Source organism: Thamnophis sirtalis, unplaced genomic scaffold (genome assembly GCF_051295495.1).
Source record: "Thamnophis sirtalis isolate CommonGarterSnake01/CBP01778 unplaced genomic scaffold, rThaSir2_p1.2 scaffold_10, whole genome shotgun sequence".
Lineage (NCBI taxonomy): Eukaryota > Metazoa > Chordata > Lepidosauria > Squamata > Natricidae > Thamnophis > Thamnophis sirtalis.
In genome coordinates, this window is record NW_028261390.1 from 64920620 (window position 1) to 65064798 (window position 144179).

General features: G+C 44.0%; 1 protein-coding gene across 1 annotated transcript; it reads left to right on the forward strand.

Moving 5' to 3' along the window:
* The first annotated feature begins 8085 nt into the window (after nucleotides 1–8085).
* On the forward strand, nucleotides 8086–114749 carry STIM2 (stromal interaction molecule 2). The gene is made up of 12 exons (XM_087724797.1): nucleotides 8086–8434; nucleotides 62743–62873; nucleotides 83501–83615; nucleotides 91332–91443; nucleotides 93843–93958; nucleotides 97024–97201; nucleotides 97946–98123; nucleotides 99986–100153; nucleotides 104455–104555; nucleotides 105180–105418; nucleotides 107650–107884; nucleotides 113257–114749. Exons 1-12 carry the CDS (start codon nucleotides 8146–8148, stop codon nucleotides 113750–113752), a joined length of 2358 nt encoding a protein of 785 aa, XP_087580923.1. The 5' UTR covers nucleotides 8086–8145; the 3' UTR covers nucleotides 113753–114749.
* The last annotated feature ends 29430 nt before the right edge of the window (nucleotides 114750–144179 follow it).

A 144179-nucleotide genomic window follows, 5' to 3' on the forward strand; every position in this document is an offset into this window, starting at 1 on the left:
AATATATATTTTTTTCTGCTTTCTACTTTCACGTAACAGTGGGATTTCCCCGTCCCCTTAAGGTCACCATTCAGCTTCAGGGCCATTCTATCTTCATTTATCATTCAAGAAGCTTAGAAGATGTTTCTTAAGAGCACAACACAGAGCCCTTTTCTATGATAGGCATTCTTAAATCTTACTCCAGAATAAGGGGTAAGATGTCAAACAGGGACACACTGACTCTGTGGCCAAGATGCTGAGCTTGTCGATCGAAAGGCCGATAGTTCAGTGGTTCGAATCCCTAGCACTGCGTAACGGGGTGAGCTCCCGTTACTTGTCCCAGCTTCTGCCAACTTAGCCGTTTGAAAGCATGTAAAAATGCAAGTAGAAAAATAGGGACCACCTTTGGTGGGAAGGGAACAGCGTTCCGTGCGCCTTTGGTATTTAGTCATGCCAACCACATGACCATGGAGATGTCGTTGGATAGCGCTGGCTCTTTGGCTTTGAAACGGAGATGAGCACCGCCCCCTAGAGTTGGGAATGACTAGCACATATGTGCAAGGGGAACCTTTACACCACCTTTTTATCAGTGGTGAAATTCAATTTTTTTTACTACTGGTTCTGTGGGCATGGCTTGGTGGGCATGGCAGGGGAAGGATATTGCAAAATCTCCATTCCCACCCCATTCTGGGGCCAGCCAGAGGTGGTATTTGCTGGTTCTCCAAACTACTCAAAATTTCCGCTACCGGTTCTACAGAACCTGTCAGAAGCTGCTGAACTTCACCCCTGCTTTTTACCAAACATAAGAGCAAGGATAACTTTATAACATTTGTGCTCATGGAATGGAAATTACATGTTGTGTATGTGTGTAAGTGAATTTTATCCTGATGTAGATCTTGGGATAAACCATGAAAGGCATTGAGAGGACTTCAAAACAATTGTTTGAGTTCTAAATCATGAAGATTCTTACAGCTTTGCACGTTGGAATCATCAGTTCAAATAAGGCCGAGATTTGTTCTCTCTGTTCCATTTTAAAAAGGCGAATACGGTATGGCAAATACTAATAATATTCATTTAAAAGATTAAAAAGAAATTGGAGTGTCAGGAATATATGCATGTGTTTATGATCTACAATCATTTTAACATAGAAAAGATACTACAGTACAATCTTTCAGTTCACCATTAAGCTTGTTTATTTATTGGATTTATTCTCTTCTCTCCTTTATTTTGTACGATACAAAAGGGAGAACACAATGTTCCTCCTAAAATAACAATCCCACCAGTTGGGTTACCGGGGCAGAGAATGTCCAAATTGACTTAACTTTTTATGCCTAAGAAATGCACATGACTGAATCCCATTTGCAGCCTAAATTCTACAGCCTGTTGTTAACCTCACGATGTGAATTTAAAATGAAATAGGTGAAAATGGGCCCTTTCCTTAGACAAAGGTGCTTTGCGTTTCTAATCCTCGGTGAGTCATAACAAATATTTAAAACAAAAACTTGTTGTTTTTGTTCTTATGTTTGAATTTATGGGTCAGCCAGAGGTTCAGACTGGATTTGGCCTTTTTGTCCACATTAAGTCCTTCTCAAGGACCTGGAATAGGCAGGTGTGGATGTTTGATTCTGTTAAAAGTGTCTGAATAATAATAAAGACAATAACAACAACTATAACAAGAACAATTGAAATCACTATTTCTTTTATTCGTTAAACATGAAACTCTCAGTCAACTGAACATTTAAAGATGTGTCACAAATACCAGTTTTTTGCAGTTCCGCTGGTGTTATTGCAGGAAGCTGCAATTTGTTGATGTATCTTGTAAATTTTTGGACATGGTACCAAGTGACCCAATAACAGTGGGCATCACTGTTACATGCTTCGTCCATAGCCATGTAGTTTCGATGGCCAGGTCGCGATATTTCATTATTTTTTCTAGTTCTTTTTCTTCGACTCTGGCATCTCCAGGAATATCAGCGATATCAATAAACTGTACGCTTCGGCCCTCTACAACCATGATATCTGGCATGTTGTGTTCCAAATGATGATCCGTCTGTATTTGAAAATCCAAGATCTTCACCTTCTTATTTTTGACAGCTTTTTCCACTTATTATTGTTGCTGTTGTTTAAAATTCAATTGGAAACCTGTATCAAAATTGCTACCTTGATGTGTTTCTTCTGTGATATAGTAACAGCTGTCCACAGTCAAGAGTCAGAGGAGGTGAGCAGAAATTAGGTGCAGTAGGCCCATTTTTCATCTTCCAGACCCTCAGCATGGGACCCTGCACTTACTTGGCATCCAAAATGGGCCACGTGGAAACTCCTGGGAGAGGCAGGGCGGGATGGCTGGGGGTCAGCCAGTCCTTGCAACTACTGGTTCGGCAAACCAGATTAAAATTAACATTTGGTTTGCCCAAACCGGTTTGAACCAACTGAATCCCACCCCTGTACAACATCACTGAAAACAATGACTTATGACCATTTTTTCACATGTAGGACATTTCACATCTATATATCTATATCAATATCTATATCTATCTAATCTATATCTCTCTATCAATATCTATCTATCTATCTATCTATCTATCTATCTATCTATCTATCTATCATCTATCCATCCATCCATCCATCCATCCATCCATCCATCCATCCATCCATCTATCTATCTATCTATCTATCTATCTATCTATCTATCTATCTATCTATCTATCTATCTATCTATCTATCTACCATGTATATCTATCTATCTATCTATCTATCTATCTATCTATCTATCTATCTATCTATCTATCTATCTATCTATCTATCTATCATCTATCTATCTATCTATCTATCTATCTATCTATCTATCTACCATGTATATCTATCTATCTATCTATCTATCTATCTATCTATCTATCTATCTATCTATCTATCTATCTATCTATCTATCATCTATCTATCTATCATCTATCTATCTATCTATCTATCTATCATCTATCTATCTATCTATCTATCTATCTATCTATCTATCTATCTATCTATCTAGGTAAAGGTTCTCCTCGCACATGTGCTGGTCATTCCCAACTCTAGGGGGAGGTGTTCATCCCTGTTTCAAAGCCAAAGAGCCAGCGCTGTCCGAAGACGTCTCTGTGGTCATGTGGCCGGCATGACTAAAGGCCAAAATCACATGGAATGCTGTTCCCTTCTCACCAAAGGTGGTTCCTGTTTCTCTACTTGCATTTTGACATGCTGTTGAGCTGCTGGGTTGGCAGAAGCTGGGACAAGTAACGGGGAACTCACTCCATTACGAGGGATTCGAACCGCCAAACTGTCGACCTTTCTGACCGACAAGCTCAGCGTCTTAGGCACTGAGCCACCGTGTCCTGCAAATACTTGCAGATAGGACTGAGTGCTAAAATGAAACAGAAGGCGAGTGCTTTTAATATTTTGCGTTAGGGAAAGAGCTAGTCTTCGGCATCGAAAGAGAAGACAAAGGAAGGATTAAGTGTGCTGTCACTTGGCCAGCCCCTTTCTTCGTTGCAGAGCAAGTTATTTCCTCCTGAGCCCATAGAATTTGCACAGAATGTGTAACTTGGCCTCAGGCCTCCTCATTCATAGCTTGCCAGGAGATCCTGCTTTGAAAACAGCACTGCTTAAGTCCGAGTGATTAACAAAAGGGAGAAATCTCTCCACGTATGCACAGAGGCAACGCACAGTCGCTACTTCCTACGTCGGGGGCGGTCCTCGACGTACGACCAATACGGAGTCCAAAATCACTGACCGTTGTTAAGTTTGCTCCGTTTTACGACTTTTTTTTTTTTTAGCCACGGCTCTTTAAGCGAATCACTGTCAACAACACGGTTGTTGAGTGAATCTCCCTTCCCCGTTGACTTGGTTTTTTCAGGTGGTCACAAAAAGGGGACCCCCCCAGGACCATGCAAATGTCATAAATAGGAATCAGTTTGCCAATCGTCTGAATTTTGATCACGACTGGAGGAGGGGGGGGATGCTGAAAGTGGGGAAAAACGGCCACAAGTCACTTTTTTTCAATGCTGTTGTAACTGTGAACGGTCGCTAAATGAATGATCGTAAGTCAAGGACCACCTGTACAGGAAGTCACTCGAAGATACTTTTTGGGGGTTTGGATATTAAAGCGCTGAGGATGTCTCCTAATAGACTGAAGCACCAAATTCCTAAACGCTGGGCCATCAATCTGCATTCCAGGAAGAATAAAGAGATTCTCAGTCATCCAGGTCCTCGTTGTCCCCAAAGCTGCTTTTTCAAGAGGCAACTGGACTTTTCTTGTTTTTTGAACGTTAAGTGAGACATTTGTGAAGCAAAACATCTGTGAAGTGAGTTCTGTCCTGTTTTATGACCTCCTTCGCAAACATCGTTAAGCGAATCCCTGCAGTGGATAAGTTAGAAAGTTAAGTTAGTTGTTAAGCGAATCTGGTTTCCCCCATTGATTTTGCTGGCCCAAAAATGAGAATAGAATAGAATAGAATGAATAGAATGGGAATGGGAATGGAGTAGAATAGAATGAATGGGATGGGAATAGAATAGAATGAATGGGATGGGAATAGAATAGAATAGAACTGGATGGGAATACAATAGAATAGAATGAATGGGATGGGAATAGAATAGAATGAATGGGATGGGAATAGAATAGAATAGAATGAATGGGATGGGAATAGAATAGAATAGAGTGAATGGGATGGGAATAGAATAGAATGAATGGGATGGGAATAGAATAGAATGAATGGGATTGGAATAGAATAGAATGAATGGGATGGGAATAGAATAGAATAGAATGAATGGGATTGGAATAGAATAGAATAGCGTGAATGGGATGGGAATAGAATAGAATGAATGGGATGGGAATAGAATAGAATGAATGGGATTGGAATAGAATAGAATGAATGGGATTGGAATAGAATAGAACAGAATAGAATGAATGGGATGGGAATAGAATAGAATGAATGGGATGGGAATAGAATAGAATGAATGGGATGGGAATAGAATAGAATAGAGTGAATGGGATGGGAATAGAATAGAATGAATGGGATGGGAATAGAATGAATGGGATGGGAATAGAATAGAATGAATGGGATTGGAATAGAATAGAATGAATGGGATTGGAATAGAATAGAATAGAATGAATGGGATGGGAATAGAATAGAATAGAATGAATGGGATGGGAATAGAATAGAATGAATGGGATGGGAATAGAACAGAATAGAATGAATGGGATGGGAATAGAATAGAATAGAATAGAACTGGATGGGAATAGAATAGAATAGAGTGAATGGGATGGGAATAGAATAGAATGAATGGGATTGGAATAGATTAGAATAGAATGAATGGGATTGGAATAGAATAGAATAGAATGAATGGGATGGGAATAGAATAGAATAGAGTGAATGGGATGGGAATAGAATAGAATGAATGGGATGGGAATAGAATGAATGGGATGGGAATAGAATAGAATGAATGGGATGGGAATAGAATAGAATAGAATGAATGGGATGGGAATAGAATAGAATAGAATGAATGGGATGGGAATAGAATAGAATGGATGGGATGGGAATAGAATAGAATAGAATGAATGGGATGGGAATAGAATAGAATAGAATGAATGGGATGGGAATAGAATAGAATGAATGGGATGGGAATAGAATAGAATAGAATGAATGGGATTGGAATAGAATAGAATGAATGGGATTGGAATAGATTAGAATAGAATGAATGGGATTGGAATAGAATAGAATAGAGTGAATGGGATGGGAATAGAATAGAATGAATGGGATGGGAATAGAATGAATGGGATGGGAATAGAATAGAATGAATGGGATGGGAATAGAATAGAATAGAATGAATGGGATTGGAATAGAATAGAGCTGGGAGGATCTTGGAGGTCTTCTAGACCAGCCCCCTGCTCAAGCAGGAGAACCTATACAATCTCAGATAAGTGACTGTCCAGTCACTTCTTAAAAACCTCCAGTGATGGAGCACCCACAATTTCTGGTGGCAAGCCGTTCCACTGGATAATTGTCCTCACCGTTAGGAGGTTTCTCCTTAATTCCAAGTTGCTTTTCTCTTTGATTAGCTTCCAACCATTGTTTCTTGAAGGGACGTGGTGCTTCAGTGGCTAAGACACTGAGCTTGTCAATCAGAAAAATCAGCAGTTTGGCGGTTTGAATCCCTAGCACCGCGTAACGGAGTGAGCTCCCGTTACTTCTCTCAGCTTCTGCTAACCTAGCAGTTCGAAAGCACGTAAAAATGCAAGTAGAAAAACAGGAACCACCTTTGGTGGGAAGGTAACAGTGCTCCATATGCCTTTGGCATTTAGTCATGCCAGCCACATGACCACGGAGACGTCTTCGGACAGAGCTGGCTCTTTGGCTTTGAAACGGAGATGAGCACTGCCCCCTAGAGTCAGGAAGGACTAGCACATATGTGCGAGGGCAACCTTTACCTAATGTTAATATCGTAGAATTGATATGCAGAATATTATGTTAAAGATTGCAGAATCAATATTAACAAAGGTTGTTGCAATTTTGATTGTTTTCACAAAAGATATTTATTACACCCAGACAAGTGTTCAAACTGAAGATGGAATGATTATATATATGTATATTTATGTATGTATGTATGTATGTGTGTCTGTGTGTGTGTGTGTATGTATGTATGTATGTGTATATATATATATATATATATATATATATATATATATATATATATATATATATATATATATATATATATATATATATATAATCTATGTATCTATGTATCTATCTATCTATCTAGATCTAATCTATATCTGATATCTATCTATCTAGATCTAATCTATATCTGATATCTATCTATCTAGATCTAATCTATATCTATCTATCTATCAATCTATCATCTATCTATCTAGATCTAATCTATATCTATCTATCTATCATCTATCTATCTAGATCTAATCTATATCTATCTATCTATCAATCTCTCATCTATCAGTCTATCATCTATCTATCATCTATCTATCTAGATCTAATCTATCTACCTACCTACCTACCTACCTACCTACCTACCTACCTACCTACCTACCTACCTACCTACCTATCAATCTAGATCTAATCTATATTTTGTTGTACTTGTGCTGATAAATAAATAAATAAATAAAGGGAGACTAGTATAGATCTATTTCAAGCTATTTAGCTCTCATCAGCTAGCCATACCCTTACTGGGATTTGAACCTGGGCTATATTACATACTAGGCAGACTTCTTAGCCATTAGGCCACAGGCTCTTATGACGAGCCGAAGGACAGAGAATGGAAGTAGTGATCTTCCTCCCATATTTGGGCATACCGGGGGTTGTAAAAAAATCTAATAGATATCTAATCTATATCTATCATCTATCTATCATCTATCTATCTATCTATCTATCTATCTATCTATCTATCTATCTATCTATCTATCTATCTATCATCTATCTATCTATCTATCTATCTATCTATCTATCTATCTATCTATCTATCTATCTATCTATCTATCTATCATCTATCTCAGTGTTTCCCAACCTTGGCAACTTGAAGATGTCCGGACTTCAACTCCCAGAATCCCCCAGCCAGCATTCGCTGGCTGGGGAATTCTGGGAGTTGAAGTCCGGACATCTTCAAGTTGCCAAGGTTGGGAAACACTGATCTATCTATCAATCTATCTATCTACCTACCTACCTACCTACCTACCTACCTACCTACCTACCTACCTACCTACCTACCTACCTACCTAACCTACCTACCTATTTATATCTATCTATGTTACTGAGAAACCCTTCCTCCCATATTTCTTCCCCTTTCTCTTTTCCGCCTCCCCAGCAATTCAGCCCCTGAGAGCCTCACAGGGTAGCAAGTACGGGCAGCGGGGTGGGGGGGCGGGAAAAGGAGGAGGAGGTAGCTTCGGCCTCATGACACCCGACCGCGCATGCTCGTCGGAGTTTGCTGCTGCCGGAGGGAGGGGGGAGGGAGTTTTCGGCGCCTGCGCAGTAGGCGGCGCGAGCGGGCAGCCGCCGCCGCCGCAACCGCCGCGCGAGTGGGCGGGGCGAAGCGGGCGGTGGGCGGGGCGCGGCGGCTGGCTCGCGGGCTCCGCCGGGAGGGGCGCCCATTGCGGAGCTGGAGGGTGCCGGCTCCGCCGCCCCGATGAGCTCCAACGACCGCCCGGCACCCGTGGGAAGCGGCGGCGGCCGCCGGCCCAAGCGGCTCCTTTGGCCGCTGCCGCTGCTACTGCTCCTCCTGCTGCTGCTCTCGCCGGCGTCTCCAGCGGATGCCTCCGTGCCCGCCTCGGCTACGCCGGCTGGACGCTGCCCGTCGGGAGACAAGCGGAGCAGCCCGGCTAAGGCTCCTTCCGCCGAGAGGCGCCCGTCGGGAGACAAGCGGAGCAGCCCGGCTAAGGCTCCTTCCGCCGCGAGGCGCCCGTCGGGAACTACCGGTAAGCTGGGAGCCGCGGGCCGGCAGGAGACGCCGGGTGGGCGGACACGTGTCAAGGCCGACGTGTGCACCGGACGCGACTGCCACGTCATTGCGGGGCCCAGACAGGGCGGGCGGGGATGCGGATGTGTCTTCTGTGTGTGTGTGGGGGGGGGGGGGATAGGGTATTTCGTGGCAACCCTCGGGGGTCTTTCTCCCCCCCGTCCCCGAGGGAGTACCGGACACGGGTGTTGCGCGTCCGGGTGGGCGGGTTGGCGGTGGTGGTTGAGCCAGGCGGGCAGGAGGGACGGGAACGGGAAAGCGGAGGGTGTGCGGAAGAAAAAGCTGGTTACTTTAAGATAGAGGGGTAGAGAAATAGAGATTGGAGATGATAGATAGATAGATAGATAGATAGATAGATAGATAGATAGATAGATAGATAGATAGATAGATATGAGAGAGGTGAAAGATACATAGATAGGTATTGGAAAAGATAACGAACTAGAGAGAGATTGGAGATGAGAGATAGATATGAGATAAATGAAAGAGATGATAGATATGAGATAAATGAAAGAGAGATGATAGATATGAGAGATGAAAGAGATGATAGAAGATAGATAGATAGATAGATAGATAGATAGATAGATGAAAGATAGATAAAGAGATGAGAGATGATACATAGATAGATGAAAGAGAGATGATACATAGATGAAAGAGAGATGATACATAGATGAAAGAGAGATGATACATAGACAGACAGGTATTGGAGAAGATAACGAAATAGAGAGACATTGGAGATGAGAGATAAATAGCTATAGATAGATACGATAGATAGATGAAAGGTGATAGACATAGAGATGATAGACAGCTATTGGAGAAGATAAAGAAATATACATTAGGTATGATTGATAGATAAATAGAAGATAGCTAGATATAGATGATAGACAGACAGGTATTGGAAAAGGTAAAGCAATAGAGATAGACATTGGAGATAATAGATGGATGGACAGGTATTGGAGAAGATAGAGTTATAGAGAGACATTGAAGATGATAACTAGCTGATAGACAGACAGAAACAGACATACGGACGTTGAAATTAAAGAAATAGAGAGAAACTGATTATAGATAAATTGATTATAGATAGATATGATAGATAGATATGATAGATAGATAGATGATAGAGAGAGAGAGAGAGAGAGAGAGAGAGAGAGATAGATAGATAGATAGATAGATAGATAGATAGATAGATAGATTTGATGGCTGGATAGATAGATTTGATGGATGGATATGATGGATGGAAAGGTACGATGGATGGATGGATAGGGCAGTATGTGTGGGTGATAATCCCTTGGTGTTTTTCTGAAAGATCCTTTACAGGACTAGCAATGCCTCTTTTGCAATGACTGCTCCTCTGCAAATGGGGTCTTTCAAGACCCCTGGTCGATTTCTCCCCCCCTCCCTTTCTCCAAAGAGCAGCTTCCCCCCCCCCTCTAACCATGCTGCTGCTTTTGCCTTTCCCCGCCATCCCCTTTGACTTCTGCCTGGCTTTTGCTCCTGGTTCTTTTTTTGGGGGGGGGGGGCGGGGAAGACCCCCCCTGTGCAGTTGGGAGGTGTGTGTGTGTGTGTATGCTCAAGAACAGCAGAATAAGCAACAACCTCAGCAACAGCAGTGGCGCAAGTGACGCTCCTCCATCCAAGCCTCTGAACCCAAGTTGCTAGGAGCATCTTGGCAAAATGTTCCTGCACAGGAATGTATTTTTTGGGGTGGGTGGAGGATGAGAGGCAAGGAAGAGAAGGAGGGGCAATGAGCACCAGCACCTGCGGGCTCCATTGGTGGGTGGGTGGGTGGGAGCAGTGGCCGTAGGCCTTGAGCACAAAGGGAAGGCACAATAACACACCAGGCACCGCTGGACCACCTTTGTTTTGGCACCTCAGCTGAGTCTTTTTCTCCAGCAAAGTTGGAATCAGACGGACAGTCCTGAGAAGGGCTTGTCTGGCATGATCAACAGGAAGACTCCCGTGGAAGGTGGTGGAAATCAACCCCAGGAAATTGGATTGGCCGGTGTGTGTGTGTGTGTGTGTGTGTGTTGCGCCAGTGAGGAGCTGGAATGCAGATTGTTTTTGTACAAAATTTGCCAGGATGGTGGAGATGAAGCTTGAGCCCCAGGCTATGGGGCCACCGTGGACTTGGGAAATTTTTTCGGAGGGAAGGGAGTACGGAGCGTTGTGCTTTGATTCCTGGGAACCCATCCACCCTAAACAGGAAAGCTGTTTTCAAATGCCTTCTCTGTCTGTGTGGGTGTACATGTATAAACCCAGCTTGTTATGCCCACGCACCTGGCCTTTCCTGGTGGTCTTCTTTCCACATATTAAGCAGGTTCAACCCGGTTAAGGGTTAAGAGATCAGGCAAGGCAAGCTATATGCTGCCACCTGTTGTTAGGTTATATATAACAACATGGAGGAAGCGCTTCTTATTGGGGATGCGGTGGCTCAGTGGACAAGATGCTGAGCTTGTCGATCAGAAAGGTCGACAGTTTGAATCCCTAGCGCCGCGTAACTGAGTGAGCCCCCGTTACTTGTCCCAGCTTCTGCCAACCTAGCAGTTCGAAAGCATGTGAAAAATGCAAGTAGAAAAATAGGGACCACCTTTGGCGGGAAGGTAACAGCGTTCCGTGCGCCTTTAGCATTTCGTCGTGCTGGCCACATGACCACGGAGACGTCTTCAGACAGCGCTGGCTCTTCGGCTTTGAAACGGAGATGAGCACCGCCCCCTAGAGTCGGGAAGGATTAGCACATAAGTACCAGGGGAAACCTTATTGAGGGGAAAAAACCTTTCTTGTTTTTATTTTGTTTCTTCCAAAGACTGAGGTTTTGCTAAAGGCATTCCTACGACATCCAGTGTTAGATGTGAATTCTGCATTTGAAGCTGACCAGAAAGTTGCGTAAGCTGAGAGTGAGAGTGACTGAAAACCAGCCACTATTTGCTTAAATCATATCAGCATGCATAGGAACCTAAATTATTTGTACCCAAAATATTTCACTTTGTATTGGTTTACATGTTCATTCTCCCACTTCAAAGAGGTCTTATAGTCCGTCCTTCCTTCCTTCCTCCCTCCCTCCCTCCCTCCCTCCCTCTTTCCCTCCCTCCCTCCCTCCAGTCAGTGGTTCATTTTTGCTAGTTTGGTGTTTATATGTTTTTTTTTAAGACAGACCTTCCTTTTTTCCTTCCCTCCTTCCTTCCCTCCCAGTCTTCCTCCCTTCCCTTCCCTTCCCAATAGATTTCTTCTTCTTTAATCAGTTACCAAGTAACACAATAATTTTCTATTTCTTCCATTATTATTAAGTTTTCTGGAAGATATTCATGAACAGTCCTTACAAACCACGTAAACATAATTGATTGGATCATTGTGTCCGCAGGCTTCTGTCAACACAGAGAACTCTTAAGAAATTATTTTTTTGCAGAAGTTGGTTTTTGTGTATGTTTATCCTGACACTTTGTTATATAATGCTTTTACCAATTTAGAGGAGTGAACATTTAAGATAAGAAACCAGTAATTTCCTGCATCCTCCCTTGATCCCTTAAAAAAAATGGTGTTGCATTGGCTGCTGTCCAGTCCTCTGATACAACAGCGGATCTTCAAGATACGCCACATGTTTTTCTCAAATGATAAGTGATTTCACATCTGCATTCTTTTACAATTCCTGGGTGAGTTCCATTTGGACCGAGGACCTTGTCCGCTTTCAATTTTTTCAGCAAACTTCACTCAAACACCCTTTCTAAAAAAAATCCAGTTTAGAAACTGGCATGAAATAAAACTATTTAGTTGACTTTGGTATATTTTCCTTGCCTATTTTAGAAGTCTTCTTGTTTTCTTGCCATCCATTGACCTTAGCTGAATTCCTATTTTTAATATATATATTTAATTTGTTGTCATTTAAGCTGTTGACTCAAATTCTTAATTTTTTTTATAAAAAAATTGTGGCATTCTCATTCCCTTTCCCCAAGTTTTGCATTTTTCTTGATTATATTAGGGCAAGAGTCTTATTTTTTAGCAGTAGGTATATGTTACTTCATGACTGTGATTGGATCTTAACTGTTTTGTGATATTCAGTGGTATAATTCAATATTCTTGAGCTTTGTTTAATACATATATGCATGTATGTACATACCAGAGGTGGGTTCCTACCAGTTCGCACCAGTTCGGTAGAACCGGTTCGTCAAATCTACCGAACTGGTTAGAAGAGGTTCCACCAGAAAGCAGGCCACACCTACAGAAGAGGTTCCAAATTTTTTTGAAACCCACCACTGACACACACACAGAGACTCACAGAGAGAGAGAAAGAGAAAGAAAGGGAGAAAGAAATAAAGAAAAAAAGAAAAAAGAAAGAAAAAGTGAGAGAGAGATGAAAGAAAAAAAGGAAAAAGGGACAGAGAGACAAAAGGAAGGAAAGAGAGAGAGAGAGAAAGAAAGAAAGAAAACACATGGCCGGCAAGCACACTCCTACCAGGTCACATGGGTGGCAAGCCACTCCCACAAAGGAGGCCACACCCACAGAGTAGGTTTGAAAATTTTTTGAAACCCACCACTGGTACATACCCACCCATCAAGAGTCAGATGACAGTGATCAATGCCATTTCCTTTCAGCATAACAAGTGTAACAATTTTGGGTCCCTTTGTAGATTTGACATGCTTTGTGTTCACTATGAATCCTGTCTCTCGCAGGATGTGGACAGCAGTGATAGAATCAACTTTTCTTCATTGTCAGGATATCTATAATATATATATTTTAAAATCAGGGAGATGGAGGGACAGGCTCTTCAGAACAGAAAACCTCTCTGTCAATAGAATAGAATAGAACAAAATAGAGAACAGAATAGAGAAGAGAAGAGTTGGAAGGGACTTTGGGGGTCTTCTAATCCAGTGTTTCTCAACCTTGGCAACTTGAAGATGTCTGGACTTCAACTCCCAGAATTCCCCAGCCAGCGAATGCTGGCTGGGGAATTCTGGGAGTTGAAGTCCGGACATCTTCAAGTTGCCTAGGTTGACAAACACTGTTCTAATCCAACCACCTGCTTAGGCTTAACCCTAACCTTAGACTATTTCAGACAAAGGAATATCCAACATCTTAAAAACTTCCAGTGTTGGAGCATTCACAACTTCTGGAGGCAAATTGTCCCACTGATTGATAGTTCTCACTGTCAGGAAATTTCTCCCTTAGTTCTTGGTTGCTTCTCTCCTTGATTAGTTTCCACCCATTGCTTCTTGTCCTGCCCACAGCTACTTTGGAGAATAGGTTGACTCTTCTTTGTGGCAACCCGTGAGGTATTGGAACACCGCTGATGTCTCCCTTAGTCCTCCTTTTCATTCAACTAGACATACCCAGTTCCAGCAATCGTTCTTTAGATGTTTTAGCCTCCAGCCCCCTAATCACCTTATAAAAGTAAGACCCCTGCTGAATAGAATAACAGAGTTGGAAGCAGGGCTGAAATCCAGCAGGTTCTGACATGTTCAGTAGAAGCGGTAGTGGAAATTTTGAGTAGTTCGGAGAACCGGCAAATACTACCTCTGGCTGGCTCCAGAGTAGGGTGGGAATGGAGATTTTGCAATATCCTTCCCCAGGAGTGGGGAGGGAATGGGGATTTTGCAGTATCCTTCCCCTGGAGTGAGGTGGGAATGGAGATTTTGCAATATCCTTCCCCCAGGAGTGGGGAGGGAATGGGAATTTTGCAGTATCCTTCCCCTGGAGTGAGGTGGGAATGGAGATTTTGCAGTATCCTTCCCTGGAGTAAGGAGGGAATGGAGATTTTGCAGTATCCTTCCCCTGGAGTGGGAAGGGAATGGAGATTTTGCAGTATCCTTCCCCCAGGAGTGAGGTGGGAATGGAGATTTTGCAATATCCTTCCCCCAGGAGTGGGGAGGGAATGGGAATTTTGCAGTATCCTTCCCCTGGAGTGAGGTGGGAATGGAGATTTTGCAGTATCCTTCCCTGGAGTAAGGAGGGAATGGAGATTTTGCAGTATCCTTCCCCCAGGAGTGGGAAGGGAATGGAGATTTTGCAGTATCCTTCCCCCAGGAGTGAGGTGGGAATGGAGATTTTGCAATCTCCTTCCCCTGCCACGCCCACCAAGCCATGCCACAAGAACCGGTAGTAAAAAAAATTGAATTTCACCACTGGTTGAAAGGGACATTGGAGGTCTTCTAATCCAACTCCCTGCTTAGGCAGGAAACCCTACACCACTTCAGACAAACGGATATCCAACATCATCTTAAAAATTTCCAGTGTTGAAAGTATAATAATGTCAAAAAAAATTCTCTATCCGTGACCTTCATTTAAAAAACATTTTTATAGACTACTTTTAAACAGGGTTTGAATTTGAGTGTCATTGTTTAATGCAGCTAATAACGAGTAAAAATGATGGGGGCTCTTACATTTGCATCCTTCTCCTTTTCTTACGAGACTGAGAGTATTTTTATGTCTGTTAATCCCAGTTTCCTGGTTAATTATGGACTAAAAACTGTGGTTGATGTTAATATAATGTTAGTTTAAAGTATGCCAAGTTTGGCAACTTACCTTTGCAATATTCCCTGGGGGTCCTCCAGATCTGTGGGACCTATCTGGAATAAGCCAGAGTGAATAAATCACAATGTTGCCTTTATAGAAATGTGATGCTAATATCAAAGAAAGTATGTTACAGCTTGGTTTAGTAGCTGTGCAGAAAGCAACAGTGTATGGATCCAGCAAAGGCCATTCTAAAGGAGGAGAAGGGTAAGTTGTGGGAAACTTCCAAACTCATTGTAGGAGGAACTACGAGAGAGCCGGAGTCTCCCTGTGAAATTACTCATCGTGTTTTAATGTAAATATTAAATTGGAGTTTTAAAGCTAGTTCCTTCAGCCCGAAGTCTCTCTGTGAAATTACTCGTTGCGTTTTAATGTAAATATTAAATTGGAGTTTTAAAGCCAGTTCCTTCAGCCCATGGATTAGCTTCTTTCAGCCCCACCCTTGCCCATACCCTTTGTTCCTAAGGAATCGGAAGGTTTTTCTGTTTTTTTACGCAGGGCATAATTAACTTACTTTTCTCCATAATTATTACTACACAAAATGTGATGGCTTTAAGAAGGGACGGGATAATTTAATGGAGGACAACTCCTTGAGGTCTATAAAGATTCGATGAATGGGGAAGGGGGGAGCAGCGTATCTACAAACCCAGTTTGCAGAGCTAAAATGGCAAAGGTGGGTTTTCTTTCTACTTCGTTGCTGGACTAACAGAATTTCACAAAATTAGAAGGTCAGAATCTCTTAGAGTTCTATTAAACAGAAGAAGATTGGGTCTTGGCCAGTGGTAGAATTCAATTTTTTTTACTATCAGTTATGTTGGGGTAGTGTGGCTTGATGGGCGTGGAGGGGAAGGATAACCTGCTTCCAACCCCCTGAATAGGCAGGAAACACTACACCACAAATGGCTATCCAACATCTTCTTAAAAACTTCCAGTGTTGGAGCCGAGGTGGTGCAGTGGTTAAATGCAGCACTGCAGGCTACTTCAGCTGACTGCAGTTCTGCAGTTCGGCTGTTCAAATCTCACCGGCTCAGGGTTGACTCAGCCTTCCATCCTTCCGAGGTGGGTAAAATGAGGACCCGGATTGTTGTTGGGGGCAATATGCTGACTCTGTAAACCGCTTAGAGAGGGCTGAAAGCCCTATGAAGCGGTATATAAGTCTAACTGCTATTGCTATTTACAACTTCTGGAGGCAAGTTGTTCCACTGATGAATGGTTTTAACTGTCAGGAAATTTCTCCTTAGTTTTAGGTTGCTTCTCTCCTTGATTACTTTCCACCCATTGCTTCTTGTCCTGCCCTCAGGTGCTTTGGACAATAGCTTGACCCCCCTCTTGTTTATGGCAGCAACTGAGATATTGGAAGACTGCTATCATGTCTCCCCTAGTCCTTCTTTTCATTAAACTAGACGTATCCAGTTCCTGCAACTGTTCTTCATATGTTTTAGCCTCCAGTCCCCTAATCATCTTTGTTGCTCTTCTCTGCACTCTTTCCAGAGTCTCTACATCTTTTTTTGCATCGTGGAAACCAAAGCTGGATGCAGTATTCCAAGTGTGGCCTTACCAAGGCTTTATAAAGTGGTATTAATACTTCACGTGATCTTGATTCTATCCCTCTGTTTATGTAGCCAGAACTGATGGGTAGAACCATCTTACAGGATGCCTGTTCCATGCCCCTAACTCAGTGGTTCCCAAACTTGGCAACTTTAAGACTTGTGGACTTCAACTCCTAGAATTCTCCAGCCAGCTCTGCTACCATTTCTCTGCTGGCTGGAGAATTCTGGGAGTTGAAGTCCACAAGTCTTAAAGTTGCCAAGTTTGGGAACCACTGCCCTAACTGGTCTAAGGAATGAGTTCTGAGATTTTGGCCTCTTCAGTGAAATTATATATTAATTGTCAAAAAGTTGAAAGTTCTGGTTTTTCCTAACAAGTCAGTTAAAAAACAAGGCAAATAATGGAAATTCTTTTTTTTTCCATATTCCATTTCTTTTATTTATTTTATTTTATTCAATTGCCATCAAACAGTATGTAATCTGGGGTACAATTATTTTTGAACAGTCATAATCCACATATTTGTTGCATTCATCACAATAGTATTAATAGCATAACAATATAATATAATAACAATAATACTTAAAACATATTCTTTAAATTCTCTCCACCTTAACATTTCCTTTTTTTATATCTATGTGCTTTCTAACTTCTATTTCTATTGTCTAACCATTGGTAAAATACGTCCCACATCAAAAAATATTCAGTTTCTTCTTTATCCTTAATGGTAAGCGTTAATCTGTCCATTTCTGTGCATTCTAGTATTTTCTTAATTATATTCTCATCTGACAGAATCTCATCAGTTTTCCATTGTTGTGCAAATACAATGGCTGCAGTTAATCTATGTAAAACTAGATATATACCACATTTTTGGAGTATAAGACGCACCGTTTTCCCTCAAAAAAGAGGCTGAAAATCTGGGTGCGTCTTATACACTGAATACAGTATTTTTTGCCTCCCGAAACCCCACCCCCTTCACCAAAATGGCTGTGCATACCCTTTAGGAGCTTTGCAGAGTGCTCCTGGGGGCTGGGAAGGGCAGAAATGAGCAAAAAGCAGGGTGTTTTTGCTAAATTTTGCCTCCATGGCCCAGGAGCATTCTGCAAGGCTCCTAAAGGCCCTGTTTGTCCTGTTTTTGGACAAAAACAGGCCCGTTTTTGCAAAAAATGGACTATTTTTTGCTCGTTTTGGGGGGGCACCCCCGCAGGAGCACTCTATAAACCTCCTAAAGGCTATTCATGCCCTTTTTTGAAAAAAAAAAAAAAACCAGGCCCGTTTTCGGGAGGTCTGCAAAGTACAAAAGTGCTTTAAAAAAAAATTGCCTCTTCAAAACCTTGGTGGGTCTTATACTCCGAAAAATACGATAGTCCTTTATCATAGCAATAGCAATAGCAGTTAGACTTATATACCGCCTCATAGGGCTTTCAGCCGTCTCTAAGCGGTTTACAGAGTCAGCATATTGCCCCCAACAACAATCCGGGTCCTCATTTTACCCACCTCGGAAGGATGGAAGGCTGAGTCAACCCTGAGCCGGTGAGATTTGAACAGCCGAACTGCAGAACTGCAGTCAGCTGAAGTAGCCTGCAGTGCTGCATTTAACCACTGCGCCACCTCGGCTCATATTTTTCTGGTAGGATGCCCAACAAAAATGTCTTGCAAATTCTTGGCCAAGGCTTGATAAATATTTGAGTTGACATTCATGATTTGGGATTATGGAACATTTACCTAGGAGGATTTAGAGGAATGGGGTTGTCATTTCAGTTTTTCAAGTCTAGATGTGACCTCGTGCAAATGCGTTGCTTTATCCAAAGAAGCCAGCTGCTTTGCGGATCAGAGATCTGTGCCTACCAAATTTTGGGCAGCAATGAAAGTAGCTGTTCTAGTTTTTGAGAACTTTATTTGCATTAGTATCTTAAGAGTCTGGGATGCTTACAACTGAGATTGAAACTTGTCTCTGGTTTTGTAATTTATACTTAATCCTTTAACTTTGCTATAGATTGCCTATAAACTGTCTGGAAGAAATCACTGAAGAAAACAGAAACTTTAGTCATGCAGGTGTCCTCATGAATAGCAATAGCAGTTAGACTTATATACCGCTTCATAGGGCTTTCAGCCGTCTCTAAGCGGTTTACAGAGTCAGCATATTGCCCCCAACAACAATCCGGGTCCTCATTTTACCCACCTCGGAAGGATGGAAGGCTGAGTCAACCTTGAGCCGGTGAGATTAGAACCGCTGAACTGCAGATAACAGTCAGCTGAAGTGGCCTGCAGTACTGCACCCTAACCACTGCGCCACCTCGGCTCTTGAATACGGGTAGCCCTTGACTTACTACATGCTTGTTTAGCGACTGTTTGAACTTACAGTGCTCCGAAAAAGCGACTTACAACCTGTGATTTGGGTCAGGTGACCAAAATTTGGACGCTTGGCAACCGACTCATATTTATGACGGCTGCAGGATCCTCGGGTCACATGATCCTCTTTTTGTGACTTCCTGGCCAGCAAAGTCAACGGGGAAGCCAGATTCGCTTAACGGCCGTTGTTAAGTAACTTAACAACGGCAACGATCCCCTTAACAACTGTGAAACAGGAGAAAACTCACTTAGCAACTGTCTTAATTAGCAAGGGAAATTTTGGGCTCGATTTTCATAAGACGAGGACTTACTTGGTTTCACGGGAATTTTTTAGAGTGTACTGCCCCTCCCACCATGGAGGAATTGCAAAGGGAAGTGAGTGAGGCTGGTTCCCAACCTTTTGGACCTCAGGGACCACTAAAGACATAATTTTAAATCCCATGGACCACTAATATGAATTAATAACGGGATTTGGGTCCTTCAGGCACTTAGCTTGGCTGCCTATTAGCGGAGAGAAGTGCCCAGGGTCAACCCTAGGTTTGCTCTCCATTGCAACTAGGAATATCAAATAACGGCCAAAAATGAATATTTGTGTTCTGACCCAGGCTTCCTTAGAAAGCAAGAAGCAAAGTCTTGGTCCCAACAAAACCTTTTTTATTTACACGACTGAAATTCCTTTCATTCACAGTCAGCAGGGCTTAGCAAACTTTCAGAGGAATGTTCATCCACACGCACCTTATCTCGCTCGGAGAGCTGCCAGATAACTAGCTTCCAAACGCAGGGCAAGGCAAAACTTATAGTCACAAACAGAACTTTTCTCTCTTGAAACGACCGAAGGAATGAATTGTTTCCTGCAAAAGCCCCCTCCCCATTCACTCAACTTTTCTTTCCTATGGGAGGGGCCAATCACCTCCAAGGTGTGGCTCTACTCCCGAGTCGACCCTGCTTTCTTAGTTGTTTTTGTCTTCTGGCAGCTCTGCGCCTGCGCACACTGGGAACAGGCTCCAGCTGTTCCTCTGCCTCACTGCTCTCTAGCTCCCTCTCTACCTCCGACGCAGAGCTCTTGTCTGAGCTTTCCTCAGCCCTTAGGGCTGGTCCCTGTTGCTCCCCAACTTCCTCATTGGCCGCCGGTGGGCCACAACAGTTTGTTTTGTAGCTAGATCGCCCCCCCTGCAAACTGTCTTTCGAGGAGCCCAGCCAAAGTTATGCACATTGCTCACTGAAGCGCCTGGACTCCCAGGGAGGAAGGGAGGGAGGGGGGGAGGGAAGGGCTGGAGCTTCTAAACAAGCAGCCAAATTAAGTGCCGGAAGGACCCCATCCCCTCAGTGAGTGGGAGTAATTGCTTCGGCGGGCTGTATCTGGCCCAGGGGCCGTAGTTTGAGGATCCCTGATTTAGTGCACTATGAAACCCAAAAATGCAAAGATCGTTCTGCAGACCACCAAAATTTCCTCATGGACCACCAGTTGGTGCATGGCACGACAAAACCGCGCTCGTCAAAATAGCGGTGATAAAATCGCGTCGCTAAAGCTGCGACGTCATCACCGCGCATCATCACCGCCGCGACAACAGCGCGGCGACAGAAGGGCGCTTTAAAACAGCGCGGCGGCAGAAAGCAGATTTAAATTAAGGTAAGGGTTAGGATTAGGTTTAGGGGTTTGTTTTAGGGTTAGGGTTAGGTTAGGTTTAGGGTTAGGTTTAGGGTTAGGTTTAGGATGCTGAGTGCTTGGGAATGCGTGGATTTGCCCTCCGCGATTATGTCATCGCGGTAGGGTCGTGTTTTTCCTTAGCGCTTCAAATGGCGCGAATTAGTCTTCGCGCTTATGTCTCCGCGGATAAGGGCTTCGCGGATTTGTGGTGGAACCCAGTTGGTGACCATTGGTCTAGGAATAATAATAGTCCACCCTTCCCATTCTTAGCTTTGAATCGTCAAAGCGCCTAGTTGAAGGCTGGTTGAGACAGAAAAATGCATTTTTTTCTGTATTGACCGAGTCTTACAGTTACCTGGCTTAAGTCATACAGCATTACATATATTTATGCCAGGTATGACTGCTATGATTTAATCCCCACCCCAATTAGATTAGGTTTGGGCAATTTCTGAAGAAAGTTGCCAGCTTTTGGGCTCTTTGTTTTTATGCCTTGTCAGTGAATGACTCAGTTTCCCCAGCTGGCTTTCCCTCCATTTGTTCTCTTTCTCTTAAGGGTGGGTGTGCTGATTTTAAGCTGTCCTTTCCCATCAGTTCGTTTGATGGATGCTAGAAAGCTCTGCAGAACCTTTGAGCTCATCTACCCATTCCTTGTTTCACAAGAAGCTTCACAACATGCCCAGAAGGACATGTCTGTGTGATGTACCCTTCCTCTCATCCCTATTTTGTCTGCTGCATTAATTCCCCCACCCCCTTTTAGTATGAAACACTTGGTTTCAGGCTGTGCCTTTTATTTTAATTCTAACAAAACAGCATGGTTGTGATTCTGAAGTATAATTGTTCGTGGTGTAGCATCGTTCTTTGACATTAATTGAGGCCAGCCAAATGTGAGACTGATTTTTGAGGTGAAAACATCTGGTATTTCCATTGGAAATTGAGTCATGGCAACTTTCCTTCCTTCCTTCCTTCCTTCCTTCCTTCCTTCCTTCCTTCCTTCCTTCCTTCCTTCCTTCCTTCCTTCCTTCCTTCCTTCCTTCCCTCCCTCCTTCCTTCCTTCCTTCTTTCCTTTCTCTTCTTTCTTTCTTTCTTTCTTTCTTTTTTCTTTCTTTCTTTCTTTCTTTCTTTCTTTCTTTCTTTCCTTTTTCCTCCATCCATCCTTCCCTACCTCTCTTCTTTCCTTTCTCTTCTTTCTTTCTTTCTTTCTTTCTTTCTTTCTTTCTTTCTTTCTTTCTTTCTTTCTTTCTTTCCTTTTTCCTCCATCCATCCTTCCCTCCCTCTCTTCTTTCTTTCTTTCTTTCTTTCTTTCTTTCTTTCTTTCTTTCTTTCTTTCTTTCCTTTTTCCTCCATCCATCCTTCCCTACCTCTCTTCTTTCCTTTCCTCTTCTTTCTTTCTTTCTTTCTTTCTTTCTTTCTTTCTTTCTTTCTTTCTTTCTTTCTTTCTTTCTTTCCTTTTTCCTCCATCCATCCATCCTTCCCTCCCCTCTCTTCTTTCTTTCTTTCTTTCTTTCTTTCTTTCTTTCTTTCTTTCTTTCTTTCTTTCTTTCTTTCCTTCCTTTTTGTCTTACTTCCTGCCTTTCTTTCCTTCCTTCCTTTCTTTTTCCTCCTTTCTCTCCTTTTTCCTTCCTCCCTCCCTCTCTCCTTTCTTTTCTTTCATTCTTTCATTTCATTTTCACTTTTTTGGAAAAAAATTCTTTGGAAAGCGATCTGTTCCTTCGAAATTAGTGCTAACAAAACAGCCTGTTGTGATGCTAGAGCACGATTTTTTCACGATGGTAGGCTTGTTTGCTAGATGTTAATATTTAAACCCCTCCCCCCCAAAAAAATCTAGATGAAGAAGAAATAGGCATAAATTCACCCCTCCCTCAAACCTAAAGCTTAGTTGTGTTTGAAACTATTATTTATTCACGTAAAGATCCCGTTTGAGATTCGGAATGAAAGTTGCAATCTTTTTTTTTTTAAATGACTACAAAGTTAAGTGTCGTTTTCTGCATGATTTTCCTGGTCATGGGGTTGAATGGGATGGGAGAGCTGTTTATTGCATGAATTTCTGATGTTCCTAAATTAAATCAATTATAAACGAACAGATTTAAAAAATCAACAACCTTAACCTAGCTTAAAAGTGATGCATTCCCAAACATTCAAACCTTTGTGCCTTTTAATTCCAAATTAAAGCTTGGCTAGCCTTAAAGAGGGGAGAAAACCTATGGCAAATCCAGACAGCATACTAAAAAGCAGAGACATTACTCTGCAAACAAAAGTGCATATAATCACGGCTACGGTTTTCCCAGTTGCAAGGGATGGCTGTGAAAGTTGGACTAAAGAATGGAGGCCTTTGAACTCTGGTGCTGGAGAAGACTCCTGCGAGTCCCTTTGGACTGCAAAGTGATCAAATTGGTCAGTCCTAGAGGAGATCAACCCTGACTGCTCTTTAGATCCTGAAGAGGGAACTCAAATACTTTGGCCACCTAAATGAGAAGGAAGGACTCCCTGGAGAAGAACCTAATGTCGGGAAAGATGGAGGGCAAAAGAAGAAGGGGACGGCAGAGAATGAAGTGGCTGGATGGAGTCACTGAAGAGTGTGCTTCAATGGACTCCAGGGGATGGCAGGGGACAGGAAGGCCTGGAGGAACGTTGTCCATGGGGTCGCGATGGGTTGGACACGACTTTGCAACTAACAACACAGCAGCCTTAAAAAACCTGCGGTTTTCTCCAGGGTAGATTTGATTTAAATCAACTCGATTTAAACCACGATTTAAGTCACTCGTAAAAAGACTTGATTTAAATCAACTCGATTTAAATCATAATTTTTAAAGAGCAACTGTCCTCTCTGTTCCGCAGCGGCTCCTCCTCTGACCCGCTGTTGACTCACCGACAGCCCCAATATTGCAGAATATACAGCCAGCCTCATGCTACATAACTTAAGCTCCATTTCATGCTGAATAAACTAAATTATGAATGTATCTTAAATAGAAAACTATCTTTAGATAGATTTTTTACTCCAAAAGCAGGTTATTAAAATAAATTGGATTTTTTAAAAATCGTGTTATTTTATTTTTTTAAAAAAAATGATTTTTATTCACCCTAGTTTGCTTAACTCTTCTGCACCAGGCCAAGACGCGCTGAATTTTAGATGTATAAATTTGGGGTCTGTATGAATCCAAGGTTTTAGTCGTTGTCTGGAAAGTCTTTGGCAAAACACTTCTTGCTTTTTGAATATGTGATTGGCTTGTGGATGAGCCAAGGGCTTATCTAGAGGACAAGCTTCATCAGTTTAGCATTTCCCTGGTACTGTGTTACTGAAGGATTCATAGGCAGAGATGCTATTCAGCCGGTTCGGCCTGGTTTCCCTGAATCGGCAGAGCTACCAGCTCTAAAATGTCCTGTGTAGCCCTGTTTTCAACTTCACGTCCCTGCATGCAGGCCGTGCGTGTGAGCAAAGCACATGCATGGAAGTCCACATGCGTGTGTGACACGAGTGTGCCCACACAGGCACACACTTACTGCTGCGAATTGGAGGTAAAACTTGTGGACTCCAACTCCCAGAATTCCCCAGCCAGTTGAAATCCACAGGTCTTAAAGTCAGGTTCACAGGTCTTAACATGAATTTCTGTCTCCGATGTTATAGCTTCTCCCTTTTGAATCAATGACACATTTATGAACAGATGCTAACTCTGGTCGTTATTATAGCTACTCTGAGTCAGTGGCAGGTGTTCATTTTCTCATAGGTCAACGTGACGCCTGTGTCAGCCCAATATTTCTGTGCATTGCTGTGTGTTTGTGTGTGTGTATGTATGTGTGTGTGTATCTTCTGTGTTCTGTTAAGATGCAGCCTGTTGTGCCTTAAAATGGCTTCTACTGTAGTGCCATAAAATGCCTTCTACTGTGCAGCGCAGTGGAGTTGCTATGGTAATGGTTTCACAGTACTCCACCAGGGGGTTCCCTCTCATAAGGGGCAAAATCCAACATTAGAAATTACATTTGGGTTGGACATTTCCCCCCCTATAAATAAATACCCAGGCAACGCCGAATTATTGGCTAGTTCCTCATAAGCAGTTAGTATCTAGCTAGGAATATTGGTCCCCTGTGTTTATTGTTGGTTCCAGCTGGAGATTAAATGTTTTTGTTTTAAACCGGATAATGATGTAAACGCTCAGAACAGTAGAATGAACACAAGGTGCATTAGCTTTAGCCTCAATCTTTCCTTTGAAGAAAAAAATAAACCCCCGAAAACCGAAAACAGCTGAAGCAGAAGTAATGGGTTTTATGTGAATTGCTCTCCCGCTTATAAAACTGCTAATCTGAGTCAAAAAAAATATAAATTGGAGCTTTTCATGATTCAGGTGTCCCCTCTCTCAAAGTCGAGGAGCCAGTTCTGCAGGTGGTAGAATTCCACCTGATACATAACGACAGTTTTTTTTTTTAAGAAAAACAAATTCTTAAAGGTTGGTTGTTGTAGAAACCGAGCTCCGTGATAAACCACAGTGATTTTTTTTTTTTAAAAAAAGAGAGAGCGCGAGAGATTACGCAACACTTCTATGCTTTCAAATAATAAACCATGCATTTGTGCCCTTCAATAGACAGTTAAAAAGAATAAAATTAAAAAATAGGGGTTTCCCGAAAGCCAGCGAAATTGCCGCACTACAGGCATGTGTTTCAGATTATTGCGTAAGGGGTCTGTTGTTTGCCTGCGAGCATTTTAATGCCTTGCTTGTATTAAGGAGAGATTGCCATAGTAACCGGAACTTTCAGCTGGGCTGGGAAGATGCAATGAGTCCAAAGCAGAAATCCTAACTTTTGGTTTCTCTGCATGTGTTTACATCCCTTGTGGGTTTGCCAAGAACTCGGCAAGTTTTAATTTGCACGGAGTTCTTTGATACCGAGGAGTGACGATCGTGATTCTTCTTCTTCTTCTTCTTCTTCTTCTTCTTCTTCTTCTTCTTCTTCTTCTTCTTCTTCTTCTTCTTCTTCTTCTTCTTCTTCTTCTTCTTCTTCTTCTTCTTCTTCTTATTATTATTATTATTATTATTATTATTATTATACAATTGTATCACAGCGTATTATTATTATACAATTGTATCACAGCGGCCAGTTGTTTGGCCGGATTTGGCATTGGTTACTAGTCGGGCCCCACCCAGGGGCCTAGGACGTCATAACGTATTTTTGCAATATGTGTGCGGATTCAAGCAGTGCGGCTTTTTGCATTTGACTGATGGTGATTTTGTCAATTTTTAACTCTTTTAAATGTAATTCCAGTGCTTTTGGAATAGCACCCAGTGTGCCAATTACCACTGGAATTATCACTGCTGGTTTGTGCCATAGTTGTTGAATTTCGATTTTTAAGTCCTGGTATCTTGCGATTTTTTCATGTTCCTTCTTGGCGACCCTGCTATCACCTGGTACTGCGATGTCTATGATTGTGACCTTATTTTTCTCAACCAGTGTGATGTCTGGTGTATTGTGCGCCAGTATTTTGTCGGTTTGTATACGGAAATCCCACAAGATCTTGACCATCTGATTTTTGGTGACTTTTTCAGGCGGATGTTCCCACCAGTTTGTTGCTGTTTTAATATTATAATTTTTGCACAAATTCCAATGGATCATTTGTGCTACTGAATTGTGCCGCAATTTATAATAATAATAATTATTATTATTGTTATTACTGTCCTGAAATTTTCCATAAAATGTGTGACTCTGTAAAACACATTATGATTTTTCTTTGACAGCCAGGGAGTTCTCAACGCCTGTTTTTTGGAGGGTTGCACTAAAGATTGGCCTAACAAAAAGTAATCAGGTGACAGCCCATCATTTTGCAACAGTACCCTGTTTCCCCGAAAATAAGACTCAACTAGAAAATACCCTATTTCCCTGAAAATAAGACCTCCATGGATAATAAACCCAATCGGGCTTTTTTGAGCTCTCCTGAAAATACCATATTTTTCAGAATATAAGATGCACCTTTTTCCCCTCAAAAAAGAGGGTGAAAATTTGGGTGCATGTTATACACTGAATACAGCATTTTTTGGCCTCCTGAAACCCCGCCCCCTTTGCAAAAATGGACGTGCATAGCCTTTAGCAGGCTTGTAGAGTGCTCCTGGGGGCTGGGGAGAGAAAAAATGAAAAAAAATGGGTCATTTTTTCTTCGTTTTTGCCCCCCCAGCCTCCAAGAGTATTCTACAAGCCTCCTAAAGGCTATGCATGCCCTTTTTTTTTTGACAAAAAACGAGCCCATTTTTGGGAGATCTGTTGAGTGCAAAAACTTTTTTTTTTTAATTTGCCTCTTCAAAATATTGGTGCGTCTTATACTCCGAAAAATACAGTAAGCCCTCCCCCAAAATATTGCAACACAGCAGCAGCCATGAGCTGACCACGCTTGCTGCCTCCTGCACCTAAAATATAATAAGACCTCCCCCGAAAATAAGGCCAAGCACTTATTTAATAATATAATAAGACCCTGTCTTATTTTTGGGAAAACATGGTACGTCCTAGCATGATTTTCCCGGATGCTTGTAATATAAGTCCTATCCCCCAAATAAGCCTTAGTTAAGATTGTCAGCTAGATGGATGTGCATTTAGTTCCATATTTTCCCTAAAATAAGACCTAACCAGAAAATAATCCCTAATGCATCTTTTTTGGGGGGGGGGTTCAAAAGTTTAAGAGCCAAGGTGGCGCAGTGGTTAAATGCAGCACTGCAGGCTACTGCTAGATCAGCAGTTCAGCGGTTCAAATCTCACCGGCTCAGGGTTGACTCAGCCTTCCATCCTTCCGAGGTGGGTAAAATGAGGACCCAGATTGTTGTTGGGGGCAATATGCTGACTCTCTGTAAACCGCTTAGAGAGGGCTGAAAGCCCTATGAAGCGGTATATAAGTCTACTGCTATTGCTATAAGTCTACTGCTATTTCTTTTAAAACAAACATTTCATCATTCCTCAATCAGTAAGACATCGGAGTACAATTTTTTGTGTGTCAAAATAGTTCTAGTTTACCACCAAATTCTTGTCTAGCCTAATGTATACCCTTTCCTCCCTCCCCCCTCCCCCCCAACCCCCCTCCTCCTCCCTCCCGACTTCCCAGAACCCGTACACGGTATGGATTTTTAACAAACACAGTCTAAAATCTATTGAGAAAAAAGAAATAAAGAAATTAATGACACCTCTACATTGATCTTAGCTTCTTCTTGCTGAGCTAACTTTAAACAATGCATCTTTTGAAGCAAAAATTAATATAAGACCCAGTCTTATTTTTTGGGGAAACCAGGTACATGAGATAACTCTGGAAACTGTTGCCTTGAATTATTATAGCTTGTTTTAATTTCTAGAAAGAAAAAAAAAATCGTCTTTTCGTTTTGAGCCTTGTTTTCTTTCTGGGTCATAACTTGGCTCCTTGTTCCTGCGTCACAGCTTGTTTTGAGTTTTCAGTCACGTTCATGGGTCTGTTTAGTGTTCTTTTATAAGCCTTTTGAAAAGCAGAAAAGGCACCCACAATGGGAGGCGAGGGGGATCTTATTTAATTCCCTGGAAACCCCGCAAGTCTCGGCTTTTGTAACCAAAGCTGAAAATATTTTAAAATAAACCCCCGTTGATACACGGGTAATCCTTGAAAAGTAAACGGCCTCTTTTTGCTTGTAGATATTCAGGAAAGTAACACAGTGACTTACGTTATCTTTCTATTTCCCCCAATATCAGTTTTTTAAAAAAGTGGTCCCCCCTGTTTCTTTAAAATGGCTGGAAGCTTTAAATCTCTAACTTATTTTGGGAAATATAGGTAGTCCTCAGTGGTGAGTTCCGGATCCCGTTGTAACCGGTATGGTGCAACGGGGCCCGGGTCCACCACATGAACGCGCGCAGCGCACACATGTGTCCTTATCTCTTGTGGCACCTCTGTGAGCCTCTGCGATGCTGCAGCTGCTCGGCGGAGCATTGTACAGGTGCCATGCGCTGCGTAGGCAGAAGCGCCAAAGAGTTCAAATACAGGCAAGGAACTCGGGCGGGCGGGTGGGCCCTCCGGAGCACCATACCAGAATGGTACCTGGTTCTCCGGGCAGGCACCAGTACACCCGTATCGGGGCGTACTGCCTGCAACCCACCACTGGTAGTCCTCGACTTACAACTGTTCATTTAGTGATCGTTCGAAGTTGCATGATTGGAAAAAAGTGCCTAGGATTGTTTTTCACACTAACCTCCATTGCAGCATCCCCATGTGATCAAAATCCAGGTATTTGACAAGTGACTCATCTTGAGGATTGTTGCAGTGTCCAGGCAGTTATGCAATCAACTTTTGTGACATTCTGCTGAGCAAAGTCAATGGAAAGGCCTTAACAACTATCTCACTTATCAACAGAAATTTTGGGCTCAATGGTTGTAAGTGGACGACTACCTACACGGGAGTCTTAAAACCTCATTTACATATCTTAGTAGTTCTGTTTGCAGTATCGCTTGGATATTGTTGCAAGAGGTTTATTTATGTTGTGGCCCGCTAGCAGTCAGAGGAGCTGGCAACAGATTCGGACAGTGAGGAGGTTGGGGAGGAACATGAGCCAGTCCTGGAGTCTGGGGAAGGCTCTGATGAGGGCTCTGTGTCGGAAGCAGAGAGGGAGCCAGAGCCACCTGACAGTTATCAGCTGCCTTCCGAGTCAGACATCAGTGAGGCAGAGGAACAGCTGGAGCCTGTTCCCAGTGTGCGCATGCGCAGAGTTGCCAGACGAAGGGAACAGCTAAAGAACAGGGGTCGACTTGGGAGTAAGGCCACAGGTGGATGATGAATGGCCACTCCCAGAGGAAATAAAAGAGGAGCGAAAGGGGGGTGGAGTTTGCAGGAGACAATTATTTCGCTTCATTGGTTCGTGACTCTCTGAGAGTCCTTGCCAGGTTTTGCAGATATCGGCCTGGCAGCTCTCCAAGCCAGATAAGATCTGTGACTGCAAATCCTCCCTTGAAAGACTTTGCTGTATGTGAATGAGCAGAGTTCCCAGTAAATTAATAAAAGGGTTTTTTGTCGGGACCAGGAGTTTGCTTCATGCTCTTGGGAAGCCTCGGTCAGAACAGTTTACGCTCTGTATGCCAATCTGTTCTTCTCCGCAGTCTTTCAAACCCGATCGTTATTTTCTCCCCACTGACTTCTTCTGCAATCCTGGCATGGCGCCTTTTAAGAGTATGAGCCATTTTACTCTAGCCATGAATGGGGAAATCCAGAGCCCCCCCCCAATCGTTTTTTTTTGGGGGGGGGGAACCAGTTCCGTGGAGAGAGGTTTTTCCGCGTACCGGAAGGGACATGGTCTTCACATGCTGCTTGCATCCCACAGATGGGGCTTCTCTTGTTTGTGTTGTCCGGTTTATGACATGGCATGGGGACCGGTGCTGGTCGACGGACTGGGGGGGACCCATAGAGTAATCTATATGTTCACCCTTCATTTTCCATAATTGGCATTTGGCATTGTTGGAAATACGTTTCGGTTGGGTTTTGATGGCATCGTTTTACAGGGCTAGTTCTCGAGCTTCCATGGCTCCTTAGTGTTCTAGGGCTCAACTAAAACTCGGGTGCGCTTCAAGGTGCTACTTGTCACCCATAAAGCCCTACATGGTAGTGGATCTGGGTACTTGAGAGACCGCCTACTGCCAATTACCTCCACGCAACCTATTAGATCGCATCGATTAGGCCTCCTCCGAGTTCCATCTGCCGGTCAATGCCGACTGGCAACTACGCGGAGGAGAGCCTTCTCGGTGGTAGCTCCGACCCTATGGAACAATCTCCCCGTGGAGATTCGTACCCTCACCACCCTCCAGACCTTCCGCACAGCCCTCAGAATCTGGCTATCCCGTCAGGCCTGGGGCTAAAGACTGTAACCCACCCGAATGGTATGAATGTTGTGTTTTTTTAAATTATGTATTGTCTTATATGTTAAAAAGTTTGTCTCCCCCTCCCCCTTGGATTGTGAGCCGCCCTGAGTCCCCGCAGGGAAAAGGGCGGCATATAAATAAACTTCTATCTATCTATCTATCTATCTATCTATCTATCTATCTATCTATCTATCTATCTATCTGTCTGTCTGTCTGTTAAATTTTAATCTGCTTTTCCTTCAGTATTGTGCTTAAAGTGGTTTTGCTTTGCTTGGGTTCATCCAGCTTTGAATTGCTTCCTCGTATTCCAACGCAGGCAGTATTTGACTTGCAACCGTTCATTTATCCTTACAATGACACTGGAAAAAGTGACTTAATGGCATTCGCCCACCGAAAAGTCCAAGCAAGAATCCCGCAAGGACAGCAACAGACCTTATCAGTTCCTTGTGAGCTCCCAAGCCAAAAGGCTGCAAATTAAGTCCGGGCAAGCAGTCTTTGATGCACAAAACACAATGAGCAAAACCTTCAGAAATACGAACTGTTGTCTCCTACGACAACCACTCCCCTTTCCTTCTATTTATTCCCCAGCCAGGGAGGGGCCATTCAGCATCCACGTGTACTTTGCTTCCTGAGTCGACTCCTTGTCCTCCGTTGTTCACCTCTCCTAACTGCTCTGCGCATACGTGCATCTGGAACAGACCCCAGCTGTTCTTCCTTTTCACTCATCTCAGCCTCCAATGGCAGCTGCCTCTCTGGTGGCTGGGAAATGCTGGACGGCCCTGGCGCTATCTCTGCGTCCGACGCGGAGCATCCATCGGAGCCTTCCCCAGACTCCAGAACTGGCCCAAGTTCCTAATTGTCTGAGTCTGCGGCCAACTCTGCTGGCATGGCATGCCACAACAGGTTGCACTATGCTGCAGTCACTTGTAATCTTTCCACTTTCCAGCAAGCAAAGACCATGGAGGAAGCCAAATTGACTTAGTTAACCTGTGAATAACCACTGCAGTGGTTTGCTTAACAACTGTGACAGAAAAGGTCATGGAATTGGATGTGACTCCCTGAACAACTGCCTTCCTTGTCCACAGAACTTCTGCTGAATTGTGAGTCATGTTTTAATGGCATTTCCTGAAAGGACCTCTGCTTGCTCGGTCAAAACCCGAGGCCTGCCCTTCTACTATTTTCGGTTTTTGTTCTTGTTTTATAGACTTTGTTTATAAACTTAAGTGGGTTTTTTCTACCTGTGCCTGATGCAATAATTCAGACTGTTTTGTTTTATTGTTCGCAGTAGTCTTCTATTATATTTCATCTGTGGCTGTCACTTCCTGGCTGACGTACACGAGTGATGATAATTGGTTTCTTTATAGTCTAATCAATATTGCCCAATTAGTCTTGAGTCCAGCCAATTATCTCTGCCCAGTATATTTAATTTAGAGACTGCCCAAGAGTTTGTTCCACTAACCATATTTCTATCGTTTAGTCTAGATTTTATACCAGTTGTCTTTTTAACTTGGTCAATCAATACATTGACTATGCTCAGCATGTTGCCCTCAATGGAACTGGATTCTACTATCCTGTTTCCATGAAAATAAGACCTCCCCGCATAATAAGCCCCATTGGGCTTTTGAGCTCATGCACTAAAATAAGCCATCCCCCAAAATAAGTCCTCCTCTAAAATATTTAAACGCATGTGCAGCCAGTCCCTGCCATTTCATTGGGGGGGGGAGGGGAAAGGAAGGGAGCATGCTCCATGCATCCCACATACACCTGCCATCCACGTGGAATGGCCTCGCGGAGCCAGATCCCAGAAACTTGTAGCTACCGCGCCCCTTCTCTTAGTGGTGGCCAGAAACAGAGCAGGAGATCCAGCGATGCTAGGGTGTGCCAGAAATAGAGACAGAACTTCCAGCCTTCTCTGGATCAGCTGATCCACGGTCCGTAGGGGCCTCCTGCACTTTAAAAATAGTAAGACCTCCCCGAAAATAAGGCCAAGTGCTTATTTTGGGGGTCAAAAGAAAATAAGACCCTCTTATTTTCGGGGAAACACGGTACATGGAGAGAAACCTATGGTGGGATAATCTTGAGAGGTATACGACAAAACCGCACCCATCAAAATAGCAGTGATAAAATCGTGTTGCTAAAGCCGCGACGTCATCACCGCCGCGACAACAGCGCGGCAACAGAAGGACGCTTTAAAACGGCGCCGCGGCAGAAAGCCGATTTCAATTAAGGTAAGGGTTAGGATTAGGTTTAGGGGTTTGTTTTAGGGTTAGTTTTAGGGTTAGTTTTAGGGTTAGTTTTAGGGTTAGGGTTAGGGTTAGGGTTAGGTTTAGGGTACTGAGTGCTTGGGAATGCGCGGATTTGCCCTCCGCGATTATGTCATCGCGGTAGCGTCGTGTTTTTCCTTAGCGCTTCGAACGGCGCAAATTAGTTTTCGCGCTTATGTCTCCGCTGATAAGGGCTTCGCGGATTTGTGGTGGAATCGTGAAAAGGACACTAGCACCAGTGCAAACAGTATTCTCCAAGATTTTGTTGCTTCGATAGTCCTGGACTTGCAACCATTCATTTAAGTGAGCTTTCAATGTTACTACAACACTGAAAAAAGTGACGTATTATCATTTTTCAAACTTAGGACCATTGCAGCATCGGTGGGGGTGACGGGGGGTTGGAGAGGTTGCTAGCCAGTGAAAGAGAGCAAACCAGGGTCAAAGCAATAATCACTATAGAAAACAAGGCAAAACATTTAGATACATTTTTCTAATCTATACGGTTGAGCTTCAATTTTCTTTTGAAACTGTTGCAGTTAACATTTCTCGTTAACAAACAATTGTTAACGAAAGGTACACAAGCAAGGAGAGGTCCTTCCAGGAGAACGGCATTAAAACATGACTCACAAACTTTAATGCCACACGGAGAAATTGTGCTACTTCATACCCACTGGGACAAAGATGACGGCTGTTTCAAATGCCCTGAAACCGGCCAAAATTTTAATTCAGAAGAAAAAAAGAATATAATAATAATAAGGTGTTTTTTTTTGAGAGAGAGAGTGAGACAATATGGGGCGGGTACACAATTTGTTGCTACAAGCCTAGGCAAGGGAAACTGAGGAACACGTATTGGTAAAGGATTTGAGATCAGTAAAATGATTATTGGGGGCAAGATGCTGACTCTGTAAATCGTTAGAGAGGGCTGTAAAAGCATTGTGAAGTGGTATATAAATCTAAGTGCTATTGCTACTTCTCTCTGGATTTAAAGTCCTGCAAATAATTTATTCTATTCGCAGTGAGAATTGATAGCGGTGCCGAATTTCTTTTAATTTGGGAGCAAGTCAGAATTTTCAACGTGGTTGGAAGAATAAAAGGCGAAAGGAATATTATGTGTGTCTCTTTGCCTTGAGTTACTTTTTAACCTAATAAATAAACTTCCTTTTCTGGACCGTATTCAAGAGCTGCTCAGGAAAGAGCTAATTTTCCTATGTCAGCCTTGAGTTAACAGAGTGTAAATCACTGCAGTCAAGTTTATCTTCTGAGTAGGGATGCACCTGTGTTACCAGCTGTTCTCGACACCGATGCTTCCTTAATGGAAGAGATAAATTTACAGATGATAAAATCCCACCCCTGAATTCACCAACCTTTCATGGTACTCCAAGGTTTCATAACTGAAACATATATTTTTTTTTACTCACACCTGAAAATCAAACCTTGCAGTCACTGAATTTGTTCTGAATTTTGAATTGACAATTCTCTTTTATCAGTAATGCTGGCCGTCCAGCATCTATTTATTGAACAGAAAAGATATGTCCACAAACTTTGGTTTTGCCTCTGGAATCAGCAACTTCTCTGCCTTGTCTGAGTTCTCTTGATTTTTTAATTATAGATCTAAGTTTACATATAAAGGCATTGTCAATCTACTGGCATATGTTTTTAAATGCATCTGATGCCAAAATGAATATTTAGAATAACTTGAGGAAACTTTAATTGCCTTGCTGTACTGTACTGTAGCGCGCTCTATATGGGGCTGCCCTTGAAGAGTGTTCGAAGACTTCAGCTTGTCCAGAACGCAGCCGCGCGAGCGATTGTGGGTGCACCTCGGTACACCCACGTTACACCTATCCTCCGCGAGCTATACTGGCTGCCCATTGGTCTCCGGACACGCTTCAAAGTGCTAGTTGTTACTTTTAAAGCCCTACATGGTATCGGACCTGGGTACTTGAGAGACCGCCTCCTGCCAGTCACCTCCCAAAGACCTATTAGATCCCACAGACTAGGCCTCCTCTGAATTCCATCTGCCGGCCAATGTCGGCTGGTGACTCCTTGGGGGAGGGCCTTCTCTGTGGCTGCTCCGGCCCTCTGGAACGATCTCCCCGTGGAGATCCAGACCCTTACTACCCTTCCGGCCTTCCGCAAAGCAGTTAAGACCTGGCTGTTCCGGCAGGCCTGGGGCTGTTGAACTATCCATCCCCATTCGAGGTTACGGCTGTTGTAGAATTTTAAATTGTTGTTTTTTATTTTATTTTTTGTATCCCCTCCCTTTTTATTGTTAGCCGCCCTGAGTCTCTCGGGAACTGGGCGGCATACAAACTTAATAAAATGAAAATGAAATGAAATGAAATGCTCCTGAAACAATATTGATTGATGCTATCTGTAGTACTATTGAGTGACGATATATTAGTTTAACCAAAATTGTGCCTATATTCAGTGAGCCAGATCTTTGTTTTTTTAAAAGCTCCCTGCCTTCTTTTAGCTTGATTGTATTCTTAGCAAGATTATATTCACTATTTTAGTAGATGCTTTAGAACTCAAAGGAGTTCCATAAGATAGTTTCCTCTTTAAGTTTGATGTCCTGTTTAATAGTTGAGCTATAGTTACAATAGTTCATAGGGACACGGTGGCGTGGCACGACAAAACCGCGCTCGTCAAAATAGCGGTGATAAAACCGCATCGCTAAAGCCGCGACGTCATCACCGCGCGTCATCACCGCCGCAACAACAGCGCGGCGACAGAAGGGCGCTTTAAAACAGCGCGGCGGCAGAAAGCCAATTTAAATTAAGGTAAGGGTTAGGATTAGGGTTAGGTTTAGGGTTAGGTTTAGGGTTAGGTTTAGGGTTAGGTTAGGCTGAGTGCTTTGGAAGGCGCGGATTTGCCCTTGCGCTTATGTCAGCGCGGTAAGGTCGCATTTGCTTTAGCGATTCGGACGGCGCGGATTAGCTCTCGCGATTATGTCTCCGTGGATAAGGGCTTCGCGGTATTGCGGTGGAACCCATGGTGGCTCAGTGGCTAGGCTTGTTGATCAGAAAGGTCAGCAGTTCGGCGGTTCGAATCCCTAGCGCCGTGTAACAGAGTCAGTTGTCCCGTTACTTGTCCCAGCTTCTGCCAACCTAGCAGTTCGAAAGCATGTAAAAATCCAAGTAGAAAAAATAGGGACCACCTTTAGTGGGAAGGTAACAGTGTTCTGTGGGCCTCAGGTAAGCCAACTGTCTCTCTGTGCGCCTTAGGCATTTAGTCATGCCGGCCACATGACCTCAGAGATGTCTTTGGACAGCGCTGGCTCTTTGGCTTTGAAACGGAGATGAGCACCACCCCCTAGAGTCGGGAACAACTAGCACGCATGTGCGGTGGGAACCTGTACCTTTATAGTTAGAAATCAACGTGAACATTCTGACATATATTAACAAGTACGACTGCATTGATTTCAATAACAGTCTAACTTCCTATTGCATAATTTACCCTGTGGGTAAGTGATTTGAAAGTAAACTTTTACTAAAAGAGGAAGCCTTTTGGCAATTTGCAATTTGATTTGGTGGTGGTGGAGTTGCAGAAATCAAGAAACCTCTGGGGTTGACCGAGCGGTTATTTAAAAACATTTCTACCGGAAGAAATGACTAATGCAAAACTAAATTTTTCTTTCTCCAAAAATACACGACTCTAGGAACCGCCTCTATCATATAAAATAGTTATGCAAAACCTGTAACATATCACTGATATTTGGAAATAGATGATATTTTTTTTTTAATGTAGCTTCCTAACATGTGACGAAAACTAATTTCTGTTCCTCTGCTTTAACTTTACATCAAAAACTGAAGTAAACAGAGTGAGTCATTTTTCCTTGATAAGTTTAATATATGAGACCTTTCTATTCATTTTGGGCTTAAAGTGTGGTCGGAGCTCCCGTCTTTATAAATCTTGGTGTGTGTGTGTGGAGTGCTGGCTTTGTTTCAGTAAATGGAATAATTGGTTGTGTGGTTGTATCATGTCTTTGTAGCCAAGACTCTCATCTCCAGAACCAAATGCCTAGCCGACAAAGACCACCTGAAAACTGAATTATATATATATATATATACACAGATACAGACAGACAGACAGACAGACAGACAGACAGACAGACAGACACACACACACACGTAAATGTTAAATGTTTCTTTTGTCTTGTTGTGAGCCGCCCAGAGTCCCAATGGGAGTGGGCGGCATACAAATTTTATTAAACTCGAACTCGAAACTCTGTTCCAGCATAACTCTGGAACGCCTCAAGCAATTTCAACCAAACTTGGTACACAGATAACTTACCCCCTGGAAACAAATACTGTAGGGGTAAGACACCCCTAACACCCCTCGGGGTATGTGCCCGTGTGTGTGTGTGTGTGTGTGTGTGTGTGTGTTCCAGCATAACTCTGGAATGCCTGGTCCACTGAAATGAAAAGGACTGAATGATATCTATAGTATCAAGTCACCGTACTTTAGATAATGATAGTGTGCATTTTGGATTCAAGTTCTGTTAAGATACAGCCTGTTGTGCCTTATAATGGCTTCTACTGTACAGGACAGTGGAGTTGCCATGGTAATGGCTTTGCAGTACTCCACAAGGTGGCTTCCTCTAATACAGGATTGGGAACATACCTGGGCTATGGGTTATTAACTAATATTTTAATAAATAGTGGCACAAAAAAAATCTATTATTTTAGAAATTAATCCAGGGCATAGTTCACAATCTGGGAGGAAGGATGGATATCTATCTTTCTATCTATCTATCTATCTATCTATCTATCTATCTATCTATCTATCTATCTATCTATCTATCTATCTATCTATCTATCTATCATCTATCTATCTATCTATCTATCTATCTATCTATCTATCTATCTATCTATCTATCTATCTATCTCTACATCTACATCTACATCTACATCTCTATATATCTATATCCATCTCTCTCTCTCTCTCCCTCCCTCCCTCCCTCCCTATATCATCTATATCTATATCTACATCTACATCTACATCTATATCATCTATATCTATATCTATATATCTATATATCTATATCATCTCTATCTCTCTATCTCTGTCTGTCTGTCTATCTATCTATCTATCTATCTATCTATCTATCTATCTATCTATCTATCTATCTATCTATCTATCTACCTACCTACCTACCTACCTACCTACCTACCTACCTACCTACACACACACACACACACACACACACACACACACACACACATATCTAATCTGTATCTATATATATCTAATCTGTATCTATATCTATACCTACCTACCTACCTACCTACCTACCTACCTACCTACCTACCAGTTTATATACCACCTTTAGCAGTCTACAAATGGTAAACGAATTAAGAGGAAATACAAAGAAAATTAAGAGTTTGCAATCTTTTAATGTTTTATATGTTATTTTTCCATAGCCAAGTATATTAGGTAGATAGATATTTTTAATATTTTTTTTAAACATGAGAAGCATCAAATCTTCTTTCATCCTGTAAGAAGTTAGCACCCACTCCTCTCCTAGGAAAATGAGATTTTAGGAAATATTAAAGGGGCAGAATATTTCCCCTAAAAAGGGAGGAAAAAACTCACCCCCCCCCATTTCTCAAAGGGCCATTAAGGCATGGGCCAGCCTATTCTACATAACAAAAATTCCTTCAGGCAGAGCCATAGTAGGATTTGCCCGAAGCCCTTTCATTACATCATCACCCAGCAAGAGTCAACCAAGCCTGGGACTCAAAAGAGAACCTACAGAGTTACCCCTGCATGGCCCCATGGGAGTCTGACAACCAATCAGAACACACCCTCTAATTCAAAGCCCAACAGAGGGCATAAAACCCAGGCACCCCCAGCATCTCTTCCCCTTTTGCCCAGGACCTCAAGCCATGTGATCCTGACCATCATCAATAAACCTTTTTCCAAGCAACTTCTATGAATCCAGTGTCTTTTCCCCCACTTGGAACTGAACCCAGATGGGCATTTCTTCCAACACTCCTAAATACAATAGAATTCATATTGACGTGTTGAAAGGTTTAAAAATGGGCTGATTGCTCTGCTATTGTTATATACACCACAGCTTTATTTTATCGCTCATCTCTGATTAAAAACTAACTGCTTCCAATTGTTTATATGTTCTCAAGGTGTAAATCAAAGGTGTCTTTTGATTTTTTTTTTAGTATTATCTTCATGAATAGTCCAAACAAAACTGGCTCTGTTTATTTTGATTTCCTGTTTGCTTGTTTTATCCATTTGTATAAACAATAGATTTAGAACTTTCTGATCTTAAGAGCCAAGGTGGCGCAGTGGTTAAAATGCAGCACTGCAGGCTACTGCTAGATCAGCAGGTCAGCGGTTCAAATCTCACCGGCTCAGGGTTGACTCAGCCTTCCATCCTTCCGAGGTGGGTAAAATGAGGACCCAGATTGTTGGGGGCAATATGCTGACTCTCTGTAAACCGCTTAGAGAGGCCTGAAAGGCCTATGAAGCGGTATATAAGTCTACTGCTATTGCTATTGCTATCTTTGAGCTAAAGAATAACAGAGTTGGAAGGGACCTTGGATTCCCTTCCAACTCTAGTCCAATCCCCTGCTTAGGCAGGAAACCCACTTCAAACAAATGGTTATTTAATCTCTTCTTTAAAACTTCCAGCGTTGGAGCATTCACAACTTCTGGAGGCAAGTTGTTCCACTGATTCATTGTTCTAACTGTCAGGAAATTTCTCCTTAGTTCTCAGTTGCTCCTTGATTGGTTTCCACCCGTTGCTTCTTCTGCCCTCAGGTGCTTTGGAACATAGCTTGACCCCCTCTTCTTTGTGGCAACCCCTGAGATATTGGAACACTGCTATCATGTCACCTCTAGTCCTTTTCATTTTACAAATAAAAGGAAAGAGAATGAATGGGGTAGAGGAAAACTGCAGATAAGTGATTTTTGTGTGATGTCTATATATATAAAAACGGCTGTGTGTGTGTATGTTCCAGCATAACTCTGGAACGCCTTGAGCAATTTCAATCAAACTTGGTACACAGATGACTTACTCTCTGGAAACAAATACTGTGGGGGTAAGACACCCCTAATACCCCTCAGGGTGTGTGTTCTGTTAAGATACAGCCTGTTGTGCCTTAAAATGGCTTCTACTGTACTGCCGTAAAATGACTTCCAGTGTTGGAGCATTCACAACTTCTGGAGGCAAGTTTGTTCCACTGATTTATTGTTCTAACTGTCAGGAAATTTCTCCTCAGTTCTAAGTTGCTTCTCTCCTTGATTAGTTTCCACCCATTGCTTCTTGTCCTGCCCTCAGGTGCTTTGGAGAATAGATTGACTACCTCTTCTTTGTGGCAGCCCCTGAGATATTGGAACACTGCTGTCATCCACCCCAGACAATAATATATGCTGAATTTTGTAAATAATCTGAAGAAATATCAGTGGTAAAAGTTGCTCACTCTTTGAATAGCTTAAGTAATTTATTGTAATTTTGTGTTTTATTTTAACTTTATTATTTTTAAACAATACAGTTAAAAGACTGTGGTAGATGTCTGATATAGACTCATCACTACCTGCATCGGGGGTGGGATTCTACCGGTTCGGGCGAACCGATAGCTCTAGCAATTGCAATAGCAGTTAGACTTATATACCGCTTCATAGGGCTTTCAGCCCTCTCTAAGCGGTTTACAGAGTCAGCATATTGCCTCCAACAACAATCCGGGTTCTCATTTTACCCACCTCGGAAGGGTGGAAGGCTGAGTCAACCTTGAGCTGATGAGATTTGAACAGCCGAACTGCAGAACTGCAGTCAGCTGAAGTAACCTGCAGTGCTGCATTTAACCACTGCGCCACCTCGGCTCTAACTTTGAAGCTCTGACTTTGAAGTGAGCCCGCCGCCCGCCCCTGCGCTATACTCACCTATATTTCCTTTTCCGAAGCCCAGCTGATCGGCGCTGCAGAGTGGATTCCGGCGCCTCAGCTGTTTTCCTTGCCAGCAGTAATGCGGATGGTGAGTTTTCTGTAAACTGCGCACATGGGCGAAGCGCATGAGAAGCGAACCGGTTGTTAAACCGGTAGGATCCCACCCTTGACCTACATTACAATAACACGGTTAAAATTTGCCTCAAATATAAGATTTAGCGAGAGCACTAATTAAGCCTATAATGCAGGGAAGCAACCAATGACAAAAACTTAGTGAAAGTTTTTGGGCTTCATTGATCCTTATTGATGAAGAGATGGATACAAGCAGCCTCTGAGTTGTCTCTCTGTTAATCTCTGTTACTACAATAGGCTTTTTATTAGTTTAGAAACCTAACCGGCCATCTTTAAACATAAACTAGTTGTATATAGTGAAGGTGTGTTTCAATCAAGGAGAAGTTTTCAATCTTTGTCATTTGCTAGTAAGGGGGCATATAGTTGGCTGGATCTGTTTTTAAAAATTTTCTTAAAAATTTTTTTTTTTCAAATTTTTATTTCTCATATATACATTCACAATTATATAATCTCATAACTGTTGTTAATAATATGTATTTATAGCAATTTTTCTCCCCTACAATTGACAATATAATTGAGATTGCTTTCTTACCATCCCATACACCCATCTTATTTTACAACAATCCTACTTCTTCTTCCTTCCTTCCCTCCTTCCTTCCCTCCTTTCTTCTCTCCTTCTCTCCTTCCTTCCCTCCTTCCTTATATTAACAAACATATAAAAAACACACACACAAAACCTAGACATACACCACATTTACACAATACAATACGAACAGGAGCTTCCTGTTCTTTCTAATAGCAATTATCAATCGATACGGCTTACCTTATATTATTTCCCCTTCTATTGTATTTCATTTAGATTTCACCATTCTTAACCCTCTTATTTTACTCATAACTATTATTTTTTGAGTTTTGTTATATTCCTTCATTGATTCTTGTTTCTTTCCTCCATACACCTATACCATTTATCCCATATCTGGTAGAATTCTGATTCTTCTTTTCCCTGGATTTCTTTAGTTAGTTTGTCCATTTCAGCACAATCCATAACCTTTCTTATTATTTCATCTTCTCTTGGAATTAATTTGTTTTTCCATTTCTGGGCAAAGGCAATCCTTGCCGCCGTAATTATATGTAGTATTGAATACTGGATTTCTTTTTGGTATTTCGCAGACATACAAAAACTTCAGGTTTCCATTCTATTTTAACCCCTGTTATTGCCTCCAGCCAATTAAAATGTTTCTATGATCTTGCTTTCTCTAAATAAAAAAAAAGAGTTGAAAGCTTGCATATTCCTTTCCATTATAATAACTATAATTTTAAAAATTTTGAAACATACAAGGGACTGGAGGTTACCACATACGACGAATGGTTGCAGGAACTGGGCATGGCTAGTTTAGTGAAGAGAAGGACCAGGGGAGACAGGATAGCAGTCTTCCAGTATTTGAGGGGCTGCCACAGAGAGGAGGGTGGGAGGGGGGGTTCAAGCTATTTTCCAAACCACTTTAATGCCAGGCAAGGAATAATGGACTGTTCAAGGAGAGATTCAACTTAGAAATAAGGAGAAATTTTCTGACAGTGAGAACAATCCATGGAACAGAAGTTGCCTTCAGAAGTTGTGGGAGCTTCAACACTGGAAGCTTTCAAAAGGAGATAGGACTGTCAGGAGTGGGCTTGAGCAGTGGGTTGGACTAGATGACCCATAACGTCCTTTCCAACTCTGTTATTCTGTTCTGTTCTGTTCCGCTCCTCTTCCCCCTTTTATTTCTCTATCAGAAGTTAAGGAAGAATCCTTAAACAAAAAGGGGAAAAAGTAAGGTAAATTTAGTCACACTATCGTTAAATAAATGACTGGTAATGATAATGTAATAATTTGTATTGACAGGATAAAAGGGAAATTGGATATAAATTGTAAATAATGATTAAGAAAAGAGGTTTAAAAATTTTGTTATTAAATAGAATTACTTTTTTATTTTGAATGTGTTATAAAGGTATAATGTGGTTAGATGATATTGAAAAGAGATAAGGGAATGCCATTATGTGGTTTTGTTTTAAATTTTGGAATGTTTGTTATAAAAGGACGTTAAAACAATTATAATCATATGAAGGATGAGGTATGATGAATATATATATATATGTGTGTGTGTGTGTGTGTGTGTGTGTGTTTATTGTTATATGTGTTATAACAAAGGCAACAGTAAAAATATTGGGTTTCTGTCGTGATGGACTCTTGTGACGAGCTGATTGACAGATAATGGAAGCAGTTAGCTTCCTCCCATAATTGGGGCATACCAGGGGTTGTGATACTATATATATATGATGTAAAATAGATAATTTGATATGAATCAGAGGCGATGATTGTGGAAGGGATGCACGGAAACTCTTTGTAACCAATTGACACACTTTCTACAATTTGTAATGGAGGATGATTTTGTTTGTTTTTTATTCAAAAAATAAAAAAAATTGGAGAGAGAAAGAAGTTAAGAAAGAATCCCACGATAAAAACATATTTTACCTTCTCTCTTTCTCTAAGTTGCTAATAAATACTTTTGGCAAATAGTCCGAGATCAGGCCACGTGTTCTGGATTATTTAAAGGAATGTAGATACCGGTCTCATAAATTTCATTTGCTTAAATCTTTATTCAGCAAGAAAGCAATTGAAGTGTTTGTAAAGAACAAAAATGAACATTGCGTTCTTTTATAAAGCTTAAATTTGTGCAGTTTAGATGGATGTTGATTAAATCCTTTTGATTTTAAATTTTAAGTGGGTTGTGGTTTTTTTTTTTTTTTTGAATCCTAGCAAAATTTAGGACAGAGGCATGGCAAATTCTATCAGACCTTAAAATGACGTTTGATCTCGAATTTGCATTGAATTAACAAGATGTGCAAAATGAAAACAGTATTCTTATAATGCATCTTGTTGTTAATGATTACAGTGGTTAATTTTATAGCATTAACTATAGGTCTTATTATCTAAGCCCGCGATGGCGAAACTATGGTGGTGGCACGCATGGCCCTCTCTGCAGGCATGGGAACCGTCACCCCAGCTCAGTTCCACCGCGCATGCGCGTGCACGCCTCCTGCTGGCCAGCTGATTCTCAATGATGAAGAGCAGGAGGTGGTACCATCGGGCTATCGTCAATCCTGATTGGTCCATAGACTTGAGAGAAATTGTTGCAGCCACGCCCCTACTCCTTCTGCCCAGTTCCTCTCAGGCTATGGTCCGATTAGGCTGTTAGTATCAAATTAGTAGTTGTCGATAAGATGAAGGATCACAAACTTGCACTAGCTAAGAGACTAACAGCCTAATCAGACCGTAGACTGAGAGGAATTGGGCAGAAGGAGTAGAGGCGTGGCTGCCACAATTTCTCTCAGTCTGTGGACCAATCAGGAATGACGATGGACCAATCAGGATTGACGATAGCCCGATGGTAGCACCTCCCACTCTCAGATATTAGAATCGACATTCAGGTAAGTACCAACGATCGTTTTCAGGTCTCTGCCGCGCATGTGCGCGCGGGGGCACATGTGGGAGATGCATGTACGGGAGCCAGGGTGGTGTGATGCCCCCTCCACATCCCATTTTTGCTTACAAGAGGCTCCAGGGAGGCTTACTAGTCCAAAACCGGGCACTGGCCGGTCGCATGCACATTCCTGGGGGAGTGTGGTGTTTGTGTGTGTGTGTGTGTGTGTGTGTGTGTGTGTGTGCGCGTGCATGCATAGGGGGGGCGCATTACATTATGGGTGCGCGACAAGAAAAAGGTTTAGCCATCACGGATATAAGCTCTGTTAAATTTAGGATTGCAGTCTTTACAAAACATTAAAAACCTAGATAAATCAGTATGTTTACATGGGTTTAAAACTAAGCAATTTTCCTTATTAAAATGTTTTTTTTAATATTATGGTATTGAAATGTAAATGAAAGAAAAATACTTTTCATTACTGTTTATTTACCTTGCGAAAGAGGTGTGGCTTGGCTGTTTTGCCTTTATTGTTGCATATATTCAATCTGCTTCCTCCTCTACAAATATATGATGAGAATTGGTTATTGTTTCTAACAGAAACAAGGCTAGAGAAATGTCCTCAGGGAGAGCATCGAATGTGTGGGAAGAAAATTTTGTTCTTCATCAGCATCTTTTGATATGTAGCCGCTATGTGAAAAGTAGCATAAAGCATAAGCAAGCGTTTTATTAATACATTTAATTGTATAATCTCTGATACGGTTAATCCCCGACCTACGACCACAATTGAGTCCAAATTTTCTGTTGCTAAGTGAGAGCTTCATCAAATGAGTTTTGCCCCATGTTACGACCTACCTTACCAGAGTTGTTAAGAGACGTGGCACAACAAAACTGTGCTCGACTAAGCCGCGCCCGATTAAACCGCATCGCTGACGTCATCAACAGGGCGACAACAGCCAGCGTGGAGAAAGAAGGGCGCTTTAAATAGCGCTTTGAAAGCAAGCTGATTCAACTTAAGGTAAGGGTTAGGTTTAGGGTTATGTTAAGGGTTAGGTTTAGGGTTAGGTTTAGGGTTAGGTTTAGGGTTAGGTTTAGGGGGGTTAGGTTTAGGTTTAGGTGTTAATTTCAGGTTTAGCGTTTACAGCGTGCTTCTGTCTCCGCGCTGTTGTCATCCTGTTGATGACGTCAGCTACGCGGTTTCGTGGAGCGCGCTTTAGTCGAACGCGGTTTTGTGGTGGAACCGTTAAGAGAACCACTTCCATTGTTACGTTAGTAACACAATTGTCAAGTGAATCTGGCTTCCCCATTAACTTGGCTTGTTAGCAGGTCGCAACCGTCATAAACATGAGTCAGTTGTCAAGCGTCTACATTTTGGTCCCGCCTGCATGGGGAAAAAGGTCACGAGTCACTTTTTCCAGTGCCGCCGTAACTTCAAACGGTCACTAAATGAACTGTTGTATGTCAAGGACTACATGTAGTTCTACCTGGACAGGATGTTGTTCCCATGTAGAATTCAGCAGAGATTGTCCATGACTAAAGTAGAGTTGTCTACTCCGGAGAACCTTTGCGCATTTGTGAACGCTTCAATGTGAGCTGCAACGCTGTATACATATATATTGAATTCTGCACAGGTACCATATTTTCCGGAGTATAAGACGCACCTTTCCCCCCTAAAAGAGGATGAAAACTTGGGTGCGTCTTATACACTAAATGTAGCCCCACCCACCGGCCCCAACCCTTTGGCCTCTGCCTCCAATTTACCTCTTTGCAGCAAATGGGGCTTGCAGAGGCTTCAATAAGCTATAGCCGGGATGGCGATCCTATGGCACGCGTGCCACAGGTGGCACATGGAGCCATTTGTCAGGGCACGCGGGGCGCTGCCCTGTCAGCTGGCCAGCACGCATGTGCACGCTGGCCAGCTGAGTTCACCCTTTTTTAAAGCCATTTTTCACCCTCCCCAGGCTCCAGAGGCTTTGTAGGAGCCTGGGTAGCGCGAAAAAGCCTCCCCACCCCCCGGAGGCTCTCTGGAGGCTTCATGAGCTTCCCTGAAGCTTCCGGAGCGCAAAAAAACGGCTCTATGGGCAAATTGGAAGTTCAGGAACAGACTTCCGGTTTGCTCGGAGGGTCATTTTAAGTGCTCCGGAGGCTTCATGGAAGCCTCTTGAAGGTCCCTGAAGTCTTCGGAGTGCTCAAAACAATTCTCTGCTTGGAGGGTCATTTTGACAGCTCCAAAGGCTTCAGGGAAGCCGCCTGAAGGTCCCTGAAGCCTTCGGAGTGCTTCAAGCAACGCTCCGAACAAACCGGAAGACATTTCCAGTTTGCTCGGAGGGTCGGTCCGACTGCTCAGGAAGATCCCTGAAGCCTCCGGAGGGCTTCCGCAGGGGGGAGAGGGCTGTTTTCGCTCTCCCCAGGCTCCTTTAAAGCCTCTGGAGCCTGGGGAGGGCAAAAAAAGATGCAAAAATGGGGGGGGGAGAGCACCTCTAATGCACACATGCGCACTGGGTGGTGGTGTAGCACATTGCATTATGGGTGCGGCATGTCTGCACACGACCCCCCTGCGCTCCCCCCACTTATGGCACACGAGCCAAAAAAGGTTCACCATCGCTGAGCTATAGCAATCTCTGCAGCCTGTACCAGCTGATGATCGGGAGAAATTGAAAATGAAACTTGCTGTTTGCTTCACCTGGCAAATTGCTGGGAGGCAGATTTTTCTTCTTCTTGTAATTGTATTTTAAGAGAATGATTTAACATTTCAAGTTTCCCTTACGAGTCTCTTCCCTACTTTTTTACATCTCTTTTTTGATATGACTTACGGATTTCCTGGAGATAAGTAGCCTGAATGCTAACTTGTTAGAAGTAGGGGACACATATTTTTTTTGCTTTATTCAATGGCTTATAGCTGTGTTTGGTCAAGTGTCACCTGATTTACTGATAAGATATCAGTAAATCTAAGTAATAGAGGATATACATCCAAAACAGACAGAGATATATATGTTTACATTTCCTGGAGGATCTCTTATGGTTTTTTTGCAATAGCGAATATCTGTAGCTTGGGTGTAGGATAAGGGTGAACCTTTGTTCTCCATAGTGGGGGAAGTAGCATCCAGACTGGGTTGACTTCATCCGCTCTTTGATTGGACTGAGCCCGACAAGACCTTTAAGCCACGCCCCTGCTGCCAGGCAATCCTAGTTTTGACTCAGTCCATCAATTTGGACGGCTGTGTCATCCTAGTGTTCCAGTGGATTTTGTGAAATATTGGATTTAATTGTCAAATTTCAGATTTAATTCGGGCTGAGTGAGTAGCTACAGTATCACCAGATATCCCAGGCGGGGGTGGTGTTAATTCGCCATTAGCCCTTAGGGGTGGTGTGCAGAATTGGTCATAACTAACAGACCAACTGTCAGTCTGTAAGGGCTATTCAATCTGGCAGCATTGAAGATTGGCGCCTCTACTTTATTTCCTATGCGTGTTCAAAGTGGCATACGAAGCCATGTCGCCCAGCAAGCGCGGCCTTGCCTGTTTGTCTTCCGGGTTTCTGGCGTGCCTGTACGCGAGACAACCAGCTGTCCTTTGTGCATGCGGCAGTGCTGAAAACTGGTATGTGCATGTGTGCCGGCCAGCTGATTGTTGGCTGTGCATCTGTGCCAGAACTTGGAAGTTCGGCTTTTCTGAAGCACGATCCCTTTGCGCGCACAACAGTGCTGAAAACCTATGTGTGCATGCGTCCCGTCCAGCTGATTGTTGGGCATGCATGCGCGCTAGAACCCGGAAGTTCGGCTTTACCAGAGCACAGCCCCGACGAGTATGTGTGTTTGATTTCCACGCCACCTTTTCGTCACTTGGTGCTGAAAAGGTTCCCCGTCACTGGTTTAGGAGATGTCAGTGATGGTGTTTTTCTGTTTATAAGTGTAACTTTATGACCGTTTTTCACACTTACAACCATTGTGGCTTCCCCACGGTCGCATGATCACAATTCAGACGCTCAGCTACTGGCTCATATTTATGACGGTTGCATCACCTGAGTGTCCTGGTACACCTCCCCCCCTTTTGCGACCTTCTGACGAGCAAAAGTCAATGGGGACGTCAGACTCATTCAGCAACCATGTTCATAACAACTGCAGTGATTCATTCACCTAATGACCATGTCCAGAAAGGTCGTACTGTGGGGCAAAACTCACTTCAAAATTGTCTTGCTTAGCAACCAGCATTTTGGGCTCAATTGTGGCTGTGCGTTGAGGACTACCTGTCTACAAATAATGAATTGGTGTTTATGTCAACAAAGGAAAGGGATGATCCTTTGGAGAAATGTTGACCTCCTGCAGACCTGAAGTGTAACCCTCACTGAAGACCCATTTAGGCCACTTATATCAGGGGTGTCAAATTCAAGGCCCACGGGCCAGATCCGGCCCACAGGGTGCTTAGATGTGGCCCGTGGGCCTTCCCTGGAAACAGCAAAGGACTGGCCTGCGGTGCCTTTGCCAGTGAAAACAGAGCTTCGGAGCGCGGTGCGTGATCTGCCTGGGCTATGTTTTCACTGGCAGAGGGTTGCAGGAGGCCGTTGTGTCTGTAAGTGGAACCTTGATGAGTGATGTGGAGCTGGCCATGCCCACCCTGGCCACAGCCCTGTACCCTTTATGGTCAAACACAACCCTGATGCGGCCCTCAGTGAAATCAAGTGACACCTTGACTTACACAGTAATTTAGACTTAGAACTTAGACTTAGGATAACTTTATTGTCACTTTAAATCAGAGGTGGTATTCAGCAGGTTCTGACCAGTTCTGGAGAACCAGTAGTCGAAATTTTGAGTAGTTCGGAGAACTACTTTATGTATATAACTTGTTTTGTACTCCCCTCGCCCTGAATTGTGAGCCGCCCTGAGTCCCCCCAGGGAAAAGGGCGACATACAAATAAAGTTAAAATAAAAAAAAATCAAAATCAAATCAAACCAGCAAATATCACCTCTGGCTGGCCCCGCCCCCATTTATTCTCTGCCTCCCGAGTCCCAGCTGATCAGGAGGAAATGGGGATTTTGCAGTAACCTTCCCTTGGAGTGGGGAGGAAATGGGGATTTTGCAGTAACCTTCCCCTGCCACATCCATCAAGCCACGCCCACCAAGCTACCCACAGAACCGGTAGTAAAAATTTTTGAATTCCACCATTGCTTTAAATGTACACTAATCCAGTGTTTTTCAACCTTTTTTGTGCAAAGGCACACTTTTTTCATGAAAAAAATCACGAGGCACACCACCATTAGAAAATGTTAAAAAAATTTAACTCTGTGCCTATATTGACTATATATAAAGTAATTCTCCCACGGCACACCTTACACTATGTCACGGCACACTAGTGTGCCGCGGCACAGTGGTTGAAAAACACTGCACTAATCATATATTAAAATGAAATTACATTGCATATAGCTCTCAAAGGGTCACCACCTCCAATATACACTACTTAAACATGACAGAAATATAAATACATGAAGCAATAAAAAATTATGCATATACCCACATACACAATCTTTTATTTCATTTTATTTTTAAAAAACTCAGTCATATTCTGGTCAAAAAGGGATTTGCAAAAGTCTGGTATTGAAGTATCCCAGTATCAGATATTCTTAGAAGATCGGATGGCATCGCAGATTTGAAAAGCTCGCACAAATAGTTATAACTTCTGATGGGGGAGAACTTTCCAGTAATCTTTTTTCCACGGCTTGGGAACCTCTTGTTTCTATTGAGTTATCACCGCACGTTACATAAGGAGCTGTCTCTGGAAATGGCCCGGAAGCGTCCCTTCAAAACACAGCAACTGTATTACCAGCTTTGAATGACTGATGCCATTATATTATGTTAGCACGTTGCCATCTGCAGCGGCTGCCAGTCATTTTTTTCGGGCACAAATCAGAATGCTGGCATTAACCTACTAAGCCCTAAGTGGCTTTAGGCCAGGCTACTCCTTGGATGAGTAGCTGCTCCCAAGCTGCTCTTCATCAGAGCTCCTTACCCAAGTAGCTTTTCTCAACAAGCTCCACCAGGTGTGATGTTGGGTGGAGATCCATATTCACCTCCTTTCATGGAAGTTCACAGTGCAGTTTGTTACTACCAGTAGTAACTTTGAGCTCAAGCTATCTCCCTGGGGTTTGGTTGGCGAATAAAAATTCGGAGGAGGGATGTGTTGACAGCAGCAAGAATTGTATTTGCACAATATTGGAAAAATGAGGGAATTCCGACAGATGAAATTAGACTGTGCGGAAATGGATAGGCTAACATTAAAGATAAAGAAGAAAGAAGACACAGAATATTTTTTAACATGGGATTTGTTGTACAAATGGTTAGACAACAAGAGTAGAAATTAGAAGTTGGAAGAATACTGCTATTCATGAGTAAATATTATTAGTACTGATATTAGGTATAAGTACCCTGTTTCCCTGAAAATAAGACCTCCCCGGATAATAAGACCAATCGGGCTTTTCAGTACATGCGCTAAAATAAGCCCTCCCCCGAAAATAAGTCCTCCCTGAAAATATGAGGTAAACACACTCACCATCTCTGGCACCTCAAAAATGATAAGACCTCCCTGAAAATAAGGCCAAGTGCTTATTTCGGCGGTAAAAAAAAAGACTCTTGTCTTATTTTTAGGGAAACATGGTACGTTGATTCAAAAATTACACTGCATACGAAGCACTCGCGAGATAAAGAAAAAAATGTACAAATAAAACTTATTAATTTTTTTGGGAGGGGTGGACTTTACATGTGCTGCTTGAGTATGGCAGGCTGTAAATCTAATAAAAGAATTTTTTTTTTTTTATCTTGACAGACTATTTTATCAATTTCATATATACATTCACAATTATATGATCTCATAACTGTTATTAATAATATGTATTTATAACAATTTTTTCCCTACAGTTGACAATATACTTGAAAATTGCTTTCTTACCATCCCATAGATCCATTTTATCTTACAACGGTCCTATTTCTTCTTCCCTCCCTCCCTCTTTCCTTCCCTCGTTTCTTCTCTCCTAGTCTCCTTCCTTCCCTCCTTCCTTCCCTCCCTCCTTCCCCCTTCCCTCCCTCCTTTCTTCTCTCCTTCTCTCCTTCCCTCCTTCCTTCCCTCCTTCCTTCCTTCCCTCCTTTCTTCTCTCCTTCTCTTCTTCCTTTCCCCCTTCCTTTCCTCCTTCCTTCCCCCCTTCCTTCTCTTCTACATTCCCTCCTTCCTTCCTAAACTACAGGTAGTCCTTGACCTACGACCAAAGCTGGGCCCAAACTTTCTGTTGTGAAGTGAATTTTGCCCAATTTTACAACCTTCCTTGCCAAAGTTGTTAAGGGAATCACTGCAGTTGTCAAGTTAGTAACACAGCTGTTAAGTGAATCTGACTTCCCCCCTTGACTTTGCTCATCAGAAGGCGGCAAAAGGGGGGGAACCACATGACCCTGCTGATGATTACGGGGTTGGAGGCTAAAACATATGAAGAACAGTTGCGGGAATTGGATACGTCTATTCTAATGAGAAAAAGGACTAGGAGTGACACGATAACGGTGTTCCAGTATTTGAGGGGCTGCCACAGAGAAGAGATCAACCTATTTTCCAAAGCATCAGAAGGCAAGACGAGAAACAATAGATGGAAACTCATCAAGGAGAGAAGCAACCTAGAACTAAGGAGACATTTCCTGACAGTGAGAACAATTAACAATTTGCCTTCAGAAGTTTGTGGTTGCATTTCCTGGTCTGGTGTCACCCATTCCTCTTATTTCCTGTGCTGGAAAAATGTTTTTGGAAAGTGTACAACCGAACCATAGAACCATAGAAGATATTTTCTCTGGGTCTCTATATTTTCCAAACTTTGTCATAGTAAAATTTATAGATTCTTACAAAACACGATGGCCTCCTGCAGTCCTCTCCCAGCAAAAACATAGCCTGGGCAGGCTACGCAGCGCCCTCCTGAACGCCGTTTTTGCTGGCAGAGGCACGCGGGCCGGTCCTTCAGTGCTTCCAGGGTGTCCCAATGGGCCAGTTCTCCATAGTGGTGGAGGTATCATCCAGACTGGGTTGACATCATCCGCTCACTGATAGGACTGAGTCTGATGACAAGTGTCAAGCCACACCCCTGTTGTTAGGCAGACCCAGCTTTCGACTCAGTCCCTCAGTAAGGACAGTTGCTCCATAGCAAATTTCATAGATTCAGATAAGTGATGGGTATTGTATTTCTGACTAAAATTAAGAATTGATCTGGGGCCTGAGCCCCCTTGGAGGTGGTCCATTTCTGCCTGCAGCCCCTAGGGGGTGGCATGTATTTCTTCTGGAGGCATAGCAATTCTAACTGCTTTATATCGACCTGGTAGAGCTGCAGTCACAAGAGGGTGGCTTTGCTTCCCCCCCCCCTTTTTATTTTTTACAAGTATTGTAGTTGAGAAGCAGTTGAAAATAATGCTTTATTAAGATCTCAGTTTAGATCTTGCTCCAGCCTTGTGTCTTTCATTAGTATAGAGGAAACCCAGTGAAGCTAAAAACATATTGTTTCCTTGCTTGTATTTCCTGTAATTTGGCCCTGCAGTCATTTCCAGTTGCTATCATTAATCATTTGCAGAAGAAATTTTCTCTTTTGCTAGAATCCGCTAGCTGACCAGCCAAGGCTGTCTTCAATCTCTTACAGGAATTGACATGACCATGCATATAAGAACGTTTTCAATTTAGATATATGTACATTTTCATATCTTGAAGCAATCGTAACAGACAATAATTTCCTAGTGTTTGCATTTGATAATTTATAAATTCGATAAATAATATTCATTTGATATATAATGTTAAGTTATTGAAATATGATTAGCCACACTTGGCCAGGTTTTCACTCCTAACTATAATACAATAGAGTTGGGACGGATCTTGGAGGTCTTCTAGTCCAGCCCCCTGCTCAAGCAGGAGACCCAGTGGTGGGATTCAGCCAGCTCGTACCACTTTGGGAGAACCGGTTGTTAATTTTCTGAGCAGTTTGGCGAACTGGTTGTTGGAAGAAATCATTAGGGCAGAGAACCGGTTGTTAAATTATTTGAATCCCACCACTGAGAGAACTTTCTGGAGGCAAGCTATCCACTGGTTAATTGTCCTCACTGTTGGGAAGGTTCTCCTTAATTCCAGGTTGCTTCTCTCTTTGGTTAGTTTCCAACCATTATTTCTTATCCTGTCCTCTGGTGCTTTGGAGAACAATTTTACCCCTCTTCTTTGTGACAGCCCCTCAAATCTGGAATACTGCTCTCATGTTGCCCCTAATTCTTCTTTTCTGTAGACTAGCCAAACCCAAATCCTGCATCTGTTCTTCATACCTTCCTGGAGGTATATAGCAGGGGTGGGTTTCAACCGGTTCGCGGCGGTCCCTGCGAACCGGTTGGTCGGCGAACCCGGAAGTAAGTAACTTCCGGGAACGGGGAAGGGCCCACCCGCACACCCGCGCTCCTTACCCGGTTTTGACGAGTTCTGCGCTTCCACGCATGCGCAGGACGCATACAGCGCCTGCGTGATCCTCCAGGAGCAGCTGGAGCATCGCACAGACGCTAGTACCACACGCGTGCACGAGGATGCCGCCGGCCCCATTCCAACCGAACCGGTTGGAACGGGGCGAGAAACCCACCCCTGGTATATAGCATTGCCCATGGATATATGTAGCATTATCAAAAATTGTCCCATGGCGAGTTGACCCCCTTTAAATACTTTTGTGGCCACGGATCACAGCCACAGAACACCAAGATTTAACTCAAGATTTAAATTATAACATTTCTTCAAGCCTTTGTGTACCCCCATGACAACCTCATAGCCCCCCCAGGGGTCGCCGACCACAGGTTGAGAATCACTAATGCAAAAATGATTCTAATGCTGTTGAATTAGAACTACACAACTGCCATTGTAGTGAACATATTATTGCATAGTGAGCAATATTATTGCTTCCCTGTTGAATACCAGAGCAAATCCAGGATAATGGCTTTGGTTACAAGCTAGGACAGACTATCTTGTGTGAGTAATATCTCGCTTAATAACCGTGTTAAGTTTAAAGCAATGGAACTAGGAAATGGTTGGTTCTAAGGGAGCTTTTTGGAATTAGTCCTTTTTTAGAAGAGATCAAAGTTAGTGAAATCTGATTTAATCTGCCAGAAGTCCTGCCACTTTCTTTTTGGTTTTGGTTTTACGATTTGCTCATCTAATATTTCCATTTTGGAGTGATGATATTCCAATTTCCAATTGAATAAAATCATGTTGCTTTATTATGTCTAGACATTTCTGATCTATACAAGATATCTATACAAGATGTAAATTACAACACAGCCAACCAATCCACTTACAGCAACAAAACCAGCACTCCACACACACAGACACACACACACACACACCAATATTTATAGAAAGACGGCAGCTCCGATCACGCTTTGCTCGCACAAGCATGAAGCCGAAGGCACCAGGCTGAAGATGGCGAGTGGGACCTCGTCGAAATGTCACCAAGATACTTCAATCTTACATGGGAAAAGACCCAAATACACCAAGACCTGCATATGTGTGTGTGTGTGTGTGTGTGTGTGTGAGAGAGAGAGAGAGAGAGAGAGAATATGCATATGCATATGTATGTATATATAACTGTTTCTTCTTTTCCATCATATCACAGAATCTCTATGGTTGTTTTGTAGTGATTTGTCATGGAGGCCCAAGATATCAAAACTGTGTAGAATGGAAAAGTTTATTTATTTCTGTTATTTATAAGCCATCACATTCAATATGGAGTCTTGGGTAAAAGGTAAAGATTCCCCTCGCACATATGTGCTAGTCATTTCTGATTCTAGGGGGCAGTGCTCATCTCCGTTTCAAAGCCGAAGAGCCAGCACTGTCCGAAGACATGTGGCTAGCATGACTAAACGGTAAAGGCACACGGAACGCTGTTACCTTTCCAACAAAGGCGGTCCCTATTTTTTCTACTTGCATTTTTACATGCTTTCGAACTGCTAGGCAGAAGCTGGGACAAGTAATGGGAGCTCACTCTGTTACGCGGTGCTAGGGATTTGAACTGCTGAACCTCTGATTGACAAGCTCAGCATCTTACCCACTGAGCCACCGTAGATAGTGAAAACCAAAATGACAATGAATGTAACATAAAATATAATGCAGCAATAATAATTCTTATGTCAACTGACGAACACGATTAGCACATTAAAATGGTTGTGGTGTGAATTCCCCCACTTTCTCGTAATTCGTAGGTTTTTTAATTCCAGTTGCACCTGAAAACCAAATAGAATTCTAATGAAAGCAGCAAAAGCGTAGGAGGTAGTTCATAGATTGCATTAATTTTAGTCAAAATGAATTTAGATTTGGGGAGAATTTGTTTCTGGTTAGGCGGTCCATTCCTTAATTCCCACAAAATGCTTCACCTTTATTTTGCAATCTGGTTACTGTTATCCTTCCTCTTGACACATCCGGGAACCCGATCTGGGAAAAGTATCAAATATTTTCCGGGGAAACTGACACTGTTTTCCCTTCTCTTCTCTAAAAAATAACTTTATATAAAGAGTAAATGGAAATATTTGTTTCGGTACCTCATTAGAAATGAACTGTTTTAAATTAAAACTGGGGAAATTACAATAATCCTCATGAAATAATTTTCAATTCATGCCTCAATCTGCGGTGTACTTGCTATCAAGTACTTATTAACAAGGATAAAGCTAGAGAATTTTCCCATTCTACAATTTTAGTTTCGTTAAGTTTTTAAAAGTGAAGATAATCCTGGACCCTATATTTTACTTAAGAATCTCTTCTTCATTTCTCCATATTATATGTATTACTATTCTCCGTATTATTTGTAGGTGGTTGTTTTTTTTAATTTTCTTACCATGCCTTTTGCATACTATCTTCCAAATCTTTTGTGATATAAACAATCAGCAGCTGTTTATTTATTTTGTGGGTATTTTTATTGCTTTGATGTCCTTTTAATTCTTTTAGAATTTTAGAATTGTAAGCGGCTCACAGTCACGGGTGAGTTGGCTGGCTAGAGCAGAGGTCAGCAAACTGCGGCTCTGGAGCCGTATGTGGCTCTTTCCTCCCTCTGCTGCGGCTCTGTCACCAGTCGGCGCCACAATTTTGAGAGGAGCTTCCGGTTTCTCTCTGGGGGGGGGGGAAACATAGTGCGCCAGGAGAAGACTCTATGGCAAGGGGAGGGTTTTCAAGTTGTCTCCACAATTGATAGGGCTTTCGGTTATGACAGGTAGAGGAAAAAGGACACCGCGCTAGTAGGAGACTCTATGGTGGGGGAACTGAACTTCCGGTCAGCTCCAGAATGGAACAGGGGACTTCCGGTTAGGACCTTTGTGGCTCCCGGTGTTTTCTTTTCTGTGGGAAATGGGTCCAAATGGCTCTTTTGAGTGTTTACGTTTGCCGAGCCCTGGGCTAGAGAAATTGAATAAACAAACAAGTTCCAAAAAATTAAAATACAATGTTATTGATAATGGCAGATAAGTGAATTAAAAAAAATATTAGAAAGTTTCTGAGTAACAAAATATGGCAACCAAGAATAATGGAGTGTTTGTATGTGTGTGTGTAAGCGTGTGTGTAAACGTATGGAAAGGTCTTCTAGTCCCCTGACTAGGTGGCTCAGTGGCTAAGACACTGAGCTTGTCGATCAGAAAGGTTGGCAGTTCGGTGGTTCGAATCCCTAGTATAGGTCTCCTGCGTGAGCAGGGGGTCGGACTAGATGACCTCCAAGGTCCCTTCCAACTCTGTTACTATTTACTGCTTAATTTGAGGACAGCCTATATATATTTAAAGTGCAGGAAATCCTAGTGATTTGAGTTCAGTAAATTAGGAAAGCAGTAACAAAACAATAAAAACGAAATAAAAAAAAACAATGTGGTCATGTTTGCCGCTTCCTCATCAAGTAAAATTTAGGAGCCGATGAAATGTTGCAAGTTGTTAAATGGTAGCTTGGTCTTGAGTTCAACAGGACATGCCTCCCATGTTGTGCTTCTCAAAGAAGTAGAATAACTGGCATATCCACAAATTATTCTTGCTTTCGTCTAGTTTAACTTTTAGATGGAGCTTTTGGTTTCTTTTTTATCCATCTCTTTATCTAAGGTAGAGGACAACAATTCGTGCCAATTTTGATAGCTAACGAACAAAATTTAGCTAACTCCTCGAGTATCTTGAAATCTTTGCTCCTCAAGAAAGCAGGGAAATCTGAGTCATCGGCCTGACTTTTTGAGTGACTCCCTTTGAAAGGTACAGCTGGGGGGGCGGGGGGAGGAAAAAAGTGATACTGAATCCACGTGTTGCATAAGGTTTTCTTTATTTTTAAATCTGCCCTCTAAAAATCACAGGATGTTGATGCCTTATGCTAGCAAACATTTTGCACTATTTAGAAATAGAAAATGGATCAGAGGTTCTGAAAGGGGTGTGATTATATGGAATAGAACGGACTAGAAGAGAATTCTTCATTGGCCAAGTGTGATTGGACACATAAGGAATTTGGTGCATATGCTCTCAGCGTCCATAAGGAAAATAATACATTCATCGAGAATAAAAAGATACAACACTTAGTGATAGTCAAGGTTACTAATAAGCTTTCAAATCGTACTAGTGAACAAATAAAACAATATAAATTGAAAGGTACAAGCAACGTGGTTATAGTGATAAGTCGGAAGTGATAAATACTAGGAAGGAAGAGAAGAATAATAGTAATACAGTCTTAGTAAATTATGTGGGAATTAATTGTTAAGCAGACTGATGACATTTGGAGAAAAAACTGTCCTTGTGTCTAGTTGTCTTGTTGTGCAGTGCTCCATAGCATCGTTTTGAGAGTAGAAGGCGAAACAATTTATGTCCAGGATGCGAGGGGGTCTGTAGATATTTTCACAGCCCTCTTTTTGGCTCGTGGGTATACAGATCCCCAATGGAAGGCAGGTTGGTAGCCATTGTTTTTTCTGCAGTTCTAATTATCCGTTGAAATCTATGCTTGTCTTGTTTTATTGCAGAGCCAAACCAGACAGTTACGGAGGTGCAGATGACAGGCAGAAATCAATTCGTAACTAATAATTGCGTATGCTGTCTTACGCCACCTCTGTCTCTTTGTTGATTTTTAAGTATCTTTCCCCCCCCCCCCGAAAAACAAAATATATTATTCACTATATGTCTTCATTTCAAACTTCTGATAATTAGTTTATCTGATGAGTTTTTCTTTGAAATCATAGAGATGACTTACCTGCAGCCAGTTGCTGGCATTATGGAACAATATAGAATAGCTGATAGCTTATTTGATCCTTACTGTGCTGTCTTTGAGCAATATTTAAAAACTATTTTGATAGGAACTATCAACTATTAACTATTAAAAACTATTTTGATAGGCCCTTGAGCATTCGAGGTACAGTAGAATGATCTTTTAATTTGGGGATATTTTTATTTTTGGTTCTGGTTCTTAATTTAGATCAGGGGTAACAAACCTAAGGACCGGGGGCCTGATCTGACCTGTGGGGTGCTTTGAAAGGATCCTACCTGTGGGGGCCTCTCCTGGAAACAGTGAAGGACTGCTCTGCGGTGCATCTGCCAGCAAAAACGGGGCTCAGCAGGGCCGTGAGTGCTCGGTCTACCACAGCGCCCCTAACATGAGTGACATCGAGCTAGCCATGGGCACCCTAGCCATGCCTCTCCCCAAGGTCACACAGAGTCCTGATGCGGCCCTCAATGAAATTGAGTTTGACACCCCTGGTTTAGATGATAGTTTTATTTAGCAGTAGGGGGTTGGCTTTGCTTTCATATTTAGTATATTATACTGTTCAGTGGTGGGATTCAAATAATTTACCAACCAGTTCTCTGCCCTAATGACCATCTGGTTAGTCAGGGCTCGGTCGTCATGTGATCATGTGGGCATGGCCAAGTCAATGTCACTCAGGTCGATGGGCACTTCGCCTTAGTTGTTATAAAAAGCCCTTAAAACCTGGCTGTTCCGACAGGCCTGGGGCTGATGAGTTCCTGTCCCCGCTCGAATGATGTGCCTGTTGAGTTGTTTTTAAAATTGTGGTATTGTTCGTCTATGTCTCCCCCCCTCTATTTGTATCCCCTATCCCCCCCCCTGACTTGGGTTGTGAGCCGCCCTGAGTCCCTTCTGGGAAAAGGGCGGCATAGAAATATAATAAATTCAATTAAATTCAATTCAATTATAATGGTAATAAGGGTTAACTGGAGAAGCAGTTTCTGTAAGCAGGGCAATAAAGATTAGGCTAGAAACAACACCAGAATATTTCCTTCCTGCCTTTCTTACAGGATTAGCCCTGGAAAGTGGGAAAAAAACAAAAGATTTCTTCCAACAACCGGTTCTCCGAAATGCTTAGAAAGTTACCAACCGGTTCTCCTGAATAGCAATAGCAATAGCAATAGCAATAGCAGTTAGACTTATATACCGCTTCATAGGGCTTTCAGCCCTCTCTAAGCGGTTTACAGAGTCAGCATATCGCCCCCAATAACAATCTGGCGTGAATAGGTGCGAACTGGCTGAATCCCACCACTGATACTATTGTAAATCATTTGGAGTCGTTGCAGTATGGTTAATATTCACAAGTGTATACTAGTCAACATCTATTTTTATAGGATCTTTTAAATTGCTGTGTCCTGCTTGAAAAATTATGCATTCTGTTTTCATGAATGAGAATTTTTTTTAAAATGAAGATTTTTTTCTCTCGCTAAAGCAATAAGTTGTATGTCTGGAATGTGCCAATAGAGTTGGTGGGATACGGGCAAGAGAATGTTGATTCACTAGATAAATCAGGGAGGCTAACTTGCAAAGAATAGCGTTAATGTGATCGGAATGAAATTGGCTTTGGTTCAGCTGATATAAGCAAGCTGCCCCAAAAAAGGGGATGAGTCACTGATGAATGGATGTGAATTGAATACTCAACCGAAAATAAGTACATTTAGGTCTGTTTGGTCATTTGGAGACAACTGAAATGAAGGTCAGCTTATACAAAACCAATCTTTGGAAGGAAAAGTCAAAGCGTTGAGAAGAAGGGAAGAGCGAGAATATTGCAATTAATGCAGCTCAGGAAATTTGTCAAAAGAGAAAGCCATAAATTCAAAGGCTAAAAGACACTCTGTGAATCAATAGCAATAGCAATAGCAATAGCAGTTAGACTTATATACCGCTTCATAGGGCTTTCAGCCCTCTCTAAGCGGTTTACAGAGTCAGCATATCGCCCCCACAGTCTGGGTCCTCATTTCACCCACCTCGGAAGGATGGAAGGCTGAGTCAACCCTGAGCCGGTGAGATTTGAACCACTGAACTGCTGAACTAGCAGTCAGCTGAAGTGGCCTGCAGTACTGCCTTGTGGGAGCTTCATCACTGGAGGCTTTCAAGAAGAGATTGGATAACCATCTGATGGAAATGTTGTATGGTCTCCTGCTTGGACTAGATGACCCACATGGTCCTTTCCAGCTCTATGAATCTAGTCCAGGGGTGAAATCAACTTACCTTCGCTGCCGGTTCGCAAATGTGAGCTCACGTGTCATCTTCGCGCATACACCGAGCGTCAAAAATGGGATGTGATGATGTCGGGGGGGTGGGGGGGTGGAGCTTCCCATTGCCAGCACTACCGGTTTGCCTGAAATTGATAGAACCGACTGAATTTCACCACCGATCTAGTCCCACCTTAGGCATTTAAACTCAGCTGGGTAACGTTGGGGCCAACCACTAGGAGACTTGAGTGCACGAATATGGCGAAGCCAAAATTGCAATGCTAGAAAGGCATCAAGAAGGATAGTGAACAATGACGATGTAAATTACCTTGTTTTTTTTTCCTCTCGTTTTACGTGTCTTCATTCCATATATTTCTGAAACTCATCTCGATCTGGACATGAGCATTCGGATAGCCAGTTGCTTACGTAGAATATAAGTAGAAGCAGTTTAAAAAAATCCACATGCCCATTTAAAACTGTACATCATATGTTTGCTGCTTCTCACTCTCTCTATGGTCTTTGTATAATGTTGCTTAAAGTGAAAAGCAGTGGCATGGAGGGTACATGTATGACAATAAATTGTTAATTGAGAATTCTGTTGAGTGCATACTAATGCAAATAAGAACAGAATAACAAGAGTTGGAAGGGACCTTGGCGGTCTTCTAATCCAATCCCCTGCTTAGGCAGGAAACCCTACACCACTTCAGACAAATGGTTATCCAATCTTTTCTTAAAAACTTCCATTCCAATGCTCCAATGTTGGAGCATTCACATCTTCTGGAGGCAAGTTGTTCCACTGATTCATTGTTCTAACTGTCAGGAAATTTCTCCTTAGTTCTAAGTTTCTCCTTGATTGGTTTCCACCCGTTGCTTCTTCTGCCCTCTGGTGCTTTGGAGCATAGCTTGACCCCCTCTTCTTTGTGGCAACCCCCTTAGATTTTGGAACACTGCTATCATGTCACCTCTAGGCCTTTTCATTTTACAAATAAAAGGAAAGAGAATAAATGGGGTAGAGGAAAACTGAAGATAAGCGATTTTTGTGTGATGTCGATATACCTATATCTATATATCTATATATCTATATATCTATATATCTATATATCTATATATCTATATATCTATATATCTATATATCTATATATCTATATATCTATATATCTATATATCCATATATCCATATATCCATATATCCATATATCCATATATCTATATCTATATCTATATCTATATCTATATCTATATCTATCTATCTCTATCTATCTATCTATCTATCTATCTCTATCTATCTATCTATCTATCTATCTATCTATCTATCTATCTATCTATCTATCTATCTATCTATCTATCTACCTACCTACCTACCTACCTACCTATCTATCATCTATCAATCTATCATCTATCTATCTATCTATCTATCTATCTATCTATCTATCTATCTATCTATCTATCTATCATCTATCTATCATCTATCTATCTATCTATCTATCTATCTATCTATCTATCTATCATCTATCTATCTATCTATCTATCTATCTATCTATCTATCTATCATCTATCTATCATCTATCTATCTATCTATCTATCTATCTATCTATCTATCTATCTATCTATCTATCTATCTATCTATCTATCTATCTATCTATCTATCTATCTATCTATCTATCTATCTATCTATCTATCTATCTACCTACCTACCTACCTACCTACCTACCTACCTACCTACCTACCTACCTACCTACCTACCTACCTACGGCTGTGGGTGTGTATGTTCCAGCACAACTCTGGAAGGCCTCGAGCAATTTCAACCAAACTTGGTACACAGATGACTTACACTCTGGAAACAAATACTGTGGGGTTAAGACACCTCTAAAACCCCTTAGGGTGTGTCTTCTGTTAAGACACAGCCTGTTGTGCCTTAAAATGGCTTCTACTGTACTGCCTTTAAATGGCTTCTACTGTACAGCGCTGTGGAGTTGCCTTGGTAACGGCTTCACAGTACTCCACAAGGGGGCTCCCTCAGGTAAGGGGGAAAATCCAACATTAGAAATTGCGGCAGCGTTAATAGGAGGAGGGTTGGAATAAATAAATACTCGGGTTAGGGTAGCTCGTATACTATTAAAAGTAGGTGTGCTGAATATCTCTGTAACAGTGTTTTGCTTCCCTCATTTTAAGCTTGATTGCATAAAAGAGTTAAGATTTTTTTCTGTTTTTTTTATCTTTTAGATATTTGCCATTTATTGAGCCCACCCTGTTTTACTGAGGAGGATAAATACAGTTTGGAAGCTCTCCGTACAATTCATAAACAGATGGATGATGACGAAGATGGTGGCATTGAAGTAGACGAAAGTGATGAGGTTGGTATGGACATATGTTAGTTTTATCTCACATATTCCCATTTAAATGCTATTTCACCTAATCTTGGCAGACGAATTAGAAGTGGGGAGGGGGGAACCTTCTCTTGGCATTTTGGAACTTTTGCATTCCCCAAGAATGCAGACAACAGATTTAAGATAAATCTTGGAATTAATTTGGGTAGCAGTGCCTAGATTTTTCTCCTAAAAGTGTAGCTTTGCATACTGAAAGACGAACAGTGTGTGGAATTGGAATCCAGATTGGTAAGCCCTGTCTTCATTTTCTGTACATGCCCAGGGGAATAGCAAGGCTGTGGCACATGGATCTTTTATGCTGTTCCGCAATATTTACTGCTGTTAGCAGATCTGCCTCTGGGTAGTAGGGAAGGGCTATTATCACACTAATTAAATTCCGGACCCTCAAATGTTTTTCATGCTTTATGTGTTACATGTATTTTCTGTTTTCTTTGTGTTTCTGCTGGAGCTGGCAGCAGATTCGGACAGTGAGGAGGTTGGGGAGGAACATGGGCCAGTCCTGGAGTCTGGGGGAGGCTCGGATGAGGGCTCTGTGTTGGAGGCAGAGAGGGGGGCAGAGCCATCTGACAGTTATCAGCTGCCTTCGGAATCAGACATCAGTGAGGCAGATGAACAGCTGGAGCCTGTTCCCAGTGTGCGCATGCGCAGAATTGCCAGACAAAGGGAACAGCTAAAGAACAAGAGTCAACTTGGGAGTAAGGCCACAGGTGAACAATGAATGGTCCCTCCCAGAGGAAATAAAAGAGGAGCGAAAGGGGAGTGGAGTTTGCAGGAGACAGTTAGTTTGCTTAATTGGTTTGTGACTCTTTGAGACTCCCTGCCAAGTTTTGCAGCTATCGGCCTATCAGCTCTCCAAGCCAGATAAGGTCTGTGACTGTAAATCCTCCCTTGAAAGACTTGGCTGGATGTGAATGAACAGAATTCACAGTAAATTAATAAAAGGGATTTTTTTGTCGGGACCACGTGTCTGCTTCATAATCTGGGTCAGAACAACACTAGCTTTTAAAAAACTCCTGTTTGAACAAGTGGCTTAATATGAAAGCTCTTTTTTCCTCAATTCTGGTTCATTTTAGTAAAGATGGGAAAAGTTTAAAAAGCAGCAAGAGAGAAATATGAATAGTCTGACTCATCTTTAATGGTCTTTTGACACTATTAATGGGGTCTTGTTACCAAGCATGTTTAGTAGTCTAACTTCCCTCCCCCCCCCATCTTTCCCATCTATCATCACCCTAGATAAATTAATAATTAGTCCAGTAAAATGTAGACAGCACTGAGATAGGAACAAGATACAGACATGTGAGAAAACCTGGATTCTCCATAGGGGGGAGAGGACCCAGGAATGGGTGTTGCTCTGCTCTGCTGCGTGGAGATTGAGCCTTTCATCTTTTTGGCAACGCCTTCTTTGGCGGAGACCTTCCCAATTCCGACTCAGTCTTTTGCCAGTCGAGACATATAGATTTTTACTCCTCGTATAGCTTATTCCTAGATTCTCTTCATTAGGATAGAAAGAGAAAAAAAAAGATCGGAAGATTCCCCCACATCTTCCGAACTTGAAGTGCCATCAAGTTGGGTGAAATGATCCTGATGTAAAGCTGCACTATGAGAGCTTTTCGAGGTGTCAATCATCAGCATTTTGAATTGGACTCTGAAATTGTGTGGCCCAATGGTGGGTTGCAGGCGGTACACCCTGGTACGGGCGTACCGGAGCCTGCCTGGAGCACCGGATACCGTTCCAGTACGGTGCTCCAGAGGGCCCATCCTCCCACCCGAGCTCCTTACCTGTTTTTTAAGGCTTCTGCTCTTCTGCGCATGTGCATGGCGCATATAGCACCTGCGTGATGCTCTGATGAGCAGCTGGAACATCACGGAGGCTCGTGGAGGTGGTAAGATGCATGCATGCGCTGTGTGCATCCATGTGGACGCTGCCGGGCCCATTCCAACCGTACCAGGATAATGGGATCCAGAACCCACCACTGGTGTGGCCACTGTATTCTCTAACAGCTGTAGCCATCCACACATTGCAAAAGTCCAGACTTGTGGTGGCCAAACTACTTGGTGTTTCCCACCACAGAAGATCCGGCTAAAGTTGGCCACAACTGACAGACTGTCACTCTGTGGTTTTACCCACAGCAAAGTCTTTTCATTGGTTGCTTCTGTTATCTGAAATACTTTTCCTGCTTAAATGTGTGAAGTACGTGTTGTGACATCTTTTAGGATCATCCCTTTGTGAACCTTTTGTAGGTAAATATTATTGATGAATATGTTTTCATTGCCTTTTTTCCTTCCTGATTTTTATATATACATTTTATATCTATATATTTAATGTCACAACCCCTGGTATGCCCAAATATGGGAGGAAGGTCACACTTCCACTCTCTGTCTTCGGCTCGTCACAAGAGACCATCCAGACAGAAACCCAATATTTTTTACTGTTGCCTTTTTGTTACATTTGTTATATTTATGACTTTAAATATATACCTCTCACCCTGGCTGGCTGATAAGGAGTCGAGCTGTGTAGCTCAATGGTTAACACATCTGCCTGAGAGGCAATAGAGCACAGGTTCGATTCCCAACAAGGGTGTGGCTAGCTGATGAGAGCTAAATAGCTTGAAATAGATCTATACTAGTCTCTCTTTATTTATTTATCAGCATAAATATAACATTTTATATCTATCTATCTATCTATCTATCTATCTATCTATCTATCTATCTATCTATCTATCTATCTATCTATCTATCTATCTATCACCATACCTATCTATATCTCTACATCTCTACCTATATATCTATATCAATATCTATCATCTATCTTATCCTAGCCTATCCTATCCATCCAGTGGTGGGTTCTGGATCCCGTTTCAATCGGTACGATTGGAACGGGCCCGGCGGCATCCATATGGACGTGTGCCGCTCACGCATGCGTCTTAGCGCCTCTGTGACACTCCAGGTGCTCCGCGGAGCATTGCGCAGGTGCTGTATGCAGGAGCGTGGAAGCCTTAAAAGATAGGTAAGGAGCTCGGGCGACTGGGTGGGCCCTCTGGAGCACCATACCGGAACGGTATCCGGTGCTCCAGGCAGGCTCCGGTATGCCCTTACTGGGGCGTACTGCCTGCAGCCCACCACTGTATCCATCTCTCTATCCATCTCTCCATCCACCCCCCCCCTCTCTCATCTATTGATCTACTCTATCTTCCTTCCTTCCTTCCTTCCTTCCTTCCTTCCTCTTTCTTTCTTTCTTTCTTTCTTTCTTTCTTTCTTTTTTCTTTCTTTGCAGTTTCTCAATGTATTTTAATAGCACTTATTTTTGTTTGTAAACTGTCTTGAGATGTGGCCACATAGGAATCATAATATAGAAGATCTACAGTTGATACATCATTTTTCTTTCCTTCTTAAGGTGGGAAAGGAATCCCTCCAGCCCTGTGATGGCAAATCTATGGCATGCGTGCCAGCGGTGGAACACAGAGCCCTATTTGTGGGCACACGGCCCGTCGCCAGCTGCTCTTCCGGTTTCTAGTGCACAAATGCACACCGGTCAGCTGGTCTTCGCAGGTGCCAGAACATCGGAAAACAACCTGAAAACGGCCCGAGAAACGAACAAAAACCAGGCCATTTTGGGGCTGTTTTTCAGCCCGACAACCACCCCCAAATTGGCCAAAAACGGCCAAAAAAAGGCATGCGCGTGCCAGCGAGCTGGTCTCCAGGTTTCTGGTGCGCCCACGTACACACATGTGCTTGCACACATGTTCCGATTTAGGCTCTCAGTGCCGAAAAGATTCTCCATCACTGCTCTATCCTGATGGAATTTTTCAGTCCAATCGTGGTTTTGATTTGTTAAATTCACATGCTGCCCAATTCTCAGCAACTCTGGTTGTAAGGAATTCAAATATATTGATGGGCCTGTGATCATCTCATCTTTTTTCTCTTTCTTTATCACCTGCGCTTGCAATCTTCTTTTAAGAATTATACAAAGGAAAAGAAAAGTATATTGTTCGTCTTTTAAGTGGAGGATGTGCAGTTTTATGTAAGGAAGGAAATTCAGTCCGAAGAAATTAACCCCTTTTCCAAAAGCTGCTTCCTCTTCAGTTAATGCACGCCTGAAACACTTAATTAATAAGGAGGGTTATTTAACCTTGTGTTCAGTTTTGATCCAGGAAGTGGCTGGAAAAACTTTAATTACTTTTTTTTATAAAAGTTTTGTATTTTTCAATTTTAAAATACCCGTATTTTTTGGAGTATAAGACGCACCAAGGTTTTGAAGAGGCAAATAAAATAAAAGTTTTTGCACTCTGCAAACCTCCCAAAAGTGCCCCGTTTTTGATGAAAACAGGCCCGTTCCCCCCCGCCAAAAGGCACGAATAGCATTTAGGAAGCTTGTAGAGTGCTCTTGGGGGGGGGGCAAAAACGAGCAAACAACGTCCCATTTTTTGCAAAAATGGGCCCGTTTTTTGCAAAAATGGGTCCATTTTTTGTAAAAAAAAAAGGGGGGGGATGGATAGCTTTTAGGAAGCTTATAGAGTGCTCCTGGGATGGGGGGGGGAATTGAGCAAAAAACAATCCATTTTTTCCCTCATTTCTGCCCTCCCCAGCTCCCAAGAGCTCCCTAAAAGCTTCCTAGAGGCTATGCATGGCCATTTTGGTGAAGGGAGGCAAAAAATGCTGTATTCAGTGTATAAGACACACCCAGATTTTCAGCCTCTTTTTTGAGGGAAAAAGGTGCGTCTTATCCTCCGAAAAATATGGTACATACATTCCATCTTTCTTTAAACAGTGTATCATCTAGGCACAGGTATTTCTGTGTGACATTCTTCCATAAATTATAATACATTATTCTGTTAAACCTTATAAGTAATTTCATTTCCTTCTTAACATGTCTTCTAACAGATCTTCTTATGTATGTATGTATGTATGTATGTATGTATGTATGTAGTCTGAAAGGCAAAAGGGAAGCAGTATGCTTTCCTTTGTGTGTGTGTGTGTATGTCACACACACACACACACACACAATAATAACAGTTATTTTCATCATGCTAATGCTAACAATTATCATTTTATTCTTATCTCTACCTTAATAAATGTTCTATTCTTCTCTTTATCTCCTTTTATTTCCAATTTCCTTTTTTTCTTCTAGTTACTTTTCAGTAGGCTTAGTCTAGTCAGGAAAAAAAAGGTTGTGATATTACAGAATATAGCGTCTCACTGCAAAATATAATGGTAATTTCTTTCCAGAAGAAAGCAGCAACTTTATGTGTCATATAGTTGAGTGCCAATATACCTAGTGCGTAGTTAGGTTTTAGCTAACATTTGCAATACGAGCATGCGCCTAACTTTGAATCAGAGTGATTCAGCTGAATTTGAGGAAGGGAGTTCTTGAAAATGTTTTTTTCTTCTTTCCTTCTTCTCCAAAGAACCATCGATCATAGTCAGGGAACTTCCAGCTTTGACTAAAATGGGTTGAACGGAAGGAAGAAGTATCAGTTGGTAGCTAATTTGAGGAATAGCAATTGTTGTAGGAACAGCTGGGCAAGTGAGCTGGCCTCTTGTCTCCGAATGCAGAAATTTGGAAGGTTCTGCATTATCCTGGAATCATGGGCTTCTCTCAATTTCTGAGAGCAAAGCACGTTGGCAGTCTGAATTAGAAATAAGACTCTGAGCTTGTCGATCAGAAAGGTTGGCAGTTCGGCCGTTCGAACCCCTAGCGCCGCGTAACGGAGTGAGCTCCGGTTAGTTGTCCCAGCTTCTGCCAACCTAGCAGTTCGAAAGCACGTAAAAACGTAAGTAGAAAAATAGGAACCACCTTTGATGGGAAGGCAACAGTGTTCCATGCGCCTTTGGCGTTTAATCATGCCATCCATATGACCACAGAGACATTTTCGGACGGTGCTGGCTCTTGGTTTTTGAAACGGAGATGAGCATCACCCCCTAGAGTCGGGAATGACTAGCACATATGCATGAGGGTAACTTTTACCTTTACCTAATGGAGGGGGGGGGGGAGGAAGAAACAGATTTCCTAAAACAGGGATGTCAAAATCAAGGCCCGTGGGCCGGATTCGGCCCGCAGGATGCTTAGATTGGGCTCGCGGGGCTGCCCTGGAAACAGCCAAGGACTGGCCCGTGGTGCCTCTGCCAGCAAAAACGGAGCTTGTTTTCAGTTACAACGGCTTCCTGCAACCCTCTGCCAGCGAAAACGGAGCTCGGGGAGGGCCCCACAAGCTCCATTTTTGCTGGCAGCTCGAGCACTCGGGCTGCCACAGGTTCCCCCGACATGAATGACATTGAGCTGGCCACGCCCACCCTGGTCAACGCCCCCCGAGGTCAAACACAACCCTGATGCAGCTCTCAATGAAGTCGAGTTTGACACCCTTGTCCTAAAATGATTAAAATTGAATAGAATGGAGAATAACTGTTCAAGCAGGCGGTGGGATGGGACCTTGAAGGTCTTCTAGTCAACTCCCTACATAAATAGGAGACCCTATACCATTCTAGAAAAATGGTTGTGCAGTCCCTTCTCAAAAGCTTCCAATGATGTAGCACCCACAACTTCTAAAGACTAGGTGTTCCACTGGTTGATTTTTCTTGCTGTCGGGAAATTTCTCCTCAGTTCTAGGTTGCTTCTCTCCTTGATTAGTTTCCACCCATTGCTTCTTGTCCTGCCTTCAGGTGCTTTGGAGAATAGCTTGACTCCTTCTTTGGGGCAGCCCCTGGGATGTCAGAACGCTGCTATTATGTCACCCTTAGTCCTTCTTTTCACTACACCAGACATAACCAATTCCTGCAACCGTTCTTTGTATGTTTTAGCCTCCAGTCCCCTAATCCTCTTTGTTGCTCTTCTCTGCACTCTTTCTAGAGTCTCCACATCTTTTTTACATCATGGTGACCAAAACTGGATGCAGTATTCCAAGTGTGGTCTTACTAAGGCCTTATAAAGTGGTATTAAGACTTCACGTGATCTTGATTCTATCCCTCTGTTTATGCAGCCTAGAACTGTGTTGGCTATTTTGGCAGCTGCTGCACGCGGCTGGCTCATATTTAAGTGATTGTCCACTCGGACTCCAAGATCCCCCTTATACTTAACTACTATTGATAAGTTGCAAATGGTAAATTCTGTCATTGTTCATTGCAAAATTTTGGCATATGCCTTAAAGATGCCCATATCTTGCTGAAAGTCCCCTAATCCTCTTTGTTGCTCTTCTATGCACTCTTTCCATGTGTTTTTACATGGTGGAGACCAAAAACTGAATGCAGTATTCCAAGCGTGGCCTTACCAAGGCATTATAAAGCGGTATTAACACTTTACGTGATCTTGAGTCTATCCCTCTAATTCAACTGGATGGAAAATCGGCAGGAAATTCATAAGTTAGAAATACATTCCCAAGATGAGATTTGACCCCTGTAACCAACCAACCATTATGTATGTATGCATTTATTTATTTGTTTGTTTATTTATTTGTTTGTTTTGTTTGTTTTATTGAGCTTGTATGCCGCCCACTCCCGAAGGACTCCGGGCGGCTTACAATAAAACAAGGGAGGGGGATAATACACAAGACAACATATTAAAATATACAACAGTCACAATTTCCGAGGGGCTGGATATTTCGAAAGCCCCCCGGCCTGCTGGAGCAGCCAGGACTTAACGCCTTTGCGGAAGGCCGGGAGGGTAGTGAGGGTCCGGATCTCCACGGGGAGATCGTTCCAGAGGGCTGGAGCTGCAACAGAGAAGGCTCTCCCCCGGGGAATCGCCAGCCGACACTGGCTGGCAGATGGGATCCGGAGAAGGCGTAACCTGTGTGATCTAATCGGTCTATGGGAGGTAATCGGCAGGAGGCGGTCTCTCAGGTACCCAGGTCCGATGCCATGAAGGGCTTTACAGGTAACGACCAGCGCCTTGAAGCGTATCCGGAGACTAATGGGTAACCAGTGCAGCTCGCGGAGGCTAGGTGTGACGTGGGTGTACCTGGGTGCATCCACGATCGCTTGCACGACTGCGTTCTGGACCAGCTGGAGTCTTCGAACACTCTTCAAGGGCAGCCCCATGTAGAGCGCGTTACAGTAATGTAATTTATTTATTATTGCTGGCCTATCCCCTTGGTTATCAGTGTATCAGCCATTGAGCTTTTAAAATCCTGATTTATGTCTCCTGTTTTCATTTCCTGTTTGTCTCTTCTCCCCTTCCCTCTGTTTGTGTGATTTCCCCTGAGCTTTCAATCTTGGGCAGTTTATTTGACTACAGTATGTGCTTTCTGCTACCTGATTGCAAGGATCGGTTAGTGGCATTCAACCTTGGCCAGGGCAGCAAGTGAATTTCTATATTTAGCAACCTGAAGTGAAGATTATTAGAGAAGCAGGAGGCGAGAGGACCTTCTCCGTAGGTTTTTTTCCGTTCCTGCTTTTGGCCAAATGAAAGTTCGTTTGCCGTGGTTTTAAATGCTCTGTTTTATTCAGTCACCTCCGATAAGCTACGCTTTACTTCCAGGATGCTAAACTTAGAGAAGAGGGAGGAAGGCTGCAGATGAAGGCTGAATGTTTCATGGGCCACTGAGTGCCTTGCCCTCCCCGAATACAGCAGACTCTGTGAAATGAAGAAGAAGGTGTCAATTGCTCAGCTGCTTCTGCTCCTCGGCATTGAGGGCAGCTTGGGTTACAAGAAGGGCCTCAAGACTGTGCCCATCTCTTCCTCCCATAACGCGGAAAACGCTTTGGGCTGAATCAGATTTGAAATGGGGGCTGAGAATGCAACTCCCATGTATTTTCCTCACTTCATTAAAACGGCTGCAGATTTGAGGCAGTTACCGATGTATAAACAGAATAGGATTCTTTACCACTTGAATGGCTTTTCTAATTGCTTTAAAGCTAGATTCTCAGTCATCCAGGTCATGGTTGTCCCAAAAGTGCTTCTCCTCCCCCCCCCCCCCCCAAAAAAAAGGCAATTGGAATTTCTGGTTTTTCCTTGAAGAGGTTTTGCTTCTCACCCAGGAAGCTTCTTCAGTTCTGACTGAAGCTTCTTGGATGAAAAGCGAAACTACTTCAGGAAAAAACGAAGTCCAGTTGCCTTTTGAAAAAAGCACCTTCGGATAGGATAGGACAGAATAATGGGATGTAATATAGAATAGTATAGTGTATAGCATAGCATAGCATAGCATAGCATAGCATAGAATAACAGAGTTGGAAGGGACCTTGGAGGTCTTCTAGTCCAACCCCCTGCTCAGGCAGGAAACCCTGTACCATTTCAGGCAAATGGTTGTCCAATCTCTTCTTCAAAACTTCCGGTGTTGGAAAATTCACAACTTCTGGAGGTAAGCAAGGATGCTTTAAAGGTTTGTGTATGTGTAGATCGGCGTTTTTCTTCTGCATTAGGAAGCAGGGCGTTTTTAATAGAATTGTATTGCTTTCCCAAATAACAACAGAAAAAGAAGAAAAAAAAGAGAACAAAATGCAAAAGTGCACACATAATAAAAATAAACCATAGCATTTTTTTAAAGATAGGTGTACAGCAGAAAATCTCCCCCCCCCCCTTTATAAAGTTTAATATGCTATTACAACAACAGTTACAATTCTTCAATTATCTAATGTAAACCTTCATGCACACAGTCATAAATTTTCCCCTTGACTCTTCTCTCTGGCTTGGCCAGCCTCTCTCCTGACATCAAATTAGAAAATTAAAATTAACACCAATTGTGTGCTTCCAGTTTTTAATACTTGACAATACAGAAGCTTGATGAAACCGCTCTAGATGTCGCAAATCACATCCTCACTCATGAATTGGATTCTTTACAAATCTTCTCGGAAGCATATCACTCCATAAACATTTTCGAAACAAAGAGTTTATTTTCTGAACACCGGAATTCCTCTCAGAATGTAAATTAACCGGAAAATAATATTCATTTTGAGACTATTTTTCCCCTCCCCCCCCTCCTCCTCCTCCTTCCCTCCCTCCCTCCGTTCCTTCCTTCCCTCCTTCCTCCTCCTCCTTCCCTTCCTTCCTTCCTTCCTTCTTCTTCTTCCTTCTTCTCCTTCTTCCTCCTCCTTCCTCCTCCTTCTTCCTCCTCCTCCTCCTCCTCCCCCCCCCCTTTATGCTGTGCTGGCTGGGGGATTCTGGGAGTTGAAGTCCACAGGACTTAAAGTCGCCAAGGTTGAGAAACACTGATTTAGTTTGTAATTTTAGGCACTTTGCTTGCAAATCTTTACTCAAGAGCTACTGCTGGTAAAGGCATGCATGAACATAATAATCTATTTTAACATATGTTCATCTTAAGATGAAGCCAAAAAGTATATTTCGTATTCCAGATCTCATTTGGAAATGTCAGTATACTGGAAGTATTCCTGCAGTATTATTCAATTTTTTTTTAAAAAAAGCCTTTTACCCAAACCTTTTTAATTTAGATTTTTGAATTACATAAATTCCTTTTACTTTATATTGAAGAAAATATTGTGATGCATAAGAAACATACGTTACATATTTGTATTATTGCGAATAATCCATTTCAAATCTCTTGAAAGTATAAGAGAGCCAAATGTAGGCATATTATTTCTACCCAGGAATGCTAAAATTTATACAAATAGTCCTGGACTCATGACCAGAATTGAACCCCAAATTTTGCAGCTAAGTAAAGACAGTGAGTTTTGCCCCAATTTACAACCTTTCTCGCCACAGTTGTTAAGTGAATCACTGCAGATGTTAGAATAGCAACAGGATTGTTAAGTGAATCCAGCTTCCCGATTGACTTTGTTTCATAGAAGGTCACAAAAGAGAATCACATTTATCCAAAATAAATACATGCCAGTTACCAAACCTCCAAATTTTGACCACGGGGAGGCCACAAAACAGCCCTAAAACAGTCCAAAATTGTTGTTTTTTGCAATGCTGTTGTAACTTTGAACAGTCACTAAATGTGTGATTGTAAATTAAGGACTACCGGTACACGAGTCAAAATTTTGTAGACCTGAAAGAGTTAGAGCTGAAGGGATTTAAAGTCCAGTCTAAAATTAAACCATCTTTTCTGTTTCAAAGTTCTGTTGCAGTAATGTTGTCCAAGTATGGCGTGAGGTATCTTCTATATGCAAATAATATCCAATTATGCATCCCCTGTTAAAATAAACTGTCAAAAAATTGTCCTTGCATCTAGTTGCCAGAACAACTAGTCACAAGGACAATTTTTTCCACCCATAACATCACTCTGCTAAACAACTAATTTCCACAACACTCACTGAATCGCTGCAAATATTCTTCTTCTCATCTTTCCTATCTCCTTATCTCTTACGACTATAACTTTGCTGCTTGTACCTTTACGATTTCTGTTGTTTTATTTAGTATCCTAATATGATTTATGTTGATTGCTTATTTGGTATCCGATGACTATCACTCAGTGTTGTATCTAATGATTTACGATGAATGCAGTTTTACGATGGCTGTGATCATGATTTATCACTTGTGGCTTGTATGTACACGGAGAGCTTCTGCGCCGAAGAAAAATTCCTTGTGTGTCCACTCACACTTGGCCAATAAGGGATGCTAATTCTAATGGAATAAAACAGAGCCCTGGATATCTCCTTATTGTGAATGGTGTATCCCATTTTTTCTCTGTTCATATCCTTATTCCATGCAATCTTTTCTGCAAGATTGTTTTAAATTAAGGGTTGGCTCTCTGTTTTTGGTATACAAGGGTATGTTTCTAACTGGAGGGTTTTAACATTTTCATATCCTCAAGTGACTGTGAATGTTGCATTCTAAAGATGACCTGCCAATGGAAGAACAGGCTTGCCAAATGAAAATAAAGGACAAAAAGAAAATTTGCTTAATGGTTATTGCTGTGCAGATGAAAATCCTAGCTTTAATAAAGTCTTACTACCTTATTTTCCAGCGTATAAGAAGACTTTTTAACACCACCACCCCAAAAAAAATATTCCAAAAATCAGGGGTTGTCTTATACGCCGGGTATACCAAAAAACCAAAAGAAATGAAAAAGCAACGCCACCAAGCAAAAAGTCGCGCTGTCACCAGCGCAGATGCCGGCCTTTCAGTCGATAATCTCGGTGCTCCTTGTCTGGGCACGTGGATGGATGAGCACTGGGATGGCTTAGTAAGGTCTGGCTGGAGGTCTGGAGGAGGAAGGCGCTGAGCTCAAACTACGAAAGCCCGGCAATGTGGAGGCCTTCAGCCGGCTTGCGGGTGCCTGAAAGTCGGGGGTCGTCTTATACGCCCAGTCGCCTTATACGGCGGAATATACAGTATATCAAAATATCAGAGTTGAAATGGACCTTGGGAGTCTTCTAATCCAGTGTTTTTCAACCACTGTGCCGCGGCACACTAGTGTGCCGTGACATAGTGTAAGGTGTGCCGTGGGAAAATTACTTTATATATAGTCAATATAGGCACAGAGTTACATTTTTTAAACATTTTCTAATGGTGGTGTGCCTCGTGATTTTTTTCATGAAAAAAAGTGTGCCTTTGCACAAAAAAGGTTGAAAAACACTGTTCTAATCCAACCCCCTGCTCAAGCAGGAAACCCTATACCAGTGATGAGTAATGTTTTTGTTGTAGCATGCCAAAAGCACAAGAGTGTATGCGCGATAGCACGTGGGTGCACCCGCACCCATAATGCAATGTGTGCACGAGACACCCCCCCTTGCAGGAATGTGCGACCTCCTGTGACACCTCCGTGCATGTGTGCGCAATTCCCTGTGCCCCATTTTGGGCCTAGTAGGGCTTCCTGCAGCCTCCTGGGAGCAAAAACGGGACATGGGGAGGGGCGCATCCCCCTGCACCCTGTTTTGGGCCTATTAGGCCTCCCTGCACCCTCTTGGGATGAAAAACAGGCTGCGGGGGGGTGCCACACTCCCCCTTGCTCCCCCATGCACTTACACATGTGCAGGTGGTTCCCGCCCCCACGCAAGCACATTACCCCCCTGCTCCCCATATGCATGTGTGACTCCCCACTCCCTGTGCATGCGCTCATGACCCCCCCCCCCGCCCCCTGTGCATGCGTGTGCCTCTCACACAAGTGCCCCGCACCCATGTATGCATGGAAGAGACTGGAAAATCAGCTGGGTGGTGGGAGGCCCACGAACATGCACAGTGGAGTTGAGCTGGGGCAACTGTCCACGTGCCTGCAGAGAGGGCTCTGCGTGCCACAGGTTCACTAGCCCGGTCCTATACTTTGTCAGACAAATGGTCGTCCAATCTCTCCTTAAAAACCTCCATGGATGGAGCACCCACAACTTCTGAAGGCAAGCTGTTCCACTAGTTCAGGGGACAGCAAACCGTGGCTCTGGAGCCGCATGTGGCTCTTTCATCCCTCTGCTGCGGCTCCCTCTTGCTCAAAATATGTGTCACAACCGCCAATGTATGACACCCGCCAGCATGCGATTTGTTGAATTTTTCGACCAACCATGGATCGATCCAAGAAAAGTTTCAGAAGAAAACAAAACCTTTAATTCTACTCAGGAAATAGTCATGCACGAGAAGGATTTTGTGGCTCCCGGTGTTTTCTTTTCTGTGGGAAATGGGTCCAGATGGCTCTTTGAGTGTTTAAGGTTGCCGACCCCTGCATTAGTTAATTGTTCTTATTCTAAGTTGGATCTGTCCTTGATAATTTCCCATCCATTGCTTCTTCCTCTGCTGCCCTCAAGTGCTTTGGAGACTATCAATCAAAGACTGGACGTCCCTCTTGATATCTATCACCCATAGCTCTATCTCTGTTCCAGAAATGTAAAAGTCAACTTTTCCCGTTTCTTTCAAATACTACACTGTCCCGGCAATTTAAAGTTTGTCCTTTGTAAATCCTTCCCAGACCAATTTCATTCATGCTTCTTCCTGGCTTTGGGGCTTAATAATTCATTGGATGTCTTGTGGCATGTTGAAGGAACTGCAAATGAAGCTTAGGAATGCCACAGCTGCTGGACTTATGCAGCTGTTAAAAGGACTAAGGAGTCCCTCAGATCTTGGAAAACTTTCTGAAACCTAGCTGGAGGTGTTAGAAGGCTAATCACTGGACCTCAAAGGCAGGAAGGGGAAAAAAACAACATCCTTCCTGTTTTAAAAGTAGTGTGCAAATAATAGTTGGGTTTGTTTAGGCAAGATTGAGCAATTCTTATTTTAAGTATGTTGTAACCTTAGAATAGAATAGAATAGAATAGAATAACAGAATTGGAAGGGATCTTGCAACTCCTGACTTGCTTTTTAGCAAGGTGGGTAAACAGATTACCTGTACTTCTTACAATAAGGGATTTCTTCGAGGACTGGATCAATGCTGTAGTTCTTCTCCACGGCCCAGCAGGCTGTGGGGTAGGAAGATGGTATGGACACCTCCTGTAGCACTTTGTCGGCCAAAATGGGGTGCCCCCCTGAAGCCTGTTTTGGCCGTCTCAGTACTGCAGGAGGCCGTCCAGGCCAAAAACGTGCCGCAGAGGGGTGGCCCATGCCCCCCCCCATGCCCCATTTTGACCGCTAGAGGCATTGCGGGCTGGTCCTTTGCTATTTCCAGGCGGGACCTGCGGGACAGATCCAGCCCACAGGCCTTGAGTTTGACATCCTCTCCCCCTGCTCTACAAGGATCAGACGATAAGGCAAATTGAAATTGGCAATCGGGGGATTATTACAATTTACTATTTGGAACACATTTAGCCGCACAGCATTATAATTGCCACATACCTTTGCAAGTCTGTTCTTGTCCTTGAATAAAACTTTAGTGCTGACTTTGACAAGAATGCTCGCTATAGCGCAGGTTAGTTCCCGAGATTCAGGTACTAAAACAGTACCTTCTCCCCTCTTCTGGAAGCTTAATGCTCTACTGCAAGAAGAGAGTTTTCTTCCCCCTGCTCTAAATAATTACTCTAAATTGAGAGTTGCCTTTTGCCTCTCAGAAGCCTCAGGTGAATGGTTGAAAATGAAAGAGGCTGTCCTTTACTTGAAAAGGGATGGCGGCTTGTGAATTTAGAGTCAGAGGCATATAAATTTAATTCATTATGGTTGGTCACATAGTCAGCCAGGTGTTCAGAGTGGATTTGGCGGTTTTGTCTTTCCCGAGCCCCCTGGGAATAGGCTCCTGTTGTTTATTAATATTCGTGCCTGTTTGAATTCTGAACTCCCAGAGCCGCTTAAGCTTTCTCGCTTTCTATGGACTTGTCTATTTTGTGGTCCCACCAGTTCTGCTTCGAGGCAAGCGGCTCTTTTTGTTGTTGTTGCAGGTATCCCAATGCACCATTGTTACCTTTTTATTTTGTTGTTATTTGTAGTCAGTCTGTGTGATCTTTTTTGCGGCAGATAATTGGGTGATGCACTTTTTGGTCAACTTCTTTTATTGTTATTATTTTCACCATCCACATTGTAGCTTCTGAATAAGGATCTCCTCTTCTCTCCTTTCCCTTCTCTTCTCTCCTCCCCTCTCACTCCTCCCCTCCCTTCTCCTCTCCCTTCCCTTCTCTCTCCTCTCCTCTCCCTTCCCTTCTCTCTCCTCTCCTCTCCCTTCCCTTTTCCTCTCCTCTTCCTTCTCTCCTCTCCTCTCCCTTCTCTCCTCTCCTCTCCCTTCCCTTCCCTTCCCTTCCCTTCTCTTCTCTTCTCCCTTCTCTCTTCTCTTCTCTCCCTTCCCTTCTCTCTCCTCTCCTCTCCCTTCCCTTTTCCTCTCCTCTTCCTTCTCTCCTCTCCTCTCCTCTCCCTTCTCTTCCCTTCCCTCCCCTTCTTTCCCCTCCCCTCCCTTCTCCTCTCCTCTCCTCTCCCTTCCCTTCCCTTCTCTCTTCTCTCCTCTCCTCTCCTCTCCCTTCCCTTCCCTTCTCTTCTCTCTTCTCTCTCCTCTCCTCTCTCCTCTCCCTTCCCTTCTCTCTCCTCTCCTCTCCCTTCCCGTTTCCTCTCCTCTTCCTTCTCTCCTCTTCTCTCCCTTCCCTTCCCTTCTCTTCTCTCTTCTCTCATCTCTCCTCTCCCTTCCCTTCTCTCTCCTCTCCTCTCCCTTCCCGTTTCCTCTCCTCTTCCTTCTCTCCTCTTCTCTCCCTTCCCTTCCCTTCTCTTCTCTTCTCTCTTCTCTCTTCTCTCTTCTCTCCTCTCTCCTCTCCCTTCCCTTCTCTCTCCTCTCCTCTCCCTTCCCGTTTCCTCTCCTCTTCCTTCTCTCCTCTTCTCTCCCTTCCCTTCCCTTCCCTTCTCTCTTCTCTCCTCTCCCTTCCCTTCCCTTCTCTTCTCTCTTCTCTCCTCTCCCTTCCCTTCTCTTCTCTTCTCTCTCTTCTCTTCTCTCCTCTCCCCTTCCCTTCTCTCTCCTCTCCTCTCCCTTCCCTTCCCTTCTCTTCTCTCTTCTCTCTTCTCTCTTCTCTCCTCTCCCTTCCCTTCTCTCTTCTCTCTTCTCTCCTCTCCCTTCCCTTCCCTTCTCTCTTCTCTCTTCTCTCCTCTCCCTTCCCTTCCCTTCTCTCTTCTCTCCTCTCCTCTCCCTTCTCTTCCCTTCCCTCCCCTTCTTTCCCCTCCCCTCCCTTCTCCTCTTCTCTCCTCTCCCTTCCCTTCTCTTCTCTCTTCTCTCCTCTCCCTTCCCTTCTCTTCTCTCTTCTCTCTTCTCTCCTCCCTTCCTGTCCCCTCACCTCTCCTCCCTCCCTTCCTTCCTGTCTCCCTCTTATTTCTCCTCCCTCCTTCCTTTTCTCTTAATTTGTCTGGTCTTTTTATAAGAGTAAAAAAATGATATATGAAACTAGATAACTTTTTTGAGGGGGAAGCAGCGGAGGCAAATGAAGGGTCTTTTTTACAGGCACTTTTTGTAAGTACATGGCATACGCATATGGCACCCACACCCACAAATATGCAAAACACAGCAAAACGAGGCAGTCTTGTCTGAGTTAGGAAGCTAAACAGGCCTTTGGTCTGTTTAGATAGAAGTCTACCAGGGAACCCCATAGCTTTAGGCTACAGAAAGATAAATTAAAAAAAAAATTGCCCAGGAAAAGGGCAAAGACAGATTAATTTCATATTCTACATGGACATCATCCATCAAGCTTGCAATTGTAGAAGCTTTACAATTTCACCTACAGTATATGTACAAATAAAAACCTACTTAACATGTAAAAGTAGCGCTATCCAGCACAGATTTCTGCTTCAAGAAAGTAGGGAATTCTGAGGGTTATAACCAGAGGTGGTATTCAGCCAGTTTGGACTGGTTCGGCTGAAGCGGTAGTGGAAATCGCTGGTACGCCTTCCCACCCGCCCCGGCTCTGTGCCATCCTATTTAATTTTTTTTTAAATCAAAGATTCTTTTATTACATTTTCATTTTCCTTTATACAATCACTTAAATACTGTGCAGTTAAAAAAAAGAAGAAGCAATAAACAACTCATAACACTTCTACATACACCCTTCCTTCTACCCCTCCAACTTTCATTTCTCCCTTCCAACAATCCCCTCTTCTACTTCCCCTCCCCCTCAGCCATTCCTTTCTCCCCTTCCCACCATCTCACCCTCCTTACATTCCCTTCTCACTCCCTCTTAATTCCCCCCTCTTCTTTCCCTCTACACCTCGCTTCGGTGTATTTCTAGTATTCATTGGTCTATTTGTTTTGTACTAAAACAAAAGAAAAATAAAAGGAAAAGAAAGAAGAAAAGAAAAAAAGGAAAAAAAAAGCAACAGTATCTAAGTGCATTCATTGTTCTGAAAATTGAGTCTATATTTCCACCCTCCCCCCCACCCACCCCCTGAACCCCCCTCCCTGACCCCCTTCCGACTTCCCAGGTCCCATTCCCGGCATTGTTCTTTATCAAGCAAAGTCTGGAGTATATTGAAACCAAATAGATTAGAAGTTACAAAATAAAAATAAAAATAAAAAAAAATAAAGAACAAAAAAGAAAAGAATAATAAAAAGAAAAAAAGTCCTATTTAATTTTTGAGGGCAGGTGCAGGCACGTTTTTAATGATGGGTGCATGCACGGAAGGGGCGCACGAGCGAAGCGCATGCGCAGAAGGCCAGGTGCATGCGCAGAGATGGTGCGTGCACCCCCAGCGAACAGATGGTAACAAAATGTGAAACCCACCACTGGTGACATTGTATTTTTAATTGTGTCTTAGTTGTCTGCTCTAAAATTTTAATTTCTTCTTGATGGTGGTTTTGCTGAATGGAATAGCAGAGTTGGAAGGGACTTTGGAGGTCTTCTAGTCCAACCTCCTGCCTAGACAGGAAACCCTATATCATTTCAGACAAATGGCTATCCAACATCTTCTTAAAGACTTCCAATGTTGGGGCATTCACAACTTCTGGAGGCAAGCTGTTCCACTGATTAATTGTTCTAACTGTCAGGAAATTTATCCTTAATTCTAAGCTACTTCTCTCCTTGATTAGTTTCCACCCATTGCTTCTTGTCCTACCCTCAAGTGCTTTGGAGAATAGTTTGACTCCCTCTTCTTTGTGGCAGCCCCTCAGATATTGGAAGACTGCTATCATGTTTCCCCTAGTCCTTCTTTTCATTAAACTAGACATACCCAGTTCCTGCAACTGTTCTTCATATGTTTTAGCCTCCAGTCCCCTAATCCTTTTTGTTGCTCTTCTCTGCACTCTTTCTAGAGTCGCCACATCTTTTCTACATCGTGGTGACCAAAACTGGATGCAGTATTCCAAGTGTGGCCTTACCAAGGCATTATAAAGTGGTATTAACACTTCACGTGATCTTGATTCTATCCCTCTGTTTATGTAGCCTAGAACTGTGTTGGCTTTTTTGGCAGCTGCTGCACACGGCTGGCTCCTATTTAAATGGTTGTCCACTAGGACTCCAAGATCCCTCTCCCTGTTACTACTACTGAGGGGAGGACACTGTTAGTCAGTGTGACTTCCCAAAAACAAAAATAGGAATAATTATAATTATAATTATAGGCTATTGAATTGTGTGGGAGAATTTGCAGGTGTGTATAGAGGTGGCTAGCCCTCGACTTACAACCAGTGGTGGGATTCAGCTAGTTTGCACCACTTTGGGAGAACTGGTTGTTAAGTTTCTGAGCAGTTTGGTGAACTGGTTGTTGGAAGAAATCATTAGGGCAAAGAACCGATTGCTAAATTATTTGAATCCCACAACATTTCTGTTGCCCTTCATGGTTTAGGACCTGGCTACCTGAGAGACCGCCTCCTGCCACTTACCTCCCAACGACCAACAAGATCGCACAGGTTGGGCCACCTCCGGGTGCCGTCAGCCAGACAATGTCTGGCGACTCCCCGGGGGGGGGGTCCTTCTCTGTTGCTGCGCCGGCCCTGTGGAATGATCTACCTGCAGAGATCCGGACCCTTACCACTCTCCCGGCCTTCCGTAAAGCCACCAAGACCTGGCTGTTCCAGCAGGCCTGGGGCTGTTGATTGATATCCAGCCCCGTTTAGAGATGGAATGAGTGACATGAACTTTAATACTGTATTTTTATTTTTTATCTCTATTTTTTAAAATTAAATGTTTCTTGTCTGTTGTGAGCTGCCCAGAGTCCCTACGGGAGTGGGCGGCATACAAATTCTAATAAACTTGAAACTTGAAACTTGCTAAGTGAGACAGTTTTTAAAGGAAGTTCTGCCCCATTGTGCGACCTTTCTTGCCACAGTTGTTTAGAATTCACTGCAGTTATTAAATTTAGTAACACGGTTGTTAAGTGAAGTAGCTTCCTCAGTGACTTTGCTTGTCAGAAAGTCACAAAAGGGGATCACGTGATCCTGGGACATAGCAACCGTCATAAATAGGAATCAGTTGCCAAGCATACAAATTTTGACCGCGTGACCATGGGGATGCTACAACGGTCGTAAGCTTGAAAAAGGGTCACAAGTCACTTTTTTCAGTGCTGTTGCAATTTTGAACGTTCACGTCAAACAGTCCATGTTCCAGTTATTTTCTCCTCTATATTTTTGTCGCTCTTCACTGTTGGTAATGTATTTGTAGCACATGGACCAAGAGAAATATTGTCCAGTTGTGTCATATTTGAAATAAATAAATGATATTAGGTGTCTGTCCCTGCTTAGGGATTATTTCCAATTTTTTAAAATAACTATCTAAACAAATGATTAAGAATAATCTATGTATATATCAAAGCGAAATACCACTCATGCAGCATCACAAAATCTCCAAAAATGTAAAGCCTACAAACTTGAAATTTGGCACATAGGTTCCTCTTGGCTCCTAGGTGTTTACCAAGAAAGGATTTTTCGAAATGACCATCAGATCATTAGTATTTCTTATATTATTATTAACATGCTCTGATGCTAAGGTGTTACACGTTCTACTCCCCCTCCCCACCTGAAAAGAACTCTGTTCCAACTGCCACTTGGGTGTGGCCAGCACATGACTCATCCAGCCTCATCCAGCCCTAAACCTAGACATTCTAATCGCCCTACCAACCTGAAAAATGCTCTAATGCTAAGGAGTTAGACTGAGGGAGAGAACGGGATAAGATAGGAGAGGCCTCTGGGGGGGGGGGGCAAGCCTGAGGGTGAGAACGGAAGAGGAAAGGAGCTCGATCACTAAGCGGAGCACGGATATCCAGCTAGTGATTAGATATACAAGGAAATTCCTTGTCTGCCTGAACCTGGAAGAGAATAATTTGAGCACCGTTGGTTTGCGTCCTTACAACTTGCCTGACATAATGTGTTTCAAACCACAATTTTCTTTTTTCTTTTTAGTTTATCAGACAAGGTATGAACTCTAAAGATGCGTCTAATAAGCACAGCCACTTGCACAGGGAAGATAAGCACATCACCATTGAGGATTTATGGAAACGCTGGAAAACATCCGAGGGTAAGGCGCCCATTTTGTGCATTTTCCTTCTCCGTCCATTCCGCTGGGTTTAATAACAATAAAAAGCAATCTAATGCAATACAATTTAAAAACAAAAGCTGAAACATGTAAAGCCAAAGTAAATAACGTAACATAAATTAATCTCTCTTTTTTTTTAAAAAAAAAATGCTTCCTGCTTTTAGGCCTGGATCGCCTTGGGAAATGATGAACTTTTGAGCTAAAGTCACGGTTTTAATATTTTGTCAGAATATACTACGAAACGAGTTGTAAGCGTTTGGAGGCAAGTAGGAGAAGGTGTGAAAAAGCAGGTCCACGTAATGAAGATTCAATTCAGCCGATTCATTGCTAGAAGCCTATGTGCAGGAATCTTCTCAACTAATGGTTAGCTTATGCTAAGGAGTTAGATAAGAGCCAAAGACTTTCGTGAGGGGGGGGGGGGTTGACTTAAGTTCACTTGTGGCTACATAAGGATTCTAGGTTGATCCCTCTTTTGCCTCTGTCCCTAAATTCTGCCCTCCTACACCTACACCAGGGTGTCAAACCCAATTTTATTGAGGGCCGCATCAGGGCTGTGGTTGACCTCGGGGCCGGCCGGGCATGACCGACTGGGTAGGTGTGGCCGACTGGGTGGGCATGGCCAGCTTGACGCCACTCCCCCAAATGCTGGAATGTTTCCTCTTTGCATTGGGTAGAGCAGTCTGAAGCCACACTGGCCTTATCTTTCTCTTTACACTGGGTATACTGGGACGGCCCTGCGGGCCAGATCCGAACACATTGTGGGCCGGATCTGGCCCGCGGGCCTTGAGTTTGACACCCGTGGCCTAAACTGTCGAATCAAATCCGATTTTGGAAATGCAGGTCAAGAGTTAATGTAGAACTAAATCACAAATCTTCTTGAGTCAACAAGGATAACGCTTGGGATTTTTGGAATTTCTGTTTGCATTTGCGAATGTCAAGTATTGATTAAATAACCCCTTGTACAGTTTAGGAAAGCAACTCCCAATTCATAAGTATTCATAAGTATTAATCTCCCATATTTCAGGCAGTTTTTTGCATTCTCACTTAACTGAAATTTGTGCATTTCAAGACAGTTTGCCGTGTGGTTTGCGATTGCTAACAAATTCAATATTCTCTCTAATGCTCATTTAAAAAAATACAGATTTTACTGGAATCGCGTGCCAAAAACGAGGGGAGTACCGGGGAGTTGTGTGCGGGAGGGCCCACACCCATAATTCTACGCGTGTGACACCCCCCCCCCCGTGCATGCATGCACCCCCTTCTTTTTTCTCGCGATGGACCCGTTTTTCACCCTATCCAGGCTCCAGAGGCTTTTTAGGAGCCTGGGGAGGGTCAAAATGGTCTCCCCCTCCGCCTAACCTTCTGGGTTCCCTCTAGGGCCATTTTTCTCCCTTCGGAAGCTTCAAGGAAGCATCCTGAAGCCTCCTGAAGCCAAAAAATGGCCCAATGCACAAACCGGAAATTCATTCCCGTTTCAGGGAAGTCTCCAGAGGGCGAAAAACGGCCAAAAGTGAAGGCTGAAGTCAGCTGGCATTCTGGAGCTAACAGGGCAACGCCTCATGTGCCCTAACAAATGGCTCCACGTTCCACCTGTGGCATGCATGCCATAGATTTGCCATCACAGGACTAGAAGAATGGTGCCAGAGCATTAAGCTGTGGGAGGTGTAACAACAGAGGCTTGGTTGGAATGCTGAAAATCTGTCCTCTAGGATGGATGAGGGAAGTGCGTTTAAATGGGCTACGTTAAAGAATATCTTAGCCTGGGGAAGAACCAATGAAAACAGCTATTTGTCCCTTTTGTCAGCCAAGGGAAAATAAATATGAAAATTGAAGGGAGATGAGATAACCTGGGTAGTTGAATCAGGCACCCAATATATAGATGGTCGTAAAACACAACCTTGTTATTCTGCTAGAAAAGCTGTTACTTGACCATTGTATTGGCACTCTTAACAAATAGGACCTTCTTCATTGTTGAATAATTAATTATGAATTTTTCTCTGTGGCAATAACTGAGTAGTGTTAATTAAATTAAATTCATGTAAGCAAGCAGCTGCTTTGGGATATCAAAACTATCTCATGTAGCAGAATGATCCCAGGTAACATATATTTAAAAGCATTAAGATGGCTTAGTTTCTCTAATTAATATTACGGACCTATGATTATTCCAGACCAGTAGGTAATGCTTTTGTAGGTACCGTAATATTCCTGTTGTTATTACATGTAGGTGGAATAAATGTACACATTTTAATACTATCCAATGTCTTAACAAATCAAATCATGCACATCATGTATAAAAATGTGTGTCTCCTTGTAAGCAAACTATGTATTTATTTACTTGGTTCTCTAAATGGATCTTTGGTACAGAAATTCATAAACATTCCCAAACGATTATGGCCAGATGGACTTAATTAACCTTTCATTTTGCTTTTAGGTATTAACGTGTAAACAATCTATAAACAATTTCTCCTGGAGAGCTAAAGGCATCTCAGTTATTTATTTTATACGAATATAATTCTGCTGCTACATTTGTATATAGTCAGTGCCACCCCTTTGCAAAACAAGTTCCTATTTTGTTTTGGACTGGTGCAAAATAAGACGGTGGGAAAAACACTTCCCTCGTTTATAATGTTTGACTTCGTGGTGAACCCGTGTTTTAAAGATTAGAGTATGCGTTTGTTTTTCCCTCCACTTACCCCAACTTTTTATTCACTCCTACATACTGAATTGTCTATAGATTTGATTTAAAATGCCCATGTAAAAAGATTGTGCTAATAACATCAGATTCTCTGAACTTTCCTAAAAGGAATGTGTAGCCAAATTATGCTCCCGCCCGAACCCTGTCTAGAAAGATAACAAACAGCATGTTAGGCTCCTTCTTTGATAAGACAGCCATTTAAAGTTTTATTTTTAATCAACAATACTTTACTATTTCTTGACTGATTTATACGTTGAAGTTGAACGTATTAAGAACTCTAGTTTTATTCCCTTATTCCCCTGGCATCTAGCCCTCTCAATTCCTGGCAAATAGATGGGGAAGAAATGGAGGTAGTGACAGATTTTACTTTCCTGGGCTCCAAGATCACCGCAGATGGGGATTGCAGCCAAGAAATTAAAAGACGCTTCTGGGGAGGAAAGCTATGGCAAATCTAGACAGCAAACTAAAAAGCAGAGGCATCACCCTGCCAACAAAAGTGTGTCTAGTCAAGGCTACGGTTTTCCCAGTTGCAATGGATGGTTGTGAAAGTTGGACCATTAGAAAGGCTGAGCGCCAAAGAATGGAGGCCTTTGAACTCTGGTGCTGGAGAAGATTCCTGCGAGTCCCTTGGACTGCAAGGCCATCCAACCGGTCAGTCCTAGAGGAGATCAACCCTGACTGCTCTTTAGAAGGCCAGATTCTGAAGAGGAAACTCAAAATACGTTGGCCACCTAATGAGAAGGAAGGACTCCCTGGAGAAGAGCCTCATGCTGGGAAAGATGGAGGGCAAAAAGAGAAGGGGACGACAGAGAAAGAGGTGGCTGGATGGAGTCACCGAAGCAGCAGGCGTGAGCTTCAATGGACTCCAGAGGATGGTAGAGAACCGGAAGGCCTGGAGGAACGTTGACCATGGGGTTGCAATGGGTCAGACACGACTTCGCAACTAGCAGCAACATGTCAGTAATGAAATCTTAGGGGGGAAAAAGAGAGTTATGGCAGTGTGCATATTCTAGCACTGAAGTTAATAATAAAGCTGCTGGTGACCCCACTGGAGAGATCAATAGTAATAATGTTATTAATTATGGCAATTTCAGAATCCTCTTCATTTTTATTTCTCTTTGATTGTCAATTCCCCCCCCCCTTTTTTTGTAGATTTTAGCAGTGCAACAAGCGCTTAGAAAGGGGGTATGCACCGAAGAGTTCTGTGGGAATTTCCCCCCTTACATTTAGTTTCCCGCTTCAAAAGTTGGAGATTTTTTTTGCCAAAAACTTAGAGATGAAAGCGAACCCAACGTTCTTTTTCAAGAGGCCACGGGCCTTCTTTGTTTTTTTTTCCTCAAAGACGTTTCTCTTCTCATCCAAGAAGCTTCCGTTCTGAGTTCTTCTTCAGTTCCCAACTGAAGAGAAGCTCCTTGGATGAGAAACAAAACGTCTTCGAGGAAAAGAAAGGAAGGAAGGAAGGAAGGAAGGAAGAAAGAAAGAAAAGAAAGCAACTTTGGGACAACCTGAGTACTTCCACAGACACATGCAGGGAAAAATTAAGAAAGGGAAACGGATTTGCAGTGTGGGAAGACTCCCATCCCTCTCCTAGAAGAATGAAATATTTTCAGAAATATTAAAAAGGCAGAATATTATATTTCCCTGGATGAGAAGTGGAGAAACAATTTTTTTTAAAATAAAAAGACAGAAAGCAGACTCAATCTCAGGTTTTTGTGAGAAAGTTGGAACCAGCCTATCTACAAAACGAAAACCCTCCAGCTCCAGGATGATGGGATTAAGACATGACCCCTTAGGACAGTGGTTCTCAACCTGTGGGGCGGGACCCCTTTGGGGGTCGAACGACCCTTTCACAGGGGTCACCTAAGACCATTGGAAAACACATATTTTAGAAAAAATACGGAAAATAATGTTATGGTTGGGGGTCACCACAACATGAAGAACTGTATTAAAGGGTCGCGGCATTAGGAAGGTTGAGACCCACTGCCTTACTGAGCACGTGCGGCCTTGCCTGTTTGTCTTCTGGGTTTCTGGCACGCATGCACATGTGACGATCAGCTGTCCTTCGCGTCTGTGGCAGTGCCAGAAACCGGTGTGCGCATGCACGCTGGCCAGCTGATTGTTGGGTGCGCATGTGCACCAGAACCCAGGCGTTCGGCTTTTCCGGAGTGCAATCCCTTTGCGTGGGGCAATACCGAAAACCGGCCAGCGCATGCGCAACAGCCAGCTGATTGTCAGGGGCGCATATGCGCTAGAACCCTGAGGTTTGGCTTTTCCAGATCGCGGCCCTGCTGAGCACGTGTGTGTGTGTGTGTGTGTGTGTGTGTGTGTGTGTGTGTGTGTGATGTTTCTGCATGAAGGTTCGCCATCACTGTCCCAGGATTTGTACATGACACCATGAATGTCCGGCAACACCAAATAGAATACATGTTCTTGCACAGGAACAGGAAGCTCAAGTTCAAAGCCCAAGAGAAGGTATAAAAACCCCTCACTCTCAACTCCATGCAGTCAGCTGCATCCTTAAATCATTTGGTTCCAATCAGTTTCCTGCCTCCATTTTGTTTCCAGTGCCTTTCTCCTGTCTTGGAACTGAACCAGATGGATATTTCTTCCAACAGCAGAAAGGGACCAAAAATTTGGCCCCAAAAATACCATCATATTTAGCAACTAATTTCAGTTAGGGATCCGAAGTTGCCATTGCCCTGCAGACTCTGCAAAGAGACAATACGGTGATATATGCTACAGATAAGGAGCTTCATTGTCAACTCATAGACATACTGATGAATTAAGAGTGCATTTTTTTCTGCATAGTCTAGAAACATATACTTTACATGCCCATGCACACAACCCCTCTCTCCTGATCATGATCAGGCATGTCCATTGGAACTGTCTCAATCAGTTTATCATTGCAGGTATTGTAGTTGAGGCTTTTTAAAGGCATTTGCTGGAGTGACACCTCTACGTCTCTCTCCTTGAGATAATTCTCTGGCAGGATTAATAATCTCTTAGTGAACATAGCATGATGATTCTTTGCCAGATCGTCAGCCAGATCCCACAAGAAATCAATTTTATGGCGGACAGAACTCTTCGCTCTTTCAATAATGTGCAAAATTTTATGGCCTTCACTAAATTCTTCTCGTGACTGAGTTCACTTGAGAAGGATTTTTAAAAACTCTTATTTGCCTCAGAATTATGACTAGAGAAATAAGTTGAGGTTTAGCTGACTGGTCAGGTACCAGAATGAGATTTCAAGCTCATCTTACTTTATATTAAATATAGTTCATTTATAAATATTCAAATCCAGTGATGCTGGGATCAGCAGCTGCATATTTGTCGCCCTAAAATAATGCTATTTTTTTTTCTGAAGCCTTACACATCTAAATTCACAAAGTGATACCTCTGATGTTTTTAAGCACTTAATTTATTTACGTACTGTTCCTCATATTGAAGCATTTCAGCATTCTTTGCAATAAAAGCAGCAGGTTTTTTTTAAAAAAGAAAAAAAGCTTGGTAATAACAGCTAGGGATGTGCAGAGTTGAGAACCATAAATGGAATCTTCTGGAAAACTGTGGTTTGGGGGTGATTGCCAAACCAGCTTCCAAATGGCACGGCCGAAAGAGTTTTGAGATGAGCCAGTGTTGAACCGAACTTTCCAGATTTAAATGGTACATCGACAAAATGTTGACAATAAATAGCAGGTAGTAAAGTACACCAGAAATAAAAACAACTTAGGAGCAAACATTAGAAAAAGTTGACAATGGTTGACAGTGTTTATTAACATAAGTGTAATTTTTAGAGATGTAAAGGAAGAAAAATAGCATTCTCTTCCTTCCCTTCTCTTCTTCCCTTCCCTTCCATCTTCCCTTTCCTTTCATCTTCTCCTCTCCTCCCTTCCCCTCTCCCTTCCCCTCTTCCCTTCCATCTTCCCTTCCCTTCCATCTTCCCTTTCCTTTCCTCTTCTCCTCTCCTCCCTTCCCCTCTCCCCTCTCCCCTCCCCTCTTCCCTTCCATCTTCACTTCCCTTCCCTTCCATCTTCCCTTTCCTTTTCTCTTCTCCTCTCCTCCCTTCCCCTCTCCCCTCCCCTCTTCCCTTCCATCTTCGCTTTGCTTCCCTTCCATCTTCTCCTTTCATCTCCTCTCTTCCCTTCTCCTCTCCTCCCCTTCTCTTGTCCTCTCCCCTCCCCTCTCCCCTTCCATCTTTACTTCCCTTCCTTTTCACCTTCTCCAACATAGTTCATTGAAAATGCCGCACCTTTTTGTGCTTTAATATTTACCCTGTTTCCCTGAAAATAAGACCTCCATGGATAATAAGCCCAATCGGGCTTTTGAGCGCATGCGCTAAAATAAGCCCTCCCTCAAAAATAAGTCCTCTCTGAAAATATCGCAACACAGCAGCAGCCATGAGGGGACCATGCTCGCTACCTCCTGCACCTCAAAAATAATAAGACCTCCCCCGAAAATAAGGCCAAGCGCTTATTTCGGGGGTCAAAAGAAAATAAGACCCTCAAAATAAATGCTTGGCCTTATTTTCGGGGAAACATGGTATATACCGCTTGTGTTTCTTGACTTCTTACCCGTCATTCTCATTGTCTTCCTTTGGTGTCACACACATGCCAGAATTACACAACTTGTATAGGAATTCCGAAGGAAATACATTGACTCCATTGTGTGTGGGAAAAGATCCCAAATCAATTCGGAAGCCAAGTTCTGCAGTAGAGGATGGCAGGGATCAGAAAGCTCTTAGAGTACATTTTATCGGTCACAAGATTTTAGGTTTCAAAGACGCCGTGGAATTTTTTAATAAAGGAACATTTTGAAGAATTACTTGCTTATAATCTTTTGATAATCTTCGTTCTGATGAGCGCATGATGAGAACGGCAGACTTGCCAGTAAAGTACTTAAACATGTTTTGGTTTTTTTTAAACAAAAAAAAAATATTTGGACTGTGGATTCAGTTCTTGATAATCAGGCCTGTGGAGAATAACGTTTGTTTACATTTGTTGTAGTTCACAATTGGACACAAGAAGAGACGCTTCAGTGGTTGGTGGAATTTGTCGAACTTCCTCAGTACGAGAAGAATTTCAGAGAAAATAATGTCAAAGGAACAACATTGCCAAGGTCCTTTTTCCAATCTACTTAATCTCAGTAGAAGTTGTACCTTGATATTGTCCATCTTGATCACTATTTGGAAAGAATAAAGCAAATAGAACAGAACAGAATGGAGGAATATGGACTAGAATAGAAAGAGGAATAGAATAGCAATAGCAATAGCACTTAGATTTATATACTGCTTCATTGTGCTTTACAGCCCCCTCTAAGCGGTTTGCAGAGTTAGCATATTGCCCCAAACAATCTGGGTCCTCATTTTACCCACCTCGGAAGGATGGAAGGCTGAGTCAACCTTGAGCCTGGTAAGATTTGATCTGCCAAAATGTTGGCAGCCGTTAGCCAGCAGAAGTTTAGAAGTTTAATAACATTTGTATGCAGCCCAATCCCATAGGACTCCGGGCGGCTTACAATACAACATAAATCAAAAAGGAAAGAAGAGAAGAAAAGATAGATTTAAAAACATAGATTTAAAACACACCATGCACTCCATTCTAAGTGGGGCTGGACTGTATTTGGGGTCAACAGCCCCAGGCCTGCCGGAACAGCCAGGTTTTAGTGGCTTTACGGAAGGCCGAGAGAGAATGGGAAGGGTCCGGATCTCTGCGGGTAGATCATTCCACAGGGCCAGGGCAGCTACAGAGAAAGACCTCCCCCAAGTAGTCGCCGACCGGCATTGCCCGGTCGACGGTACCAGAAGGAGGCCCAGCCTGTGTGATCTTATAAGTCGTTGGGAGGTATGTGGCAGGAGGCGGTCCCGCAGATATCCAGGTCCCAAGCCATGTAGGGCTTTAAAGGTAATGACCAGCACCTTGAATCGCGTTCGGAGACCGATGGGAAGCCAGTGCAGCTCGCGGAGGATAGGTGTAACGTGGGTATACCTAGGTACACCCGATATCGCTCACGCGGCTGCATTCTGGACCAATTGTAGTCTCCGAACACTCTTCAGGGGCAGCCCCAAGTAAAGTGCCTGCAGTACTGCACTCTAACCACTGCTCTACCGTGGCTCCGGAATAGAATAGGGATAGGGATAGGATAGGATAAGATAGAATAAAATAGAATGGAGTAGGATAGGATAGGATAGAATGGAGGAGAATAGGATAGGTTAGAATAGAATAGGTCATACAAATACATTCATCATAAATCAACACAGTGATAGGCATCAGATACTAAATAAGCAATCAACATAAGTGATACTGGGATATTAAAAAAAAGAAAGCATTTTCTGGGAAACACACATACTTCGTTTGTTTTTATCATGCTTCCAGCGTGCATCGAATACGAACAGTGAAATATATCAATGCCAAAGTAATTTAGATATTTATATTAAGATATTGTTTACAGATTCTTTTCTTCGGTGTAGGATTATGTATTTACACGACACAATTATATCTGTAATGATTAGATGTGATTACATGGCATTTATGTCCATTATTTTTAAAGGCTACAAGTCGGAAGCCTAATTATATCAATCTACAAGTCTCTTGTGCAACAGCACAGCCACTGTCCTTCAGTGGGAATATTGTAACCTGTATTTCATATATGAGGGATTTAAGGGACAAAATTATAGCCTTAAACATTGCACATGTGGACAGACAGACAGAGAGAGAGACACAGACACACACACACCAAATTTAGCTTTCTGGACATGAAGTCTTTGCTCTTACCACAACACCGATGATGATTTTGAAGTGGCTGTGGATGAGGATGAAGATGAGGAGGTGATGGAGTTGGAAGAGGAGGAGGAGAAGGATATAACATTATTGAGAAGGACGGTTCCATCCTTTATGCAGGATGTTCTTTAGCCAGCTGCACAAATCTCACAGATGGACATTTTTGTGTACAGGTAGACTAACAAAAGTTCATTTAGTGGCCAATCAAAGTTACAATGGCACTGAAAAATGTGACTGTATGACCATTTTTCACAGTTACGGCCTTTGCAGCATCTCCATGATCCTGGGATCAAAATTCAGGCACTTGGCCATGGGCTCATATTTATGACGGTTGCGGTGTCCTGGTGTCACGTGATTTCCCGCTTTGGGACCGTCTGACAAGCAAAGTCAATGGGGAAGCCAGATTCACTTAACAACTAGGTTACTAACTTAATTAACTGCAGTGATTCCCTTAACAACTGTAAAATTGGGCTGAACTCCCTTAACAAATGTCTCTCACTTAACAACAGAAATTTGGGGGTCGACTGTGACAATATGTCAAGGACTACCTGTATTTATTTTAGTGTATTACAGACATTTTGTTATTTCTGTCCTGTAATCCATGAAACGGCTGATTGGAAAACCACAGGGCCTCCGCGATTGTAGATTTTTGAACACAACACAGTATGCATTTTAGTTACGCCCTTAAGAGTTCTTTTCAGGACAGCATTCTTAAAATCCCCATTTTATTGTGCACAGGATAGCAGTTAATGAACCTGCGTTTATGATGTATCAGTTGAAAATTATTGATTGGAGCCACAGGCAGAAGCTTCACCTGAAGGCCTTGGATGTGGTTTTATTTGGACCTCTTACACGTTAGTATAATCTTCACTATCTTCCGTAAAAGTTTGTGTTATTTGTAACCACTAGCAGAGTTAATGCTTTCTGATATTCCTCCCACGTTGATGCTTCTGTGTATATTTACAAGTGCTATTACTTAATGACTTTGTGAATGAATTTCCATCCCATTTTGACATATTTGTGTCAGTGACGTGTTGTGGCCCGCCAGGGACCAGCAGAGCTGGCAGCAGATTCGGGCAGTGAGGAGGTTGGGGAAGAACATGGGCCAGTCATGGAGTCTTGGGAAGGCTCTGACGAGTGCTGTGTGCAGAGATGGGGCCAGGGCTGTCTGACAGTTATCAGCTGCCTTCGGAGTCAGACATCAGTGAGGCAGATGAACAGCTGGAGCCTGTTCCCAGTGTGCACAAATACAGAATTGCCAGACGAAGGGAACAGCTAAGGAACAAGGGTCAACTTGGGAGTAAGGCCACAGCTGGACATTGAATGGCCCCTCCCAGAGGAAATAAAAGAGGAGCGAAAGGGGAGTGGAGTTTGCAGGAGGCAATGTTCATTCCTGCATTCTTGCCAGGTATTGCAGCATCTGAAAGATATCACCCTGGTCATTCTCCAAGCATGATAAAAGTTGGTAATTGTGAACTAACTTGAAAGACTGTAGGAGAGGAAAGAGGGATTTGCTGGAGAGGAATTCACTATAAATTAAATAAAAGGGGTTTATCGGGACCAGGACTCAGCTTCGTGTTGCTGGGGAAGCCTAGGGGAAAACATGAGGAGGACAAAATAAATAGCAGAAGGGAAAATGTGAACATTTACATCAGGAGCCCAATTACTCTTGAACCAGAGTAGAAATTACCATATTTTTCAGAGTATAAGATGCACCTTTCCCCCCAAAAAAGAGGGTGAAAATTTGGGTGCATCTTAAACACCCCCCCTCCCCACCGGGCCGCTGCTCGTAAACGTGGTCACCTCATGGCTGCTTCACCCCTGGGACTATACCCGGCTCTTCAGGAGCCTGCTCACAAGGGAGCAGCCGCCCAGCAATTCCTCCCTCTGGCCAAGCAGAACGCCACTCCCCAACCTAGCGATATCCCGAAGGTGCCAAGCTACATGAGCGCCTTTCCCCCCGGCTCTTGCGGCTTGGCGTCTTTGGGATACCGCTAGGTCGGTGAGCAGTGCTCTGCCTGGCCAGAGGAGGGGGGTTGTCCAGGGGGCTTATTTTTAGGGGGGGCTTATATTTTTGCCCACCCAAAAAATGTGGCAAGGCCTTAGTTTCAGGACAGGTCGTATTTTCGGGGAAACACGGTACATTACCAAAAGCAGGTTTTCCAAAGTAGCAGTTAATATAAGTAAAAAACAAGCAGTTTCACTTTCAGTTCTCGGCTAAGCCAGGCTCCTTCCTGTCTCCTTCTTGCTCACACAGCAAATTTCAGAGTCCAAATAGCCCTCATTGGCTGACTTAGTTGCTATGCCTATTCATTGGCTGACCTAGTTACCATGTGTCACCTGAATACCATGGATGCTGGTAGGCAGAGGCAGAATTTTTTCTCTTCTTATTTTCCTCCTCAAAAGCTAAGGTACGTCTTATACTCCGGAGCGTCTTATACTCTGAAAAATGCGGTACTAGTTGTTGCAGCAATACAACATCCTACCCCATGGGCTTTCTTCCTTTATACATGCTATATATAAAGCCTGTTCATAGGAGAATAATGCAGATCCAGTTATATATGTTAGGAAAATTAAAATGTTGAGAAACCTGTAAAGTCACTTTGGTTTAGCCATTTGTGGTGCTCTCCTTGCCTCCGCGTGGAAAGCCTGTTGCATTTGCATAGAACAACCGAAGCAATAGCAATAGCAGTTAGACTTATATACCGCTTCATAGGGCTTTCAGCCCTCTCTAAGCGGTTTACAGAGTCAGCATATTGCCCCCAACAATCCGGGTCCTCATTTTACCCACCTCGGAAGGATGGAAGGCTGAGTCAACCCTGAGCCGGTGAGATTTGAACAGCCGAACTGCTGAACTAGCAGCCAGCTGAAGTAGCCTGCAATGCTGCATTTAACCACTGCGCCACCTCGGCTCTCTGCTATTCAAATATAATTTAGGTCAGGCACCTGAGAAATCCTCTGGGGTGATTATTAATTGCTTCCCAGCATGGGGAGTTTTACATTTTATTTCTTTTAATTTTGTCGAGTCACAAATGATTGAAATAGACGTGGATATGGCATCTTATGCTGGTAAAACTATTTCTCCGTGTTTATTTTTATTTTTTTAGATTTGTTTGGCAAGGCTATTTTAGACTCACACCTGCCCAACTGGATATCTTGTTCTTTAAGCAAGTCAAATAAGAACCCTGCGTGATTATTATGGGATTCTTTCAATTTTCAGGAGCGTGGGGCAGACCATAGGTTACAGAAATCCCCCCCCCCTCGCTCCTTCAATCTAGTCAATGTACTTAGTTCTTTGGAAACAGGCTTTTAAATGTTTAAAAAAATATTGGACTAGGTTAGACACGGTAAAAAAAGAGACCAGGAATTCGAGTAAGATAGTTTTCAAAGCAAGCGGTGGCTGTTCCATCCCAAGGACTGGCCCATAGATTTCCACTGCTCTCCTCTCCTCTGCCTTCTGTGCATCCGCAGGCACTGGGCCCAGCTGTTCTTCCTCTTCCTCATCTGCTACCTCCAGACCTGGGGGCTATTGACTCTCCATCTGAGGGCTGACGGACGGCCCAGGCTCTGCCTCTCTCTGTCTCTCTCTCTCTGCCAGCTCCATTCCCTCTTCCCCCTTGGAGCTCCCAGGTTCCCTTGATGCTGACCCCAACTCCCAGGCCTCCTCCTCATCTGATTTGTCTCCCGGAGGGGCCAGCGGCCGACAGGCCACAACAGTAAAGTTAAAAACAAGCCAAAGTCGTAAACTCTACCACAAGAGATGTCTGAGTAACATGTATTTTCAGTAAAAGAGAGTTTTCGAAATCTTTCCCAGGTCTACATCCGAGAAGGATAAGCAGTGCCTCTTTTCTTTATCCGAAAAATAATGCCGAAATACGTTTTTTTTCCTCCCCCAAACTCACCTCGCTGTCTTTTCTAGGCCCACCCCACAATTGGATGAAAGATTTTGTACTCACAATCTCCATCATGATTGGTATCGGAGGTTGCTGGTTTGCCTATGCACAGAACAAGACTTCAAAAGAGCACGTTACCAAAATGATGAAAGACTTGGAAAGCCTTCAGACCGCCGAGCAGAGTCTTTGTGAATTGCAAGAAAGGTATTTTGAGAACGCTGGGATTATATACTCCATTAGGGTGTTCAAAAACTGTACAGGATTGTTATTACAAAATGTGGCATGCCCCAAAGCTGAGAAAACAGTGGCTTCCAGCTGCCCTTTACTTTACATTCTCTCTATGTTAAGCTTAGTTAAGCTAGTTAACGTAAAGTTAAGCTTATATTAAGAGGAATATTGATGTCAACTCATGAAGTTGCCATGGTGAGGAAAGGGTGGGGGGGCGCATTCCACGCATACCTTCGGCTAGAGTTGGATCTCAGATTACCACAGCAGGCTCGTGTGAGGTGCACCTCCTTGGAGAATGTGATTTATGACACAGACTGAGGGAAGGGAAGGAACAGCTATACTTCAAATGAGGCTCAGATCTGACTGCAATAGGGTATTGCCAAAATGGTGCTCCTACTAAATGACTGGTTTTTCTTTTGAAACTTGGCTCGAGTCTCATGAATCAATTAGGGCATATCTTTCAGAAACCTGACAGTTGACATGTTTGATTAAGCCAAAATGCTCCTGGTCTGATTTAGCATAATTTCAGAATGAAACCTGACCGATTTATCAAGAGATTGGCAATCGTTCACTATTCTGCCCTCCACTTTGATGCGATGCTTATAATCATGTTCAAAAGTGTTTGCCCAGTTAATTGAACCGTGCACGGAAAGAGATAAATGTGGTTATTTTTTATTTTTTTTGCTAAAAATGTCCCCCCCTCTCCCCCCCCCCACAAAGGCTTGAAAAAGCACAGGAAGAGAATCGCAACGTTGCCGTAGAAAAGCAGAACTTAGAACGCAAGATGATGGATGAAATCAGCGATGCCAAACGAGAAGCCTGCCGACTCAAAGAGTTGAGGGAAGGAGCCGAATGTGAACTCAGCAGGCTTAAATACGCAGAAGAGGAACTGGTGCAGGTATTTTCCCAGTTACATTCTAAGCTTCGGTTTGCATCTGAGCTCCGTGCCGCTTGCAAAAATTCTTGTACTTGTAAAAAAAACTTCAAACTTTACATCTAGAAGCCGTTATCTCTGTCTATGGAGATTCTCAGTCATCTAGTGTTGTGGCAACAGACTCGGATAGTGAGGATGTTGGGGAGGAAGATAGGCCAGTCCTGGAGTCTGGGGAAGGCTCTGATGAGGGCTCTGTGTTGGAGGCAGAGAGGGGACCAGAGCCGTATGTGAGTTATCAGCTGCCTTCAGAGTCAGACATCAGTGAGGCAGATGAACAGAGTCTGTTCCCAGGGGGCACATGAGCATTGCCAGACAAAGGGAACAGCTAAGGAACAAGGGTTGACTTGGGAGTAAGGCCACAGGTGGACGGTGAATGGCCCCTCCCATAGGGAATAAAAGAGGAGCGAAAGGGGAGTGGAGTTTGCAGAAGACCATTAGTTCATTCCTGCATTCTTGCCAAGCATTGCGGCGTCTGAAAGATATCGGCCTGGCCACTCTCCAAACCTGATAAAGATCGGTAATTGTGAACTATCTTGAAAGACTGTAGGAGAGGAAAGACTTTGCTGGAGAGGAATTCACCGTAAATTAAATAAAAGGGGTTTATCGTGACCAGGACTCGGCTTTGTGCTGCTGGGGAAGCCCAGGTCAGAACATTCCCTCCTCATCCAAGAAGCTTCTTCAGCTCTGACTGGATAGCGGGGAATGGAAGGATTTATCCTCCTTGCAGTCAGCTGGCCATTAGCATTCTTTTAAAGTAGGGTGTCGAACTTGATTTCATTGAGGGCCGCATCAGGGTTGTGTTTGACCTCAGGGGGGCATGGCCAGCTCGACATCACTCGTATCAGTGGCGCCTGTGGTGGCCTGAGCGCTCTGCCAGAGAAAATGGGCTCCCAGGTTCCGTTTCTGGCTGTGACAGCCTCCTGCAACCCTCTGCCAATGAAAATGGAGCTCAGAAGGGCTGTGGGAGGCCGTCGCGAGCTCCGTTTTCAGCCGTGATGGCCTCCTGCAACCCATACAAGTTCCGTTTTTACTGGCAGGCTGATCCTTCACTGTTTCCAGGGCAGCAATTATCTCTGTACATTTCTATGATAAAGGGCTGTTCTACTGTGGCTTTTGAAGGGTAGAAGTACCCAATCTGCATTTGAATCCGATCTTCAAATAAAAGGTTCTCCATCATTTTGTTCTAGATAAATAAACAGGGGTGGGTTTCAACCGGTTCGCGGCGGTCCCCGCGAACCGGTTGGTCGGCGAACCCGGAAGTAAGTAACTTCCGGGAACGGCGAAGGGCCCGCCCGCCCGCGCTCCTTACCCGGTTTTGACGAGTTCTGCGCTTCCACGCATGCGCAGGACGCATACAGCGCCTGCGCGATCCTCCAGGAGCAGCTGGAGCATTGCACAGACGCTAGTACGCATGCGTGCACTGCGCGCGTGCACGAGGACGCCGCCGGCCCCGTTCCAATCGAACCAGTTGGAACGGGGCGAGAAACCCACCCCTGTAAATGAACAATAAAGTTAGGAACAAATGCAACTTAATCAGTGAGGCAAATTGAGGTCAGCCACAGAAATACATTTCGGAAAGTGGAATCTGGGTAATTTTATCTATAGAAATAGAAAACATGGAATGTTTACAGGCTACGTATGCAGCCAGCTAGAACAAGAATTAGATCCATGTTCTGTTTGGTTAACTGAAGACCTTGCTTTCAGATTCGTTAATTAATTAACCAATTCATTACCCCGTTTTCCTAGTCTTACTTATAAATGTTCAGATGTCTCGGGGGAAAACGGGCCAGCCCCTTTATCCAATCTAGCACCTTTTGTTCACTTAGGTCCGTATGGCCTTAAAAAAGGCCGAGAAGGAGTTTGAATTGCGAAGCAATTGGTCTGTTCCAGATGCGCTGCAGAAATGGCTTCAGCTCACGCATGAAGTGGAAGTCCAGTACTACAACATTAAGAGACAAAACGCAGAGATGCAGCTGGCCATCGCCAAGGAAGAGGTAAAGCTGCCCGCTTGAAAATTATTCATGACAAAATGGGAAAATGGAAGATGGTGGGTTTTGGTGGCCGTTTTATCATCATCTCAGGACGCAAGGCAGTGATGGCTAACCTTTTTGTCGTTGCCGTGCCAACACCCACAAAGCAATGCGTGTGCGGCATCCCCCCGCGCGCCGTATCCCGTGTGCATGTGCGTGCACCCCCCTATGCTCCCCCACTCCCACGCATATGTGGGCAACCTCCCCGAATACAGACTGCCCCCCCCACGCCCCCTGCATTTCCCTCGCGCCCTGCACATGCACACATTACCACCGCCCATGTCTTCTGCATGCACTCCGCACGTGCAGCAGAGATCTGAAAATCAGCTGGCCGGTGGGAGGCATGCATGCAGGGTGGAATTGAGCTGGGACGACAGCTCGTGTGCCCGCAGAGAGGGCTTTGTGTGCCGCCTATGGCATGTGTGCCGTAGGTTCGCCATCACTCACTGGTTCGGTGATGAAACTTTCTTGATAGGTCCTCAGTGTTCCATTTGCTCTTTAAAAAAGCCACGATTGGGACACGTCAATCTTCCGGCCTTAGGAGGATTTGCTTCTGGAACCTGCTGAGATGCTGCAGGGTAATGGCATGGCTTCAAACCATCCAGAGGGAGGATGGAACTTCCTGCTCCTGGATATTGAAATCAGCTTCATCTTGCAGATGTTTTTCATTACCCTAACTAGGTAACATCATCAGTGCAACCCCAAAGGTGCTTTTTCAGGAGGCAACTGGACTTTCTTGTTTTTTTTTCCTTTGGAAGACGTTTCGCTTCTCACCCATGAAGCGGCTTCAGCTCTGACTGGATGGTGGGGAATGGAAGGATTTATATTCTTTGCAGATAGCTGGTCATTTGCATGCTTTTAAAGAGTTCAGACTACAAGTTGCAGAACCAGAAAAACCACTCAGGTGATCCTGAGGACACAGATTAAACCTCCAAGTGCATCAATGACCCTCTAAAAGGATGCAAATGGCCAGCTGTCTGCAAGGAATATAAATCCTTCCATTGCCCACCATCCCGTCAGAGCCGAAGAAGCTTCTTGGATGAGAAGCGTGAAAAGGGGGGGGGAGGTGTAACCCCTTGAATTCTTGAGTGCCACATTCCCCTGTCCTCCATTCTTAGGGCTGTAGCTTCTGTTTTTAAGAGTTGCACCCTCCGTATCTTTCCCTGTGATTCTAACCAAGGGTCAGCAACCTTAAACACTGAAAGAGCCACAGAGGTCTTAACTGAAAGCCCCTCCTCCTGTTCAATTCTGGAGCTGACCGAAAGTCCGGTTCCCCCTCCTAGCGCAGCATCCTTTTTCCTCTACCTGTCCTAACCGAAAGCCGTATCAGTTGTGGAGCAGACCTGCGACAGGGAGCCGCAGCAGAGAGATGAAAGAGCCACATGCGGCTCCGGAGCCGCGGGTTGCCAACTCCTGTGCTAGACACAGCGAGACCAGATATTCATGAGTTGATTTTTTGTTTTAAAAAAAGTTGTTATTTTTGCCTAGGCTTTAAAAGATCGTGATAGCAACATCAAAGGCCACAAACTCAAGTTGTTTTTCTTATTCCAGGAGGTGGATTTTAAAAATAATAATAATGTGGTCTGTTGGGAAAGCTGTTGGCTACATGAAAAAAAAAAGTCATTAAAGTAATAAAATATGGTATAAACTGCAAACGTTCCTCATTCCAGGCTCCTGGGTGGGAAGGCTTGTGTATTTGTGAAGCAGCTTGCAAGAATTTCTCTGGTCGTGCAGGCCTAACCTCGCCTTCTTTTACTGGGGAGTTATGATAACGGTATCAATCCTCAAGGAAATTAACTCTGGCTGTCCTTTAGGAAGTCAGATCCTGAAACTGAAGCCCAAATACTTTGGCCACCTAGTGAGAGGATTCAAGGTGCTATTTATCACCTACAAAGCCCTTCATGGTACTGGACCTGGGTACTTGAGAGACAGCCTATTGCCAATTACCTCCACTAGACCGATACTATCGCATAGATTAGGCCTCCTCCGAATTCCATCATCCAGCCAGTGTAGACTGGCAACTATCCGGAGGAGAGCCTTCTCGGTGGCTGCTCCGACCCTCTGGAACGAACTCCCCGTGGAGATTCGGACCCTCACCACCCTCCAGTCCTTCCGCGCCGCCCTAAAGATCTGGCTGTCCCGGCTGGCCTGGGGTTAAGACTCTAACCCCACTCGAATTGTGTGACTGTTGCGTTTTTAATAATGATGTATTGTCTGCATGTTAGAAATTGTTTGTCCTTCCCCCCCCCCCTTTTTTTTTTGAACTGTGAGCCGCCCTGAGTCCCCCCAGGGAAAAGGGCGGCATACAAATAAAGGGAAATACGAAATACAAATACTATTCCCCCTCCCAATTCCACTAATGAAACAGCATGGTAAAATAAGAGAGAGGGTGGCAGGCCAAAGATCCTCAAAGGAATATGACTGCAGGCCTGACAGGTGGTCCCAAAGGTGTTTTTTCAGGAGGCAACTGGACTTTCTTGTTTTGTTTTTTTTCTTTTGAAGATGTTTCGCTTCTCATCCAAGAAGCTTCTTCGGCTGTGACGGGATGGTGGGCAATGGAAGGATTTATATTCCTTGCAGACAGCTGGCCATTTGCGACCTTTTAGAGGGTCGTTGATGCACTTGGAGGTTTGATCTGTGTCCTCAGGATCACCTGAGTGGCTTTTCTGGTTCCTATAGCCTGCAACTTGTAGTCTGAACTCTTTAAAAGCATGCAAATGACCAGCTATCTGCAAAGAATATAAATCCTTCCATTCCCCACCATCCGGTCAGAGCTGAAGCCGTTTCATGGGTGAGAAGCGAAACGTCTTCCAAAGAAAACATGAAAGTCCAGTTGCCTCCCGAAAAAGCCCCTTTGGGGTTGCACTGATGATGTTACCTAGTTAGGGTAATGAAAAACATCTGCAAGAAAGCAAGCAAGATCAGAGAACCTCAGTGTCATTGATGCAATGAAGATGAATTTGGAAGACAATAGAGGACAGGAGGGCCTGGAATGCTATGGTCTACAGGGCATGACTTAGTGATTGAATTGTTGTTGTTGCGAACTTGTGTCCGACCCATCACAACCCCATGGGCAACATTCCTCCAGGCCTTGCTGCCCTCTACCATCCCCCGGAGTCCATTTAAGCTCACGCCAACTGCTTCAGTGACTCCATCCAGCCACCTCATTCTCTGTCGTCCCCTTCTTCTTTTGCCCTCCATCTTTCCCAGCATGAGGCTCTTCTCCAGTGAGTCCTTCCTTCTAATTTGGTGGCCAAAGTTTCACCTTCAGGATCTGGCCTTCTAAAGAGCAGTCAGGGTTGATCTCCTCTAGAACTGGCCGGTTGGATCGCCTTGCAGTCCAAGGGACTTGCAGGAGACTTCTCCAGCACCAGAGTTCAAAGGCGTTGATTCTTTGACGCTCAAGGGATGGGCTAATCCTTGAAATGAATATGGCAGAGAGCTGAGTGATCAAATAAAGTTTCAGCCTTGCGTATTAGCCCATGCCCTATTTCTGTTGCTGGCCACTGAAAACCATCTATAGATCTAGTTGACCATGGGCTCAAAGCAGCATCCCATCGTCTTACCCTAATGTCCAAAGGGAGAAGACATTTGTTTTGAAGATGCAGCTAAGACAGAATGTCTCTTCAGATACAGGCCACAAGAAAGGAGAAACGTGTACGGGCTCTGGGAAGTCGGGGGGCGGGGGAAGGGAGGTGGGGTGTTGGGGGGGAGGGGGGATATATAGTATGTGTTAGATTTTAAAGTAACGTGACTGCACTTGTATACTGTTGCTCTTTAATTCCACTGTAAAAAATAGGATAAGCTGAATATATTAATAGATAGTAGAAATACACCGAAGGGAGGAGTAGAGGGACAGAAGAAAGAGGGGTAGAGAGGGTGGGAGAGAGGACGGGAGGGAGGGTGAGAAGGAAGGGAGGGAGTGTACCGGGAGAGGGGAGTGGTAGAGGGGGAGGGGAAGTAAGGGAGAGGGGAATGATGGAGGGAGGGAAGATGGAAAGGTGGAGGGGGGCGAAAGAAAGGGTGTATGGAGGGTCGAAGAGGTACATTGGGTCTTTATTTTGGAGGGTTTTGTTGACAAGAGGAATGGCTGTGTTTATTGTTTAATGTTATATGACCCCGGTTATGCACAGTATATATGTGACTGTACGAAAATGAAAATGGAAAATAAAAAAGACATTTACAAGCAAGAAAGGAGAAATTCGTCTCCCCCCCCTTTCGCACGGCTGAAACAAGCCTTAAATCCCTGCAATGTTTCATTTCAGGCAGAGAAAATTAAAAAGAAGAGAAATACTGTATTTGGGACGTTACACGTTGCCCACAGCTCTTCACTCGATGAAGTGGACCACAAGATTCTGGAAGCAAAGTAAGAACATGTAGTAGGCATAATGCTTTTTCTATTGGTTACGGAAACCTTGTGTTGTTGTTGTTGTTGTTGTTGTTTAAATGAGGCTCACAGCAGAGGTTGTGTTCAGTCAGTTCGGATTGGTTCGTCTGCGGGTGGGCCTGGCCACACACCCTGGCTCCAAAACGTCCTATGTAGCATCATTTTCAACGCCATGCGCACACGGGCACACCGCGTACACAAGCAAAACACAATCGCAGGCAGCGTGCAGGCGGCACGCAGGCGACGCGACCACACGTGCACGCTCACAGTTGCGAACTGGTGGTAAACTAAGTGAACCCCACTGCTGGGGTTCACACATTTTAAATTAAAAGCTCAACGTAACTTGAACGAAGTCCTTCAAGGTGGGGATGCTTGAGGAAGGGCTAGGATTGTCTGTGGGACGACCCCAGCTTCCTGCTGATCAGTCCTTGTCTCACTTCAGTTATCAAACTTATGAATGTAAATCACGGGGATGTTGCAACGGTCATAAGTGTCTCTTTTCCCCCCCAAATGGCCACTAAATGAACTGTTGTATGTCGAGGGCAATCTGCATCGCTGTGGGTGTGTGACATAGCTTGATTTAATCCCTTGCCTTCTTCCTAGGAAAGCACTTTCTGAATTAACTACCTGCCTGAGGGAGCGACTCTACCGATGGCAGCAGATTGAGAAGATCTGCGGCTTCCAGATAGCCTATAACTCAGGGCTGCCAAGCCTGACCTCCTCCCTCTATTCAGATCACAGTTGGGTGGTCATGCCGCGAGTGTCCATCCCACCCTACCCAATCGCGGGGGGAGTCGACGACCTCGATGAAGATACCCCTCCCATCGTTTCCCAGTTTCATGGTATGCGGTGGGATATCTCAGATGACCTCAGACGAGACACGCATAATTGGGGCTGGCTAAATGTCTATGATTCTCAGTCATCCAGGTCATGGTTGTCCCAAAGGTGTTTTTTGGTTCAAGAGGCGACAAAATGAAGACATTTCCCTTCTCATCCAAGAAGCTTCTTCAGCTCTGACCGGATGGTGGGGAATGGGAGGATTTATATTCCTTGCAGACTGCTGGTCATTTGCACTCTTTTAGGGAGTTCAGAGGAAGGGAGAAGTGGGGGGAAAGAAAAGGGGGTGGGGTGGGAATGGCATTGATTTCCAACTCCCTTCGGTGCAGTGGAATAAGGCATTAGCCTCAAACCTCAACTTTTGACTTTTACATAATAGTATAAAGTAGCCATTTCTACAACAACAAATCTTTCTAATGGGTAAAACCCAGAGTCAGAGTTTCATTCCCCCCCCCACCTCAAGCACAAAGTTCATAAGTGGTTTCCAAGTGGAAATAAAAGTATTTGTATTCTCTAAAGCACAAAGTTCAGAAGTGGTTTCCAAGTGGAAATAAAAGTATTTGTATTCTTTAAAGTTGGTGGAGACAGCAGCCGTGCATGGGTTAACTCTTGTGAGTATCCGATAGGACGGAGTCTACCAAAAGTGACATCATAGCCTCGGAGGTGTGGCTTCCCGCTTTTTTAGACTCAGTTGATTTAATAAGGCATTAACCTCAAAACCTCAACTTTTGACTTTTACATAATAGTATAAAGTAGCCACTTCTACCACAACAAATCTTTCTAATGGGTAAAAACCCAGAGTCAGAGTTTCATTTTCCCCCCCACCTCAAGCACAAAGTCCAGAAGCGGTTTCCAAGTGGAAATAAAAGTATTTGTATTCTTTAAAGTTGGTGGAGACAGCAGCCGTGCATGAATTAACTCTTGTGAGTATCCAATAGGACGGAGTCTACCAAAAGTGACATCATAGCCTCGTAGGTGTGGCTTCCCGCTTTTTTAGACTCAGTTGATTTAATAAGGCATTAACCTCAAAACCTCAACTTTTGACTTTTACATAATAGTATAAAGTAGCCACTTCTACCACAACAAATATTTCTAATGGGTAAAAACCCAGAGTCAGAGTTTCATTTTTCCCCCCACCTCAAGCACAAAGTCCAGAAGCGGTTTCCAAGTGGAAATAAAAGTATTTGCATTTTCTTCTTCTTCGATCAAGGCAGTCAATTTAGCCATCTCTGCTAACTCCATCCATTTTTGCAGCCATTTGTTCATTGTGGGAATCGAGGTGACCTTCCATTTCTGTACATATACCCTCAACATATACAACAACAACGTTCAAAATGCCCCTCCCCACCTCCAAGATTATAATACCTTTAATGCAGAAAATTCTTAAAGCGAACATAAACAGAAAACCCGAGACTCTTCTTTTGGGTTTAATGGAAAGGGACTGTGTTGGTTTTGGTTAAATGTTTGAGTCAGGCGGCCTTGAGTTTCTTGGGAATAGGGCGGCATACAAACTGAATAAATCTAAATCTTCTCTTACTAGGCCAGTGGTCGGCAACCTTAAAGACTCAAAAGAGCCACAAAGGTCCTAACCGGCAGCCCCCTTTCAATTCTAGAGCTGACCAGAAGTCTGGTTCCCCCACCATAGAGTCTCCTCCTAGCACAGCATCCTTGTTCCTCTGTCTGTCCTAACCGAAAGCCCTATCAATTGTGGATTCGACCGGTGACAGGGAGCTGCAGCAGAGGGATGAAATAGCCACATGCGGCTCCAGAGCCACAAGTTGCTGACTCCTGTACTAAGCGGTTACCATGTCTGTCTCATCTGCTGCTGTATTTTAAAGAAGAGCATTAGGAAGGGGGAGAAAAGGCGTGGTGCATTGGCCTAAAGGGGGAGCTCTCACCTCGCAATCAGGAGGCTGTGAGTTCAATCCTAGGTAGAGACAGATATTTCTCTCTCTGGGCACAATGATATATATCTGCTGAACAAAACTCCGCGTGGGCGACAGGAAGGTCATCCGGCCATTAAAACACTCTGCTAGCTCCACTCACTTGCCTAGGCTCCACCCCACAAGGGATTATGGGGTCCTTAAAAGAAAATGATTAGGAAGGAAAAACAAACAAAACCTTTATAAAGAAAGGGTTTTCCAGGGGATTTTTCTGTCTTTGCAGAGTAATGTTTTGGTAGGGAAGCTGGACTCATGAACGGGCTTCTGAACCTATTTCTTTCTGTTATTCTCAGGGTCTGCTGTGAAAACCAGCACCTTAGCGCGGAGTAGCAGCGTGTATCGCTCCAGGCGAAATGTGGTGCCGTCATCGCCTCAGTTGCAACATACAGCACAAACGCCCCACGCTGCGCACACGCAGGCGACTCTGCACTCTGCGGACCCTGACCTCCTCTCCGTGTCCAGTTGCCCTGCTGCTTACCGTACCGAAGAAGAGGAGGAAGCAATTTACTTCACCGCTGACAAGCAGTGGTACGAACCTTGGCACCTTCACGCGCAGACCAGATTAGGACAGATGATGGAGGATGAATTCTGGGCATTCTCCACTCTGAACACTAGCACAAAAAAAGAAATATACCATGTTTTTCGGCGTATAAGGCGCACTCCCTCCCCTAAAAGAGGGTGAAAATTTGGGTCTTATATACTGAATGTTGCCCCGCCCATCCGCTGACCCTCACCCTTTGGCCTCTGCCTCCCAGCAATTTGTTTCCTTGCAGCAAACAGCTTGTTTCAGCTTCAGCACAGCCTGATTAGCACAAGCAGCTGATTGTTGGTTGGATCGGCCTCCTGACCATCAGCTGTTTCAGGGTGCAGGGATTGCCATTTCCATTTTCTGCCTCCGTGCACCCCATTTTCCTCTGCCGCATTCAATTTTTGGCCTCTGCGTGCCCTGTTTTTGGCCTCTGTGCACCCCATTTTCTGCCCATTCTTATCCCTGCCACCCAGAACGGGCGAAAAATGGAGCACACTATGGCACTCCCTGCAGACAATCAGCTGCTTGTGCTAATCAGGATGTTCTGAAACTGAAACAGGCTGTTTGCCGTTTGCTGCAAGGAGGCAAATTTCTGGGAGGCAGATTTTTTCCTCCTTATTTTCCTCCCCAAAAGCTAGGTGTGTCTTACACTTCGGAGTGTCTTTTGCTCTGAAAAATATGGTATATATTTCCCCTTAGAACTGAAAGACTGTGACGAGCAGAGAAATTGTGGTCACCTTAGATCAGGGGTCTCCAAACTCAGCAGCTTTAACACTTGTGGACTTCAATTCCCAGAATTCCGCGGGTCTTAAAGTTGCCAAGTTTAGAGACTCATCCCTTAGATTAGGAGGGGAGGTTGTATTATTATTATTGTGTGGTTTAATCTTTGGTGAGATTCACAGCTTTTGGGGCTGGTTGGTAGCTCAACAGCTCGAGTCCTAACCAAGGACCTAGGAACTGTTAAGGTAACGTCGGAGGATATAAGCTGTTCCAAGTAGGGTGGTTTTTTGTAGAATCAGAATGTTCAAGTCTGATAAATTTAAAATTCCCAAATAGTGAGGTAGCCCTTTGGTTATTGCTCCAAGGGCTCCAATTACAATCGGGACAACACACGATTTCTTTTTCCACAGTCACTCAACTTCAATTTGCAAGTCCCAGTACTTTGTGATTTTTTCTTAATGTTTATCTTCAATTCGTGCATCTCCAGGTATTGCAATGTCAATGAACCATACTTTTCTCTTTTCAACTATTGTTATGTCAGGTGTGTTGTGGGCCAAGTGCCTGTCAGTCTGGATTCTGAAGTCCCACAAGTTCTTGACTTTCTCATTCTCTAAAACCTTCTCAACCTGATGGTCCCAGTGGTTTTTGCTGTACTCAAATCCAAACTTTTGGCACAATTTCCAGTGAATGATCTTAGCAACAGGGTCATGGTGTTGTAGGTAGTCAGTTTGTGAAATCTTGCTGCACCCACTGATCAAGTGGTCGACTGTCTCGTCTTTCTCATTACAGAGGCGACCTTTGCTGTTGGTGGTAACATGTTGAATTTTTGCCTTCATGCAGTTTGTGGTTAAGGCTTGTTCTTGAGCTGCCAAAATAAAGCCTTCTGTTTCTTTATTGTTGTTGTTGTTGTTGCTGCTGCTGCTGCTGCTACTACTGTCAATCTTCAATTTGATTCACAACCTGGGACTGGTTAAAAACTTTAAAGTTCAGGTTCTAACCTAAGAGCTGTTAAGGTAGAGTCCGAGTATCTAGGCAGTTCTGAATAAGGTGTTGTTTTTGCAAAGAATATTCAGGTTTAATAAGTTAAAAATGTCTATATATCAAGGCAATCCTTTTAGGTATTGCTCCAATAGTATAGTTTATCCTATTATTATTGGTTCTTTCTATCTACCTATCTACCTATCTACCTATCTACCTATCTACCTATCTACCTATCTACCTATCTACCTATCTACCTATCTACCTATCTACCTATCTACCTATCTACCTATCTACCTATCTACCTATCTACCTATCTACCTATCTACCTATCTACCTATCTACCTATCTACCTATCTACCTATCTACCTATCTACCTATCTACCTATCTACCTATCTACCTATCTACCTATCTACCTATCTACCTATCTACCTATCTACCTATCTACCTATCTACCTATCTACCTATCTACCTATCTACCTATCTACCTATCTACCTATCTACCTATCTACCTATCTACCTATCTACCTATCTACCTATCTACCTATCTACCTATCTACCTATCTACCTATCTACCTATCTACCTATCTACCTATCTACCTATCTACCTATCTACCTATCTACCTATCTACCTATCTACCTATCTACCTATCTACCTACCTACCTACCTACCTACCTACCTACCTACCTACCTACCTACCTACCTACCTATCTATCTATCTATCTATCTATCTATCTATCTATCTATCTATCTATTTCTATCTATCATCTATCTATCTATCCATCCATCCATCCATCCATCTATCACCTACCTACCTACCTACCTACCTACCTATCTACCTTCTGTATCTGCCTGCCTGCCTATGCATCCATCCATCCATCCATCCATCCATCTATCCATCTATCCATCCATCCATCTATCACCTACCTACCTACCTACCTACCTACCTACCTACCTACCTACCTACCTATAACATCTATCTATCTATCTATCTATCTATCTATCTATCTATCTATCTCTCTCTCTCTCTCTCTCTCTCTCTCTCTCCCTCCCTCCCTCCCTCCCTGCCTCCCTCCCTCCCTCCCTCCCTTCCTTCCTTCCTCCCTTCCTTCTGTATCTGCCTGCCTGCCTGCCTGCCTGCCTATGCATCCATCCATCCATCCATCCATCCATCCATCCATCCATCCATCCATTCATCCATCCATCCATCCATCTTCCCTATCCCACTATCCATCTGTCTGTCTACCTTCACTGTCTGTCTGTCTCTCCCTACCTCTGTCTGCCCCTCCCTCTCCCCCTCTCCATCATCATCTACCTACCTACCTACCTATTTATGTGCTGCCTATCTCATTTTGAAGCTACTCTTTGAGTAGAGTTGGAGGCCTCTTAAGTTAATGTGGACACATCCATGAAGCTTTTTTTTTTTTTTTTGGAATAATAGAGAAATAACTCATTATTGCATTCTCTAGAAGCTCCCCCCCCCCCCCGCCAGTCTGGTTCCTGGGACTCCAGCATAGACTTCCATTCAAATACTAACCAGGGTTTGCTTAGCTTTCTAGATTAGATATGACTGGCTAACACTGCCACCTAGAGGAGCCTTCAAAATATAGCTCTCAATTGTCTATAGGGTTTTTGCCCTATCAAACCGAGGATTACTGACCACAAATAGCCGGACTTTTACAGATACGCTGGTTGGTTGGTCTACCACAAATCACGAAGAAATTGCCAGTGTTTAGGCTGTTGTGATGGAAGTGAAACCGTCACTGATTTTGAAGCCGATGCAATGGAGCTTCTGCATAATTCAACTCATTTTGAGTTTCCATCTTAATATTTTCAGTAGGCTAAAAGTTATCTCGTGACCTCCCCTATTGTTAGAAACGGCACTGCTGTAATCGTAGGCTCTCAGCTGTGGCAGCTGGGAACGTAGGGATTTTGCTGAAATGTGCCACTGTTCCGGTTCCACCACAAAACCACGGAGGACAAAATCGCGGTTGACGAAAGCGCGCATTTGACATCATCACAGCGCGACGAAAACATCGCGCTGTGATTGAAAAATGTAAAAATAAAGCGAAAACCTTACCCTAACCCCCCCAAACCTAACCCTAAACCTAACTCTTAACCTAACCCTAAATCTAACCCTAAACCTAACCGTTAACGTAACGCTAAACCTAACGCTAACTCTTAACCTAATGCTAAACGTAACCCTAACGCTCTAAACCTAACCCTAACCCTTAACCTAACCCTAACCCTAACCCTAACCCTTACCTTTATGTGAATCGGCTTGCTTTAATTTTATTTTTATTTCAATTTTTAATTTTTTTCGTCGCGCTGTGATGACGTCAAATGCACGCTTTCGTCGATCGCGCTTTTGTGGACCGCGGTTTTGACGGGTCACGACTTCTCCCTGCAAGTTAACCTTCCCTCTGGTTTTGAAGCCTTAAAATGAGATATGGGAAAGGGACGGAAGGTTTTTCGCACATATTGTTTCCTTCCATAATGAGCATAATCTATGAATCTTTCTTGACAGATACAGCTAGTCCTTAACTTACGACCAGATTCAAGCCAAAAATGTATGTTGCTAAGAAAATTTTGTTAAGTGAATTTTGCCCCGGTCTGTGGCCTTCCTTGTCGTAGTTGTTCAGTGAATCACTGCCGTTGTTAAGTTAGTAATACGATTGCTAAGTAAATCTGGTTTCCCCTTTGATTTTGTTTGTCGGGGGGGGGGGTCCCAAAATGGGAGCACACGAGACCCTGTGGCCCTCACAATTATGAGTCAGTTACCAAGCAGCTGAACGTTGATCACGTGACCATGGGGATGCTGCAGTGGTCATAAGTGTGAAAACCTGTCGTAAGTCATTGCATCTTTGAACGGTCCCTGTTGTAAGTCGAGGACTGCCTGTAGGTACCGTATTTTTCAGAGTATAAGACACACTTCCTCCCCCAAAAGAGGGTGGAAATTTGAGTGCATCTTATACACCGAATGTGGCCCTGCCCACCCGCCGGCCCCCACCCTTTGGCCTTCACCTCCCAGCAATTTGCCTCCTTGCACCAAACAGCAAACAGCTTGTTTCAGTTTCAGCTTCAGCACAGCCTGATTAGCACAAGCAGCTGGTTGTCGTTTGGATCAGCCTCCCGACCATCAGCTGTTTCAGGCTGCAGTGATTGCCATTTGCTGCCTTTGCACGCTCCATTTTTGTCCTTCGCATCACATTTTTGGCCTCTCTACACCCCGTTTTCAGCCTCCATGTGCGCCATTTCCCACCCATTCTGATCCCCACCGCCCAGAACGTGCAGAAAATGGGGAACACAGAAGCCGAAACCGGGCGTGCAGAGGCCGAAAATGGGGCATGCGGAGGCGGCAATAGGCTATGGCAATCCCTGCAGCCTGAAACAGCTGATGGTCGGGAGGCTGATCCAAACGACAATCAGCTGCTTGTGCTAATCATGCTGTGCTGAAGCTGAAACAGGATGTTTGCTGTTTGCTGCAAGGAGGCAAATTGCTGGGAGGCAAAGGCAGATTTTTTTTGGTGTTTCTTATTTTTCTCCCAAAAAGCTAGGTGCGTCCTATACTGCAAAAAATATGTTAAACCTTATTACGTTGCCCATTCAATGGACTTGAGTGACTGTACAGATTAACCTGATCCCTTGACGTGTCTCCTCTGTCTTTCTAGGGAAGTCCAGGATACCGTTTCCGAGTGCGACTCCTTCAATTCTTCCGTGGGAAGGAAGCAGTCTCCCCCTTCGAGCCTCAAAATATATCAACCCCTGTCCCCTCAAAAGACATCCCAGGAGGATGTGTCCTTAGAACAATCCTCTACCGGAGACTCTTCCTCCCTCACCGCCGATATCTCCAGGGATTCTCCGGACTGCGTGGGGCTGACGGAAACGAAAAGTATGATTTTCAGTCCCGCGAGCAAAGTGTACAACGGCATCCTGGAGAAGTCCTGCAGCATGAACCAGCTGTCCAGCAGCGGCGGCAGCAGCAGCGTTCCGCTCCCCAAACCTCGTCACACCTCATGTTCCTCCACCAGCAGCGAAAGCCGAGCCGGGCACGAACCTTCTCCCGCCTCCCGGATGAGTAGCGTTTCACAAGACCTTTATCACAACGGAGAGCGGAACAAAAAACCGTCCAAAATCAAGAGCCTTTTCAAGAAGAAATCCAAGTAAGGCTGCTTGGAAGAGAGAGGGGAAGACTCTCTCCCCTTTTCAAACACACGGCATTCTTTTTGACTCTGCGGTCATTATCCTTATTGTTATTATTTAAATTAAGAATGTAGTTGTCAAGACTTTTCTAAGCCACAGCGAGAAATTCTCTTAGGTCAAACTCTTCTTTTTCTTCTGTGTTAAAAGTTCAGCGTTCATCGAGCTGTCAATGAGAAATTTTTTTCAATTTCAAGACAGTTTTACTACTTAACGGTCATTCGTCTATTTATTTCTGCTTTTTTTTTTTTTTTAGTTTATATATAAAAACGTTTCTAAAATTTTAAAAAAATGAAATAAAAGATCAGCAACACTTTAACACGAGCTTTAACGGACTTCATAAGCCTGCATGGGCTTGCCATTTTTTCTTCTTCTCCCCCTTGTTTACCTGAGCATCTTCTTAATCTTTCCATAGAAACTATGGCATTGTGTACTGGACATAACATAACTTTTTGAATGAAGTACAACTTACTTAAAATTGCACTACTGTTCTCCCGACTGGAAAGTATCTTTGCAAAGTGAAAATAAAGGAAGAGACGAGTTGGTTCACTGTTGCGGGTTTTTTTTTTTTTTTTTGTAGGTCGTTTCTACGTAGAAGTTAGCGTTTCTAACCGTTAACTTCTGGGACTGGAACCTCGTTTTAAATGCATTTATTAACCTAAGAGAGTGGGTCCTGTTGTTAAAGATCGCGCTAATCCAGAGCCTTCGCTATGATTTTATGGCGTTGCACAGGCCGTCTGGGTAGAAATGTGTGTCAAAGAGAAGCGGTTTCGGATTTCACACCCAAGCGGGAAAACGTCGCTCCTTTTACCGCGACGGGGCTTTCTTAAGATATTCACAGACGTAAACCTGGGTTTGGGAGAAATGTGGGCACTTGTTTACAAACTTTGACAGAGAAAGGACGATTGATTTGTGAATATTTGTACTGTGGCAAAGAGAATAAATTGATAATCCTATTGTGCAATGACTCGTGCGGATCATGGACATTCCCTTTTCCAAGTTTAAGTTTTTGGGGGGGGTCGTTATATGTAATGTTACCTAAGTATATCACTGGTAAAGGTGCCCCTCGCGCATATGTGCTAGTCGTTCCCGACTCTAGGGGGCGGTGCTCATCTCCATTTCAAAGCTGAAGAGCCAGCGCTGTCTGAAGACGTCTCCGTGGTCATGTGGCTGGCATGACTAAATACCGAAGGCACAGGGAACGCTGTTACCTTCCCACCAAAGGTGGTCCCTACTTTTTCTACTTGCATTTTTACATGCTTTCGAACTGCTAGGTTGGCAGAAGCTGGGGACAAGTAACGGGAGCTCACTCCGTTACGCCGCGCTAGGGATTCGAACCGCCGAACTGCCGACCTTTCTGATCGACAAGCTTCAGCGTCTTAGCCACTGAGCCACTGCAGTCCTTTTTATATCACCGTTACTTGCTGTCTATTCTCTTTATTCTACTCTTCTTCTTGGGAATATTCCGATTTCTTTTACAGCAGAGATGATGCAGAATACTCTAGCTATTCAAAGAGGAGGGGGCCCAGCGTTCCCTAAGCATTGTTAATCAGAAGTATTATGTTGGCGGTGTGGCCTGTCGGCCCCCAGCCCCTCCAGCAGCTGAGGGGCCGGCATGGGAGTCAGGGTCAGCATCAAGGAAACCTGAGAGCTCCGAGGGGGGAGAGGGAATGGAGCTGTCAGAAAGAGAGACAGAGGTGGAGCCTGGCCCACCCGTCAGCCCTCAGATGGAGAGTCAACAGCCCCCAGGTCTGGAGGTGGCTGATGAGGAAGAGGTGGAACAGCTGGGTCCAGTGCCTGATGCGCGGATGCGCAGAAGGCAGAGGAGAGGAGAGCAGTGGAAATCTATGGGCCGGTCCTTGGGACAGAAGATCTGGGGATAAAAGGCAGGGAGTGGAGATGAATAGATGCGGCCGACAACTATTCATCTCCCTGCCGAACAGATTTATTAGTGAGAGAGAAAATTTGCCGGGGCTGCTGGTGCTCACAATAAAGGAATGTTTTGAGTTCACTTCAGAAGGTTTGTGGTGTTTGGAGATCTGAGTCAGAACAGTTGGAAACAATACCAAACATATTGCTTTAAAATGTTCTACCGATAGCATGTAAATCAGGGGTCTCCAACCTTGCCCACTTGAAGACTTGTGCACTTCAACTGCAAGAATTCCGGGAATTGAAGTGCACAAGTACTTAAAGTTACCAAGGTTGGTCACCCCTGGTTTTATATGCTGTGTGAATTGTAATTTCACTGCTACACCAGTGTTGGGCCACATTTGCAGGGTTAGGAAGGCAACTGCCGGTGTGCGAACTCCAACGGGCCACCAGGAAATTAAAAAAAATGGGGCAAAAGTGACATCCGTAGAAGGAATAAGGCTAAGACCTCTGAGCCTTTCTCTTTTTAAAGATTTTAAGGATACAAAATAAGAGTAATGGGCTTCCAGAAGGCACAATTATCCAAAGGTTTCTCCACCCCCTTAAATACTGGAATAACAATTATCGATTTAGCGACCAGGTTAGAAATCAGGGTGGGATTCAGCCTGTTCGGACCGGTTCGGGCAAAGTGTGAAGCACACGCTCAGCGAAACGGTTGAATCCCACCACTGGTTAAGAAAGTCACCGAAAAAGTAGCTTGCATCCGTTTTGCGCACATGACAGTCACATCATCCCCACAATCGTGTGTTCAGGCAGGCAGTCAACGGAGGAAGCCATTTGTCGTGGCCTGATGATTTGCTTAACAACTGCAAGGATTCACTTAACAACTGTGGCCAAAGAGCCATAAAGTGGGGGGCAAACTCACTTACAGCAACTGCCTTGCTTAGTTAACAACTTTAAGCTCAATGTGGGTCATAAGTCAAGGAGTGCCTTTATGTTCAAGCTTTTATCCTCATGTTTGAATTTGTGGCAAAAGTTTTCCTGGGGGGGGGGGGGGGGAAAACAAATTACTATCCAAAACTGATTCAGAACCTTAACAGAGAATATAGCATCTCTCTGCAATTCATGTGCGCACGGCCCCACACATGTGTCCTGCGCCCACGCATGTGTGCATGGCCCCCTGCACGTGCCCTGCCCACATGCATGCATGTGTGTCCCACCCCATGCATGCACGTGCCCCCTGCAGGCACCCTCCCCCCCGTGCATGCGTGACAGAGACCGAAGAACAGCTGGCCAGCAGGAGGCGCGTTCACATACACAGTAAAACTGAACTGGGGCAACGGTTTGCGTGCCACCTTTGGCATGTGTGCCATAGGTTTGCCATCACGGCTTTAGGGAGTTGAAGTGTCCAACCCTGGCAACTTTTAAGACTTGTGGACTTCAACTCCCAGAATTCCCCCAAGTGGCTAACTTCCCCAGCCAGCATGGCAGGGGTGGGTTTCGACCGGTTCGCACCGGTCCCTGCGATCCGGTTGGTCGCCGAACCCGGAAGTAAGTAACTTCTGGGAACGGCGAAGCCCCCCCCCCGCGCCCGCGCGCGCCCGCACACCCGCGCCCGCTCCTTACCCGGTTTTTACGAATTCTGCGCTTCTACGCATGCGCAGAACGCATACAGCGCCTGCGCGATCCTCCAGGAGCAGCTGGAGCATCGCGCAGACGCTAGTACGCACGCGCGCGCTGCGTGCGTGCGAGAGGACGCCGCCGGCCTCGTTCCAACCGAACCGGTTGGAACGGGGCGAGAAACCCACCCCTGCAGCATGGCTAATTCCCCAGCCAGCATAGACTTGTGGACTTCAACTCCCAGAATTCCTTGCGTGGGTAACTTCCCCAGCCAGTGTGGACTTAACGCACTTCAACTCCCAGAATTCCACAGTCAGCATGGCTGGCTGAGGAATTCTGGGAGTTGAAGTCCACAAGTCTTTGAAAAGTTGCCAAATTTGGAAACTCTCTTGCTTTAAGGAGTTAACCTGTTAGGTTAATGGACTGCAGCTGAGTGGAACACCTGATCATAATTAAAAACTGCGAGAGATCTGGTGGCCTCATAAATCATTGTTTTGCTCACCTACTGCCACGTTAGCCCCTCTTTGAGGATAGAAAGGAGGTTTAGCGATACAAAATATAAATAAATAAACCTTGGCTCACCCAGTTTAAGCCCAACCTGGTGTTTATTCAGCAAAAAAGAAGAAGAAGAAGAAGGTGTGAAGCTTTTTGAGACTTTCAGGTAAGTGAACTTTGCAAAATTGCTTCCTAGTTTAAAAAAACAAAACACCACCATGATTTGGAATAAATGTTGGCTTGTTGAGAGCAGCCTTAAAGCCAAGATTTGCATTGTCTGGATTGGTAACTAGGATTCAAATGTTTCCTGGAAAAATCTCATAGCACCTTTTTTTGACCAAGAAATATTACTAAAAAGCAGGAAATTTTGTGAGCTGATTCTTACCTCAACAGAAAGAGGAGTAAATATTGGCGTAGGTATATTATATTAACTATATATCAATTGTAAAATATCAGTTTGCAAGATATAAACTGGCATGGAGGAAGGGAAGAAAAACTGGATATATGGGCTAGATGTGTTGAGTGGAAGTGCCTTGTCAGTTTATGATTGTAATGTTAATTATATCTATTGAGACCTGAGGATTAGCTGAAACCTTTTCATGTTTGTTAATTCAACAATTTATTTTTATTTACTTACATCCTGCCTTTATTGTTTTTTTTTACAAATAACGTGAGTTGGTGAACATATGCAGCATAGTATTTTTCCTTCTACTATCCCCATGGCAACAATCCTGTGAGTTAGATTAGGCTGAGGCAACGGTCTTTAGGTAGGGGTGATTGTGCACCCACAACAGAGCCCAAAATTTCTGTCGCTAAACGAAACATTTTAATTTTGTCCCACTTTACGACCTCTCTTAAGTGAATCACTGCAGTTGTTAAGCTTGTAACGTAAGTTAAGTGAATCTGGCTTCCCTCCGGACTTTGCATGGAAGAAGGTGGCAAAAGGAGACCGTGGGGCCTTGCAACCCTCCCCTCCTCTCTCCTTCCTCTCCTCCCCTCTCTCTCTTCCTCTCTCTCTTCCCTTCTCTCTCCTCTCCTGCTACCTATTGGTCTCCGGACGAAATTCAAGGTATTGGTTATTACCTTTAAACCCCTGCATGGTTTAGGACCAGCATACCTGCGAGACCGCTTACTGCCGCACTCCTCCCAACAGCCGGTAAGATCCCACAGGGTGGGCCTCCTTCAGATGCCGTCAGCCAGACAATGTCGGCTGGCGGCTCCCCGGAGGAGAGCCTTCTCTGTGGCTGCTCCGACCCTTTGGAATGAACTACCCCCAGAAATCTGGACCTCACCCACTCTCATGGCCTTCAGAAAAGCTGTCAAGACCTGGCTATTCCGGCAGGCCTGGGGCTGTTGACCGCATTGTTGAGGTCCAGCCCCGACTGAAATGAATGTATCTGTGTTGTTTTTAACTTGTCTATTTTATTTTTCTTTTCTTTCCCCTCTCTGTAAGCCGCCCGGAGTCCTCCGGGATTGGGCGGCCTATAAATAAAATTAAACTTGAAACTCTCCCCCTTCCCCTCTCCTTCTTCTCCTCTCTCTTCCCTTCTCCTCTCCTCTCCTGAGCAGTGGCTCAGTGGCTAAGACGCTGAGCTTGTCAATCAGAAAGTTTGGCAGTTTAGTGGTTCGAATCCCTAGCACCGCGTAACGGAGTGAGCTCCCGTTACTTGTCCCAGCCTCTTCCAACCTAGCATTTCAAAATCACGTAAAAATGCAAGTAGAAAAATAGGGACCACTTTTTGTGGGAAGGTAACAGCGTTCTGTGCTCCTCCGGCATTGAGTCATGCCGGCCACATGACCACGGAGACGTCTTTGGACAACGCTGGCTCTTCGGCTTTGAAACTGAGATGAGCACCGCCCCCTAGAGTCGGGAACGACTAGCACATACAGTACGTGCGAGGGTAACCTTTACCTTTACCTTTAAAAAAAAAAAAAGACTACAGAACCGTTAGGAGAAACAAAATATTATAAAATGGTAAATGTAACACTTTCAATCTTTGCAACAGCTACGAAGATTGCAATTAGCAATAGTACCCTTCCATATTGCACATTGTAGTTTTCTTCTTTCCCCAAATAAAACCCCCCGTAAAATAGCAGTTAATTTTTAGCCATCTACAACAACAAGTCTAAAAACAGTTTTCAAGGTTGTTTTTTTTTTTTTTTTTAATAAAAACTAGTCATAATTCCCTTCTTAGCCAGCAAGTCAATTTAACCATTCGACAAATCAACCATCTTTATAATCATCTTCTCCATTATTGGTGTTTCTATAGTCTTTCTTTTTGTATATATAACTAGCTGGTAACCCTGCAGTAGCCTGGGTATTTATCCCAATCCTGTATTAGTGGGAGTCCCCTGGTGGAGTACTGTGAAGCCGTTACCATGGCAACTCCACTGTGCTGTACAGTAGAAGCCATTTTAAGGCACAACAGGCTGTGTCTGTAACATGAATCCAAAATGCACACTATCACTATCAAAAGTAGGGTGACTTGACACTATAGATATAATTCAGTCCTTTTCATTTCAGCAGCCCAGGTGTTCTGGAGTTATGCTGGAACACACGGACACACACACACACACACACACACACACACACACACACACACACACACAGACATAGGCACACGGACACACACACTGAGGGGTGTTAGGGGTGTTTTACCCCCCACAGTACTTGTTTCCAGAGAATAAGACATCTGTGTAGCAAATTTGGTTGAAATTGCTCAAGGCGTTCCAGAGTTATGCTGGAAAACACACACACACACGCACGAATGAAAGAAAGAAAAAGAAAGAAAGAAAAAGAATGAAGGAAGGAAGGAAGATAGCCACACTGCAAAAATCATACGTAAAGCCAACACTCCATGGACCCTTGTCATAAGTGAGTGTTCATTAAGCTTTTTCATCCCTTCGTGTTTTTTCACACTTCCCACAATGATTAAAACTTCCTTTAAACAATTTATCTGGTGTCATATTCTGTACAAATAATACACACAATTGTTGTTGTTTTTAAAGGAAGCTTTCTTTTAAATTGTCTGACAATGTGAATTTTGGATCTTTAAATCACATTCTCTGAATTCTACCAAAATGTACGTGTGTACCATGATTTAAAGATGCCTCACTCTTGCCCTTTCCTGTCATCAGGAAACACTGGAGACATGCTACTCAAAGAGAAAGGACATTTCATTGCCAAATGGGGGCTTCAGGCTGTCTTTTACTGAGTTTGAATAAAAATAATTTTCACAGATGGCTTCATCTGAAGAACATTCACTCGTGTCTTCAGTCTTATTTTAGAGACAGCTAATGTCCTTCCAGGTGCCACTCTATCCTTCAAAATACAGAAATAAAAATGGTCGGTCTATCTATCTATCTATCTATCTATCTATCTATCTATCTATCTATCTATCTATCTATCTATCTATCTATCTATCTATCTATCTATCTATCTATCAATCACCTACCTACCTACCTACCTACCTACCTACCTACCTACCTATCAATGGTTGTGTCTATGTTCCAGCATAACTCTGGAGCAATTTCAACCAAACTCTGTACACAGATGACTTACTCTCTGGGGAAAAAAATACTGTGGGGGTAAGACACTTCTAAAAACCCTCGGGGTGCGTATTCTGTCAAGATACAGCATGTTCTGCCACCAAATGGCTTCTACTGTACTGCTGTAAAATGGCTTCTACTGTGCAGCGCAGTGGAGTTGCCATGGTAACGGCTTCACAGTTCTCCACAAGGAGGCTCCTTCTGGTAAGGGGGGGGGGGAAATCCAACATTAGAAATTATGTTTGGTCTAGACTAGTGGTGAAATTCATTTTTTTTTTACTACCGGTTCTGTGGGTGTGGTTTGGTGGGCGTGGCAGGGGAAAGGATAATGCAAATGTCCATTACCACCCCACTCGGGGGCCAGCCAGAGGTGGCATTTGCCGGTTCTCCAAACTACTCAAAATTTCCTCTACCTGTTCTCCAGAACCTGTCAGAACCTGCTGGATTTCACTCTTTGTCTGGACATTTCCCCCCCTATAAATAAATACCCGGGCGAAGCCGGATTATTGGGTAGTAGAAGATAAAGTGTAGTCTTCCTTAGAGCTTGTAGTAATTACAGGTAGTCTTTGACTTAACAACAGTTCATTTAGAGACCATTCAGAGTTACAACGGCACAGAAAAAAGTGACTTTATGACTGCGTTTCACACTTACAACCTTTGCTTCATCTCCATGATCATGTGATCAAAATTCAGACACTCGCCAACTGATTCATACTTACGACCGTTGCTGTGTCCCAAGGTCGTGCGATCCCTTTTTGCAACCTTCTGACGAGCAAAGTCAGTGGGGAATCCAGATTCACTTAACAACTGGGCTACCAATTTATCAACTGCAGTGATTCATGTAACAACGGTGCAAGGAAGCTCATGAAATGGGGGCAAAACTCCCTTAGCAAATATCTCACTTAACAACATAAATTTTGGGCTCAGTTGTTGGCCAAGGACTTCCTATGTTTAAAAATGTAAACCTAATTTAGCCTTCAGGGTAAGGAATAGAATAGAACAGAATAGAACAGAATAGAACAGAATAGAATTGAATAGAACAGAATAGAATTGAATAGAATCGAATAGAATTGAATTCTTTATTGGCCAAGTGTGTTTGGACACACGAGGAATTTGGTGCTTATGCTCTCAGCGTAGATAAGGAGAATAAAATACATTCATCAAGAATCATAAGATTCAAGAGCCGAGGTGGCGCAGTGGTTAAATGCAGCACTGCAGGCTACTTCAGCTGACTGCAGTTCAGCAGTTCGGCTGTTCAAATCCCACCAGGCTCAAGGTTGACTCAGCCTTCCATCCTTCCGAGGTGGGTAAAATGAGGACCCGGATTGTTGTTGGGGGCAATATGCTGACTCTGTAAACCGCTTAGAGAGGGCTGAAAGCTCTATGAAGCGGTATATAAGTCTAACTGCTAACTGCTATAAGATACAACCCTTAGTGATGGTCGTAGATTACTAATAAGCAATCAAATCATACTAGGAAACTAAATAAAACAATATAAATTGTAAAGATGCAAGCAACATGGTTATAGTCACAAGTGGGAAGAGATAGGTACTAGGAAGGATGAGAAGAAGAATAGTAAAATAGAATAGAATAATAGTAAATAGAATAATAGTAAAACAGTAAATAATTTGACAGCGTTGTAGGAAATAGTTGTTTAGCAGAGTGATGGCATGCGGGGAAAAAAACGTCCTTGTGCCTAGTTGTTCTGGTGTGCAGTGCCCTATAGCATCGTTATAAGGGTCTTTTGAATGCGTTTATGCTTTTATGGAACGGTCAAACAAATTAAACATGAACAGCAAAACTTCAGAGGTAATATAGAATGCTAATCTAGACAACCACATTTGACTAATTCTCATGCGCATAAATGTTTTCTGAAATGCACACCCTGCTGGGCATTTGTGAGCATTTAACTAGCTGTTGACGTCCAAGATGCCCTGACAGTTGAACAGTCTGACTTCACTCATGTGGAATGCACAGCGCATAGTCATACAGTTTGGTTGCAAAGATTAATGCCATCATGACATGATTTCCTCTAACAGGCCAATGCAATCCTAAATTGGGATACAATCAAGATCAAGTGAGGTACTAATACCACTGTATAAAGCCTTAGTAAAATCACACCTAGAATACTGCATCCAGTTTTGATCACTACCCTATAAAAAAGATAGCAATAGCAATTAGCAATAGCAGTTAGACTTATATACCGCTTCATAGAGCTTTCAGCCCTCTCTAAGCTGTTTACAGAGTCAGCATATCGCCCCCACAGTCTGGGTCCTCATTTCACCCACCTCGGAAGGATGGAAGGCTGAGTCAACCCTGAGCCGGTGAGATTTGAACCGCCGAACTGCAGATAACAGTCAGCTGAAGTGGCTGCAGTACAGCACTCTAACCACTGCGCCACCTCGGCTCTTCTAGATGTTGAGGCACTAGAAAGAGTGCAGAGAAGAGCAACCAGGATGATTAGGGAATTGGAGGCTAAAACATACAATGAACGGTTGCTGGAATTGGGTATGTCTAGTCCAGTGAAGAGAAGGACCAGGGGAGACACAATAGCAGTCTTCCAATATTTGAGGGGCTGCCACAGAGAGGAAGGGGGGGTGTCAAGCTATTATCCAAGGCCCCTGAAGGCCAGACAAGGAATAATGGATGGAAGCTGAACAAGGAGAGATTCAACCTGGAAATAAGGAGGAATTTCCTGACAGGGAGAACAATCAACCCATGGAACAGAAGTTGCCTTCAGAAGTTGTGGGAGCTTCATCACTGGAAGCTTTCAAGAAGAGACAGGACTGCCATTTATCAGAAATGGTGTAGGGTCTCCTGCTAGGGTGAGGGGTTGGACTAGATGGTGGACAAGGCCCCTTCCAACCCTGTTAATCTGAATCTATCTAAGATGAACAAAGATCTGGAGGCTAAAACATACAATGAATGGTTGCAGGAACTGGGCCTGGCTAGTCTAGTGAAGTGAAGGATCAGGGGAGACATGATAGCAGTCTTCCAATTTTGAAGACAGAAGTTGCCTTCAGAAGTTGTGGGAGCTTCATCCCTGGAAGCTTTCAAGAAAAGAGTGGACTGCCATCTGTCAGACATGGTGTAGGGTTTCCTGCTTGGGCGGGGGGTTGGACTAGATGACCTACAAGGTCCCTTCCAATTCTGTTAAGCCTGGAATTCAAAACGCTCTGCAATTTTTTGGGTTAAAAAAAAGAAAGAAATCCAACTTCATTGGAAGAGCTTTAGATGACTTCACGCATTTGCACCCTAGGTGGCAGGATTGTCCTAGGAAAGCTTCGGATTTCCATGAATTTCAGGCGCTGCCAAATTTCAAATCAGATGCCTTTGCTTCTTTATCACCTCTTCCCCCATTAGTGTCAAATGTATCACTGAGAGATAAGAATAGCAAGGCAGAATGCCAGAGATAGTATTCCCCTTTTTCAGGCTTGTGGTGGGAAGCTGCAAATTAAGAAAGCACAGGGTGAATTTAGGGGGCCCTGGGTATATTCTTTCCCTACTTTGTGAGCGGAGTGGTGTTTTTAGTGGGGAAAGCAAACCGCATCAAAACAGGCGTGTCAGCAGTGCCATTGAAGGGAGGGATTTAAACTAGGATCAGCAGGAAAGTACAGGGACTTAAAAGCTGGTCTGAAATCCTTTCGTTGAAAGGCTGCCTAAATGTCCTGAGATTTCCTTGAGACTGCGTGTCTGTGGAGATCCTCAGTCTTCCAGGTCATGGTTGTGACCCCTCTCTCCCTCCCCCTCCCTCCCTCTCCCTCCCTCTCCCCCTCCCTCTCTCCCTCCTTCCTCCTCCCTCTCACTCTCCCCACCTCCCTCCCCCTCCCTCCCTCTCCCTCCCTCCCTCCCTCACCCCTCCCTCTCTCCCTCCTTCCGCCTCCCTCTCACTCTCCCTCCCTCCCCTCTGTCACCATCCCCCTCTTCCTCCCCCTCCCTCTCTCTCCATCCCCCCTCTCACCACCCCCTCTCCCTACCCCTCCCTCCCCCTCCCTCCCTCTCCCCCTCCCTCTCCCCCTCCTTCCGCCTCCCTCTCACTCTCCCTACCTCCCCTCTGTCACCATCCCCCTCTTCCTCTCCCTCCCTCTCTCTCCTTCCCCCCTATCACCACCCCCTCTCCCTCCCCCTCCCTCCCTCTCCCTCCCTCTCACCCTCCCTCTCTCCCTCCTTCCGCCTCCCTCTCACTCTCCCTAGCTCCCCTCTGTCACCATCCCCCTCTTCCTCCCCCCTCCCTCTCTCTGCTTCCCCCCTCTCACCACCCCCTCTCCCTCCCCCTCCCTCCCTCTCCCTCCCTCTCACCCTCCCTCTCTCCCTCCTTCCGCCTCCCTCTCACTCTCCCCACCTCCCCTCTGTCACCATCCCCCTCTTCCTCCCCTCCCTCTCTCTCTTCCCCCCTCTCACCACCCCCTCTCCCTCCCCCTCCCTCCCCCTCCCTCCCTCTCCCCCTCCGTCTCTCCCTCCTTCTGCCTCCCTCTCACTCTCCCTACCTCCCCTCTGTCACCATCCCCCTCTTCGTCCCCCTCCCTCTCTCTCCTTCCCCCCTCTCACCACCCTCTGTCCCTCCCCCTCCCTCCCTCTCCCCCTCCCTCTCTCCCTCCTTCCGCCTCCCTCTCACTCTCCCTACCTCCCCTCTGTCACCATCCCCCTATTCCTCCCCCTCCCTCTCTCTGCTTCCCCCCTCTCACCACCCCCTCTCCCTCCCCCTCCCTCCCTCTCCCTCCCTCTCACCCTCCCTCTCTCCCTCCTTCCGCCTCCCTCTCACTCTCCCCACCTCCCCTCTGTCACCATCCCCCTCTTCCTCCCCTCCCTCTCTCTCTTCCCCCCTCTCACCACCCCCTCTCCCTCCCCCTCCCTCCCCCTCCCTCCCTCTCCCCCTCCGTCTCTCCCTCCTTCTGCCTCCCTCTCACTCTCCCTACCTCCCCTCTGTCACCATCCCCCTCTTCGTCCCCCTCCCTCTCTCTCCTTCCCCCCTCTCACCACCCTCTGTCCCTCCCCCTCCCTCCCTCTCCCCCTCCCTCTCTCCCTCCTTCCGCCTCCCTCTCACTCTCCCTACCTCCCCTCTGTCACCATCCCCCTATTCCTCCCCCTCCCTCTCTCTCCTTCCCCCTCTCACCACCCCCTCTTCCTCCTTCTCCCTCCCTCCCTCTCCCTCCCTCCCTCCCTCCCTCACCAAAGGTGCTTTCTTTCAAGAGGCAACTGAACTTTACACTTTTTCTTTGGAGACTGATTAAGAGCTGAAGAAGCTTCTTGGATGAGAAGTGAAACGTCTTCAAAGAAAATCCAGGAAGTCCAGTTGCCTCTTGGAAAAAAGGATCTTTGGGACAATCGTGACCTGGATGACTGAGAATGTTCATAGACCTGTCCACAGTGACACCAGACCTTGTCACACACACACACATCTCAATTCACCACCACCACTCCAGGGGAAGGATACTGCAAAATCCCCATTCCCTCTCCATTCCAGGGAAGGATACTGTAAAATCTCCATCCCCCTCCCCACTCCAGGGGAAGGATACTGTAAAGTCTCTACCACCCCCACTTCAGGAGAAGGATACTGCAAAATCTCCATTCCGTCCCCACTCCAGGGGAAGGATACTGTAAAATCTCCATTCCCCTCTCCCCACTGTAGGGGGAAGGATACTGTAAAATCTCCATTCCCCTCTCCCCACTCCAGGGTAAGGATACGGTAAAATCTCCATTCCCTCCACACTCCAGGGGAAGGATACTGCAAAATCCCCATTCCCTCCCCACTCCAGGGGAAGGGTACTACAAAATCCCTATCCCCTCCTGATCAGCTGGGATTCAGGAGGCAGAGAATAGATGGGGGAGGAGCCAATCAGAGGTGTTATTTACTGGTTTTCCAAACTACGCTACGGGATCTCCAGAAGTGGTAAAACCTGCTGAATACCACCTCTGGAATGGAGTGACATTCTGGAAGGAGATAGAAATAGACAACAGATGACCTGGTCATCCAGAACATGCAAACTGACTTCACCGCTTTTTAGGCTCCTGAGGGAAATAATACTGAACATGAATGTTTCGAATACGATGAGGTTTTCCTTGATCTGGGAAACATCTCAATTTTTTCCGACTCTGAAAAGGTCTGATGTGGCAGGTGGAATTAATGTTTCATGTCTGGATAGGAAGCAATTGCTAAGTCATGAATCTGTTTTGAGGTATTTGAGCTGGTTTATTTTAGAATTGAATGCATTCTGTTTTGACAGGCTGGCGTGGTCTCCCCCTTGAGCAGTTTAGACCCTATCAGATTAATTTAATGCACCATGTTGCTTTAATTATCTCCCCATTTCCAGATTATCATTATTATGTTGTTTTGAAGTACAGATTTACATAGATGAAAACATCACCGGCCTCTTCATTAGCTCTTGCATGGCCTGCAAGGGGAATAAAAAAGGCCCTTTGTAGATCTCTACCTGACACAACAATTAGCATAATCAGGACTGAAATGCAAACTTACTTGACCTTGCTGATAAGTTTTTCATGCCTTGCTTTCAACTTTTCTGCTAATGGCAATTCATTATGACAATGTGGAGTCCTCGTTGTTCTCTGAGCTTGGCTGTTTGTGGACGATAATGTCACCAGTTGGGTAATGGCACAACCAAAAGGAACGTGGTGGCTCAGTGGCTAAGACGCTGAGCTTGTCAATCAGAAAGGTCGGCAGTTCGGCGGTTCGAATCCCTAGCGCCGCATAACAGGCTGAGCTCCCGTGACTTGTCCCAGCTTCTGCCAACCTAGCAGTTCAAAGCATGTAAAAAATGCAAGTAGAAAAATAGGGACCACCTTTGGTGGGAAGGTAACAGCGCTCCGTGTGCCTTCGGTGTTTAGTCATGCTGGCCACATGACCACAGAGACGTCTTTGGACAGCTCTTCAGCTTTGAAACGGAGATGAGCACCGCCCCCTAAAGTCGGGAACGACTAGCACAGATGTGCGAGGGGAATCTTTAATGAAACATCTGCAAGAAAAGAAACAAGCTCAGAGAGCACCAAGGGGCCAAACATGAAAACCTTGAGCTACAAATACTCTCCTTTATCAGCCTTGAAAGATTGTATAGGCAAGAAATACCCACAGATGACCTTATTTTACTGTTGTCAGGCCTACAGCCATCTTTCCTTTTGGATCTTTGGCCTGCCACACTTTCTATTATTCTACTATGCATTTGCTATTGTGGGAAAATGGGAGAGGGGTTGTATGGAGTTAGATGCTACGTAGCCATAACAACATTCTTTCTAGAAAGCCAAGGTCATCCTTTGTCACTGCACCTCTGCACCTGACCGGAACTGGATGGGTGGAACTGCCAGCATGGCAGTGGGAGATTGGACCATGGGATGGACTGGTGGGTGTGGGGGCAAGATCTTGAACTTTCAACTGGGTGGGGAAAACTGGGAAGCTTTCAGATTCGGGTTTTCCCAGATGTGCCAACATGTCTCTCTTAATAAACTGGAGCTCTGAGCAATATTTTGCCTTGGCCACTGATTTACTTTTGGATGTTATTTGGAACCCTGACAACTGTTGGAAGAAATATCCATCTGGTTCAGTTCCAAGCTGTGAGAAAGGCCTTGGAGACAAAATGGATTGGAAAGAAGGGCCCATTTATTGATGAAACAGAAGCACATGGATGGTTCTGGGCAGTTGACCACATGGAGTTGAGAGTAAGGGGTTTTTTAATACCTTCTCTTGGGCTTTGCACTTTAGCTTCCTGATCCTGTGCAGGAGCATGTATTCTACTGGATGTTGTAGGGGTCATAGCTGGCTCTGTAGGTTGTTTGAGCTCTCAGGTTTGGTTGAAGTTTGGACTGCTGAGATGATGCAATGTGCCTCCCGCCAGCCAGCTGGTCGTCGGGTCTGTGCCGCGCATGCGCAGGGGGTGGGGTTCATGCAAGGGGTGGGGTTCATGCAAGGGGCAGGGGTGTGTGAGGGCATGTGTGCATACGGGGGGTGAGGGTATGCAGAGGGGCTGGGCATGTTAACTAAGTTGTTTTCCTTCTTGTATAAGCCTCTCTCTCTCTCTCTCTCTCTCTCTCTTTCTCTCTCTCTCTCTCTCTTTCTTTATCTATCTATCTATCTATCTATCTATCTATCTATCTATCCATCCATCCATCCATCCATCCATCCATCCATCCATCCATCCATCTATCTCTACCTACCTACCTACCTACCTACCTACCTACCTACCTACCTACGTCTATCTGTCTGTCTGTCTGTCTGTATCTATCTCAATCTATCTATCTCTATCTCTATCTCTATCTCTATCTCTATCTCTATCATCTATCTCTATCTCTATCTCTATCTCTATCTCTATCTCTATCTCTATCTCTATCTCTATCTCTATCTCTATCTCTATCTCTATCTCTATCTCTATCTCTATCATCTCTCTCTCTCTCTCTCTCTCTCTCTCTCTCTCTCTCTCTCTCTCTATCTCTATCTCTATCTCTATCTCTATCTCTATCTCTCTCTCTCTCTCTCTCTCTCTCTATCTCTATCTCTATCTCTATCTCTACCTCTACCTCCACCTCTACCTCTACCTCTACCTCTATCTATCTCTACCTCTACCTCTATCTCTATCTCTATCATCATCTCTATCTCCAACTCCATCTCCATCTCCGCCTCCACCTCCACCTCCACCTCTCTCTATCTATCATCTATCATCATCTATCGTCATCGTCATCTGCCATCTACCATCTATCTATCTATCTATCTATCTATCTATCTATCTATCTATCTATCTATCTATCTATCTATCTATCCATCCATCCATCCATCCATCCATCCATCCATCCATCCATCCATCCATCTATCTATCTATCTATCTATCTATAATCTATATCTATATATTTCCTTCAATAATTGTTCAGTTTAGTGCCCTCTTTAGCTGTTTTCCCCTTGTGGATGTTCCCAGCTGATTAAAATGTACTGCATCCTTTTCTGTATAAAACGTTCCTTTTACTCTTGAATTTGTCTTGACATGTTTATGGTTTGAGTCGGTAATTGTAGTGTCCAAAGCAAAATAGAGAAATAAAGACTAGTATTTTTGACTTCCTTGTGCCACTGGTGAGAAGTTTGCGTTTGTTGTTACTAGCAGGCAGAGGAAATTAAAATCGTGATAATTAGTATCTAAAACTATTGTTGCATCTGAAAGTGGGAATGATCTTAGTTACATATGTTGATTTTTCTATTGGAATACCAAACATAGTTATGACAGATAACTCTCATTTCCAAAGAGAGTCCAGTTTTTACCTGCCAAACATACATGAACCGAAGAAATACAGGAGGCAAGTGAAAAAAAGCATAGCAATTAAAGTACTGAGATGGGCAACAGACGATGTAGAGATTATTTTTCTTTCTTCTTCTTGTTCTGATTTGCTGTTCTTTTTCCCCTCTCTTTCCTTTTTTTTTTTAGGTAGGTGACAGGATTAACGGTTAGGTACGAACGAAAGAAAACGCCTTTTAATAAAAGGGTGACATGATTAAAAGTTAGAATAAGAGAGAGAAATGAGAGAAAGGGAGAATATTAGTGTATACACATTTACATAATAAAATAAAAGCAACAGCAAGAGAAAACATGGAATAATTAAATAACAATAGACGATAACTTAATATAAATGTGTATTACTATTAGAAATATATGTTGGTTGAACGTAATAACTGTGATTAATTCTACTAGTTCTATCTGTATTAGAATGTATGACATCCAGCTGCCATGCTGTTCACGCATTGATACAAATATGTAAAATAAAATTAAAAAAAAACTTGAAAAAAGAAAAAAAAAGAAGGCATATATTCTTCCTTGTTAATTACTCTTGCTGTAATTAAGAGAGGAAAGCACAAATCCATTATCCAGGGGTAGTATTGGGGATTGATTTTGCAACCTTGGACTCCTGGATTCCTTGACCTACGGGCTAATTAAACAAGCAAAGCAAATTGTGACACTATAATAAGAACGGAATTGTGTTGATGCTGCATTTTGCGGTCTGTGTTTCCTTGTTCCCTACGCAAATAGCTTAGGTAGCCAAAAAATAAGGTGGGTGATATGATGTTCATTTAGAAATTAATTGCGGCTGCTTCCTCACTGAGCTCATATTGCTATCCTGTTTCCCCCAAAATAAGACCTCCCCTGATAATAAGCCCAATCGGGCTTTTGAGCGCATGCGCTAAAATAAGTCCTCCCCAAAAATATTGCAACACAGCAGCAGCCATGAGGTGACCACGCTCCCCACCTCCTGCACCTTAAAAATAATAAGACCTCCCTGAAAATAAGGTGCTTATTTTGGGGGACAAAAGAAAATAAGACCCTGTCTTATTTTCGGGGAAACACGGCACAAAACCAGTGGTGAGTTTCAAAAATTTTTCGAACCTACTCTGTGGGTGTGGCCTCCTTTGTGGGAGTGGCTTGTCGCCCATGTGACTGGATGGGAGTGGCTTGCCGCCCATGTGACCGGATATGAAGATGCCGATGACACTTGTCAGAACCACCTTAAATTACCTCACACACAGCTCTGGCATGCATAAGAATAGGATGTAAACTTGTTTTTTTAAAGGCATCTTTGGTTTGCGTTAAAACAACTTCAGCACACGCAATGTTCTGATTGCACCACAAACACAGTAGTCATCCTTACCTTTCACAGAGGCACTGAGTTTTATAAATAGGAGCATGATAGTGTAGAATAATCATACCCAAGGACCAGTGGTGGGTTTCAAAATTTTTTGGAACCTCTTCTGTAGGTGTGGCCTGCTTTCCGGGTCCACTGGTGGAACCTCTTCTAACCGGTTTGGTAGATTTGACGAACCGGTTCTACCGAATAGGTGCGAACTGGTAGGAACCCACTTCTGCACAAAATCAACGGGATTTGGTTCATGGCAAAACGCTTTAAATATCCCATTTGCTTGGATATGTAGCCTTGTCAGGAATGCATGTTTCAGATGGTGGATTGTGTCTGTGCAGATGGTGGATTGTGTCTGTTTTTTGAAGATGCTGAGTGGAGCTGATTTTTTTTTTTAAAAAAAAGCCCAGTGAAGATTTTAAGGGCTTAACGTTTGCAAAGCTGGTTTAGCTGCACACAATGCATCCTTATCGCCTTGTCTCTTAATGGAGAGCTTTGCATTTTCCTTCTCAGAGTGGCCAATAGATGTCTCTGGAGGTTTTGAAATGGGACACATCCTCTCCCTTTAGCTCCGTCTTAAGATGTTGGAATTTGGGGAATCTACCCTTTGAACATAGATTGGCTATGCATTCACCCAGTTTCCTTTAAAAATGGGTTTATTAATCCACACAAATTACTGGGAAATAAAACTTATATGTCAAATACACACACACACACACACACACACACACACACACACACACATATATATATTAGTGTCACAACCCCTGGTAAGCCCCAATTATGGGAGGAAGCTAACTGCCTCCAACATCTGTCAATCGGCTCGTCACAAGAGTCCATCACGACAGAAACCCAATATTTTTACTGTTGCCTTTGTTATATTTGTGTTTTTTTTTATTTGTGCTGATAAATAAATAAAGGGAGACTAGTATAGATCTATTTCAAGCTATTTAGCTCTCATCAGCTGATGAGAGCTAAATAGCTTGAAATAGATCTATACTAGTCTCCCTTTATTTATTTATCAGCACAAGTAAAAACACACACACACCACACACACACACACACACACACACACACACACACACACACACACATATATATATATAAGCCAAGTATCACTCACGCATCACAAAATCTCCAGAACTGTAAAGCCTACAAACTTGAAATTTGGCACGTACGTTCCTCTTGGCTTCTAGGTGCTTGCTAAGAAAGGATTTTTCAAAATGACCATCAGATCATTAGTATTTCTTATACAGTAATTAACACGCTCTGATGCTAAGGAGTTCTACTCCCCCTCCCCACCTGAAAAGAACTCTGTTCCAACTGCCAGTTGCCTTACATTCCGTCACCTCAGTTCAAACTGACAGACATTCCACTCCTTCACTCAGGAGTGGTCAGGGGCTCCTTACGGTACTTAATGTCGGTACCTCACCAAAATGTCTACGCCTTCCACCTACGGAACTGCTTCCGGACTCAAGGCGGTGGGAGCGATGTTCCCTTATGTGTTTCAATCACCGACCATCACTGAGCCAATGGATTGAACCGGATTTCCCCTGCATTGCCCGATCACATAGTTACATCGCAAAGCACGGGTATCCAGCTAGTCTAAAATAACCGATACAGACATCTAGGTTGACCTTGGAATTATCTCGGCATGACATGATAATTGTCTTCCAATATTTGAGGAGCTGTCAACAGGGAAGAAGGATTGAGTTATTCGCCAAAGCACCAGGAGGGCAGGATGAGAAACAACGGGTGGGAGCTTATTAAAGGAGTGATCCGATTTAGAAGTAACCCTAGCCTGAGTTGCAAGCTTCCGGGGATGGGAATGCTCACCCTCCTCCTGGCCTTGTTGACTTTATTTTCTTTGATTACTGTTGGTTTTCTATTTCGCTTTGGTCTCCCTGAATTGAATCCACTGCTATGGCAACCCAGAGAGGTAAAGTTTGGCCGAAGCAGCCCACGCATCTCTGGAGAAGAATGCGTACTTGAATGTCTAGACTCAACACTTAAAAACCAGCACATTCTTTTCAGCCTCAATTGTAAGAAGGGTAGTGAGAAACTCTTCCACGAGCATCAGGGATGGCTAAACTTTTTGTCGTTGCGTGCCGAAAGTGTGCAAGTGTGCATGCAACAGCACCCCGGTGTGTCCATCCCCACAATACAGTACATGTGCAACCCCCCTGTTTTTTGTTTTGTTTTTTATTTGTCTTGTAGGCCGCCCACTTCCGAAGGACTCCGGGCGGCTCACAATAAACAAGGGAAGGGGGAAGACTAGACAAAGAGAACACTTTAAAAACAAAACCGCAACATTCACAATTTCCGCGGGGCTGGATGTTTCACAGCCCCCCCCCCCCCCCGGCCTGCTGGAGCAGCCAGGACTTGGTGGCTTTGCGGAAAGCCGGGAGGGTCGTAAGGGTCCGGATCTCGACAGGGAGATCATTCCAGAGGGCTGGAGCTGCAACAGAGAAGGCTCTCCCCCGGGGGGTCGCCAGCTGACATTGGCTGGCGGATGGAATCTGGAGGAGACCTAACCTGTGAGATCTGATCGGTCTATGGGAGGTAATCCACGTGTGTGCACGGCCCCCCTACACTCTCTCCACCACCTATGCATGGACATGTGACTCCTGTGCCATCTCACCTCCCATGCATGGATGTGTGAGCCCCCAGCTCCCTCACCCCGATGCATGTGCACGGTTCCCCCACCCCCACAGTCCCCACGCATTGCGTGTGCAACCATGCACTGCCTTACCCCCCGCATACATACATGCCCCCTGCACTTTCCCTCCCCCATGCATGCGTGCATGATCCCATGCATGTGTGTGCGACCCCCTGCTTCCATGCATGCACACCAGTGGTGGTGCAGGCGGTACGCCTTGGTACGGGCATACCGGTGCCTGCCGGGAGCACCAGGTACCGTTCCGATATGGTGCTCCAGAGGGCCCACCCGCCTGCCCGAGCTCCTTACCTGTCCTTTAAGCCTTTTGGCGCTTCCGTGCAAAGTGCGTACAGCACAGTGGTGGGTTTCAAAAGTTGTTCGAACCTACTCTGTGGGTGTGGCCTCCTTTGTGGGAGTGGCTTGCCGCCCCTGTGACCGGATGGGAGTGGCTTGCCGCCCATGTGACTGGATATGAAGATGCCGATGACACTTGTCAGAACCACCTTAAATTACCTCACACACAGCACTGGCATGCATAAGAATAGGATGTAAACTTGTTTTTTAAAAGGCATCTTTGGTTTGCGTTAAAACAACTTCAACACACGCAATGTTCTGATTGCACCACAAACGCAGTAGTCATCCTTACCTTTCACGGAGGCACTGAGTTTTATAAATATGAGCATGATAGTGTAGAATAATCATATCCAAGGACCAGTGGTGGGTTTCAAAATTTTTTGGAACCTCTTCTGTAGGTGTGGCCTGCTTTCCGGCTCCACTGGTGGAACCTCTTCTAACCGGTTCGGTAGATTTGATGAACCGGTTTTACCGAATAGGTGCGAACTGGTAGGAATCCACCTTTGGTACAGCGCCTGTGTGATGCTCTGCTGAGCAGCTGGAGCATCATGGAGGCTTGTGGAGGCATCGCAGGCAGGTATGATGCATGTTCGCCCCATGCCACATGCGTCCATGTGGGTGATGCCAGGCCCGTTCCAACCATACCGGTTGGAACGGGATCCGGAACCCACCACTGATGCAAACACATCTCCCACATGCGCCCCACGCATGCGTGGCAGAGACCCAAACATCAGCTGGCCAGCAGGAGTCCCACACACATGTGCAGTGGAGCTGAGTTGGGGTGACAGCTCGTGTGCCATCAGAGGGGGCGCTGTGGGCCACTTCTGGCACGTGCGCGATAGGTTTGCCATCACAGATCCAGTTGAAAGACCCAGACAGTGGGAAAAAAAATGTGAGCAGAGAGTCCTTTCCCATTTTTCTTTGTGACGTTTCCGGCCACTAGGAGGGGCTAGAGAGCAACAAAAGTATATAAAAGTTATATGCTGGGTCATAATATATGTTATGCCAGAAACTCGATTAAATGTTATGTGCATCTTCCACCTCGCCCTCTAAATACAGGTGTCTTGAGTTTTGGAAAGAAAATAATGGAATTAAATGTTAGGTATAGTAACCTGCATAGCACCGGTGGGAGCTTACGATGGGAAATTAGTCAAAACGTGCCTGTGATTAATTCTGATTGCATTGATAAAAATAATCTAATGGGAGACCTGTGAGACATAATAGACTTTTACCCCTTCTGAGCCCTGTGGCTTCCCTGTTAGCAGCACTTTAAAGACTTTAAAGCAAAGACAGCCTTTCTGGAGATATTCATAACAGAATTAAAGAATCAGGTCACTTAGGAAAAATAGAGCTGACTCAGTTGAGCCTACAGCAGTGCATTACAGTTGGAGATTAATTTGGGGGCAGGCTAAGAATAAATCCATTCCATGCACACCTGCTACTAAACCGTAAGTATCCGCTTTAATAAATTGTAATGATGGTAAGTATCCTACATTTTCCTTATTGGTTGGAAACCTTTGTAATGAAGGTGCTTTTTTTATTTTGTGGCTGACTTGATACTTCAGACAAATGAGTTTAGATCAGGATGTCCAACACAAGGCTTGTGGGCAGGATATGGCCCACGATGTGGTCGGATCTGGCCTGTGGAGCCACCTTGGAAAATGTAAGGGGCTATCCTGCGCTGCTTCCATCCAGTCTACCCAATGCAAATAGGAAACATGCCAGCAGTTTGAGGAGTGGCATCAAGCTGGCCATGCCCACCCAGTTGGCCACACCCAACCAGTCGGCCATGCCCGCCCGGCCTTCTGAGGTCAATAGTAGTAACTGTGAGAGGGATCTTGGAGTCCTAGTGGACAATCACTTAAATATGAGCCAGCCGTGTGCTGCAGCTGCCAAAATAGCCAACACAGTTCTAGGCTGCATAAACAGAGGGATAGAATCAAGATCACGTGAAGTCTTAATACCACTTTATAAGGCCTTGATAAGGCCACACTTGGAGTACTGCATTCAGTTTTGGTCACCACGATGTAAAAAAGACACAGAGACTCTGGAAAGAGTGCAGAGAAGAGCAACAAAGATGATTAGGGGACTGAAGGCTAAAACATATGAAGAACGGTTGCAGGAACTGGGTATGTCTAGTTTAATGAAAAGAAGGACTAGGGGAGACATGATAGTAGTGTTCCAATATCTCAGGGGTTGCCACAAAGAAGAGGGAGTCAAGCTGTTCTCCAAAGCCCCTGAGGGCAGGACAAGAAGCAATGGGTGGAAACTAATCAAGGAGAGAAACAACCTAGAACTGAGGAGAAATTTCCTGGCAGTTGGAACAATCAATCAGTGGAACAACTTGCCTCCAGAAGTTGTGAATGCCCCAACAATGGAAGTTTTAAAGAAGATGTTGGATAGTTATTTGTCTGAAGTGGTGTAGCATTGCTGGAATAATACATGTTCACCAGTGGTGGGATTCAGCCAGTTCGCACCTATTCGGGAGAACCGGTTGGTAACTTTCTAAGCAGTTGGGAGAACCGGTTGTTGGAAGAAATCTCCTTTTGATTTTCCCCCCTTTACAGGGCTAATCTTGTAAGGAAGGCAGGAAGGAAACATTCTAGTGTTGTTTCTAGCCTAATCTTTATTGCCCTGCTTACAGAAACTGCCTCTCTGGTTAACCCTTATTACATTGTAACAGCTAAGGCGAAGCGCCCATCAACATGAGTGATGTTGAGTTGGCCATGCCCACCCAGTCACATGACCACCAAGCCCCACCTACCCTGCTGGTCATTAGGGCAGAGAGCCAGTTGTTAAATTATTTGAATCCTACCACTGATGTTCACTAATATTCGCACTGGGGATTCCCAATAGGTGCACTTTGATTATGGAGAACAGCATTAGAGAATCTGGAAAAAGAAAAACTCTGATTATTGAACTGTCCTTTGATTCATGTCCTGTATTGTCTAAACAAGTGAATTAGGTAAACTTGCATTGAAATGAAAAAAAAAATAATCCAATGCTTTTTGTATACCTGACCTAGTTCAGGCGGCAGGCAATTAAGAGAAATGCAAGCCTCAATTAATTTTTTTAAGCAATGTTTGGAGTACTGAAAAGTGCAACTCCTGCGGCTTTCAAGGAAGCCATAAAAGCTGAATTGCAGCTTCTTGTAATTTGTTGCTGTTATTTAAAGTGGAAATATAAATGATAGTTGCAAAGGGAAGATATGTTCTACAGTAGTATAGCTTCATCTAGCTTTCCCTGTTTTTTTCTTCTCTCTCTCTCTCTCTATTTCTGCACTCTATGGTTCCACCACAAATGCGCGCACAACAAAAGCGCGCCTGACTAAACCGCGGTGTCTAAACCGCGGTGACAAAACCGCGCGACAAATTAGCGACTAATTATCCCTAAAGCGCGCTGACAAAAGCACGCCGACAGAAGCGCGCTGTAACGTAACCCTTAACCTAACCCTCAACCTAACCCTAAACCTAACTGTAAATCTTACCTTAAATGAAATCGCGCTACGGTCGGCGCGCTGTTGTCGGCGCGCTGTTGTCGGCGCGCTTTTGAAATCGCGGTTTTAGCACCGCAGTGTTGTCGGCATGCTTATGACGTTCACGCTTTTGACAGGTCACGCACTCTATAGTTTCCACCCATTGCTTCTTGTCCTGCCCTCAGGTGCTTTGGAGAATAGTTTGACTCCCTCTTATTTGTGGCAACCCCTGAGATATCAGAACGCTGCTATCATGTCTCCCTAGTCCTTCTTCTCATTAAACTAGACATACCCAGTTCCTGCAACCGTTCTTCATATGTTTTAGTCTCCAGTCCCCTAATCCTCTTCCTTGCTCTTCTCTGCACTCTTTCTAGAGTCTCCACATCTTTTCTACATCATGGTGACCAAAACTGGATGCAGTATTCCAAGTGTGGTGGCCTTACCAAGGCATTATAAAGTGGTATTAACACTTTGCATGATCTTGATTCTATCCCTCTGTTTATGCAGCCTAGAACTGTATTGGCTTTTTGGGGGGCTAAATAATGGAAAATAATCAAGGAGAGAAGCAACAAGAAATAACAAGAGATTTCTGGACAATTAGAACAATTACTAGTGGTGAAGGAGTATATGAATCAATATGAATCAATATTGGCTATTTGCTTTCATTATGAATTGCTTATGTTACTATATAATTGATTAAACCAATATTTGCTGTTTGCTTCTGATATGATATACTGCTAGAAATCATTTATTAAGAATTAAGCTCTGTTATTGGCTTCTGCTTATATTATTGTAGACTATCGAAATTAGTTGTTTTCCAGCCTAGCAGATTGTAACCTTAATCCTGGATGGCATTACTGCAAATGTTATCTCACTGCTGCGTCTCATTCTATTCTTGGCTTCAAAGTTAGGCACATTCTTGAAAATATAGAAGAAATAGTTACATGGGAATATGAGGCCCCATCGATTAAGCAACCAAACTAGGGAGTTTTCCTGGCCCATAAATCCTTAAAGCATTCTGCCAAAAAACAACTTGGCACAGGGGGGCTGCCACCCGCTACACAAGGCTATAGGAATACTCCACAGATAAGGTAGACAGAGACAGGACCTTGAATGAAAGGATGCTTTAAAGATCACGCTGGTAACAAAGCTTCGTCTGTGTTTGGACAGACTTTGTTTCTAGCTGCCTAAAATGTATATAATACTCTGAGCCACTCTTGCAGGGGGTGGCTATTCCTTACATGCTTTTATTTGTATGTTTTGGATATAGTTTTGTGTTGTGGCCCAGCAGGAGCCGTTGGAGCTGCCACCAGAGTCCGACAGCGAGAGGCCCTATGAGTTGGCTCTGGAAGATGTGGAGGACCCTGGACAGGGTTCCGACTCCGAGCAGGTTGCCGAGAGGCTGGTTGGCCACCAGGTGGCGCCTGTGGCCTGGAGCAGCGGTGAGAGCCAAAGGGAGCGTGCTCCCGAAATCAAGCCTTGGAGCAGTGGGGACAGTTCTGGGTTTCAAAAGTTGTTCGAATCTACTCTGTGGGTGTGGCCTCCTTTGTGGGAGTGGCTTGCCGCCCATGTGACCGGATGGGAGTGGCTTGCCGCCCATGTGACCGGATATGAAGATGCCGACGACACTTATCAGAACCACCTTAAATTACCTCACACACAGCACTGGCATGCATAAGAATAGGATGTAAACTTGTTTTTGAAAAGGCATCTTTGGTTTGCGTTAAAACAACTTCAACACACGCAATGTTCTGATTGCACCACAAACGCAGTAGTCATCCTTACCTTTCACAGAGGCACTGAGTTTTATAAATAGGAGCATGACAGTGTAGAATAATCATATCCAAGGACCAGTGGTGGGTTTCAAACAAATTTTGGAACCTCTTCTGTAGGTGTGGCCTGCTTTCCGGGTCCACTGGTGGAACCTCTTCTAATCGGTTCAGTAGATTTGACGAACCGGTTCTACTGAATAGGTGCGAACTGGTAGGAACCCACCTCTGAGTGGGGAGGAGACAAGGGAGTGTGATCCTGATGTCATGCATTGGAGCAGTGGGGAGGAGACAAGGGAGTTGGTCCTGGATGCCCGACAACGGAGGACTAATAGGCGTAAAGAACAGTTACGCAGTTACAGGAGATAATTGAACTCAGCTGGTGGTAATTAGGCTCCCCTCAAGACTATAAAAGGAATGGCTTTCCACAAGCTCATCGCAGGAATCAATGTATTTACTAGAGCTGGAGAAGCTATCGTGGCTCTCTTGGCAGGCTGGATTGCTGCCAAGGTCTAGTCGGTGTGTTAATAAATCCTTGAAGTATCTTTGTCTTGGTGTGCTTTGGTGTATGAAGAGTGGGAGTCAGAACAGTTTTGTCACCCAGCTTTTGCTATGGCCATAAATAAATAAGCTGATACTTTTTGCAAGCCTCATCTCGAGTCTCACTCTCTTTGGCATTTCAGTGGCTTGGGGAAACTTCTGGAACCTTACAGTGGGATTGCTTGCTTTCAGAAGTTGTAGCTACTCCAGCATTGGTAGCTTTTAAGAGGATCCTGGGGATCCTCTTAATGATGTCCTATTACACGATCCTTTTTCTTGGTCCTCCTGATAGAAATATTTCCCAGTTGTGAATGTTGGCTCTCCCTTTCTAGGTTCACCTCTCTGATCTCAGAAAGCTCATCCAAGCCACAGAGGAAATTCATAAAGCTTCTTATTATTTTCAGCAGTCGTAAGCACTACTGTTTAACTAATATGTCTCACTATATGTAGGACATGTCACCATCTCTCTGCAGAGGCTGTTAAAAAAGGCACAGTTTTACCTCTAATTTGTTGTTGAGATGTTTCAGAAATGGGTTTTGTCCAAAATGCATTTCTAGCATCAAGGCTTTAATGAGCAAACGTGATATTTCGGTCTTTCTCTGCTGTATTTCATTCCAATTATTATGTTTCTTGCATTGTTTTCTTCCAGGAGAGTTTAGTTACAGCTCGTGATTATTCAGTACCAGAAAATTTTTCTTTAAGCCAGTTGGGGGAGCTGCAAGACCATTTTAAGGAGATTTTGCATCTAGCAAAGCTTCACCAAATAGGTAAACAGCCTGATACAAAACTAAACTAAGCTAAAATATACATAAGGCAATTAAATATGTATTTGGCAAGAGCTCTGATTCAATTTTTGGTGTCTTTCTCTTCAGGAATTTCTGCCTGAAACCGGACGGAGAACCAAAAATTACGTTGTTATGCTAAATTCACTACAGCAATGTCCCCTCTAAGTAAACGGAATTTTTTATAGTTGTAAAACTGGTGGCCTAGAGCACCAGTGGAGGTCCGATAGGTCCGAGGCGAACCGAGCACTTTTAACTACCTGCACCAAGGACTATGTCCGAGCATTAAGAACCGCAAAAAGATCTTATATTTCTGCCTTGGTTGCGTCCGCCGAGTCGCGCCCAGCCGCCCTGTTTAGGATAACCCGCTCCCTCCTTAATAGGAGGGATGCGGGAGACCCCTTGCAGGGTAGGGCTGAGGATTATGCTCAATTCTTGGCGGACAAAGTAGCTCGGTTTCGATCGGACTTGGACTCCACCGCAGTAGGTCCAGCTGAGTCACAGGAGGATTACTTGTTACATCAGCTCTGGGTTGAGTTCCAGGAAGTTGCCTCTGGGGATGTGGACAAGGCCATTCGAGCTGTAAGTGCCTCCACTTGTATTTTGGACCCGTGTCCCTCCTGGCTGGTGGCTAACAGCAGGGAGGTGACACATGGCTGGATCCAGGCGGTTGTCACCGCCTCCCTTCGGGAGGGGCACTTCCCCGCCGTACTTAAAACGGCGGTGGTGAGACCCCTCCTGAAGAAACCATCGTTAGATCCAGCCATCTTAAACAACTTTCGTCCTGTCTCCAACCTTCCCTTTATCGGGAAGGTTGTTGAGAAGGTGGTGGCCTTTCAGCTTCAACGGGCCTTGGAGGAAGCTAGCTATCTTGACCCCTTCCAGTCCGGCTTCAGACCTGGTTACAGCACAGAAACCGCTTTGGTCGCATTGACCGATGATCTCTGGAGGGCCAGAGATGGAGGCTATGCGTCCATCCTGGTTCTCCTTGACCTCTCAGCGGCTTTCGATACCATCGACCATGGTATCCTTCTGCGACGACTGCGGGAGGTGGGAGTGGGAGGCACTGTTCTGCGGTGGTTCTCCTCCTACCTCTCGGACAGGTCGCAGTCGGTGTTGGTCGGGGGGCAGAGATCGTCCCTGAGGCCCCTAACATGTGGGGTACCTCAGGGTTCGGTCCTATCCCCCCTACTATTTAACATATACATGAAACCGCTGGGCGAGATCATTCGGAGGCACGGGATAAAATGCCATCAATATGCGGACGATACGCAATTGTATCTGTCCGCCCCGTGCCAACTCAATGAAGCGGTGGACGTGATGAACCAGGGTTTGGAGGCCGTTAGGAACTGGATGAGTGCTAACAAACTGGTACTCAACCCGGATAAGACCGAGTGGCTGTTGTGTTTCCCCCCCAATAATTTGGCTAATATACCAACGCTTAGGCTGGGGGGTCAAATTTTATACCCCTCAGATAGGGTCCGCAACTTAGGAGTCCTCCTGGACCCACAGCTGACTTTCGATCACCAGCTGTCAGCTGTGACCAGGGGGGCATTTGCCCAGGTTCGCCTGGTCCGCCAGTTGCGGCCCTACCTAGACCGGGGGGCTCTCACAACAGTCACTCGAGCCCTTGTGATCTCTAGACTGGAATACTGCAATGGGCTCTACATGGGGTTGCCCCTGAAGTGCATCCGGCGACTGCAGCTAGTCCAAAATGCAGCCGCGCGAGTGATAGTGGGCGCACCGCGGTTCGCCCACGTTACACCTGTCCTCCGCGAGCTGCATTGGCTGCCTGTTGGTCTCCGGGTGCGCTTCAGGATACTGATGACCATCTTTAAAGCACTCCATGGTAGCGGGTCTGGGTACTTGAGAGACCGCCTTCTGCCGATTACCTCCCTAAATCGACCAATTAGATCGCACAGACTGGGCCTCCTCCGAATTCCATCTGCCAGTCAATGTCGACTGGCGACCACACGGAGGAGAGCCTTTTCTGTTGCCGCCCCGACCCTGTGGAACGAGCTCCCCATGGAGATCCGTACCCTCACCACTATCCAGACCTTCCGCGCAGCCCTCAAGATCTGGCTCTCCCAGCAGGCCTGGGGATAGGTTTCCAATTACCCGCCCGAGTGTTTGATCGCTGAATGAAAGTTGTGTTTTATTATTTTTTCTTTGTGCACATATTGTTTTGTTTTTGACCTTGCACCCCCCTCCCCTGTGGTTGTAAGCCGCCCTGAGTCCCCTCAGGGAAAAGGGCGGCATATAAATCCCAATAAAACCTTAAAAAAAAACCTTAAAAACCTTGTAAATGGGAATGACTATATTGAAGTCACTTGATTTCCGTCTGCAAAGCCATATAGTTTTAATACTGCATACTCTATTTCATTAAGGGGATTTAACTTTTTTTGTTTTGTTTTAAAGACAAAACAAAACCATTTAGAAAACTGAAATGAATAAAAAAAGAAGCAGCATGAAATTAACTCTGGCACAAACTCCGGAGCTTCTATTGTAAAATAAATTTGGGAAGATCCTATTGTTACTGTATTCTTCGGAGTATAAGAAGCAGCTTTTTTTCCCCCCCAAAAGAGGGAGAAAATCTGGGTGCATGTTATACACAGTTCATAAATTCTTATACACTGACAACCTGCCCATTAAAAAGAAAAATTAT

Bases quoted from the DNA above. Each gene is read 5' to 3' on its own strand.
- STIM2 (XM_087724797.1), top strand. From the start codon at position 8,146: ATGAGCTCCAACGACCGCCCGGCACCCGTGGGAAGCGGCGGCGGCCGC. The intron at 104,556-105,179 runs GTAAGAACATGT...CCTTCTTCCTAG, and splicing joins CACAAGATTCTGGAAGCAAA to GAAAGCACTTTCTGAATTAA. The intron at 105,419-107,649 runs GTATGCGGTGGG...TGTTATTCTCAG, and splicing joins CATCGTTTCCCAGTTTCATG to GGTCTGCTGTGAAAACCAGC.